The 127,197-nt window shown below is 45.7% G+C and overlaps 6 protein-coding genes across 6 annotated transcripts; 4 read left to right on the top strand and 2 right to left on the bottom strand.

The window, feature by feature from the left end:
• Positions 1 to 52,818: 52,818 nt before the first annotated feature.
• Terf2 (telomeric repeat binding factor 2) lies at positions 52,819 to 80,821 on the top strand. The gene is made up of 10 exons (XM_032887732.1): positions 52,819 to 53,235; positions 53,330 to 53,425; positions 54,413 to 54,543; positions 65,290 to 65,376; positions 67,054 to 67,200; positions 69,292 to 69,392; positions 71,721 to 72,113; positions 76,113 to 76,198; positions 78,229 to 78,269; positions 79,688 to 80,821. The coding sequence occupies exons 1-10, from the start codon at positions 52,857 to 52,859 to the stop codon at positions 79,844 to 79,846; spliced, it is 1,620 nt and encodes a 539-aa protein (XP_032743623.1). The 5' UTR covers positions 52,819 to 52,856; the 3' UTR covers positions 79,847 to 80,821.
• A 3,372-nt stretch (positions 80,822 to 84,193) lies between these two features.
• On the top strand, positions 84,194 to 90,244 carry Tmed6 (transmembrane p24 trafficking protein 6). Its single transcript, XM_032887964.1, has 4 exons — positions 84,194 to 84,431; positions 85,268 to 85,394; positions 86,445 to 86,593; positions 89,895 to 90,244. Exons 1-4 carry the CDS (start codon positions 84,219 to 84,221, stop codon positions 90,120 to 90,122), a joined length of 717 nt encoding a protein of 238 aa, XP_032743855.1. The 5' UTR covers positions 84,194 to 84,218; the 3' UTR covers positions 90,123 to 90,244.
• Positions 90,245 to 92,192: 1,948 nt separating this feature from the next.
• Nip7 (nucleolar pre-rRNA processing protein NIP7) lies at positions 92,193 to 94,570 on the bottom strand. The gene is made up of 5 exons (XM_032888141.1): positions 94,306 to 94,570; positions 94,114 to 94,200; positions 93,877 to 94,015; positions 93,015 to 93,155; positions 92,193 to 92,867 (listed from the first exon to the last, which is right to left on the bottom strand). The coding sequence occupies exons 1-5, from the start codon at positions 94,359 to 94,361 to the stop codon at positions 92,748 to 92,750; spliced, it is 543 nt and encodes a 180-aa protein (XP_032744032.1). The 5' UTR covers positions 94,362 to 94,570; the 3' UTR covers positions 92,193 to 92,747.
• Positions 94,571 to 94,600: 30 nt separating this feature from the next.
• Positions 94,601 to 105,582, top strand: Cog8 (component of oligomeric golgi complex 8). Its single transcript, XM_032888138.1, has 5 exons — positions 94,601 to 95,031; positions 98,174 to 98,381; positions 99,385 to 100,212; positions 102,388 to 102,556; positions 105,115 to 105,582. Exons 1-5 carry the CDS (start codon positions 94,637 to 94,639, stop codon positions 105,417 to 105,419), a joined length of 1,905 nt encoding a protein of 634 aa, XP_032744029.1. The 5' UTR covers positions 94,601 to 94,636; the 3' UTR covers positions 105,420 to 105,582.
• A 21-nt stretch (positions 105,583 to 105,603) lies between these two features.
• Pdf (peptide deformylase, mitochondrial) lies at positions 105,604 to 107,362 on the top strand. Its single transcript, XM_032888140.1, has 2 exons — positions 105,604 to 106,226; positions 106,870 to 107,362. Exons 1-2 carry the CDS (start codon positions 105,620 to 105,622, stop codon positions 107,025 to 107,027), a joined length of 765 nt encoding a protein of 254 aa, XP_032744031.1. The 5' UTR covers positions 105,604 to 105,619; the 3' UTR covers positions 107,028 to 107,362.
• Positions 107,363 to 108,432: 1,070 nt separating this feature from the next.
• Positions 108,433 to 122,363, bottom strand: Vps4a (vacuolar protein sorting 4 homolog A). The gene is made up of 11 exons (XM_032888139.1): positions 122,174 to 122,363; positions 117,007 to 117,118; positions 116,765 to 116,912; positions 115,398 to 115,459; positions 115,177 to 115,296; positions 113,312 to 113,468; positions 112,227 to 112,375; positions 111,846 to 111,927; positions 111,120 to 111,339; positions 109,601 to 109,741; positions 108,433 to 109,156 (listed from the first exon to the last, which is right to left on the bottom strand). Exons 1-11 carry the CDS (start codon positions 122,192 to 122,194, stop codon positions 109,055 to 109,057), a joined length of 1,314 nt encoding a protein of 437 aa, XP_032744030.1. The 5' UTR covers positions 122,195 to 122,363; the 3' UTR covers positions 108,433 to 109,054.
• Positions 122,364 to 127,197: the final 4,834 nt, after the last annotated feature.

Raw genomic sequence — 127,197 nt, 5'->3', positions numbered from 1 at the left:
TGTATGAAGGCCTGCCTGGCTCATAACGTGAGTGCTGGGGACTTGAACTTTTAAGTCCTCATTTTTGCTCAGCAAGTGCTATTACCCTCTGAGCCCCTATTGTGGCGTCACTCCCCCCATCCCACTTTTAAAAAGTGCATTTGTTTACTTATGGGGGAATCCCTATAGAGGTCAGAGGACAACTTTTAGTAGTCAGTTCTCTCCTTCTACCATGAAGGTTGCAAAGATCAAACTCAAGTCATCAAGCTTTGTGTAAACACTTTTACAAGCTGAGCCATCTCTCTGGCCCTTTGTGTGTGTGTGTGTGTGTGTGTGTGTGTGTGTGTGTGCGCGTGTGTGTTGGGTTTTGATTTTGGGTTTGGGTTTGGGTTTTTTTGGGTTTTTTTTGGCTTAGGGTCTTATGTGACCTCAAACTGACCCTGTAGCCAAGGGTGACCCTACCTCCTAATCCACCTAGCTCCGTTTCCCAAATTCTGGGATTAAATGTGTATGCCACCACTTCCAGCAAGAAACAAACTCTGGAAGCTAAAGGTGTAAAAACTGAATGCTGGTTTAGCATGCCCAAGGTCCCAGGTCCAAGTACCAGTTCTCCTTCAAAAGAAATAAAAAGATAGACTCGGGGGCTGGAGAGATGGCTCAGTGGTTAAGACTGCTCTTCCAAAGGTCCTGAGTTCAAATCCCAGCAACCACATGGTGGCTCACAGCCATCTGTAATGAGATCTGATGCCCTCTTCTGGTGTGTCTGAAGACAGCTACAATGTACTCATATACAATAAATAAAATCTTAAAAAAAAAAAAAAGATAGACTCAGAGAGGCATACACTATATTTGCCTCTGCCTCCACGTGTATACATGTATGTATGTGTGATTTAATTCCTAGAGATTATTGTCAGAAGCAGTGGAAACATTTTTGATAAGTGAACAGCCTGAAAGGAACCTCAGAACACATGACTCTTCTGAGAGTTCTCTGCCACACATGCAGGGACCAGTGGGTCTGGATATAGAACCAGAAATCAACACTTTCAGCAAGCATTTCCATGGGTTCTCATGCAGTTTGTCTATGAACAGTGTTAAAAAAAAAAAAAACACTGAAGTTTAAATCGTGATAAAAATACCTTTATCATTCATATGACAATTTATTTAAAGCACTCTTATCATTTCTTTTCTACCCCCATGTAGGAAAGTTAAGTGCAAGGCTGTTTTTAAAGACCTTGAGAGGCTAGAATGGAAAAGTCTTTTGGCAAAGGGGGAGGTTGTAGAGGCTTATTTGGAGTCCTTCCAAAGCAAAAGTAGATGTGCCTTGAGGGCCTGGGGACTGAAACTGGGATTTCAAAGGCTGTCAAGAGGAGAGGGGTTAGGACTTCTTCTAGGAGCAGGGACCCCCACCAACTTTCTCAAAGGGATAACAGTAAGCGATGGGACCTCAGAGAAGGAATATACCACAAGCTGCAAGACTGGACCCTATCTGCAGGGTGACAGATTAGCAGACTTGACCCCCAATGTGGAAATTGTCCTCTCTGCCATAGACTGCTTAGATAGTGACCAATGTGAACTGAGGGCAGAGGAGGCTTCTAGAGTGTATTGCAATGTGAGAAGCACTAAGCAGAAGATGAATATTCATAAGTGACAAGAGTGGTCATCATTATGGTAAGTAAAATTATTAGATTAAAATGTTTGGGGCACAATTACCCATACCACCATTAATCCCTGCACTCGGGGAAACAGGCAGGCAGATCTCTGTGAGTTCAAGGTCAGCCGGGTCTACATAGTAAGTTCCAGGCTAATCAGAGTTATACAATGAGACACTCTCTCATAAATAAGTAAATAAAATAAAAGTTTTTGAGTTATTAAAGTTTTGGGGGGCAGGGGTAGGTATTTTTGTTTCTGTATTTATTTGTTTTGTTTCATAATTCCAGCAGGTAAATTGAAAAAATATGCAATGAAATCCCATATGCTTTTTACTTGGGTTTATTGATTGTTAATACTTTATTTTATTTGTTTGTTTGTTTGCTTAGACAGGGTTTCTCTTTGTGTGACCTTGGCTGTCCTGGAACTCACTCTGTAGACCAGGCTGGCCTCAGACTCACAGAGATCCACCTGCCTCTGCCTCCTGATCTCTGGGATTAAATGTGTGCACCACTACTGTCTGGCTAATTTTTTTTAATATTTTGTTTCTCTCCCTGTTTTTAATATTCGTGTTTATAGTACTGACTTCAGACATTATGATCTTTACTTCCAAGTAATTCTGCATTAACAATCATGCAAAATATTATTTAGGCAGCTGTGGTGGCTCAGGCCTTGAATACCAGCACTCGGGAGGCAAAGGCAGGTAGATTCCCATGAGTTCAAGACCAGCCAGATCTACATACCAAGCTCCAGTCCAGACAGGGTTTCATAGTAAGACCTTGTGTGTGTGTGTGTGTGTGTGTGTGTGTGTGTGTGTGTGTGTGTATTTTATATATATAATACATAATATATACATAATACATGATATATTATATATATATATTTTAATTCATTTACTCCAAAGGCTAAGACAGGAGTCTTTTAAGCCCAAGAATTCAAGAGTTCAAGGACATCCTGGGCAACTCAGTGAGACCCAGTCTCAAAATATAAATATAGGGCCAGTGAGATGCCTCAGCACAGAGGTACTTTACGCCCAGTACACAGGTAGAGAGAAATAAAATAAATAACTGTAAATGTTTTTAAAAGGCCAAAAAGTTAAACCCAATAATAGCAAATTCTATTATCTTGTCTTGGATCTGTCAAATGCTTTTTTGTTCTTCTATTGGGGTGATAATGTGATTTTTTTCTTTATTCTGTTAACTGTGAATTTTTTTAAAAATCCTGCTTTCTGAGATAAATCATACTTGATTATGTTAATTGTTAGTCTTTTTTTATAAAATTAAAATTCAATTTGCTTTTTTCTCATCTTTTCTTCTTTCTTTTTTTCTTCCTTTTTTTCTTTCTTTCTTCTTCCTTTTTCCCCTGGAGATAGGATAAGGTAAGTTGAATAAGAATGACCCCCATAGGCTCTAAGTTACCAGGGAGTAGCATTATTTGGAAGGATTAGAAGGATGGATTAGGAGGTGTGGCCTTAATGAAGGAAATGTGTCCCTGGGGGTGGGCTTTTGCCAAATATCTCTTCCTTGGTCTGCAGATCAGAATGTAGCTCTCACTACTTCTCCACACCATCCCTGTTTTCAGCCATGCTCTCTGCCACAATGATAATCAACTATAATCAAGCTCCCAGTTAAATGTTTTCTTTTATGAGAGTTGCCTTGGTCACAGTGTCTCTTCCCAGCAATAGATCAATGACCAAGCCTCGGGGTCTCTATTAAGTAGCTCTAGCTGTCCTGGAACTTGCTGCGTAGACCAGGCTGTCCTCAAAGTCACAAAGCCACTTACTGCTGCCTCCTGAGTGCTGGGGCTGCCTCTTGAGTACTGGGATTAAAAGTGTGTGCCATAGGGGTTGGAGATTTAGCTCAGCGGTAGAGCACTTGCCTAACAAGCCAAAAGCCCTGGGTTCGGACCCCAGCTCCGAAAAAAAAAGAAAAAAAAAAAAAAAGCTGGCAAAAGTGTGTGCCATCATGCCCAACTCCTTTCTTCTTCTATAGGAAGTATTTGTTTCTTTATTCTGTATGAGGGGAAGAGCAGAGTGTGTGGGTGTGTGGGCAGTTAGAGGACAACTTGTGAAAGGAGTGGGTCCCCAACACTCCAGTCCCCAGGCTTGGTGGTAAGCACCTTCACCAGCTGAGCCATCTCACTGCCTGACTTTTTGGCTTTTTGAGACATAGTATCACTGTGTAGCCCATGCTGGCTTTGAATTTTGAACTTTCCATTATCCTGCCTCTCATAACCTCCAGGTGCTGGCAATAAAAGTATACACCATGCCCAGTCTCAATGTGGTAATTTTTTAAATATATACTACATTCATTTATTTACTGGGGTGGGGAAGATCACATTCATGCCAAAACACATCTGTGGAGCTTTGAAGACAACTGGTAGGAACTGATTCTCTCCTTCTACCTTGTAAATCACAGAGATCAAATTCAGGTCACCAGGTCTGGTGGCAAGAGCCTTTACCGGCTAAGCCATCTTACGAGTCCTGCTAATGTTTCATAGAATCTTTGCGTTGGTACTCATGAAAAATATTAGTCTATAGTTTTCTTTCCTTGGCTGCTTTACTTTTTTCCAAGCTCTTGCAGAAGTATTTAGAGGAGCCACGGCAGCAGACTGTCAGTTAAAATTCTCAGTACGGTGCCCACTGCAGGATGTTCAGTTAGAGCTCACAGAGCTCCCAGCAGATCAAGCTGAATTATCTGGGAGGTTAAACTTTCTAGACATTATTAGAGGGATCTGCTTCTTGAGTGATGTTAGGAGGAAGACAGAACCATTCAAAACACTTTCAACATCAATATCTTAGTACTGCTACTTTTCTTTTTTTTTTTTTTTTTGGAGCTGGGGACCCTAACCCAGGGGCCTTTGGTTTAGGCAGCGCTCTACCACTGAGCTAAATCCCCAACCCCCTTCTTTTCCTTATTAGACAATCCTCTCCCAGGCTGCCTAAGTCAGAGAGATCTCCTGGGCTCACTCGCTCCACTCCATTATTTCAGAGCATATATCATGTGTGAGATCCTGCTCCAGGAGAATCATTATTTATTTTTCCAGACTATTTTACTGGTTTTGTATGAAAAGTAGAATTCAAACAGAAAGCCACTATGGTGAAGCTCAATCTGTTCCTCAGGAAAGATGTAGTCTCCTTCCTGTTAGAAAAAAAGGCAGCATGGGGCTGGAGAGATGGCTCAGTGGTTAAGAGCACTGACCGTTCTTCCAGAGGTCCTGAGTTCAATTCCCAGCAACCACATGGTGGCTCACAACCATCTGTAATGAGGTCTGATGCCCTCTTCTGGTGTGTCTGAAGACAGCTACAGCGTACTCATATAAATAAAATAAATAAATCTTTTAAAAAAAGGCAGCAAGTGGGGTGCTTCTGGATGGCTGACACAAAATTGCCCTTCAGGAATGAGCGTTTTTAAGAGAGAGGGCCTCTCAATCCTGAGGGTCATGACCTGGCTTCGATTGCTAAGAGCATTAGAAAAGCAATCTAGGCGCACAACTTTAATCCCAGCACACAGGAGGCAGAGGCAGGCAGCGGATCTCTGAGTGGGAGGCCAGCCTGATTTACAGAGTGAGTTCCAGGACAGCCAGAGCTACACAGAGAAACCCTGCCTCAAAAAACAAACATACAAAAGTACATTCTATCAGAAACAGCCTGGCGGGGCCTTAAAGAGAAGGGGAGATTCTCCTTTAAAACCTTTAAAAGAATACTATTAAGAGAAACAGCTTAAAATAACAGCAAAACAGAGCCACCGTGGGCAGAAGGAGGAGAGGAGGCCCAGAGCAGAGCCTCCTCCAGGGAAAAGAATCTGACTTTTGTATCCTCTCAAGGGGTTATGGGAAGTTTTACATTGTGTGATTCAGTATGAGATGCATAGAGGAGCCAGGTATTGGAAAGAACCGTAAGTTAGGGACTCTAAAACCACAGCACAGATGTTACTCAATGTCCCAGAGAAAGTGGGGGCGGACTAAGATTTTCTCAAGCTCTGCGATCTGGTTCTAACTTGAGGCAGCAGGCCGATGGCCTATCACGTTGCTGTGCATTCTTGAAATCTCTCCTTTAAAGCAATTGAAGTCCATCATTCTCTCTTTCCCTTCCCCGGGCCAAGAGAGGCCTATTTATCATCTAGCCTAAAGGTAGGTTTGGTTGAGGACATCCTGTGGCATAATTCCTACTCCGAGGTCAGGCTGGTTTCTCCCCAACCTTTGCCTCTAGGGGAAGCTATATCAAGTAGGCATTGATAAGGAATGCCAACTAGACATGGATAAGAATATTTTCTCTCTTGGGCTCAGCTGCCTGCTTTTAGAACTTTCACTCTTCCTCCTTCCAGGGTTTCTCAACTTATTTGTAACAGGCACTAAGTCTGTTCACATCTCAGAAAGCGAACACAGGCTGGAGGGACGGCCCCACAACAGAGCACAGGCAAAGCCCTGTCTGTGTGCAAATACCAATGTGTGTTGCTGGCCTCCGGCTGCCCCAGCAAGCTGTCCTCAGTCACTCATCTCAACAAGCCAATTGAAAGAACCGAATAAAAAGTGGAAAGCCGAAAGGGAGAAGATGCATTCAGCGTGCCCACATTGGGAAGAAGGAAATCTGGTGAAACACACTCACTAGTCTGTCTACTGGGTCCTAACATGAGGCTGAGATTTAAGTAGGGGTCCAGAGTCCAGAGTCGAGTCTGTCTATTCAGTCCATGTCAACAAGTGCTCCCACCCATCACAGAGCTTTAGTCGCATCTTGCAAGGTGGTGTGGCAAATTATTGGTGCTGTGAAATCTCTCTCTAGGAAACACTTTGTCCTAATTACTAGGATTTCTATGTTTGTCAAAACAAGTTGGGGAGGAAAGGGTTTCTTTGACTTACACAGCCACACCACAGTCCATCACTGAAGGAAGTCGGGACAGGAATTCAAACAGGGCCAAAACCTGGATGCAGGAGCAAATGCAGAGGCCATGGAGGGGTGCTGCTTACTGGCTTGCTCCTCCTGACTTGTTCTGACTGTTTTTCTACAGAATCCAGGACCATTAGCTCGGGAATGGTACCATCCACAGTAGACCGGCCCCTCCCCCATCAATCGCTAATTAAGAAAATGTTCTACAGGCTGAGGTGATTTCTCAATTGAGGTTCCCTCCTCCCAGATGACCAACTATAGCTTGTACCAAATGGACACCTAAGTAGCCAGCACACGAGTTGTCCCTGTTGTCAGTGGAAGGCGTCAGCCTTTTTCTTCTCAGGGCATGGAATTCCTGGGAGAATTCCCAGTTTCCTGGAATGCCTTGTTTCATAATCTGGTAGCCTACTTCTTTATTTATGCTCCACTTCTCCAGGGTTTCACAACTTCCCTAAATCGCACCACTAGTCGGGACCAAGTGTTCCAATACATGAACCTGTGGGGGACAACCTACACTCAAGCGATAACACCCCATCTCACAGTTCTTTGTGAATTCTTAAACATTTATCTCTCTGTGTATGTATGTACATATATATGCACACACGTGGGCACACATGTGCCACTGCCCAAGCGTGGAAGTCATGTGACAACAGGTGGGTGCTGTTTCTTTCCTTCTATCATGTGGGTTCTGAGATCCAAGTCTCCAGTCCCCAACTTAAAAAAATAAAACACAAAAAAAGAGCTGAGAATATAGCTTAACAAGAGAGCTCCTAACTAGCAGTTGTGAAACCTTGGGTCCCATTCCTAGCACTGAAAAAAACTAGGCTAGAATAGATAATGGGGTGGAAACGTCTCTTCAAATCAGTCATCGAAACAGTGATGAGGAAAGGAGGCCTTCTACGTTGACTGGACAAACTAAATTAAATGCTTTGCTATGAGTTTTTTCAGAGAAAGCAATTAAGCTAAAATCCAAACATAACCAAAGACTTAAATAAATATAATACAAGAAAATGTAAACACAGTTGTGTTAGCTCAAAGTTTGGAAACAGGAAACAGGTTTGGGGAGGTAGCTTTGTGGGTAGAGTACTGCTTTGAGGGCGTGAACTCATGTAAAAGGAGAGACCCTATGAGAAGACGCCTATAATCCCAGCACTGAGCAGTAGAGACAGACAGATTCTCATTGGCCAACCATTCTCATCTAGACAGCAAACCCCAGGGTCACTGAGAGATCCTGTCTCAATAAATAAGGTTGAGAAAAACAGAGGACACCTGACATTAACCTTCCGCGTGCAAACAGAGAGGTGTTGGCACCTTTCTTGCAATTCCCTCACCCAACCCCCCTCTCTCCCAACAACTGCAACAATTAAAAGCAAGAGCAACAGATACAGAAAAGCACAAGGGTCAAGACAAAAAATAAACAACTTGAGCTTTGTCAATGTTACATTTTCTTTGTTTATTATTATTTTTGTATGAGAGTGATGTATACTGTTTCTCGCCTTACACCATGGGGTCTCGGGATCAGAACTTAAATCTGCTAAACCATCTCATAGACCCAACATTGTCAAAATTATTTTAAAAAAGGAAAAGAAAAGAAGTTCTTCAAAGAATACTCTCAAAACTAAAAACAGCTCATAAAAAGAGAGGAAATATCCTGGCCATGGTGGTACACACCTTTAATCCCAGCACCCGGGAAGCAGAGGAAAGAGGATCTCTGTGAGTTCTAGAACAGACTGGTCTACAGAGTGAGTTCAGGACAGCCAAGGATACAGAGAAAAACAAAAACAGAAGAAGAAAAAAAAAAGAAGGGTTGGGATTTAGCTCAGTGGTGGGCGCTTGCCTAGGAAGGCATAAAGGCCCTGGGTTAGATCCCCAGCTCAAAAAAAAAAGAACCAAAAAAAAAAAAAAAAAAAGAAAAGAAAAGAAAAGAGAAGAGAAGAAAAAGAAGGGTTGGGGATTTAGCTCAGTGGTGAGCGCTTGCCTAGCAAGTGCAAGGCCCTGGGCCCTGGGGCCCTGGGTTGATCCTCAGCTCAAAAGAGAGAGAGAAAAGAGAAGGGAAGGAAGGGAGAAGAGAGGGAAAAGAAAAAGATGAAAGGAAGGAGGGATGGGGAGGAAATGTTGGGAAGTCATATATCTAAGGTAAGGTACTTGTTTGTATACAGACTCTAAAGATTCTCACAAGTCAACAGGTCAATAGCCAGGAAGGGGAGCTGGATCAGCAGGTAAAGTGCTGGCTGTACAAACCTGAGGTCCTGAGGTTGATCCCCAGAGCTGTGGTAGAAAGAGGATCAACTGCCTGCCCCATCTAGTGCAGGCGTGTGCCTGTACTCACACTCATCATTAACACACACACCAAGTAATCAATCACAAGCAGGAGCTGGTCCTCCGCTTCCGCCATGTGGATGCTGCGAATCTAACTCGGGCCATCAGACTTGATGGCGAGCACTTTTACTGTAACCATCAACCACCTTACTTGGCCAATAAACTTAAATCTAAAACAGACCAATGGCCAATTTAAAAGTGACCAAAAGCAGGCTGAAGAGGTGGGTCGGTGGTTAAAACCATATATTGCTCTATATTGCTCTTCCTGAAGACCTGAGTTCGATTCCTAGCATCCACATCAAGCGGCTCACGACAGCCTGTAACCAGAGGCATCTGACAGCTTTGACCTCTGTGGACACTTGCGTTCATGTGCATATACTCCACCACACACATAGTTAAAAATAATAAAAATAAATCTTAAAAAAGAAATTGATCAAAAGCAGGCCGGGAGTGTAGCCCAGCAGGAGAGCGCGCTTGCCAAGCCTGTACAAAGCTCTTGATTTGATCCCCAGTAAAAGGTTTGGGGTTTCAGATTCAAAGGAGGCTCTGGGGCAGACTGTCCTTTTAGAGCTTATTAGAAGAGTTACTAATGCCATGGAAAGACAGGTGGACATCAGAGTGGCCAGGGCTCACAGCGTCCAGAGTGCAGAGTGGCAGTCACATCTTACAATTTCTTAAAAAGGGGGATGGCAAAGAGCTAGAAAAGTTCCCCGGGGTGGGGGTGGAGCAGTTGAACATTGTTAGGGGTGACCAGTTAAAGAGCATTAGGTGATTGATAAACATCTTTCCTGGCCGGCCATTACTGAGGGTTAATAAGGCATGAACAGCAAGAATCTAGAGAAACAAGTTAGTCTGAAAAATGTAAATTATCTCCATTTAACCCAAATAGAGACGCATTACAAAATGCCTTGGCTAACAGTCCTGGGGTTTGTTCCCACAGAGAGGTGGGGCAGGGAGTAGTTGGCATTCTTGTAGCTCTTTCCTAATGGACATGGGAGCAGAGGGGACGACTGTCTCTCCTATCAGAAATTCTGGGAAAGGACGGTGTCAACATGTCTTCTAATGATGTTCTAGATAAAGGAGTTTGTTCTCGAAGACACAAAAGTTAAAAAGAGGGGTTGGGGATTTAGCTCAGTGGTAGAGCGCTTGCCTAGCAAGCACAAGGCCCTGGGTTCGGTCCCCAGCTCCAGGAAAAAAAAAAAAAGTTAAAAAGACAGAGTGGGAAACCATATTTTTTAATTAGGAAGCCCGCAGATTCAGTAATGAAGGTCACTGAGCAGCCAGAAGGCAGAGCAGCTCCAGGCTGTGAGTAAAAAGGTCTGAACGTCAGAGAAGCCTCCATCCGTGCCCACCAATATCTGTCTTCCTATCTAACATGTCCCCTAAAGACCCTAAAATCACTCAGGAGATGGACCTTAAGGCAATCTGGAAACTTCTTGCTGAAACAGGGACACCTAAAAGGGTCTCCACTGTCACTGACTTCTGGGCATTGAAGGACAACCTAGGGGACCCAGATGGGCAGAGTTAGATTACCCCTGGATCAGCTCCATGTGGACCGACTGCCAACAAGAGTAAATCAGATTAAGAATCAGCTGAGCACACAGAAGTCCAAAGATTAATAGTCTCAGTGCTGAGACTGTAACGGAGAAGTCGAAAACACAGGTCCAAAGATTAATCAGGTCACTATCAAGTCTAAAGGATATAATTCGCCCTGTACTGCAAGATGCAGGGATTCAGTCCCAAAGCTGTCATCAAGAGGGCGAGGGTGTTTGATGTGGTCTTGGTCTCATTTTGTAGACCTTGTAAATCAAGAGAGACATTAGCAGAAATGTCAGGATTATACAAACAATATTTTGTTTATAGTTAGGAAAAGCATGAGAGTCTTCTCGTCTAAGTACCGCTGGGGAGGCTTGGATCCTTCATCTCTCTTAAGTACAGTTTTGTTGCTGTTTTATATTATTTATATTATTTTTCAATAATTTCTTTATTTTAATTTTATGAATATTGGTATTTTGCCTGAACCTGTGAGGCTCTCAGATCCTCAGAGTTACGGGCAGTTGTGAGCCACCTTGTGGGTGCTGGGAACTGAACCCAGGTCCTTTGCAAAAGCAACAAGTGTTCTTAGCCACTGAGCTCTCTCCAAACCCCCATAAGCCTTGTTTTTTTAACTAATTGTGTCTTCAGTTGAGGATGAGTCAAGGCCTTACTGACTGGGGCTCTCCTTGGAAGGACTGATGGCATAGCCTTTTGTGTTAACTCCCCTCTTAGCAGAATGTACAGTGGTCAGAATCCAGTTTGGAGGAGTCCTGAGGCCTCTCTGCACAGGAAGACAGGAGACTTACCAGAGCTTCAGCATCTCTCAAGACATGTCTTATAGTCCCCTGGGATGTAAGAACAAGAGTTAGTGTCCCTTTTAGCCTTTCTATCCATATAGGTATAAGCTTTCAAATATGATAACTAGATATCTAAAAGCTTGTGCAAAACCCAAACACATTTTAATAAATCTGGATTAGACAAATTCTTAGGTTTTAAGATGGTACTTGTAAATGCTACCAAGAAGAGAGCAATAACAAGAGAATTCTATTGATTTAAGTTTGATTGAACTTTGATCTTAGATATTTTTAATAACTTTTATTATACATATATCACCCGTGGTCATATCTCATGTAACTTAAGACTTTTGTACCTTGTTTAAGCCTCCTTAGCTTTATTTTTTTCTATTCAGGAAACACCCAGCCATCTTAACTTTGAACAAAGTCTTACACAGAACTCCTTCCTTATTAAAAATATCTCTTTTAGGGATTTTATTTTTTTCAACATGGATGTGTGGGGATGCGAACATGTGTGTGGGTGTCACTGGATACCAGATCCCCTCCAACTAGAGTTACAGGTGGCTGTGAGCCACCCAGCGTAGGCACTGGGACCCAACCTCGGGTCCTGAGTATGAACAGTGAGCTCGGGTTGGGGATTTAGCTCAGCGGTAGAGCGCTTGCCTAGCAGGCGCAAGGCCCTGGGTTCGATCCCCAGCTCCGAAAAAAAAAAAAAAGAACAGTGAGCTCATTCAGTCACTTAGCCAGCTCTCCATCCCCCACTAAAGATGCTTTTGTTCTTACATAGCCTTCTAACATGCTCTTTTGTCCTTACTTTTCCTTGTACCTTATTTTCTTTTACTATTATGAGACATGGTAACATTGAACGGATAAATTTACCAACCTACTTGTCGACTTACTGTTGATCCTAATGACTTCAGACCGGGCCCTGCACGTTCAGCAAAAGCAGACAAAAACGTGTAGAGAGAAAGGAATGTCAATGTGGGGAGAAGAACATTCTATCTCAGCCAGAGAAAAACAGGTCACAGGAAAGATGAAGAAAATCATGTAACCAGGAACATCAACCACCGGGAAGGAAACGTTCAGTAAGTCAAATGGGTCTGAAGAAAGAGAGAAAGTACAGATATGTCTTTGTGCCCGAAATCATAGCTGAGATCCTAGCAGCTTAGGAAATCAGTGGATCAAGACAAGGGATTCAGTTCCAAGTCTGAAGGAACCCAGTTCTGGAATTACAGGGCAAGGAACAGGGTTCTCAGAAAACTAAGAACCTTATTGGGGGAGAGGGGCGAAGGGGGGGCAGGGAAGGAGCAGAGTTCCAAACTAGGAGCCACAAAGGAGGAGACAGAACCCTGGAAAGAGGGTAGAGTGAGGGAAGGGCCGACTGATGACTGGCGCAGCTTGAGGCCTGTGCAATGAGAGGGAGCCCACCCCTGGCACTGCTAATGATACTCTGCTATACTTACAGAGAGGAGCCTAGCATAACCGTCATCAGACAGACTTCACACAGCAATTGATGGAAACTGATGCAGAGACCCACAGCCAAACATTAAGTGGAGCTTGGGGGAATCCTCTGGAAGAAGAGAAGGAAGGATTGAAGGCCAGAGGGGTCAAGGACACCACAGGAAAACCTACAGAATCAACTAACCTGGGCCCATAGAGACTGAACTGCTAACCGAGAGCATCGTGGGACTGACCTAGGCATCGAGTAGAAACACATGTGTAACAGTTGTGAAGCTGGGACTCCTAAAGTGGGGAGCAGGGGCTGCTCTGACTACATTGCCTGCCTTTGAATCCCTTTCCCCTAACTGGGCTGCTTTGTCTAGCCTCAATAGAAGATGTGCCCAGTCTTTCTTCAACTTGACATGCCAAGGTCAGTTGACATCCATGGGAGGCCTCACTTTTTCTGAGGAGAAGGGGAAGGAGGCCGGGAGGGGAAGGTGAGAAAGAGGAACTGGGAGGAGAGGAGGGAGGGGAAGCTTTGATCAGGATGTAAAGTAAATAAATAACTTAGGGAAAAGAGAGAGGGAGGGAGGAAGGGAGGAGGGGAGGGAGGAGGAGGGGAGGGAGAGAGGAGACCCAGAGAGAGCCCCATCAGTAGAACAAAGCCCAGGGCTGTTGGCAGAAGCCTGCAATAGAGACCTTGAGGGCAGAGACACAGCTGTAGGGGCTGTGACTCAGCAGCTCTAAGCCTCCAGAGTGTAAATAGAAGAGTCGATGCTGATGCCAGAGCAAGAGGCAGAGGCCCAGGGACCTACGGAGTCTGAGGATTTTATGATAGAGAAAGTCAAACGGAAGACCTCGGAGAGCAACGACAGGCAGGCCTTCATCCGGTGTTACAGGTTTCCTTAAAGTCGATCCATTGAGTTTCAATCATAAGAATATTAAATCACACAAACAGCAAGGTAATTGGTTGGCTATCTAAAAGACTAAACTAGTTCAAGATAACTCTGGGTTTGAACCTGCAAACATTTTTGCTCTCTGAACTTACTGCTGAAGTTCCGACAACAGGGTTGCTTTAGAATTTTACCAGTGATAGCATAGAAACATTGTATCCGGTATCAAAATTATCAAATACATCGGAAGTTTTCAAGATGCAAAGAGCAGGTGGGGTGGGGGGCACACTTTTAGTCCTAACACTTGGGAGGCAGAGGCAGGCAGACCTCAGGCAGCCTGATCTACAGATAGAGTTCCAGGACAGTCAGAGAGATACACAGAAAAAACTCTGTCTCAAAAAAAGAAGGGGGGGAGTTAGAGGGGGAAGAAGAGGAGAGGAAAGGAGAGGAGAGGAGAGGGGAGGGGGAGGGAAGGGAGGGAGGGGAGGGAGGGAGGGAGGGGAGGGGAGGGAGGAGAGGAGGGAGGAGAGGAGAGGAGAGGAGGAGAGAGAGGAGAGGAGAGGAGAGGAGAGGAAAAATAAAAAAAAAAATGGGCCTCTAGTGGCGGTACACAACTCTGAGTTCAAGACCAGCCTGGTCTACACAGCAAGTTCCAGCCCAGTTAGGGTAACATAGTGAGACCCTGTCTCAAAACAAAACAAAGAAAGGAAATATGAAAGTACAAATTTTCCTTTGAGGCTGGAGGTTTTTTTTTTTTTTAAATAATGAAATCATCTGATTGTCTTTACTTTTTAGAGGCTACATAAAATTTATTAGTGATAGATGTTTATTTAGCTATTGGTCTACAGGACTAGAGATCATAGATAAATGTTTTAGAATGGACAAATTTTAAGTAGATTTAACTTTTTGTCCAGTAAAGTACAGTCCATGATTATCATGTAGTTTTACAGGATTGTCCCAAGTATGAATAAATATTTGTAAAAGGATTTTTAAACATTTTAATCTTATTTTTCCTACTAAGACAGTCTCTAGCAAGCGAAGGTGTTATTTAATAGAGAAGTAAGCATATAACCAGCATTTGGAGAAATTTAATCACAGGCTTGAAATGTCTTGTTTACTAGAAGGAAAAAATGAAGATCTTTATAAATGCTAAGTGCAAACCAATACTGAAGGAAACCTTATTTGGAGGGATGGAGAGATGGCTCAGTGGTTAAGAACACTAAGAACACTGCTTCCAAAGGACTCAGGTTCAATTCCTAGCACCCACATGGCAGCTCACAGCTGTCTGCAACTCCTGTTCCAGGGGACCTGAGACCCTCACACAGACACACATGGAGGAAAACCACCACTACACAAAAAATAAATTATAAGAAAGCTTTATTATTGAACATAAAGAATGAGGCATCGGTTCTATCTGTTTATAACAGAATGTTGGTCTTAGGACTTACGATTAAGTTAGTTCCAAAAAAAAAAAAGAAAGAAAGAAAGAAAAAGAAATGGAAAAAGAAAGAAAAAAAGAAAAAGGAAATAAAATTGAAAGCCATGCAGTGAAGTCTCTTTGTCACCGTTTTACCCAGTTTCCCTTTCCACTCACCCAGTCCACACTGTCATATATCGACTCTGTGTCTTTCTTTCCCAAGCTTCTTAATACAAATGAAAGTGAGTACAAGAATGCTCATTTTATACCCTTTAGTTAGGAAAGATAATGAATATCACAGTCTGTATGGTGCTTTTGGTTTTGTTTTGTTTTTTTGATTTTTACTTATCTTACAAATGGTTAGATAGAGCCGGGGGATAACTCCATGGTAGGGCATATATGTCTACACGCATGAGGTAGTTAACTCCTAGCCCAACATGCACACCTGAGTGTCCTGCTGCTACAGAGAGAATGCCTGGGTCACTGGCACAGAAGCGCAGCGTTGCACAATCGAGTATCCAGAGTTGTTGTAAATATACCCTAACTTGTATCCTACTGGTGGTAATTTAGGTTGCTTCCAGTCTTTTGCAAGCACAAACAGTGCTGAAGTTAGTAACCTCGATCTTCCATCATTAGACAATGTACAAAAAGAAATGGGACCCCTAAGCCAAAGACATAAGCATTTGCTGCGTTACCAATCACCAAAACGATGTTCTCAGTGCATTTAAGCGAGTTTGCACAGCCTGACACACAGAATACTAATGTTTTCTAATTATGCTAATCTCACATTTAAAAAATTTGTAAGTGAATATTAATGCATACTAGTTTGGTGTGTTTCTTTCCGAAGCTTCTTAATGCAAATGCAAGAGAATACAAGAATGCTCGTTTTGGGCTGGAGAGATGGCTCAGCGGTTAAGAGCACCCGACTGTTCTTCCAGAGGTCATGAGTTCAATTCCCAGCAACCACATGGTGGTTCACAACCATCTGTAAAGAGATCTGATGCCCTCTTCTGGTGTATCTGAAGACAGCTACAGTGTACCTATATATAATAAATAAATAAATCTTTTAAAAAAAAAAAAGAATCTTCCCTCTACATAGAAAAAGAAAAAAGAAAAAAAAAGAATGCTCGTTTTATGACATTTTGTCTGAAAAGTGTAGTGAACAACATACAATCACAATGTTTTGGTTTTTTTGTTTTTTTTTTTTACTTAATGACTTAGAAATGTTTCCAGACAGCTCAGGACATAGTTCCATGGTAGAGGATTTGCCTGTACAGTTTGTGTGTGTGTCTGTTTGTTTTAGCAACAAGGTCTTGCTGTATATTCCAGGTCTTGATAAGCCTTAGCTACCCAAGGGCCTGGATCTATACCATGGTCCATATCATCCGGTGCACAATAGTACCTAACTACTCACTGGGTCTATGAACAGCTTCTGGAAGGCAGTGAATGTCTAAAGAGAGTTTTGCAATGCTGGAGTGTGAGAAAAGAATTTGACCTTATGAGTAGCTTAAAAATGCCTACAGACGGCCCCAAACTTTAATCCTTTATTCTCAAAGCATTTCAACTTCATAACTTTTTAGCCCTGGACATGAGACCCACCCCTGGTTAAGTTCAGGTTACGGTTGGGGCACCGAAATATTTTCTTTCATCCATAATCACTGGATCAAGGCCTATAAATCAAATAGTTAAGACACAAAACACAAACAAGGTCATAATTTGTTTCTTCCTGCCTGCTGTTTTTCTTGGCATGAAAAAACTCAAGCTTTTCCTGACTAGGGATGGGTAATGACATGGGGGGTGATTCATTAAAGGCAGCCAAAGAAAATGACCTTTTATTTCTTCTCTTTCTTTCCCCCTATTGTCCCAACTCACATTAGGAAACACATTGAATCAAGTAACTCTCCCACTGATAAGGAATTTTCTTTCGATTCTTTGTTCACTCATGACTCCCCATGATCTTGAAGCCAGAGAGGCCCTGGGAAGGGTGGATGTGATGGGTAGAGAGATGTCCTAGCGTCCTGGTTTTTGTCACTTCTCTCTCTACCTTTTCTTAGCACAGCTGTCCACTAAGTTTAAAAAAAAAAAATTGTTCCTATTCCCAAGGGGTTCTATTCCCAGGGTCTGGCCACACAAACAGGGGTCAAGTATGGCGAAGGGCAACCTCTGGGAACCTCAGTTGTTTTGTTGTTGTTGTTTGAAGAAGGGCCTGCCCCCATCTCCAGCCTTGGCTGTCCTGCCTGCTATGTAGTCAAGGCTGGCTCCAAGACCCCAAACTCACATCTGCTTCCTGAGTGCTGGAATTACAAGCGTGCATCCCACGCCCAGCGAAACCTCAGTTCTTTCAGCTCAAACAATCGTGTCAGAAGCTAGTCCTTTCTTCTCAGATAAGTTCGACTACCTTTAAAGCCTGAAGACAAAGGAAAGTTGAAAAAAATACTTTTCATAGAACACATACATGATAATACTTAGAGAAATGGCAGACTGTGGGTACATTTGAGCCTATAATCACAGCATTTGGGAGACTGAAAGAAATTTGAGGCTAGCCTGGGCTACATAATGAGATCCTGTTTTAATTCATTTTTTTTTCTTTTTTTCGGAGCTGGGGACTGAACCCAGGGCCTTGTGGTTGCTAGGCAAGCGCTCTACCACTGAGCTAAATCCCCAACCCCTGAGATCCTGTTTTAAAGAAGAAGAGGGGTTGGGATTTAGCTCAATGGTAGAGCTGCCTACTAAGCATAAACCCTGGGTTCAATCCCCAACTCAAAAAAAAAAAAAAAGAAAAAAAAAAGAAGAAGAGATTTTTGAATGTGCCGTGTTCATCTTGGTTGTTTATATACAGTTTCCTATTATTTGGACTACTTGCCTCTGTAGGAATAATCAAAAAACATTGAAAATATAGAGAACAAAAAAAGTAGAGATCGATCAAAATGTTGATTGGCCATGGTGCTACAGCACTTGTAATCCTACACTAGGGCAGGAGAGACAGAAGGGTCGGGAATTCACAGACATACTCTGCTGCTGCATACTGAATCTGAGGTTATATGACACCCTGTCTCAAAAAGATAAAATAAAATCGGGGCTGCAGAGATGGCTCAGGGGATAAAAGCATTTGCTGTTCTTGCACAACACTTGAGTTCTGTTCCCAGCACCCATATTGCAGCTCACAACCATGTGGAACTGTCTGAAGTCCTAAAGAATCCTTCACCCACTTCTGGCCTCCAGTGTCCGCAAGCAAGCCTATGATACACATACATACATACATACATACATACATACATACATACATACATACACACATACACACATACACACATGCATACATACACACACATACATACATGCACACATGCATACATACACACATACACGTACGTACATACATACATACATACATACATACATACATACAGGCAAAACACTCCTCCACATAAAAACAAATCTTTTAAGAAAGTAAAGAAAGTTAACAGTGGCTATCCCAGAGCTGAGAGCTTCTACTTGGTTTTAACTTTCGTCTTTATACTTTTCTGTGTATTTTCATGTCTTTCCAAACTTTTCCCACTAAATATCTTTAGGTTGGTTTGTGTGCCCAGCCTCCTGCACGCCTCTGCACAAGTGGAACAGTTTCTTCTCCCAGTGGTGGGTGTAAAAGCCCAAGAGGGAACAGGAGAGGTGGGGGACAACCGTGTCTCTGATCCAGTCAGCGCAAAGCTGTGGAAAATTACCAGGGATGCCACACCCTCCACTCTGCTCTCTCCTTTGTTTTTTTAGTCCCCTCCTCATGAAATAACCCAGCTCTCTCACCTGCTGCTGTGAGTAAATGTGACCTTCTTGCCTCCTTCATGACTTCCCTCAGAGCCTGCTGTAGTCCTCCCAAAGCAAAAGTGCTCCTTGTTGCTAGTGCTGGGGACTTTCAGGGAAGGAAGAGAGGGTGAGTCTGTAAGTCCTTGGAGTGCAGTCATGCTCCCCATCCCCTTGCAGAAGGCGTTTAATAAATGGCAGGCTTCAAGGCTGGGAATGGTGGCAGTCACCTGCAAGCCTGGCGCTTGAGACAAGGAGGCATGAGGATTGTCTCGAGTTTGGGGCCAGCCTGTTGTAAACACAGCTTTAAGAGCCTAGCAGACCCTGAGTCCGTTGAGAAAGAGTAGAAGATGCTTATCTGATAAAGGCTGTAGGTTAGAGAACACGGTGTGACCAAGTAGGCATCTTATTTCCTAATTAAACAGATTTTGTATTTTTACCAGAAGTTCTGAGGATTAATGCACCAGGGTGAAGGGAAGGCAGCATCCTTCTCGGCCCTGTTTAGTGTTAAAGCCTTGTACATGATAAGTAAGTCCTCTGCCACTGGATTACCCTCCTATGCCCCCTTCCCAACTTCTTAATCCCCAGACCTCAGGAAAAGGAAGATACTGGGCAGCTCAGACCCACTTTCTCCTGATTCCTCCCTTCTCCACATGTAGAAGAACAATGAATAGTTCCTGCTGGAGACCTACCACACAGCAGGTCCCACAGGGAGTGAAAAGAAGCATCTTCCTTGCGAAGGCCATCTGTCCAGAGGATGCTCCCAGCAACACTGGGAATACGGGACACACTACCCACTCCCAGGGCTCTCTACAGCAGAGTCACCACAGAGCTTTCTACTGCTGCATGGCTTTCTGTCAGAGGAACCCAGTAGGCAAACAGTGTAACTGGAGGCTAACAAAGTAAAAAGGTGTCCTTGAGGACCTTGGTGGACACTGAATCTGGTCATGTGTAAAGTCTCGTTTGGTGACAGAAAGAATTAGTCTCAATTTGCCACAAGCTACCATGTGTAGTTTCTGCTCTTAGCACTGTGTGCCCACACAGAGAACTTGGCCTCTGCTTCTTAGATGGGGCTCAGATTACGAACCCCAAACTCCCATTAGATATTGAGTCCCCTTTTGTGGTGTCCATTATGAGCTTGGAAGTGGATCAAGTGTTCTAGAAGATTCCAGCAGATGTGGTTGCCAAATTGAAGTAGCAGTGCAGGCTTCTTCATGTTGGCCCTGTCTCTGCTTGTCAGCCGCTTGGGAAATGCAGGCCAGAGGGCGCATGGCTAGAGGGAAAATCAGACACGTGCGTGTGGTAGAATGCAGAAAATGTTGGAGAAGGTGTCTGTGCTACCCGAGAACAGCAAGCCTATCCTAACTTTCAAACCTCCTTTATATATAAAGGGCCATTATTGGAGGTGGGAGGGGGAGACAGAATCCTACTCAAACTAAATAGGGTTTTTAGCAAATTAATCTTCAAAATAAAACAAAAACAAAAAACAAAAGACTACAAATTTAATGCCAGATGATGCAGAAATATGTATTAGACAATAGCTAGTAACTTTTTATTTATTTTAATTACATTCGTGTGTGTGTGTGTGTGTGTGTCTGTGTGTCTGTGTCTGTGTATCTGTGTGTCTGTGTGTCTGTGTGTGTGTGTCTGTGTGTGTCTGTGTGTGTGTGTGTGTGTGTGTCTGTGTGTGTGTGTCTGTGTGTGTGTGTGTGTCTGTGACTGTGTGTGTCTGTGTCTGTGTGTGTGTGTCTGTGTGTGTGTGTGTCTGTATGTGTGTGTGTGTCTGTGTGTGTGTGTGTCTGTGTGTCTGTGTGTCAGTGTGTGTGTTCTCCCATTTGCAGAAAGGCTTATGTTTGGAGGCCAAAGGATAACTCGCAGAAGTTTGTTTTCTTTTTTAACCACATGGGTTCCAGGAATCAAACCCAAGTTTTGGGGCTTGGTGGCAAGTGTCTTTATCTCTCGAGGCTTCTTGCCAGCCTTCATTAGCCTTCCAGTAAGGATTTCTTTTAGGTTGGCTATTATGATACGAATTTTACAAGCATTTTAGCCATTCTATGTTGTGGGTTTGGTCTAATGTTGTCTGTATTATGTTAATCTGAGTCTCTGAGGGAACCCTGTCCCCAGTTGGTTTTGATTGGTAAATAAAAGTTGTCCGTGGCCAATGACTAGGCAGGGAGACAGAGGCAGGATTTTTAGGATTCCCAAGCAAGGACCATAGAAGGTGGAAGGAGAAAGCCACCATGTTGGGAGGAGAACCAAGACAGACGCCACATCTGAGAAGGTTCGGGACAGAGAACATAGTCACCGTATAGGAAGCAGGGAAGAGTGGCCCCAGGAGGGCTGTCCTTCTGGGCCCAGGGCAGCTAAGATGGATTTTAGTGAGTGATGAGTTGGGAATGTTGGATTAGTCAAATGGAGGTCAGGAAGTGGCTCAGGCATTAAGCCGTTTTAGGCATATCAAAAATTAAAGACTCTGTATATGTGTCTCTCATTCAAGAATATAAAACATTGGGACAGGTAGCAGGAAAGTTCCGCCAAGGTGGGAGGGATCTTTGGAGTGACAATAATTGGATACAGCTATAATTCTACACAATGGTTCTATTTTTGTTTGTTTGTTGCATAAAAAGGGGAGGGGTGCAGAGATGGCTCAGTGGTTGAGAGCACCGACTGCTCTTCCAGCAGCCACATGGTGACTCACAGACATCTGTAGTGGGATCCGATGCCCTCTTCTGGTGTGTCTGACGACAGCTACGGTGTACTCATACATTAAATAAATAAACAAACAAACAAATATATAAATAAATAAATAAAATATTTTTAAAAAACAAACAAAAAACCCAACAAGCTGGCATGGTGGTACATGTCTTTTAATCTCATTACTCAGGAGGCAGAGGCAGGAGGCTCTCTGTTAGTTAAAGGCCAGCCTAATGGACAAATTGAGTTCCAGGACAGCCAGGGCTATTATACAGTGAAGTCTTTTCTTGAAAAACCATACATATATACATGCATGCATACATACATACATACATTCATACATATATACATACATGAAACAAAGCAAGCTCTTATGTACCCCAGGCTAGCCTCAAACTCACTGTGTGGCCAAGGGTAACCTTCAATTTCTCATCCTCCCGCTGGAATGCCCACCACACCAAGTTTATGAAGTGTTGGAAATGAAACGCAGAATTTCGCACTTGCTGGGTGCACTGGCTGATTTTGTGTGTCAACTTGACACAAGCTAGAGTCATCAGAGACAAGGGAGACTCAGTTGAGGAGATGCCTCCATGAGATCCAAGTGTAAGGCATTTCTCAACTCTGATCAATGGGGGAAGGCCCAGCCCACTGTGGGTGGTGCCATCCCTGGCTGTTGGCCCTGGGTTCTATAAGGAAGCAGGCTGAGCAAGCCAGGGGAAGTGAGCCAGCAAGCAGCACCCCACCATGGCCTTTATATGAACTCCCGCTTCCAGGTTCCAGTCCCCCTTGAGTTCCTGTCCTGACTTCCTCCAGGGATAGACTGTGATCTGGAAGTGTAAGCCAAATAGACCCTTTTCTTCCCAACTTGCTTTTAGGCCCTGGTGTTTCATCACAGCAATAGACACCCTGACTAAGACATTGGGCAAGCATGCTACCAACTGAGCTACGTCACAACCCGTTTTCCTGATCACTTTATAGATAGTAAACATTGGGAAAAGTTAGCACATTGCCTAAGGGCCCTCTAGTTTCTAGTGCCAAGATGTAACATAAGAGCTTTGTGAGCCCTATACCCTAACAATATACCTTTCCTGAGTTAAAGCTCTGACTTTGACTACAGTGCTATAATTTGCTAGTTGAATGACCTTGAGCAAGTCAACTTCTCTTATCCTATTACCATCACAAGAGGAGAATTCAGAAGCCATGCTAAGAACATTTACCTTCTCATTTCTACTGCGTTAACACTTTTTTTTTTAGGGGGCTGAGACAGGAGAATTGTAAGTTTGGGGCTAATCTTGGCTAGGAGTGATTTCAAGGTCAGTCGGACAATATTTCAAGACTGTCACAGAATAAAAAAATAATAATAAAAGGAGAGCTGAGGCTATGGCTCAATGGTGGAGTGCCCAAGGTTCAATCCCTAGGGCTCCTAAACAAACTTTAACTCTCCGACATTGCAAAGTGTGATTTGTAAGGGCTGAACTCTTATTCTCTGAAGAAACTGTAGGTTGGTTTTCCCAGGAATTCAGGATCAAAGTTTTCCTTGGGGCCATGTATTCCTTTGAAATAGATTCAAAGGCAGAGAAACTAGAAGGCCTTCCTTCAGTGAATCAATGACCAGCTAGCACAGGTGACTGGTTCTCACCCACTCAACTGATAAGCCCAAAGCTCGGTCACAGCTCTTAACTTGAACTCACTTTCCCTCCTTCCTGCCTCTGTGTGTGTGTGTGTGTGTGTGTGTGTGTGTGTGTGTGTGTGTGTGTGTGTGTGTGTGTGTGTGTGTAGTCAGCTGAGATAGTGTTGGGTTTTTTGATTTTTGTTTTTCTTTCTGCAAACACAAACACAGCCCCCAGGATGTGCGCTGTGCCTGATGCAAACTGCCCAGCTGCATCCCGTGCTCCCTCTGCCCACAGTCCTTTATTGCTGCATTCCAACAAATTAGCCATGTGACAGCAGATTATTTTTAACTTCAATGGAGTAGCTCCCTCTCTTTTAATATATCATGCTTGGCCCACATTCCCTTGGTGAAAAGAGCACCAGCGGCCACTTCTGAGAACTTTTAATTACTTCGATTGTTTGCAAAACTCTGTTAGAAGCCGAAGGGGAAAAAATTCATCTTTCTCCTTCATCCTCCAGACCCGTCCTCCTCGGATTTTATTCTTTGTTATGAGTGTGAGTGGAGGTCAGATTTGACTCAGAATTTTACCAAACCACCACCAAATCCTTAACTTTGTGGCCACCAACTTCTCCTGAAGAGTTGGGTTTTTTTTTTCCCTTAAAGATTAATTTTTGGGGCTGGAGAGATGGCTCAGTGGTTAAGAGCTCCGACTGCTCTTCCAGAGGTCCTGAGTTCAATTCCCAGCAACCACATGGTGGCTCACAACCATCTGTAATGGGATCCAAAACCTTCTTCTAGTGTGTCTGAAGACAGCTACAGTGTACTCACTCTACAGTGTACTCACGTAAAATATATAAAAATTTTAAAAAAGATTAATTATTATTTTTAGTTATATGTATCTCCCCTCTATGGGCATCCATACAGGCACATCAGATCAGGGCATGAAGTCCTGATCAGGGAGATTGGACACCCCTGGATCTGGAGTTAAAGGTAGTTGCAAGCCACCTAGGGTAGGGTGAGGGCTGGGAGTCCAATTTAGGTCCTCACCAAAGTGGCATGTTTCTTTTTTTTTATTCTTTTTTTCGGAGCTGGGGACTGAACCCAGGGCCTTGCGCTTGCTAGGCAAGTGCTCTACCACTGAGCTAAATCCCCAACCCCAAAGTGGCATGTTTTGTTTGGTTGGGTTTTTGTTTGTTTGTTTGTTTGTTTTTTGTTTTTTTGTTTTTTTTTTTTTTGTTTTTTTTTTTGCCCCGAGATAGGGTCTCACTTTGTAGCTCTGGCTGTCCTGGAGCTCACTATGTAGACCATACCTTGAACTCACAGAGATCTGCTTGTCTCTGCGTCCTGAGTGTTGGGATTAAAACCTTGGGCCACCATGCCTGCTCAAAGAGCATTTTTCTTAACAGCTAAGCCATCTCTCCTGCCCTAAATTGTAAACTTTTTCAAGGTTTACCTTTCAAAGTTTATCTGTGTGTTTGTTGTATCTAAGCACATGTGTATGTATAAGCACACGTATGTAGGTACCTGCAGCGATCAGATGCCCTGGAGCTAAAGTTGCAATTGTGTGCCGTTATGCGCCTGTTGCATCCCAGATTAAAACACTCTGTCCTGAAGGTAAACTCCTTAAGCAGGAAGATAATGTTTGGTTTCAGACTCAGGACAAGGGACTGAGGTGCATCTTCTACATAATCAAAGCAGACCTGACCTTCAGGTTCTCCCAGCATCCCTCAGTCCCTACCTGGCATACCCTGCCCCCAATCCTGAACTTTCCAGCCCAGGGGCTGCGCTGCCCTTCCCCCAGAGGCTCCTCCCTATATAATCTAGACATTGAGTCTCTCAATGTCACTCTCCTCCTTCTCTTTTCTCTTGCATGCCCTTTCTATCCCACTGCTCTGTAGTGACTGCCCTGGCCTCAGTCCTTGGGGCCAGTGATCTTACCTGAGAGCAGCTTCCCAATAAACCTGCTGTTAATATAATCTAACCTGGCTTGAATTGACTCAATTCGCCATTGAAGAAATAACCTACCCGGTAAATAATTTAGTAGTTCAGGAAGTTCCTGAAACTGACCAGATTCACTAGTTCCTGCCCTATCAGTGTAAGATGCTGAGAGTTGCTCTCAAATGAGCTAAGATGGGAAGAGCTGCCTGGAAGGGCTTTAGACCAGAGTCACTCACTTGAAAGGCTATGCACTGTGCTTCACCGTGCCAGTTCAGTGGCATGTGGGGGGTGGATTTTGGTGACACAACTGTCTTTGAGTCATTTCTGTTCCTATGTGTCTCATGTCTCCCCGAGAAAAGTTTTATCACACAATAGCTGTGAGCCACTCAGCTTGTATGCTAGGAACTGAACTCTAGTTCTTTGAAAGATCAGGAAGCTACCTTAACCACTAAGCCATCTCTCCTGTCCCTAGAGGAGTTGTTGATGTTTCGTTCTAAGTGCAAATCCAATTGGGAGATGAAGGGAAGACACACCAATCCCAGGCCTACACAGACAGGCAGCAAATGGGAATTAGGAGGAGAGTCCAGAAGCACTTAGCACTAAGCACTAAGGCCCTAGATCTTAAGACAAGTCTGCTACTCACTAAATACATCTTTTTTTTTCTCATGGAGCATTCATTATAATGGAAGGAGAGAAAGAAAATGAAAACTGTTCCCATATAATACAGTATTATTAATGTAGAATAAACGGATAAGAGGTAGAGAAAGAACAGGCCTGGTGGTGTATACTTCTAAGTCCCAGCACTTGGGAGGCAGAGGAAGGCAGATCTCTGTGAGTTCAAGGCCAGCCTGGTCTATATCCAAGACAATCAGGACTACATAGAGAGAACCTATCTCAAAAAGAAAAAGAAAAAAAAAAAAGGTAGAAAAAGACATAAAGGTTCTTATTTATTCCATTTGTTTATTTTGTGGGTGAGCATGTGTCACAGTGCACTTGTGGTCAGTGTTAGCATTCTGTCTAAGCTCCACCCCACAGTTACCTGGCAACAGCCAGGTATTCCTGACACTATAAAAGGGGCTGCTTTTAGCTCAGTGGTAAAGCGCTTGCCTAGGAAGCACAAGGCCCTGGGTTGGTCCCCAGCTCAAAAAAAAAAAAAAAAAAAAAAAAAAAAAAAATGGGCTGCTTACCCCCTCCTCACTCTCTTGATCTCTCTTACCCTCTTCTCCCTTTGTCCCTTCTCCCAGAATTCCCTTCCCCCCTCTCTCTCCACTATTCCGCCCCCCTCTCTCTCTGCCTTTCTCCGATCCTACTACTACCCTCTTGATTCCCCTCCCCCTGCCCTGAATAAACTCTATTCTATACTATACCATCCTGCGGCCGATCCCTCAGGGGGAAGGGATGCCTCAGCATGAGCCCTCTGAGGCACCCCCTTCCTCCATACCTTACCACACCTCCATAGAACATATCATATCCCCCCTCTCTTTCTTTTTATAAACACATCAGTCAAAGGACAATTTATAGGAATCAATTTTCACCATTCACCAAGTGGGCCTCAGTGGTCAAACTCAGGTGATCAGGTTTTGACAGCAATTACCTTAAAACTTGAAGAGCTCATTTTTTTTTATTTATAATGTGTTATTTTTAAGTGTGTGTAAAATCTCTAACTCAGAAGATATCCTAGGAACTCTCAGATCTGGAGAAGGGAAAGAACTAAGCCACAAAGATGGGGGAACAAACTTCCTTTTATGTTCTGCATTTTCTGAAATTTCAAACTTTGTGAATGCATGCTCTCGTCTGAAATTAGTAGAAACAATTGCAACTTAAAAAAAAAAAAACTGGAAAAAGTATTTGGCAATATTTCCGAGCACCTGGGACTTCAGGTTATGGGAAAGACCCTGTTGTTTGTGAATCTGGGCAGGAAGAAAGGGCACACTCCCAGCTGCCACGCAGAGCAACCGTGGACCAGAGCCACCGCACGTCTCGTGAGATGAAAGGGGACAGAAGGAAGTCAGTTCAGTCTTTGAGTCCCATACGTAGCTTGGGTGTTTATCAAAGGCCTGACAGCTCTTTCCTAAATTTGAATTCCTGTCAAGTGAGAATCAGTTCAGAAAATATGAGTTCCCCCTTTCAAGCCACTTTGGACAGCCCTGTTCTGGTATGAAGGTAACGGGGCCAAGTTCATTCATAGGGGACATCCGCATAGGGAAGAAAGGAAGATAAGGCCCAGAATAAAGCTGAAAGTGGACACCTCTGCCTTTTCTCCCAGCTTCCTTTCTGCTGCCCATTGGTTGGCTACACAAGAAGGAAGGCCCGTGGCGCTTCTGTGATTTATCATTGTGATTTATTCATGTCACCTCATGAAGGTGGCACAGGGGGAGGAGGAGCTCGCCTGCAGCCTGTACCCTCTGTAAAGCTTGTGTTCCAGAAGGTTCCCAGAGTTGTTAGATACAGCTCTAGGATTAATGTCTTCTTGTGGTCTCGAGTCAACCAGTTTTGGAAAAACAAAACACAAAGCAAAGCAAAACAAAACAAAACAAAAATCCCACGGCTTTCTATAACACATTTATAATCACTTGTATTGTTTCATGATAAATCACCCTCTTTAAAAATCTGCCATTATTTTTCTTGTATTACTAACTCTTGATTTAATTAATGGTTAATAAAGGAATGGACTTCTCTGAAGATTAGAGTGCTGCAGACGAAGGTTTGAGTCTCTTTACTCACAATACCAGTTTCTCTCTCTCTTTCGAGAAGGACGGTGCCCTGGAAGATGTGTGCACATCTTGTGCCCAAACACTGCCGGTTTCTGAGACATGAACATCCATGGGCCTTAGTTTCTTAGTAGTCCTGGAATTGATCCCTGTTGGGAACCCATGAAAAATATATTCCTACTTGTTACACAGACTGTGTCAGATGCCGTGTAAACCTCCTGAACTCTGTATTGTTTATCACAAAAAAGAAAACAAAAAAAACCAAAACTCAAAGAAGAATGCCCTTGCCAGGTGGTGGTGACGCATACCTTTAACCCCAGCACTCGGGAGGCAGAGGCAGGATGAGCTCTGTGAGTTCGAGGCCAACCTGATCTACATCTCAAGTTCTAGGACAGCCAGGGCTACATAAAGAGACCCTGTCTCAAAAACAAAACAAGGGCTGGAGAGATGGCTCAGTGGTTAAGAGCACTGAATTTCAGAAGACCTGAGTTCAATTCCCAGCAACCACATGGTGGCTCACAACCATCTGTAGTGGGAGCTGATCCCTCTTCCGGTGTATCTAAGACAGCTACAGTGTACTCATATATATGAAATAAATAAGTCTTTAAAACAAAACAAAACAAAAAACCTAAAAGCAGAAGAATGCTCTTTTTAAGGATTTTGTAGTGGTTACAGAGATTATTTGGTGTTTTGGTTCGTGAGGATCAATAATAAATGTCATGTAAATGGGATATCTGCTATATTAGCTATAGAAGGTCTAACAAAAGCAGCGTAAGGAAGAAGGTTTCCTTAGCTCATGCTTTAAGGGATACAGCCCATGATAGCAAGCCAAGCCCGGCAATGAGAGGGCAAGCGGCTGGCTATGTGTTCTCTACAGTCAGGAAACGATGACATTCAGGGTGAAAATTTCCCTTCCCAGTTAATCCCCTCTGAAATGCCTTCATAGACATTGCTCCTAGTGGAGTGTCTCCTAGGCAACTCCAAATTCAGTCAAGCTGATAATGGAGATTAACTACTATACCTACTATGTGCTAGACGTGTCCAGATGCTTTGCAAACCTTGTGTCGAGCCTTATCTGGTGCTTATTCGTATGTAGGTGATTCCGCTGGCCTGCCCTCGGGGACCCAGCAGCTGTTTAAATGTCACGACCTGCAGGTGTGCCAAGTGCGTGCAGAGATAAAAGTGCCCCAGGTGCGTTCCAGATCTCTCTCTCCTCAGCCTTCTCTCCCGGTGTGTTCTCCAAACGCGCCCTCTCTCTTTTCCTCTCTGCCCGACCCCTTTTTCTCCATCCTCATGGCTAAGCTCCCCATCTGTCTGCCTGTCTATCTGTCCACTCGTCCCTTCTACCCCTTCTTCCCCTTCCCCAGGTCTTCACTCCTCTCCCCCGCCCCATAATCCCCTTTTACACCAGGTCTGTTGTGTGGTTTCTCACACTTTCTCAGGGTGCCAAGGACACTCCTCACCGCATTATATTCCATAACCATGCGTCACTATATAGACAAGGAGTTTGAGATGCAGAAAAGTGAAGCAATAAGACCAAAGACACCCAGCCAGGAATTTGAGCTCAGAGTTTTTAACTGCCTGCTTTTGGGGGCGGTGTCTCAATATGAAGTTCTGGCTGGCTTGGCACTCACTATATAAACAAGTCTGGCTTTGAACCACAGACGCTCCTGCCTCTGCCTCTTGAGCACGGGAATTAAAACCGTGCAATCTGTTCTCTCTTCCACATTGATTTTATTTTTCTGTTTTTTGAGACAGGGTCTCACTATGTATTCCTGACTGGCTGGTTTAGAACTTGCTAGATAGATCGGGCCGGTCTTGAATTTGTAGCTATCTATCCTGCTACCTCTGCCTCTCCAAGTGTGTACCACCACACATAGATTTTGGTTTTGGGTTTTTGTTTTGTGGTTGTTGACATTGTTTTATTTTGAGACAGGCTTTCTTGTAGCCCAGGCTTGCCTTCAATTCCTAATCCTCTCTCCTCCATCTTCCAAGTGCTGGAATTATATGCCTGTGCCACTGTGCCTAGCTTGACCTTAAACTTCTGAAATTTGCCTCCCTCCTGCTCTCTCTCAATGGTCCAAATCCTCATTAATATTCACAACTCCACTTTTGCTATGCTTCTGGAATGCTTAAGCTTACAAAAGAATTCCGTTTTTCTTTGGGCGGCCTGAGTCAGAAGCTATTAAGGTCACCCAGAATTACCCCTCTGTTAACTCAGCTAGTTGTCCCTGAGCAGAGTGGGCCACAGGAGAGCTTGCTTGATTCCCAGAGACTAGATGTCAAAGTTTCATTTGTATCTGACTAGCCTCAAGGAGATAGTTTTAGGCCTTGTAGAGCCAATTTTGCTCAGGTCTGTGTTGAACATCGTCTCTTAGAAGTCATTCATGGCGGAAGTACTCAGACCACATTACTCGGCTAATGCAGTCCTCCACTGCAATTTCCGAGAGCCATTCGTTAAACAGTTACCAGCACCCTTTTGCCCTCAGAACTACTAAGAAGCAACTAGCACATCACAGGTTTCATCGTTTGCTCCTCTCTCTTAGGCTATTTTTTTTTTCTTTTCCAGAATCATTTTAGTAGTTCTCAGAGAAGCAAGCAATTTATGCAAATAATTTTTGTCTTTTAAGAAGACTTGGTTTTTTTGGTACTTGGTTTTGAACCTGGAGCTTCACACATCGGGCAGGTACTTCGCCATAAAGCTGTAAATTAAAGCAGAAAGTACAGCCCCCTCTCCACTCCAAGCCTCTGATGTGAAGTAGCATGTCTACTGCTACAGCTAGGGAGCCTAGACTTACAAACCATTTTCATCCAGAGACCATAGTTCTGTTGGGGTCATTCCCGGGGTTGTGCTTCATTTTTGTCTCTGTTTTTGCTCTTGTCTTTTGAGGTAGGGGTTCATGTAGCCCAGGCTAGCATAGAATGTGATAGATAGCCAAGGCTGACCATGAATAGTTGAGGATTTGCAGGCAGGCATCACCATGCCTGGCTTATCAGTGCACTCCGTGGATTTTGATGCACATACAATAGCATGCAAGCCACCATTTTGAGAATATTATACAGGATGGTCTCACACCTCCAAAATCTCCCGTGTCTTGTGTCTTCGTCTTTCTCGCCTTCGACACTCACTGACAGTCACTGATCTTTTTACCTTTCATATAATGTCATCTGACTGGGATTAGGTGGTATACAGATCTTTCAGATTGACCTCTTTCTCATTGTGGTTCACGATGAGTACATTTTTGTTTTTTAATTTTTTAGCACTGATCCAGGGTCCGGATACACCAGCGTTTATTTGTCTGTTTAACCTCCTGAAAGAAATCTTAGTTGTTCCCGAGTTCTGAGAATTTTGAGTAGAAGTATTCTAAATGTTCGTACATAGATTTGGGGTAACTACTCTGGAGAGCAAGTGATTGCTGGATTGGATAAGGGTGTGCTTGTTGCAATGCGATGATGCCCTCCTTTAATCCCGGCTGGGAGTTGCAGCTCAGTGACAGGGTACTGAGGTGGAAGTAGAAAGGTCGGAAGTTCAAGGCTACCCTTAACTGCATGTAGAGTTTAGGGACAACCTAAGCTTCCTGAGACCCTCTCTCAAAAATAAACAGTGGGGAGGTGGTGGCACACAGGAGACAAGGACAAGCTGATCTCCTTTTTGGGAGTTCCAAACCAGCTAGTTCTAGGCCTGCCAAGGCTACACAAAGGAATCCTGCCTTGACAAAATAAAACCAAACAATAATAGTAATAGACAATAAAAAGTCTCAAAAACAAAATAAGAGTGTCAGTTTGTCAATATCTTCAAAATAACTTCTGTTGGTATTCTGTTGATCATGGTGGGTAGAACCTAGGAGAATTTTCTTTTCTATGATGGATCCCAGGCTTGTAACACACTAGATAGGTGGTCTGTCTCTGAGGGCAACTCCAGCTCAGTGCTGAGTCTTCCTCTCCAGGAACCCAGGACCCTCTCCTGTGATCTTACTATAATTACTACTTGGAGAAGTTCTTTTTCAGTTCTCCCCGATGTTATGCATGGATAATTATGGCATGTGTAAACACAGTTTGATTTCTTTCTTCGTCTATGTACCCTATACTTCCTTTTACCTCAACAAAGGTTTTAAATAACAATTGATTTTCCCCCCTCAGTTGCAGTTGACAGATTTTTTTTTTTCTCGTGCTAATTTATGATGGAAAATTGAAGAAATAGACTCTGGACTAAATACCTGAGAATGGCTCCCAAAATACTGTGGTACCAGCTGACGGTGTTGTCTCCATCCAGAAACTTCAGAACTGCTAAGCTGTGTCAGACTCCTGATCCCAGAATACCATTGCTCTGCCTCTCTCGGTGCCAACAAAACAGGTGCCTCCCGCCCTCCTTCTCCCTCTACACGTGGAAGGGAAACATAAATAGAGCCATCGCTTCGAGAGTCATGGGGAAGGTGGCCTCTGCAGCCCAAAAAGTCAGCCACCAAGGGATTGTAGTTGGAATAGGTTTAGAGAAACCCGGTATAAAGCAACCTGCCAGGTGCCACTTCTGGAAGCTTGCCTGATGTTATTTCATTCCTACAAGAATACAAGGAGGAAGGACTATAATTATCCTCCACTGACAGACGAGAACGCCAAGAACACAATGGGATGGTGGTTTGGGCTTTATTGTGCTTTGGGAAGGTAAAAGAAACCTGTTCTTCCACTCTTAGAGAAGCTGAGGTGGAAAGACAAGAGTCGACAAGAAGGAAGAACTATTTCCAAGGTGACAGGGGACAGGAGAATGAATTCGAGAACTCCCAAGTGTGCACGCCAGACAGATTCCAGAGCCCCTGCTTGCTTCATAAAGCCATACTGCCCAAAATGGAAAGAACCAGAATTAACGTCCAGGCAACACAGTCTTAAGGCTCCTTCCCAGGTCATGTCTCTACTACCTCTTTGCATCTGTAGCACAGAGCAGAGTGGAAGGGTGAAAGGTCAGCAGGGAAGGTTTCCAGGGGCGGTGAGTTCACAGCAGGTTCTAGAGTAGAGTTGGACTGTAGGCTTGTGTATGCCTGGCAGGCCAAAGAGGGTTTCAGATGAAAGAATTCACAGGCCCTCGTGCCAAGCCTGACTCTGAAGGACACCGGACACTGTAACGTTTCAAAGCAGTGCCCTTGACTGAGAATAAAGAAGGTGAGGGAGAAAACAGTAAACAAGCTGGCAAGAACAGGAAATGCTCACAGAATAAGGTCACGTGCGGCCCCTCCTGTACTTAAAGTTTTATGACGGTTTTAGTTCGGAGCTGAGGAGATGCCCCAGTGGATGAAACTGCTTGCCCAAGAAGCCAGGGAAAGCCGGAGGCAGTAGTGCCCCTCTAGGCACGCCTACAACCACATGCAGGTGAAGAGCAGAGGAGTCCCTCAGCGCCAGAAAGCCAGAGGCTGACACCCGGGCTGTCCTCTAACCAGTGTGCACCAATAAATGCTCAGGAGCTCACACAGGAGCAAGGGACTAAGAAGAAACGATCAGTATATCGTCAAGTGGGTTGGTAGTTAAGATGGCTCTCACAGAGGACCAGAGTTCTGTTCCCAGTACCTACGATTCTACAGTTCCGGCAGTTCACAGGCATGTGTAACTCTGGATCTGACACCTCTTCTGGTCTTTCACTCACATACATACATGGTATACACTCATACAAACACACGTATGTACAAAGAAATAAAAACAGACCTCTTTCCCTTTTGTAAATGAGTACAGTGTGTAATTAAATTCACTTTGGACCAGCACGAGATCTCAGAGAACATACCACAGCAATGGTATACCAGTTTTCAGATGATTCTTGGGCCTGCCTGTCTTAACTATCTCATCCTGGGTCCATTCTGGATGCCCAGGTCTCCTGCACAGAGACCTAGCCCGAGTTCCTGTGTGACCTTGGAAACTGAGGCTCCTTTACAGTGTCAGTTTTTCCTGAAGATATCCCAGTACAATCAAATTATAGTTACAGGGCTGGCTGTGGTGTTTTACACCTGTAACCCTAGCACTCAGTAGGCTGAGGCTGGATGGACACAAGTTCAAGGCCTGCCTAGGTTTTAGAGAGAGCTCAAGGTTCCCCTGGACAACTTAGTGATATCTTGTCTCAAAAAAAAAAAGAAAATATAAATCAAAAGAGCTGGGGTTGGGGATTTAGTTCAGTGGGAGGTCCCTTTCCTAGGGAGCCCAAGGACCTGGGTTCGGACCCCAGCTCCGAAAAAAAAAAAAAAAAAAAAAGAGCTGGGGATGTAGCTTAATAATAGAGCATTTGCCTTGCATGTAATGGACCCTGAGTTCTGTTCCTATTACCTGTTCACACACACACACACACACACACACACACACACATGCACACATGCACACACTTGTACACATCCATACATACACCCATATAAACACACATACACACGTGCACACACATATATACACTCACACACACTTGCACACACAGACACATACATACACATACGTACACACAGAGAAGATAGTATTATGATTTTTTTTAGCTATCTATAAGAACATTGCTGTTGAAGTATGAAGGAAGCTGGAGAAGTACAAATGCCATGCGTGTGTAAAGACATGTAGTGCATAATGCATACGCTTACATAGGAAGTGTTTTCTGAGGTGGCAGCAGGGTTCTTGCTACCATGACCGGAGCTCCATCTCACCCTCTCAGCCCCTCCCACTGAGAAGAACAGAGCGGCAAGAACAGATCGCTGTGGCTAAATTTTAACCTGTGTTTATTTCCCTACAAGTGCCTGCTGTTTAATTTGGCCACTCAAGATCCTTTTGTAAGCCCGTGTGTGAGTCCTGAGCACCAGATCTACGACCTTTGCACACGTGCTAAACATTTATAGAGTAGAAGGGCTCTTTTTCTCCATTAGTGATTTGAGTAAATGCTAACAGCCCCACCACCCCACCCCCCAAAAATTAGTATTCGAAAGATAAACTGCCAATAATTCATCCTGATCAGCTGAGGGCTGCCAAGCAAATAATTTGATAAGCCAATTAATTTCAGAGGGCACTGGGGCTTGTTTCTTCCTGGTGCTGATTTTGATTTGTAAAGGTTTTTGGGGTTTGCTCTTGGTTTTGTTTTTTTCATTTAAGTCAGATTATCACTGTGTTGTACTGGCTGGCCTGGAACTTACTGTGTAGACCAGACTAACCTCTAACTCAGAGAGATCTGCCTACTTTTGCCTTCTGAATGCTGCAAGGCATGGACCACCACACCTAGCTAAGGTTTTATTTGTTTGTTTGTTTGTTTGTTTGGTGTTTTTAGAGACCTGATTTTTCTGTCCTGGAACTTGCTCTATAGACCAGGCTAGCCTGGAACTCAGAGACCTGCCTGCCTCTGCCTCTCAGGTACTGAAGCTAAGGGTGTATGCCACCACATCCAGCTTAAAATGGGTTTGGTTTTTGGGGTTGGGGATTTAGCTCAGTGGTAGAGCACTTGCCTAGCAAGCGCAAGGCCCTGGGTTTGATCCCCAGCTCCGAAAAAAATAAAATGGGTTTGGTTTGATTTGTTCTTTGGTTTTTGTTTTGTTTTATTTTGTTTTGTTTTTTGACAAATGCAAAGAGAGCTTTTTAAAGTGAATTCAGCAAATCCATAGAATTAATTTATCAGATGAGAAAACTGAGCTTCAGGGCAAGTTTTTCAGAATCAGTAAAAGTTTTCAGATTTTCAGAATCAGTAAAAGAACCGTATGGGGACATGTTTTATTCAACAATTCCTCCGGCACCTGAAGCTTTCTGTGGTTCTTGCCTTTTGTTTCCCTTCTGGTCTGGTGGACGGTATTTGGGCCTGCAACTGGAAACCTGCGGACACCAACCCTCAGTTTAGTGCGATTGCTGCCCCCTGCTGGAAGGAAAACAGTTCACAGGATCCGGAGGCTATATGGAACTTTTCTCAAAGTATAAATATATATGAAAGTATGCAGCAGGTATGTGTTGTTTTAGACAAAGTCTCTTGTGACTCTGGATGGACACTAGCCTCAAACTCACTGGAAGCCAAGGATTACCTTGAACGTCTGGTCTTTCTGCCTCCACCTTTAGAGGGTGGGATTATAGGGGTACGCTACCATGCCTGGTTTCCGTGGTTCTGACGATAGAACCCATATACTCTAGGTAATGGGTTCTGCCTTCTGCCAACTGAGCTACATCCTTAGCTTGCAATGGCTCTCTCTTTGTTTTTCTTTCTTTTTTCTTTGTTTTGTTTGATACAGGGTTTCTCTGTGTAACCCTTGCTGTTTTGGAACTCACTCTGTAGACCAGGCTGGCCTCGAACTCAGAGATCTGCTGAAAGCTGAATTTAAAGACATGTGCCACCATCCCCAGTCAAAAAAACCACAGAAATTTCTGAGGCTAAATGTTTAACACCATGGAAAGACATAAAGGCACACAAGAAACTCTTCCCTGTATCTGTTCCATTTTCTTCTGCTAATTATCATTAATAATCCTTTTTTTCTTTGTGTGTGTGAATATGAGCTATATGTGCCTTTGTATGCAGGCATGTACATACACACATACATACATACATACATACATACATACATACACACACACACACACACTCACACACAGTTTTTAAGAAGTTTTTATATGTAGCTTTGGATTGCCTCAAACCCACCCATCCTCCTGTCACGTCCTCCACGTGCCAGTATTACGGACATGGGTTCCCACACCTGACTCAATCTAACCTTTTTAATGAAGAATAGGTCCAGGTGTTTAGTAATACTACCATTTCCAAACCTGCGGGGACATCGAGAACAGAACGTCCCAGGGAGGTTCACTGGAAATCCATAGCTACCTTCTGTGAACTCCATTCTCATCTCCCAGCCAGGGAAGGAAACAGGACTCATACTTGGAGGGGCTCTCCCATGATTCCGATGCACAGTGCACTGTATGAACAGCCATCATCCTCCCCTTCTTGCTACGGGGCAGCTTCTGTTTCCTGATCCCCAAGTCAAGGCCGAGACCCTTTGCTCTTCTTCCAGAGCAAAGATTGATGTGGGGGTGTGTGGTGTGAGTTTCGACACAGCCCCAAGGGCGGTGATGCTGGGGGTTAGCTTGTTGGTGTAGGTGTTGGCAGCCAGCTGGGGCGCGGGGAGGGAGCCGCGTGTGGGTGAAACTCAGGAATCCTGTGGCACTACAGTTACAGAAAAATTTAAAGGCCCAGCCCAGGCCTTTATGAAGCACAGCTGAGTCTGACAACCCCAGAGGCAGCACCAGCTCTAGATCTTCTGAGACGAGGGGTTGGGAGGGGGCGGGACACAGTCCCTCTGGGCCCTTCTAAATCAGATAAGACATAATGTAGGTGAAACGCGGGTGGGAAACGCTCCGTACACAGCAGATTGCAGTCATAAAAAGAGATGACAGATTTCACCGTCACTCATTACCCACCCAAATGTCACGTCCTCTGGGCGCTTTCCCTGGTATTTCCTGCCCCAAGTGGGTGTTGTTTCCATGTGCTCCGCGACACTTGAAATGTAACAACAAAAGGAAAAAATATTACTACTGCCGCCTGAGGTTTCCTGGGTCAGAATGTCTAGCTGCTTTCCTGTGCCATCCTGTTTGATCTCCCTGGAGTCCAGGGATCCAAGGGATTTAAATGACTAAGGCCCCCACAGGCTGTTTAGTCAGTGGGCTTCACTTTTTTTTCTTGCACACTCAATTAACTTTCTAATTTCTGTAGGGCTAGAAACAGATCTATACCTGGGCCTCTTAATCCATAACGAAGGTGGCACTTCAGAAAATGAGGGATTTTTGTCTTTGGGGGTTTTTTTAATGTGTATGTTGTATGTGCTTATGTGAGTTGATGTATATTACGTGTGTGCAGTTATCCATGGAGACCAGAATCTTGTGTGTGCAGGTATCCATGGAGATCAGAAATAGATCGCCTGGAACTAAATTTACAAGTAGTTGTGAGGTACCATGTGGGTGCTGGGAACTAAACCTGGGTCTTTTGCAAGAACAGTGTATATTCTTTTTTTTTTTTTTTTGTTATTCCTTTTATTTTTATTGGGTATTTTATTAGTTATATTTCAAATGTTATCCCCCTTTTCAGTTTCCCCTACAAAAAGCCCCTATCCCATTGCCCCTCCCCCTGCTTCTTTGAGGAAGGTCCTGATCCAACCCACCCACTCACCATTCTGGCATTCCCTTACACTGGGACATCCAGCCTTCACAGGACCAAGGGCCTTTCCTCCCATTGATGCCAGATAAGGCCATCCCCTGCTACATTTGCAGCTGGAGCCTTGGGTCCCTCCCTATCTACTCTTTGGTTGGTGGTTTAGTCGCTGGGAGCTCTGAGAGGTCTGGTTGGTTGATAATGGTTTTCTTCCTATAGGAATGCAAACCCATTCAGCTCCTTCAGTTCTTTCTCTAACTCCTCCATTGAGGACCTGTGAACAGTGTATATTCTTAAACTCTGAGCAACTCGTCTGTTAGCCCTGGAAAGGGATTTTTTTTTTTAAACAAAGGTCAATGAATCCGATACTCGTAGAGGAATAAGATGCACCTGAGCCCTATTTTATGCCCGTCTCAAACATCGAGATTAGATAAAAGTTTACACATGGGGCTGAGGCTGTAGCTCAGAGCTCTGACAGTAGAATGCTTGCCTAGCGTGTGTAAGGCCTGGGGTTCCAGACCAGTGCCATAGAAAACCAATGTGGTGTACATAGGAGGATTAGAAAATTCAAGGCCATCTTAGGCTACAAAATAAGTCTGAGGCCAATGAAGGCCGCTTTGAGTCTGTAGTTTGAGGCAGAGGCAGGCAGATCTCTGAGTTTAACCTGTGCATATAGTGCGTTTCTGTCCAAGCATGGCTACATCTTGAGTCTCTTGAGTCTTGGGGATGGGGCCGTTGGGGGAGGGAAAGACGGCTCAGGTGGTAAAGGCACCTTTAACACAAGCCTGATGACCTGACTTTCATGGTGGAAGGAGTGAACTGACTCCTGAAAGTTGTCCTCTGAACTCCACACACACCCATGGATGCCACACAGTCAGCCTCTCACTCAGGCTCATCTTCTTTAAAGACTGTGAAAGTTCAAACTCTATAGTTTGAGGGCTAGGGCGACAGTTTGTAAAGTGCAGGCGTTGCAAATTCAGAGCCTTGAATTAGATCCCCAAAACCCTTGTAAAATGTTGGGTGTGACTGCAGTCCTGTGCTGAGAAAGCAGAAAGAGGTGGATTCTTCGATGCTCACAGCCTGGCCTACTTAGTGAGCTCCAGGCCGGTGAGAGAGCATTTTGGCTCCTGGAATTCTCCACTAGCACCACACACACACACACACACACACACACACACACACACACACACACCGCAAATGCATGCAAACACATTGTTTGCTTTTGAAATATTTTATTATTTTTTATTATGTGTATGTAGATATGTGTCTTTGTGTGGGTATGTGCATGTGACCATGGCACCATAGAGATAACCATGAAAACCAGAGGCTGCTTCTGAGCCCCAGGCACTGGAGTTACAGGCAGATGGATGCGAACCGCCCCCAGAGGATGCTGGGATCTGAACTCAGGTTCTCGGTGAGAGCAGCAAGTGCTCTTAAACACCAAGTCATCTATCTCTCCAGCCCCCCTATTTATTGTTGTTGGTTGGTGGTTTGAGCCAAGTCCTCTCTCTGTAGACAAAGCTGATCTAGCCTGAAGCTCAGAGATCCACTTGCCTCTCCAGAGAGCTGGGATTAAAGGCTTGGGCCTGTACAAGCCAGACAGGATCCCACCCCTAACCCAAGAAGCTATCTGTCATTGACACCGTCTGGTAAAGGAAAACCAGTTTTCTCCAATAGAGCTTTATTTTGTATATCAACCATACTCCAGAGCAGCCCCAAGCCTTGGGGAAATAAAATCAATAGTACTTTTGTGAACTTTTTGCTTCATTTTACTTTGTTTTAGCTTTTTTCTTGTTTATTTTTATTTTCATTTTTTTGTGTATTTTGTGGGGAGCTTTGATTTTGTTTCTTTGGTTTCTGCTTGTTTCTGAAAGAGAAAGGAAGAGAAAAGGAAAAATAAAGACAGGAAATTGGGGAAGATCTGGGAGGGATTGAGGGAAGGAGAAACATAATCAAAACACGTTGTGTGAAAAAACTTTTCAATGAGAAAAAGAATTTTAAAAAGGCATGTGCCACCACCCCTGACCACCCCCCATTTATGTTTATTATTATTATTATTATTTTAATGTTTATATTTATTGTATTTTATAGGCAAGAATGTTTGTGTCTGCAGGTATATATATAAACCATATACTTGCCTGATCCTCTTGGAGGTCAGAAGATGCTGGATCTGCTGGAACTGAAGTTAGGGATGGTGGAGACCCACTGTGTGGGTGTCCTGGGGTCACTCAGGTGCTCTGCAAGAGCAATGGGAGACAGGTGTTCCTAACCTTGTTGTTGTTGTTGTTGTTGTTGTTGTTGTTGTTGTTGTTGTTTTGAGACAGTCCTATTATGTAGTCCAGGCTGATCTTGAACTCCTAGTTAGCTTCCTGTCACTCCCTGCTAAGCCACAACAAACTTATTTTTAAAAAGAGAATAAAATAGATTGCACCGAAGGCCTGGAGAGATGCCCAACAAGAGTACAGGCTGCTCTTGCAAAGGACTGTCGGGTAGCTGGCAACACCTGTCGCTGCAGCTCCAGGGGAGCCAGACCCTCCTCTGACCTCCACAGCCAGCTCTGCTTACAAGGAAAGCGCTCATATGAGGGTGCCTGTGCGAGCGACACACACACACACACACACACACACACACACACAATTTTACAACAATGTTTTAAGTTTTAGAGATAAACCACAGAGTGCTTGATAGAAATATTTTTCTTTCTTTTGTTAAAAGTAATTAAGTGATTTATTTATTTTTTTTATCTTCTGAATGGTATTTTGCCTGTGTGTATGTCTGTGTGAGGATGTCGGATCTCCTAGAGCTGGAGTTATAGGCAAATGTGAGCTGTGACTGCCATGTGGATGCTGGGAATCGAACCTGACAAAGAGCACTGCCTACTCTTAACTATCCAGACCCAGATAGAGGATATTTTTGACAACCACAAGTGTGTTCCTCCCACCCTGTCACTGGGCTAAAGTAAGGAGAACAAGTGATGGATTGAGGAACAAGTAAGGATTGAGGAGATGAATCTGGCCTTGTTTTCTTTTTCCCACAATACAGAAAAGAAACTAAAATGACGTATCCCTCTCTGTGAGCAGTCTCCAGCTAACATCTAAAAGTTCGATGTGTACATTTTTTTCTTTAAACTCGAATTAGCATATTCATAGCAGTCTTTTTCCTAATTGTCCAAAACTGGCAACAATCCAAATGTCTATCAACAAGAGAATGGATGGGTAAAATTGTGGACTTTCACACAAAGAAACACAATACTCAGCTATAAAAAGAAGCTGCGTGGATCGATCTCAAAGACAATGTGCAAAAGAAACGAGACAGAAGATGTGCTCAGTGTGAGATTCTGTTTATACGAACTTCAAGAACACTAATCAAATCCCTCGTCATTTTATCTTACTACTATCAAGCAGGTGTGAATTTAAAATCAAATTTAGGATGGGAGAATGTCACTTGCTGGTAGTGACTATCCTTAGCATGTTCAAAGTCCAGGGTTCTAATCCCAGGTCCCCAAAACAAAGGCTATGTGGTGAGATTTTTTGTCTCTCAATAATTAAATTGAACTTGGATTTTAAAATAGATAAGATTTAAACCGAGTGCTACCATGTCCAGTTTTCTGCAATCCTGGGACTCATGCATGCTATGCAAACACCCTAACAAATGAGCTAAGAAAAATCCCAGACTTTAAAAAAAATTTTTTTGCATGTGTGTGTGTCTGTGTGCGTGCTTATGTGTGATTCCTACATGTATGTCTGTACTATGTGCATGCAGAGCCCACAGAGGCCTTTGAACCCTCTGGAACTGGAGTTATTGATGGTAATCATGTTACCATGTGGGTCCTGGGGAGGTGGAGAGGAACCAGTGTTCTTAATGGCCGAGCTATCTCTCCAGCATCCCATGTAATGGTTTTTGTTTTGTTTTAATGTAGCCCTCCATAGATCAGGCTAGCCTCAAATTTACAGAAATCTGCCAATCTCTGCCTCCTGAGTGCTGAAATTAAAAACATGTACTCTTTTTTTTTTTTTTTTTTCAACAACTTGGCTTTCTTCTCAGCCCAGATCCAGTGTTTGGAGTCCGTCCACGCCAACGTCTACTCTGTCTGTGAGCTTCTGGAGCACATGGAGGAACAGACATCATTACAGGATGTGGCTGAGAACTGCTGGTCCTAGGCTGGTCCCTGGGGTCTGGCCTGGGGCTTATGCAGTGAGCTGCCTCCCCTACTGGGAGATGAAGGACACGGGGCAATGGTGCTGTCTGCAAAGCACAAAGGTTCAGCCCGGCTGAGCCTGGGGCTGCAGGAAGAGGTGCAGCAGTATCCTAGAGCTTGCACAAAAACCTGCCCCAGGTGCCCTGCCTAGCTGCAAGATCACCCTGACTCAGGACAACAGCAGGATATGTGTGATGTGTCACAGCAATGGTTCAGGATTCATAGTGCTTCAGAAACCACAAACCTTGAACCAAACCAACGACTCCTTACAATGAATATTTGCATGTAAAGCTGTTTGGGGGCAGGGAGGGGGGTGATAAATACTGTGTGACACACTGTGGCTTCCAATGTCATCACGACGAACAAATATGTGATGGAGAGGTGGGAAAGAGAGGGGGGTGAACTGGTATGTGCCTGGTGGAGAGAGATGGAACTAGAGATCGATCGGTGACAGGTGAGAGAGGGTTTCCGGCTGCGGGTGACAGGGGACACGTCATTGTTGAATAGGGTCAGAAGGTTGGTGTGCAACAGCCTGGAGCTTGCACAGACTCAGCCCCAGAGCACACAGCCCAGCCGCACGATCACCCTTGCCCCAGATGAAGAATGATTCATTTTCTGGATTGGACCTCCTTGAAGGGAGGGTCTCCATGGTATGTGCTTTTCTCAGACGCCCTGCTGGTGTCCGAGACCCGGCAGCTGCTCCAAGCAGTGTTGAAGCATAATGGGGTTTATACTGATATTCGTGGTCTGGGCTGCCGCTGGAGTCCATGTCAATGTCCGAGGCTTACGAGGGAACTTTCTCTACCTGCCAGCAGTTTAAGACAAGAGGTCTTCTAATATTTTAAAGCTCGGGCCTTTACTAGGGCAGTCTCCCAGCTAGCTCATCTAACTTAACCCAACTATCTAGTGTACAGCCAGCCACGTGATTAGCTCTATACCTTTCTCTGCTCCACTGGGGTCCGTATCTGTTCTTTCCCCTCCATGTCCACTTTCCAAACCTCTCACTTCTGCTTTCTTCCCTGAGACAGACCGTCTGCCCGGAAGTTCTGCCCTCCACTTCCTGCTCCAGCTATTGGCCGTCAGATCTTTATTACAACCAATCAGCATTTAATTCTCTGCCTGTGCAGAATTGACGATTGAAAAATAGAGACACACCTTCACAAGGTAACCCAACAGCGGGCCATGCTACCATGGAGGGCCAGGTGGATGTTCGTAGTCTGTGCTCTCACAGGAGGTCACGTTACGGTCCGTGGTCCATGGCCTGTGTTACCACTGAAGGCGGTATAGATGTCCGTGGTCTGCTTTTGTCACCTGAAGCCATGTAGATGATGTCTATGAACTGTGCTGCCACCAGGGATCATGTATATGTGAATGGTCTGTGCAGCCACCTGAGACGAAGTAGATGTGGTCTGTGCTGCCGCCAAGGGCCATGATGATGTCCTTGGTCTGTACAGCCTCCCGAGACCTAGCTGAGGCCTGCCCGTGGCACCTGCTGAAGCCAGAGGCCATGTGGACGTGGGTGATTTGTGCTCCCATTGACTGTAAAGGGCAAGGAAACTACTTTTGCAGTGGTATTAATGACTGCAGACTCACATTGGAGAAAGAGGAGGCTTTTTTTTTAACTTTTATTTTGACTGAAAGTCTTATAAGTTGCCCAGGCAACTTGAGATGAACCAGCTCTGTAGCCAAACGGGCCTAGAACTTGAGATCCTTCTGCCTCAGCTGAGGTTACAGACAGGCATCAGTAGCCCATGAGCCAGGAATATTTTATACATTAAATTTGTATTGCTCTATTCTTTTTCCTTTATATATTGACCATGAAATAATTGTAGGGCACTTAGTTAATTAGTTAGTTGGTTAGTTAGTTAGTTAGTTAGACAGGGATGCCGGTCTTTTAATCACAGAATGAGATTCCTAAGTATGACCCATACCATGATTTATTTAATAATTCTATTATCAGACCTTTTCTGTTGTATTTTTTCTAAATTATAAGTGATCCCCGGTGAAAATCCTTAACCTGTGCCCATTCATGATTCTTCCTCCAGGAATAATTTCTAAAAATGGAATCATGATGGCTTGTTCCTTTTCTGAGTTTCTGTCTTTAAAGGTTGTATTGATTGGCTATCGATTGACACTCCCACCATCAATGGCGCCGAACGCACCTTCCCTGACAATGAACATTACTGACTTTTAAGACTGTGCTAGGGGTTGGGGATTTAGCTCAGTGGTAGAGCACTTGCCTAGGAAGCGCAAGGCCCTGGGTTCGGTCCCCAGCTCCGAAAAAAAACAAAAACAAAAACAAGAAAACTGTGCTACGCCTGGGTTACCATGCCTCCAATCCCAGTACTTGAGAAGAAGCAGAGGCAGGCAGATCTCTGTGAGTTCAAATACAGCCTGGTCTACAAAGTGAGTTCCAGAGTGTGGCCAGACGGGCTACCTCGTGAGATTCTGTCTCCAAAGCAAAAACAACAACAAAATAAAAGTAAAAGAAAGATTCCTATGTCAACCTCATGCCTACCCACATGCTGTGCACACATGGACACACACATATCTGCACACATACAAACACACATACACATTTGCATTTACAGATCGGCAAAAACAAAAAGAAGCATTGTTGATCGCTCTGGAATTCGGTAGTATTTCATGTTCGCATCTTACCTACAGCTGTATAAGTTGTCTGTTTGGTACACTGGCCTCTCAAGTAGATGGGAAAAATTAGACTCCCAAAACTTAAATTTTGACCCAAGTCAAGCAATTTTGACCCAAGTAAAGCAAGCAGAGATCTAAGGCTTGCCGGTTCTTAACCCAGCCAAGGCGGCCTTTCCCCTACACCACTCTGCCCCCTGCTGGAGAATACTGTAGCACACGGAGTAACCGAACTCCACAAAGTAATTCCCTAGACTTTTCTGGGTATTTGTGGGAGATTGTTGCAGGATGTTTGGTCACACCGGGAACCCCAAGATTGTGTTGTTTACTGGAAAAACCATTTCTAGTTGTGTGTGCCTCAGCCCTTTAATCGCAAACAACAAAGGTAAAATTAGTTTGTACAAGGAAGCACCCGTATTTGAAAGTGATGTCTAATTGAGTGGCAGAAAATCAGAGGTCTTACAGAATAGCATATGCTCAGGAGAATAGAGGAAAGGGAAGCTGCTTAAGAGGGAGTCATGCAGAGAAAAAGGGAGAAGGCAGTTTTCACCAAGACAGTGGTACAGAGACAGTTTGCGGAGAGAACAAGCTAGACACAGTGAAGACAGAATGAACCAGAGAAGGAGAAGAAGCCAGAAGATTAGAACAGATTGCCAGAGTTCGTACGAGGCCAAGCTGAGCAATTCAGGAGAGGCTGGGGGGAGGGGGGAGACTGAATCAGAATCAGTCAGCCTTGAGGGGATTTTTGAGCAGAACAGCTGAGTCGAACCATTCAGTCAGAGCTCAGAGAGAACTAGAAAGGGTGAGCTTATTCAGCAGCAAGTCTCAGAGGCTGAAAATATTTGAGGCCTAGATTAGATTGTATGGAAGCTAGAAGTTTCCAGGACCAGGCTTAGGGTCAAAGTCTGAGGTAGTAAGCCTTGGAGATGACAATTATGACAGACGAGTAAAAGTCACTTTTACAGTAGCTAGAGGAGGACATTGGTCCAACCATGAGACACTGAGACTTTTAAAAAACTAGACCAGCGCCAGGTGTTCGGGAATACCAGCACTTGGGAATGGAAGCATGGGAGGCTCAGGGGTTCGAGGCCAGCCTAGGCTGGATTCTAGGTTTAATATAGAAACCCATGCAATTAAAAAAGGTGTCAGAAGTTTATTTGAACGGTTGGCTGAAGCATTTATCAAAAGATGGCCTCCTGAAAAGGAGTTGGAGATGCCTGATTTCTTTTTTCTTAGCTTAGTGTTGATGAAGGGATTTTTCAGGCTCAGGGAAACTGCAGTGCTAGAGTGGGAACACTGTGCAAAACCTAATCCTCCATAACGAGAAGGCCTGAAAGATATGCTCTTCACGAATCCTGTAAGACGCAAACTGGAGAGAGGGGCACCAGCTCATTTAAATTTTGTTGTCACCCTTTCCTTGTCTCCTTAGGGTTGGAGAGGCTGCTGCTCAATTGGAAGAATTAAAGGCAATGGGTTTAATTGGGCCCCGAGGTGGCAGAGGTCAGGTGGCAGCACTGAATTGCCAGAGGCAAGGTAAAGAAAGTAGTTATTATAATGGGCAAAGCATGTGACGATATTGGTGTCCCATGGAAACCCTTGCCAAAAGGTGACTTCAGCTGAGGAAGAGTTCAGTAATCAAGTGGCTAAGACTGCCTGTTGTGTGGACAGTCAGCCTCTTTCCCCAGCCATCTTTGTCATTGCTTAATGGGCACATAAACGATGTGACCATGGTGGCCAAGATGGGGCTTATGCGTGAGCTCAACAATATGGACTTCTACTCAGTAAGGCTGACCTGGCTACAGCTGCTGCTGAATGCCAGATCTGCCAACAGCAGAGACCAACACTGAGCCCCAGATAGGGCACCATTCTTCGAGGTGACCAGCCAGCAACCTGGTGGCAGGTTGAGTACACCGGACCACTTCCTCCATGGAAAGGACAATCTTTCATTCTTACTGGAGTAGATATTTATTTTGGTTCTGGATCTGCCTTTCCTGCACGTAATGTTTCTGCCAAATCACCATCCGTGAACTTCCAGAATGCCTTATCCACCATCATGGTATTCCACACAGTATTGCTTTTGGCCAAGGAACTCATTTCACAGCCAGAGAAGTGTGACAGCGGGCCCATGATCATGGAATCCGCTGGTCTTACCACGTTCCCACCATCCTGAAGCAACTGATAGAAAGATGAAATGTCTTTTGAAGACAACAGTTACAGCACCAATTATGTGGCAGGAGCCTGGTTGGCTGGGCCAGAGTTCTCCAAAAGGCAGAATATGCTTTAAATAAAAAATATGCTTTGAATCAAAGTCTAATATGTGGTACAGTTTCTCCCATAGCCAGGATCTGTGGGTCCAGGAATCAAGGGCTGGAAAAGGGAATCGTTGCACTTATTACCACTCCTAGTGACCCACTAGGAGTGTCCTTGCTTCTTGTTCCTGCTACCCTCAGTTCTGCTGGCCTAGCAGGGCATGCTTCTGCCGGGAGCCACAACATTCTATTGACCTGGAAGCTTAGTCTTCTTCCTGGTCATTTGGGGCTTCTAATGCCCTTAACCAACAGGCTAGGAAAGGAATAACAGTGTCAGGAGGGGCGATAGATCCAGATTACCATGGGGAGATTGGATTGCCTCTCCATAATGGAGGCAAGAAGGATTATGTCTGGAGTGCAGGAGCTCCCTTAGGACATCTCTTAGTACTGTCATGTCCTGTGATTAAAGTCAATGGGAAACTACAACAGCCTAATCCAAGCAGGATGACAAGGGGACGGATCCATCAGAAATGAAGATACGGATCACTCCTCTAGGAAAAGAGCCAAGACCTGCTGAGGTACTTGTAGAGGATGGAGGAAATACAGAATGGGTAGTAGAGAAAGGCAGGTATTAACACCATCCAAGGCCACATGACTGATTGCAGAAACAAGGATTATAAGTGACATGAGTGCTCCTGTTTTATTTTGTTATAAAAAGGATGTTTCCCAAGGGATGATGACCTGATCTAAATTTACAATGCGTTTGCCGTTATACGTAGGATAATTATGTCATGTTAGGAGTATTTATGAGCTGGTTACTGTTTCCATTTGGACATGAGATATGCTTCCTTTCAAGTTGACAAGGGGTGGATTGTGATGGCTATTCCTGGTTGTCACCTTGACGGTATCTGGAATGAACTACAGTCTGGAAATGGAAGACATCCTGTGATCCAGATCTTGAGGCTGGAAGGCACAAGCTTTTGACTGGGACCTTGAGGCACAGTGGCCATGAAAAGCTTATGCCCAGGCAAGGTGGTGCATCCATTTAATCCAGGAGACAGAGGCAGTCAGATCTCTGTATTCAAGGCTAGACTGGGACAGAGAAAGTTCCAAATAAAGCACAGTTTAGGTCCAGCTGTGGTGGTACCCACCTTTAATCTGGGGCATACCTTCTGCTGGAGGCCTACATAAGGACAATGGAGGAGGGGAGGCTTTCCTCTTTGTGTGATTGCACTGGCCAGCACAGCTGTTGGAATCTACTTCTTCCGGATTCCAGCTTGTACAGAAGACCAGCTGAAACACCTAGCCTCAAGGGACTTCTTACCCATTTACAGCTGCCCATTGTTGGATTAGTTGGACCACAGACTGTAAGTCATTCTACTAATTTTAACATATAGAGACATTCCATACGTTCTGTGACTCTAGAGAACCCAGACTAATACATCTGTGAATTCAAAGCCAACCCTGATCTACAAAGCAAGTTCCAGAACAGTCAGGGCTGTTACTCAGAGAAACCCTGTCTCAAGAGGAGAGAGGAGGAAGAGGAAGAAAGAGGAAGGGGAAGAAGAGTGCTGGGTCTAACCAACATCACAGGCCATAAGACCAACAGGTACTAAGTGGGGCCTCATGAAGTTGAAAAGCTTCTGTATGGAAGAAGACACCATCACACAGGCAAAGTGGCAGGCTACACAATGGGAAGAGATCTCTACTAATTATACATCTGAATCTGACAGTAGCTTAATATCGAAACTATATAAAGAACTAAACAAACAAACAAAAGAACGTCAAGGAAAAAAAAACTGCTGGGCAGTGGTGGCACAGCCTTTAATCCCAGCTCTTGCTGATCTCTATAGCCAGTCTTTTGCAACTTTGTGGGTTCTTCTTTCTTCTATCGCCCCCCTACTCCTTTTCCTCTCTTTCAACCCCCTAACACTAGATAAGAGAGAAGAGGATAGAAAAGAAGGGGGATGGGGTTGGGGATTTAGCTCAGGGGTAGAGCGCTTGCCTAGGAAGCGCAAAGCCCTGGGTTCGGGCCCCAGCACCAAAAAAAAAAACAAAAAAAAAAAAAAAAAAAAAAGAAAAGAAGGGGGATGACGTTACCATTGGACTACTTCCTGCTGATTAGGGTATTGAGTTCCTTGGGGCAAGCTTGATCTACACACAACTACTTAACCCACAACCAACAGCCCACTCGACCTCTCAGGCTCTGGCATTTATATACCCTTTGAAAAGTCCCCAGAATTCCAAACACCGCACAACGTCAATACTGTGGTGGCAGAATCACACCCCTGCTAAAGCACCAGGCAAATCACAGTCAGCTGGGTTGGGGATTTAGCTCAGTGGTAGAGTGCTTGCCTAGGAAGCACAAGGCCCTGGGTTCGGTCCCCAGCTCCGAAAAAAAGAACCAAAAAAAAAAAAATCACAGTCAGCTGCTGTGGACAATCTGGAGCAGCCCCATATTCCACACCTGGGAGTAGAAACAAAAACACATTCTTATATTTTTTTTTTAAGGAAACCAAAATTCCAAAATTGCCACGAGAGATCTCCATGAGTTTTAAGCCTGCCTATTAGTCTACAGAGTGAGTTCTAGGACACCCAAGGTTACACAAAGAAACCCTGTCTCAAAGGGGAAAAAAAGCCCAAACAAAAACAACTTTAAAAAATTGGGGAACAGAATTAAGCAAGGAGCTCTCAAAAGATGTGACACAAATGTCAGAGAAACAAAGAAGTGTTTAGTATCCTCAGCCATCAGGAAAACTCAAATTAAAATGACTTTGAGATTTTTATCTTACATCTGTCAGAATGGCCACGATCAATAAAACAAATGACAGCTCAAGCTGGTGAGGATGCAGGGCAAAGGGGCCATTTATTCATTGTTGGTAGAAGTGCGAACTTGTATAGCTACTGTAGAAACCAGTGTGGTGGTTCCTCAGGGAGCTGGGAATATAGATCTACCTCAGCTATGTCATTCTTGAGCATATTTCCAAATGACTGTACCTCTGCTAACAAAGACACTTGCTCACCATACTCAATCTTTGCTCTATTCACGAGAGCCAGAAACTGGAAACAGCCTAGATGTCCACCAACAGATGACCGAATAAAGAAAATCTGGTACATTTACCCAGTAGAATATTATTCAGCTGTTAAAAATTATGAAATTCACAAGTGAGTGATGGGACTAGAAAGAAAAAAATCATCCGTGTGATGTAACCCAAGCCCAGAAAAAGAGATCTGGATGCTTTCTTTTTTATGTGGTGGCTAGCTCTTAAGCCTTCCTCGTGGGTGTTGTAGTTCATGTAACCACATGGGTTAGGTACCTAATAAAGGACTTGGGAAGGGGAATTTCACAAGGAAGGGAAAATAGAATATGTTGTTATGGAGAGAGAGAGGAGACTGGAGTGGGAGAATTGAATGGGAAGCAGGATGGAAGGGATGGGTTAGGGAGGGAAAACTAACATTCAGGGCCATTAGAGGGTCCACATGGGCTTCTCATACTGAGGCTTTCTATATCTGTACATATATTGTCTTAGGGTTTTGTTGATGCGAAGAGACACCATGACCAAGGCAACTCTTATAAAAGAAAACATTTAATTTGGGTCTGGTTTACAGTTTCAGAGGCTTTGTCCATGACCATTGTGGTGGGAAACGGGGCAGCATCCAGGCAGACACGGTGCTGGAGAAGGAGCTGAGACTTCTACATCTTGATCTGCGAGAAGGATACTGGATGTGTTTCACACTGGGTGGAGCATGAGCATTTAAGACCTCGAAACCCTGCCTTCGCAGTGACACACTTCCTTGAAATCCCACCAATCCCCATTCTGGAAATGTCAACCCTGGAGAGCCCCACCCCACACCACCCCAAGAAACCCTATATATCTTCCTTCTGTTCAGTTCGCTGCTGCTTCTCACCCAAGCAGAGGCAGCCACCCTTTGGGAATGTTTTCCCTCCCAATAAATCTCTTGTGTGAGGTTTGCTGTACAGGGTGACTTTGTGATCTGCTTTGGCCCCCGACTGACAGGATGCCTCCCAGAGCAGAGCTGTAACACCTTCTCTGTGGAAACCTCCCCTGCTGAAGGAGAACTGTAATACTTTTTCTAGAGAAACCTTCCCCTGCCAGGGCAGAGCCGTAAAGAAACAAATTTATCCAATTATAAAAGGAAAAAGAGTTCTGGGTGTAAGCCCCAACAGGTGACACAGTAGTCAGGCCTCACCCCCTGAGGATCTCCAACAGTCAGTTCTATCCACAGAATACTTTACTGCTCTAATGGCTGGACCCTGCCAGCCCCCACCCTACAGAGTAAAAAGTTCAAGCTCTGGGCTTGAAAACCCATCCTAGAAAGCTCCACTCTCACCCCAAGAAATCCTATATAAACCCCATCTTCTGTACAGTATCCTGCTGCTGCTCACCTGAGTTTGGGTTCTTCCTTCCCAATAAATCTCTTGTGTGAGAGGCTTGTTGTGCCGTTGACTTTGTGGTATTCCTTGGCTCCTGACTGCCAGGATACCTTCCTGCTCAGAGCTGTAACACTTACACTGGATGTAAAGGCATGGACCACTGCACCAAGCTTAAAATCAGATTTTTGTGTGTGAACAAAAATAGATTTTCCAAGTATCCATTGGATGAGTTGGTTAAAATAGCTTCTTGAAAAGTACTTGGAATCCAAGATCACCAAGAAGGTTCAGTGGTTAGGAGGACTGACTGTTCTTCCACAGGTCCTGAGTTCAATTCCCAGCAACCACATGGTGGCTCACAACCATCTGAAATGGGATCCATTGCCCTCCTCTGGTGTGTCTGAAGAGAGCTACAGTGTATTCACATAGATAAAATAAATAAATAATTCTTTAAAAAAAAAAGGAGAAGAAGGAGGAGGAGGGGGGAGGAGGAGAAGGAGGAGGGGGGGGGAGGGAAGAGGGGGGAGGGGGAGGAGGGGGGGAGGGGAGGAGGAGGAGGGGAGGAGGAGGAGGAGGAGGAGGAGGAGGAGGTGGTGGTGGTGGTTCAGTGGGTAAAGAGGCTTGCCAAAGACGAAACCAGATGACTTGATTTTTAATCCCTCAGACCCACATAATGAAAGGCAAGAACCAACTTCTAAAAAGTTATCCTTGATATCCATGTACACACACACACACACACACACACACACACACACACACACACACACACACACACACACACACACACACAGACACGAATCTGTTGAACTCTTACAAGCTGAATCTGGGCTACAGGAACCAGAAACAGTAATTCAGCTCATTTTAATACAATCCCCACGATGTACCTCTATTATGTACACTTGACAGAAAGGGGCACAGGTACACAAATGGGGAAGTAACTTCCACAAGGTTTACACAATAACAAGCAGAACTGTCAGGATGTGAAGGCAGATAGTTTAGCTCCGTTAAGAAAGACCAACAGGGGTTGGGGATTGGGGTGGGGGGGGGGGGGGGGGGGGGGGGGGGGGGGGGGGTGGAGGGTCGGGATGAGGGGAGAGTGCACGGTTGATAAGTGCTTGCACTAGAATGGTTAGTTCCTGAGCTAATTCCCAGAACAAAGCCATGTTTTGTTTTGTTTTGTTTTTTTTTTAAAAAGTCTGGTCAAGTTGGCACTATCTCCTTTAATATCAGTACTGCAAAGCAGAGGCCAAGTTCAAACTCTATGTCTTGAGTTCCAAGCCAAGCAGGACTGTCTCTGTCTCAAAACAAAGTAACTTTTTTCCTATTGTACTGCTTTTCACAATTTGCGAAATGTCTAACACTATGCATGCGTTTATTTTTCGTATTCTTTACAGGGTCCCAAGTAAGGAGCGTAGTCTTTAAAATAGCGCACCTGGCTGGGCTGTCTGGACTGCAATCCCCAGCAAGCATTGCAGCAGACACAACGGGAACTACGGATGCCGAGGAGGTGGGTGGACACCCCCCCCCCTCCACCTCGGTCCTTTCCCTCCCAGAAGCCCGCGGGCGGCTTGGAAACCCGTCGGTATCATGGCTGCGGGAGCCGGAACAGCGGGCCCTGCTTCCGGCCCGGGCGTTGTGCGTGACCCGATGGCGTCACAGCCAAGGAAACGGCCCAGCGGGGAGGGCGGGGAGGGCGCTCGGCGGTCGAACACGATGGCGGGAGGAGGCGGGAGCAGCGACAACGGCGGGAGGGCGGCGAACCGGCGAGCATCGCGCAGCGGCGGGCGGGCTCGACGGGGGCGGCACGAGCCGGGGCTGGGAGGCGCTGCAGAGCGGGGCGCGGGGGAAGCTCGGCTGGAGGAGGCGGTCAACCGCTGGGTGCTCAAGTTCTACTTCCACGAGGCGCTGCGGGCCTTTCGGAGTAGCCGGTACCAGGACTTCAGGCAGATCCGGGACATCATGCAGGGTGAGGGCTGGCTCGGGCCGCGGGGAGGACAAGGTCTGTGGGGGCATGACTTGGGGTCCGGGGCTCGCAGAGCCAACCATGTCTTCTTTCCCAGCGTTGCTTGTCAGGCCCTTGGGGAAGGAGCATACGGTGTCCCGGTTGCTGCGGGTTATGCAGTGTCTATCGCGCATTGAAGAAGGAGAAAATTTAGGTATGGCTATTCTTTGTGTTCTTTTCTGGGCTTACTTACGTAGGGTTTTGTTATTTTCAAACTTAACATCCGGAACTGAAAGATTCCGGGTTAAAGTGCACTACTGTTTCCACCGCGGAGGGCTTTTTCATTCAAAGGTGGTTGAATTCTCTAATTCTACTTTTCTCCAGTTAAAGTTCCTTGGCTGGTTTTATGTGTTTTTTTGTTATTTTATTTTATTTTCTCCCACCTGTTAATTGTACACCCATTTTTGTTGCTAGAAGTAAGTTACATCAATAAGGACATACCTTTCTCCCTCTTCCTCTGCATAGTAAAGTGTGAACCCCCCCCCACACACACACATACACAAGTTGAATTTGGCAGCTCTTTAACAAACTGCCTTCATTGTTGGCCACTTGTATCTGAGAAAGATGTGCTATTCTGGATTTTGGAGTCTAATGTATACGTTATAATTGAGCTGTGTCAAAAAGAATTGAAAGGTAGTCACTTGAAATACGTTGAAGCCCATGTAGTGTAGTGGCCAGCCTGACCTACAGAGAGAGAGTTCCAGGACAACCAAGGCTACACAGAGAAACCCTGTCTTGAAAACAAACAAAAAAGAATATGTTGATTTTAATTTGGACCATATATCAAGTACATAAATAAATGCAAATCTTACTGAGTTTGTATGGTCCTTTTGTATTATTATTCGTTGATGGTTTTTTTGATTTGTTTTGTTTTTTTTTTTTTTTTTTTCCGGGGCTGTTGATTTGTTTTCAAATGACAGAATCTCTCTACATAGCCTTAGCTGTCGAATTCACTGTATAGACCAGGTCGGCCTCTGCCCTTTGCCTCCTGAGTGCTGAGATTAGATGCCTGGCTTGCATGATTCTTTATACAAGTGGGTCTTACGGCGTTTGCATGCTTTCATTGATAGCTGTGCACACCTTTTGGACGTTTGCTACTCCACAGCAAAAAGCTTAAAGTGGAAACTGTGTTCTGTCCTAGACTGTTCCTTTGATATGGAAGCCGAGCTCACACCCCTGGAGTCAGCTATCAATGTGCTGGAGATGATTAAAACAGAGTTCACACTGACAGACTCAATGGTTGAATCCAGCAGGAGACTGGTGAAGGAGGCTGTAAGACACATTTGCTACTTTATTTATTTATTTATTTATTTATTGTCTAACAGAGATCTGTGAGGACTCATTGTGGAATCTTTTCTGTGTGGGTAGAGGGAAGAGCAAGTGGAGAGAGAGCGAGCTTGTGAGCGTGCACAAGTAACGTCCTCTCTTCACACGTGCCCTAGGCATGGAGAGTATAGTTTGGTTGTCTTTGTGGCCTTAGCAGGAGTGACATTAAACTGGGAAGTGGGTTGACATTGAAGACTGCTGTTTTGGAAGTTATTGTACTACTGAGGAGCACCGAGGAGGCCCCCAAGTATCTCTGGTCCTGGGTTTGGTCGCCATTGTCTGTAATAAGCCAGAAGGAATGGTTAGGGTCTGGGGAAATGTGGGACTGAGTTCTTTGACTGCTGAAAGGAGGACTTAAGGACTATTCCCTGCACTAGACTAGAGACAGTCAACCCTGGACGAGGCGTAGCACAGACAAGTACTCCAGAATAACAAAGTTGAGGAGTGTCCAGGAATTCCGGGGTTCAGGTGGCTTCTTTAAACAAACCAAGTGGCTGTGGGTTCTTCTCTAGTAATCCAGGCTGAGGGTGTGGGAGCATGTGCATAGCTAGGGGTGGAAGAGTGGCAGAAAAGTTAAGGCTAACAGAAGAGAACTGAAAAGGGCGAGGTCTTAGAGATAAATGCTTCACAAGAAGACATTAGCTCTATGCAGGGTACTCAGATATTTTGTTTTTGTTTTCTAAACATATCTGTTCAGTTAAGGATCTGGAGCAGGAACTATTGGTTCCAAAGCATGCTTGGATAATTGTTATTCAGTTCAAGGAGGAAGAATAATCCACTGTGGGTGTTTTTTTTTAAAGATTTATTCATTTATTATATATAAGTACACTGTAGCTGTCTTCAGACACACCAGAAGAGGGCATCGGATCTCTTTACAGATTTTTGTGAGCCACCATGTAGTTGCTGGGAATTGAACTCAGGACCTCTGGAAGAGTAGTAGGGTGCTCTTAACCGCTGAGCCATCTCTCCAGCCCCCACTGTAGGTTTTTAGTATGGGTAAGACAGGTTGTGTTGAGGGGGAAAGGCCAGAAAAGTCCTTAGCAATGGAGTAGAAACCCAGGCTACCCTGAGCATAGCTCAGACTGTACTGAATGGAGGAAGTGTTACTTGGCCATAGTGACTTGTACAACCCTTGTAGAAATCTGGCCTGTTTTGTAGAGGATCTTGTAGGCATGTACATGTTATAATCTTATTACTTAAGCACATGGGTCTCTTTCTGTTGTTGTTTATTTGGGAGTTTGTTGTGAGATGGGGTCTTACTGTATTCAGAGTAGCCTCTGCCTCTGTGCTCCTGACTTGGCCTCATCAGTGCTGGCTTATACCACACAACCAGCTAAGTTATTGTGTTCCTGTTCTAAATTTTTGTTTGTAATGTCTGTCAGTGAAACCTAAACTCTCTGGGGCTGGAGAGATGGCTCAGTCGGTGGTTAAGAAGAGCACTGACTGCTCCTTCAAAGACCCCAGGCTCTGTTCCCACCACCTACATTGAGGCTCATGACTGTTCTACTGTAGCAGTAGCAGACAAGCAAGCTCTCTCCAGGCCCTTACTGTAATTGTCCCTTCGGTATAGCAAAGTACTCTAAGACGTAGCAGCTTGAAACAGTGACTGTTAGCCTTTCGTTGCCAAGGACCAGGAAGCTAGTGGCCCACCTAAGCGGCTCTGGCTTGGGATTTCTTACAGTTATAGTTATACTGTCAGCCAGAGTTGCAGTGCTGTGGCTTGGTGGTATTCTATGTACCTCACGGAGGAGAGACCCTAGATTCAATCCTTAGCACTACAGAAATAACACACATGATTGCAGTCATTTTAGACTCAGCTGGTGCTGGCACTGTTGATGCTTATTTGAAATCCCAGTACTCGGGAGGCTTAGGCAGGAGGATCTTGAGTTGTAAGCAAGCCTCAGGTGGTAAGAAGATCCTGTCTAGGGTCTGAAAGATCTGATCCACATCTGATGTGGCTAATAGCAGTACTCACTGTCAACCAGCTATAGGTTAGTGTACACATGGAACTGTGTCACACTGTAGACAGCTGTGCGGTATTACAATGGGATTGTGCAGGAGGTGAGGGTCACAGAGGACTACTTTAGAGCCTGGGTCACTTCTGCTTTGATACCCATGTCACCCTTCTGTTTCTTCTGAAAAATTTCTGAAATTTCTGAATTCCTCATTTAGTGTTCCTAAAGTCTCTTAGTGGGCATCTTAGAAAATCTTATGGGATGCCTAGGTTCATTTAAGCTCTGCAAATTGTTACAGTAATTTATTATTTTGTTTTTGAGACAGAGTCTCGCTATGTATGTAGCCTTGGCTGATATGGAACTTGCTTTTAGACCAGGCTAGTCTGGAACTCAGAGATCTGCCTCTGGTATCTAGGCCTCCCAAGTACTAGGATTAAAGACATTCACTATCACAGTGGGCACAATAATTTATTTTAAAATATACTAAAATATGCTGGGTGGTAGTGACAAACACCTTTAATCCCAGCACTCGGGAGGCAGAGATGGGCAGATCTCTTTAGTTCGAGGCCAGCCTGGTCTACAGAGTGAGTTCCAGGACAGCCAGGGCTACACAGAGAAACCCTGTCTTGAAAAATAAAGTATTAAAATAGGGTCTGGGATATGGTTCAGTGAGTGGTTCAGTACTGACTGGAGTTCACATCCCTGGTGTCAATGCTGGGAGAGCATGGGGGTGCTATAACACAGCCTCAGAAGGAGGAGATAAGATCTCCAGGACAGGTAGCTGAGGAGGCCAGCTGTATCTAGAGTTCTAGGTTTGATTGAGTAACCCTGCCACAGTAAGGTGGAAGAAAGATTGTGGGTAATTCAAAAAAAAAACTTTTTTTTTTGGTTCTTTTTTTCGAGCTGGGGACCGAACCCAGGCCTTGCGCTTCCTAGGCAAAGCGCTCTACCACTGAGCTAAATCCCAACCCCCAAAAAAAAAACTTTTAACCAAGTAAACTAAGTTAGAACTTCTCAATTCACATTCTGATTCCTGGAGGTCTCTGAGGCTCGCTCGGAATACACTCTCAAGTTCTATTAAATGGCCAGTTCCATTTTAAAAAGTTTTTTATTAATAAGTATGTCTGTGTACATGTGCATGATATCTACGATGATCAGAGGACTACTTTGTGAAATCTGTTCTCTCCTACCTTTACATAGGGTAGGGATTGAACTGAGGTCTTCAGTTTTTATGGCAAACTCTTTTACCCGCTGAGCCAGTGAGTGTGCTTAGTGAGCTTATTTAATTCCAGTACTGGTGTGGCAGAGTCAGGTGCCAGCCTCTTTTACCTAGTGAGACTACATAGGGTGGAGGGTGTGGCTAAGTTTGCTCGTTGGTCAGGGAAGAGTGGTACAAAGGATCCTAGTACCCACCTGTGCCTCACAACCCATGTCGGCTCCTGTCGCAGGGGATCCGATGCTCTCTGGCCTTCTCAGGCACTGCACACACCTGCTGCACAGACATACATGCAGGCAAGACACCCATACACATAAGATAATTCTGGGGGCTGGGGTTTGAGACAGGGTTTCTCTGTGTAGCCCTGGCTGTCTCTGTGGGCCAGGCCAGCCTTAGAGTGCTGGGAGTAAAATAAAGCTCTTTTTTTAAAAAATGGGAATCTGCTTTGTAAAGTTTGGTGTAAGAGCAAGACTGTAAATGAGTGGCCCGTAAATCCTAGCTCTTTAGGAGGCTGGGGCAAGTTCAAGGTCAGCATGGGAAACTTAGTGAGATCCTATCTAAAAAAAGAGAGAGCTGGCTCAGCAGGTGAGGACACCTGCTGTCATACCACGCCTGACAGCCAGAACTTACACCTTACACCCAGCCTAGTGCAACCTGGAGGAAGGAGAGAAACAACTAGAACATGTTGTCCTGACCTCCACATAAGCACCATAGCACATTCGCTGGTACATATCCATGCACACACACACTAAATAAAGATTATTTCAAACTAAGGGCCATGGTATAGTTCCACAGCAGATCGCTTTGCTGCCATGTCCACATGAACCCCCAATGCCAACACCCAAGGAAAAGTCTGAAGTCATAGATGAGCATCAGTGTCTGGAGAAGCTGTCAAAACAGTTGTCCCATGAAGGCACTCAGACCTCTAATCCCAGCGATCAAACATGAGTTCCACAGGCTAGCCTAGTCTGCATGGTGAGTGCCAGGGTATAAGGAGACTCTGTCTTCTAAAAAAGAAGTAAAGTGGAAAAGAGGGCAGGGAAGAGAAAATCCCCTGTAGACCAGGCTGACCTCAACTAGAGACCCGCATACCTCTGCTTCCCTCCCAGTGCTGGGTGATGAGCCCCACTGTCCCCAGTGCTGGGTGGTGTGGCCCCGCTCTCCCCAGCTGCTGTTTTTTTGCTGCTGCTGCTTATTTTGGTTAGCCTTAGTTGTTTGGCATTTCTTCCCATTATAAATCTACCTTACCTGTTTTTGAAAGTCTGCTTGTAATGTCCAATGTGTCTAAATTAATTGGAGACCATTCATAAGGCTACCATCTAAAAATCTTAATAAATACAAGAGAGGTCTAAATTAATTGGAGACCATTCATAAGGCTACCATCTAAGAATCTTAATAAATACAAGAGAGAAGGAATTGGATTATTTTTCTGACAGCTATGGGAAATTAACACAAAGCCAAGCTTGCAGCATGAACTTCGGATTTGAAAGTATTCACATTTCCTGTCCTGTCTCACAAATGAAATTATGGGTGGGCTGTGTTCCAGTTCTGGGGAGTAAAGCACAGAGGCTGTCTCTCCTTACTGACACACACAGTGGGAACAGCTGCTGAGGATGCAGATGTAAATGGTGAGGTAGGAGAAGAAGATCAGAAGTTAAGACTGTGCCAAGACTAGTGTGGAGTAGTTACCATTTTCTCCTTGCGCTATCTAGAATGGACTCCAGTTAGGCAGCCTGGACACCTGGATGTGTACTCCAAGTATGAACAGAAAGAGTTTCAAAAGACCTTCTCTTTCTGGCCTCTGGAACCTTCCCATGGATTGAGATAATGGAAGGAAAATCCTTTCACTCCTGTTAGGCAGCAGCTGTGCTGATCAAATCTGCAAAACACAGGGGGTGGGGTGTGTGTGTATGTGTATGTGTGCGCCCGAGCTTAGGGATTGCAGACAGGGTCTCCCTATGTAGCTGTTACTGACTGGCTGGCTGGAACTCGAGACCCGCCTGCCTCTTTCTCTGAATGCTGAGATTAAAGGCAAGCACCCCACACTTGGCTGAACTAAAGTAACCAGAACAAAAGATACAGATAGGGATGAGTCGAGTAAGGAGACTCCAGGGCTAGTGTAGGTGAGTGCTAGAGAGTGTTGTTGTAAAAATATAATAAATAAAAAAAGGTATTGGTTCTTTTATCCCACTAGGTCCAGCACCGCGGTGTCCCAAGATAATCTGCTAGTTATCTCAGCGAAAACACATCCCAACTCCTTGGTGGCCCAGTGTCTCTTGCCACCACCGCTTTACTACACACAAACTGTCACATAAAGGAACACACAACACAATAATCTTTGACCCAATTGATAAGATATAATTGCCCACTTAAACATACAAAGCCCAGTACCATCCATCCCTTAGGAACATTGATAACAACCTGTAAATACGCAGAGCAGAATCTTAACATCAGCCTCCAAGTCCTCCCCCGGCTTCTCTCTCGTCTCTGCCACAGCTTCTCTCACTCTCTCTCTCGCTCTCTCGCTCTCTCTCTCTCTCTCTCTCTCTCTCCCTCTCTCCCTCTCTCCCTCTCTCCCTCTCTCCCTCTCTCTTCCTCCCCTTCCCTCCCTCTCTCCCTCTCTCTTCCTCCCCTTCCCTCCCTCTCTCCCTCTGTCTCCCTCCCCTTCCCTCCTCTCCCTTCCTCTCCTCTCTTTCCTCTCCCCTTTCCCTCCCTCTCCCTTCCTCTCTCTCTCTCTCCTCTCCCCTCCTCTCTCTCTCCCTCTCCCTCCTCTCCTAGTCTCCTCCTCTTCCTTCAAACTTCTCTCCCGCCCATCCTGCCTTCTCCTCCAATGACAGGCCTCCTTCTGTCCTGTACCTGCTCCTCACCTTTATTTTACAAATTCAATGGGGAGAAGTTTCTGGTGAAGTCACCTGATTCCTGAGTACCAGACTAGGCCGCTGTCCTTGGGGCAGTGGAATTAGCATCAAAATACAGATAACTCCAGGGCAAACCACAACAAGAGAGTGCATGCTGGGGAGCCAGAAGCCCTTACCACGTATATGACGGATGGATCTTTGACAACGTAATGGCATTTCAATCACTAAAATATTAAATGAAAAAGGGCAATCTTTAGCAGTTGCTGTTGAAACAATGGGGTGTCGGTATGCAATTCAAAATAGATCACAAAGAAATTGTAAACTTTAAAACCATGAAACTTTTGTTGTTAGTGGTTTTTGCTTTTTTTTGAGACTGGGTAACCTTGTAACCTTGGCTTTCATGGACCTCCCTATGAAGTCTGGCCTCAAATGCCTGCCTCTGCCTCTGCCTCTGCCTCTGCCTCTCAAGTGCTAAGATTAAAGGTATTCATCACCACGCTCAACTTCAAACCATGAATCACTTGAAGAAAGCATAAAAGAAGGTCGTTTTAGCTAGCACGTCAAGTCCAGCTCAGTGTTGCATGTTTGGTGTTTCAGTGTTGCACTTAGGAATGGAGGCTGGAAGACTTAGGAGTTTAAGGATCTAATACATTACAAGGGTGTCTTACTTGGACAAAAGAATTTGGGTGGGGGTTTGCTGGAGAGATGGTGTAGTTAGAAGCACTTGTTCTTGCAGAAGACCTTGGTTTGGCTAAATTCACATGGCTATTCACAGCCATCTATAACTGAGATCCTATGCCCTTTTCATACACATGACTAAAAATAAATAAACAAACAAACAAGCAAGCAAGCAAACTTTTAAAAGGAATCTTCTAGAGGACAAATTGATACATGACAAAAAATGTTTATTCTAGGGGTTGGGGATTTAGCTCAGTGGTAGAGCGCTTGCCTAGCAAGCACAAGGCCCTGGGTTCGGTCCCCAGCTCCGGAAAAAAAAAAAAAAAATGTTTGTTCTAGCTGGGCATGATGGTGCATGCCTTTAATCCCAGCACTCCAGAGGCAAAGGCAGGCAGATCTTTGAGTTCAAGGCCAGCCTGGGCTACAGAGCAAGTTCTAGGATGTCCAGGGCTACACAGAAAAACCTTGTCTTGAGAAACAAACAAAAAACCCACTTTTGTTCTGAGGGAAACACTATATTAGAAGAATAAACAGAACTGGAAGAAAATATTTGCAAGTCATATCTGACAACAGCTATGATATATAAAGAACTATATATGTATGTCTAAATCTAGGTACCTCCCTCCTCCCTGATAGCCCAGGCACTGAGGTTTGAGTGTGAGCTATTATTACACTGAGCCAGTGTTTGTTTCTGTTTTTGTTTTTGAGACTATTGAGGCCCTAGCCTGGAACTTACTAGATAGGCTTTGAACCCAGAGATCCACTCGCTGTGATTCTACTACCATGCCTGGCTAATAACATCCACTTGGGAGCTTGGTCAGGTTTTTAAGTTTAGGGGTTTTTATGTGAGTGAATGTGTGTGTGTGTGTGTGTGTGTGTGTGTGTGCGCGCGCGCGTGTGCGCATGCACGCATGCATTGGTGTTTTGATTGCACATGTCTGTGTGAGGGTGTCAGATCCCCTGGAACTGGAGTTATAGATGGTTTTGAGCTGCCATGGGGGTGCTGAGTACTGAACCCAGGTCCTCTGGAAGAGTAACTAGTACTTTTAACCATGAAGCCATCTCTCCAGCCCTGAGATTATTTCATTTTTATGTGTATCATTGTTTTGCTTGCTTATATGTCTACAGACTATGTGCATGCCTGGTGTCCATCAAGATCAGATCATTAGATCCCCTGGACCTGGAGTTATAGATGGCTGTGAGCTACCACGTGGGTCCTGAGATTGAACCTGGGTTCTCTGCAAGATCAGCACATGTTCTTAACAGTAGAGATAGCTTCTAGCCCTGTGATTTTAAATAGTGAAACTATATTATCTTGTTTCGCTATAGGATATTCTATAGCTTAGGCTCTTTGTTTAACTGATAAGTAGCTGAAAGATGGCCATGGAACTACCAATCCTCCTCCTCTCACTTCCTAAATGGCCAATACATGCTTTCGTTGTTTTACTCTGTGGGGGCTGGAAAGGAGGCTCAGTGCTCATGAGCAGTTGCTATTCTTAAAGGTCCTGAGTTCAATTCCCAGCAACCACGTGGTGGCTCACAACCATCTGTAACAGGATCTGTTGCCGTCTTTTGGTGTGTCTGAAGAAAGTGACAGTATACTCGTATAAATAAATCTTTTTTTAAAAAAATGCAAGGGGTTGGGGATTTAGCTCAGCGGTAGAGCGCTTGCCTAGCGAGCGCAAGGCCCTGGGTTCGGTCCCCAGCTCCGAAAAAAAAAAAATGCAAAAAACCTGTATGAATTAATGAATGAAATGAAATGTGTGAATATGTACTGTGTGTCAGGTACTCAAAAAAGCCAGAAAGGAGCTTTGACCTCCTAGAGTTTGTATTATAGGCAGTGAGCTTCCTGGCATGGGTGTTGGGATTTGACCGCTGGTCCTCTGCAAAGTAGCAAGCACTCTTAACCATTGAACCTTCTCTCTGGCCTCTAAAGTCTATTTTTCTTTTCTCTTGGGAGTGAAGTGGGGTGTTGGGTTTTTCAAATCAGGGTTTCTCTGTTATAGCCCTGGCTGTCTAGAACTCACTCTGTAAACTAGGCCAGCCTAGAACTCTGAGATCCACCTGCTTCTGTCTACTTAGTGCTGGGATTAATGGTGCACACCACCACCACCTGGCTCAAGTATCTGTTCTTAACAGTTAGTATCCGACACTTTCTCCTCCGTCCAAGGACAATATGTTAAATGGATTTTTGGTGCTCAGTGATAGGCTAGAAGCTTGCTCTGTCCCCTCCGCCCTTCAGCCTGGGATTGTAGTACCTCTAGGAGCTGTGAACCCCTGTGGGGCATTAACAAATGTTAGGGAGGATTTGGATAACTGAAACAGTTGCACATTGCTGATAGAAATGCTAAGTAGTACATCTGTTCCCTACCATAGGAGTTTGGCTGCCACTCACCCTGTTGAACAAGTGTGCTCCAAGAATCCTACTCCTGCATATTTATGGCACAGTTGAAGAGTTGTTCACACAAAACCTGTTTTATCATCTCTGTTCAACCGTGACCTACCAGATGTTCTTGAGTGGATAAAATGAATAAACTATAATATATTCCAAACAATACAGTAGTCCTCGACCGCAAGAAAATGGAACCCTGGCAGCCCAGAGCTCAGTGGACTCGCATTGTGCAGGGTAAAGAAGCACCCTTAATACAGCTGGTGCCAGAGCACAGCCTGCTGGCGAGTGTCTGTAATCTCAGCTCTTGGGAGGCTGAGACTTGAGGGTATGTGATGATACCCTACTTAAAAAAAAGCAAGAAATAGTGCCACTTTATGCTTTTAATAAAGACACAAAATAGCAACAAGAAGAGTTTAGAAAGTGGGGCTGGAGAGATGGCTCAGCGGTTAAGAGCACCCGACTGCTCTTCCAGAGGTCCTGAGTTCAATTCCCAGCAACCACATGGTGGCTCACAACCATCTGTAAAGAGATCCGATGCCCTCTTCTGGTGTATCTGAAGACAGCTACAGTGTACTTATATATAATAAATGAATAAATAAATCTTTTAAAAAAAGAGTTTAGAAAGTGGACATTTGTATTCTTGCAGATACAGATGTGTATTAACATTTCATGCCATAATGTCCTAAAGAGTTTTTCTGTGTACAAGTTAAATGCAGTTAAACCTAATAGAACTGTTGTGGTTTATAAAAAATAAAAGCTGTGTTAAGAAAGTAGGTATAACAGTATTTATGCTGAAATGATATGTACATAAACATGGTCATCCGGAGATGGTTAATTTTGCTTCTTCAAAGAGTTTACGGTTGTGCCTGCTTATTGATGGGCATCAGAATGTGCCCTGGATGGCTGTACTTACATGTGAAAGTGTCCTCTCAGGTGTCCACTCACCCTGCCTTTCCGTATGTGATGTGTTCTCTCAGGGTCTCTGCTCTTCCGATGGGAGCATCCACTCCTACCTGGCTCTGGGTCGCTTTCATTTTCTGTTGTGGGTGAGCTGTTTGCCGATCTCAGTAATTCCCCACACGCTCTAGCTAGAGTAGCTAGATGGCACTTGTGGTCTAAAAGGCTTGTTTCTTGTTGTACAGACTAGGCCTCAGCCTCTTTCTGGATAGAGAGAACTAGCAGAACACTAGGATCCCCACATTAGGTTCTCTCACTGAGCCCCACCCCTGCTTCAAAGCTCTTGTTCCCAAAAAAGATTGGAATCAATTGTTCTGCAGACCTGAAATTTCCAGACTCTGCTATAACTCCTGTCTGTTTTCTTTCCTTAGGCAATCTGGCTCAGCTTGGCTAAGTGTCTGGAGACCAGGGGATCTAGTTTTGCTCTCAGGCATTAAAAACAAACAAAAACTACACATATGATTCCTCATAGTGCTTGAACAGTAATGTTGGCTTTTAAATACAGAAATTTGATTCCGTGTAAAAGCAGTCATAGGAAGTTGTAAGCTTTAGGGTTTTGGCAGAGTATGTTTTGGTATTTGATATTCTAATGACAATTGTCGTTACAGAACTTTTACATTTTTCTCCCTTTTATAGGCTGTCATTATTTGTATCAAAAACAAAGAATTTGAAAAGGCTTCAAAAATTTTGAAAAAATACATGTCCAAGGACCCCACAACTCAGGTAAATTTGACATTTTTATTCCTGTGACTTAGTTCCTCTCGCTGGTCTTTGTGAAGCAGGAATGGGAAGGGTTCTTTGTTAAGAATGTCCTCTGTCACAAATGTGGTAAGGGACACCATTAACTCCAGCACTTGGGGAGGTGGATGGAGGTGCAAGGCCAGCCTGATGTCCATAGTGTGCTCCAGGCCAGCCGGAAAACCACAGAGTGTGGCTTTGTCTCAAGGGAAAACAAAATCCACATCTAAGTATTTACCTTTAAATACCCAACATCTTGGTTGATCCTAACCTCTCAGAGCTTTTGCTTATGGGGCTATTGGGGGTCCTGCTTGAGGTTTAATAGTAAACACACAGAGAGACATCTGCATGGTATGAGGCCGTTGGCCTGTTTGCTTGCGCAGTCTCTCAGGGTCTAGCTCCACCTGACTTCTCTCCTTCCTCTTCTGTCGCTCAGAGAGGCACGAGGACTGAAGTCTGGGGACCGCCTTGGGCTGTAGCTAGTTCAAGGCTAGCTTAAGTCACATAGTTAGACTGTTGGAACATGGTTCACACTGTTTTCTTATATTTAAGGTAACTCTGACTGTAGCTTCAGTATCTGAGACTGGCTTCTCAAAATTTAGTTTTTTTCAAGCTACTTATTTTGCTTGTTCCGTTGGCTTTGTGATAGAACATTTAAGTAATTGATACCAGATAGTCAACAAAAAGTATGAGACTTCCAGCCCTGTCTATATAAATGCTAGCCCTGGAGGCTTGGAAGGCTTCTTTGGGAAGGATTTATTATCTCCCATTTCCTGTCAAAAGGGTGGATTCATTTTGAGCTACATCCTCAGTTGGGTTCCCTTCCCACAACTTGGATTATTTTATAAATTTAAATTTTAGGCTGTGGAATATTGCTCAAGGGTAGGGCATTTGTCTAACATGTCTAGGTGTGAACCCTGGCACCAAACACATGCACAACCCACTCTGTCCCTTTTGTTGTTTTGAAGTAAGGCTTCTCTATGTAGCTGTGCTATTATTGAAGTAAGTAGACCAGGCTACCCTCAAACTAACAGATACTTGCCTGACTCTTACCTCTCAGGTACCACCATGCTTGGCAAAAGCCCTTGATGTTTGAAGAGCAACTGTGTAGTACAAAATTCAAAAGGTGTTCTCAGGGTTGTAAAATCGGGTAACGGTGTGCAAAGCCAAGCCTGGGACCCTCTGACCCGTGCGCGCACACACACACGGACACACACACATGCAGTTAAAATGTAATAATAAAACCTAAGTTGTAAGAAAGCCAGAGTGAGAAAAGAGCTGAATGAAGCTTCCCTTGTCTGGCCTTCACCCATTGCTACTCTCAGAGGCCGTTTCTCTTACCTTTCAGAGAAACCATCTACAGGCAAGTCTGTGTGTGCACATAAACCCATCATGTCTTCCGTCTGCCTACAGGACACAGCTTCTACACTTAGACTTCACTCTCTCAGTATTGTAGCAAGGGGTTTCTGTGAACAGAGAATAAAGCTGCTCTTCTCTTTTATCACTTTGACCCAATGTGGCTGAACCAGGGCTAGCCAACCAGTCCTATGAGTAGTCGAACAGCTTTACAGATGTTCTGGTGGTGTGTTCTGTCTCAGCTCAGCCCTGGTGTTTTACTGTTTTCTTCCTTTCTCCTGTTGCAAATGTCAATCTTCCATGTAGAAAGTAAGAACTGATCTCCTGAACATTATCCGGGAAAAGAACTTGGCTCACCCTGTTATCCAGAACTTTTCCTATGAGATCTTCCAGCAGAAGATGTTGCGCTTCCTGGAGAGCCACTTGGATGACACGGAGCCCTACCTCCTCACGGTGTGCCTTGGCCTCTCCTCAGTTCCCATAGCCATGTTTGGGTCCTGGAGCATGGGTGGAAGTGGAAATTTAGAAGTGAAGAGAGTGGCTGCATGCCTGTGCAGTGCCTACGATGACCTCCTGCCCATGGCGGGTGGAACTTAGGCTGCTTTCTCTAACCTGCTCTGTATATTCTTTTTTTTTTTTTTTTTTTTTTTTTTTTTTTTTTTGAGCTGGGGACCGAACCCAGGGCCTTGCGCTTGCTAGGCAAGCGCTCTACCACTGAGCTAAATCCCCAACCCCTGCTGTATATTTTACGTGTGACCGAATCTTTATAGTAGTGCACGCTCTTATAATCCACGTGGTTCCCGCGGCAGCAGAGTCTGAGTGCAGTGATGGGAGTTGGTCTGTGAGGGCACGAGCTGGACAGAGCAGATCTTTTTTTTTTTTTTTTTTTTTTTTTTGCTTCTCTTTTTTATTTTGCGTTTTGCTTGTACAGATGCCTGAGCACTACATTTGTGTGATGCTCGTAGAGGCCAAAAGGTGTCAGATGCCCTGGGACTGCTGAAGATACTGTTATAAGCCTCCATGTGGGTGCTGAAAATCAAATTTGGGTCCTCTACAGGGGCATCCAATACTCTTAACTGCAGCGAGAGTAACCCTTGCCTTACCCATGTACCCCTGGCTGACCTAGAAAACTTGGTAACCCAGGCCGTCCTTGAACACACATACTTCCACCTATCTTTGTGATAGTGCCCCTTGAGTGCTAGGATTAAAGGTGTGGGCCACTGTGCTGTACCCTCTTAGGATGACAGTCTTTAGTTGAACTCAAGAGATTGCATGGTGAAGTACAGGAAGGCAGTTCCATAAAAGTCTCTGTGTTTGATCCTCAGCACCCCCAAAAAAGAGAGTGAAGTAGGGGAACCAGGATTGATTGTGATAATGTTAAAAATTGCCTGTTGTAATGGTGGATCTCAGGCCTATTATGATAGTGTCAATGATAGATCCTATCAGTTGTTTGACAAATCTCAGATCACTTGTAAAGCAGGTAGCTGGGATAGCTTGCAGGAAGTATCTGGATGCTAGGTGCCACCTAAACCAAAAGCATTCCTTTGCCTTTGGGGCACCTAGGGAATGTTCTGCTTACCAGAGGATAGAGCTGTAATGAATGGAACAGTCTAATACTTAGCAGAAAGACAGATTAATAGTCAGGGCAAGAATGTCCTGCCTAGAACTTCCTGTGCAGTGTTGGTAATGATTTTCAAATACTGTTGGTCAGACAACATATAGTGGGGGTACAGTCAATAAAAATTAAATACACAAAGTTATTCTGATTTATAAGTTGTCCTATGTTTTAAAAATCTGTTTAGGCCAGGCGTCGTGTGGCACATTCTATAATATCAGCCCCTGGGGAACAAGCAGGAAAGTCACAGCAAGTCCAGGGCCATCCTGGTCTATCTTTTGAGTACTGGGCCATCCAGAACTGTAGGCTGAGACCCTGCCTCAAAAAATCAGAAAACAAAACAAAGCAGGAGGTACCTGGAGAAATGGCTCAGGGTTTAAGAGCATTTACTGCTCTTACAGAGGACCCATGTTAGGGTCTGGCCTTTGTGAGCATGTGGGTACACATGAACTCATGCAAGCACATGCACATATACGTGAAAATAAATATTTTTTAAGAAGTAGGGGAGGGGTTGGGGATTTAGCTCAGTGGTAGAGCACTTGCCTAGCAAGCGCAAGGCCCTGGATTCAGTCCTCAGCTCCAGGAAAAAACAGAAGATGAAGAAATTTAACTTTTGTATTTGACTCCAAAAGAGACTTGGAAACGAGGAACTGATGGGACCAAGATGGGAAGGACAAAGGTGCAGTGCAGGAGAGTTCTCAGTTAGCCAGCTGTCTGTGGAGGGTGCCATGATGGTTCTGTTGCTCTGTTTCAAGATGAGAAGTCTAAGGGTGCCCCCATCATGCTGTTCCGGTCTGTATCCTCCAGCCAGTGCCTGGATTGATTTGTAAATGTGTTGCTTATGTGTTGAGTATGATCTTGGTGGAAGAAGCAGATGCTGCGTGAACTTTTGTGGCTTCCTCTTTCTGATGACGCCCTTCCTTTCCTAGATGGCTAAAAAAGCTTTGAGATCAGAATCAGCTGCTTCAAGTACAATGAAGGAGGAAAAGCACACAGAGCCAGTGGAGAAACCACTCAGAGAGCCTCCACGGTGAGCATGAACTTTTGTGGTTGTCGGGGAGACATTTTGCTGACATTACCGGGTTATTGGCATAGCACAGGTTGAGAGGCAGAGAACATGGCTTAGGAGAATGAGAGTAGCTGCCTGGGGTCTGGGAAGATCCCAATTGACACTCCTCCAAAGGTGCTGTTTAAAAGTTTGTTTTGTTTGTTTTGTTTTTAAATATTTATTTATTATATATAAGTACACTGTAGCTGTCTTCAGACACACCAGAAGAGGGCATCGGATCTCTTTTACAGATGGTTGTGAGCCACCATGTGGTTGCTGGGAATTGAACTCAGGACCTCTGGAAGAGTAGTCGGGGCTCTTAACCGCTGAGCCATCTCTCCAGCCCCCAAAGGTTCTGTTTTTACTGCTCTGTCTCACCTGTAACTTGTGGATCAGCCCCATCCCCACCCCTTCTGACTTTGTGACCCAGGCTGGCCAGAAACTCAGCAATATCCTTCACCCTCCATGTGTTAGGTCTTCAGTTGGAGCCAAGCCCCTGGCTAGATAGATGATACTTTAATTCACTCATGAAACAGCGTTCAGGTAAATGAGTCAGAGCTGGGCATGGTGGCACATAGCTTTGTTGGGGGGAAAGGGGTTAATGGAGGGAGGGTGCATTCAAGACAGAGTTTCTCTGTGTTGTTCTGGCTCTCCTGGAACTCACTCTAGACCACGCTGGCCTCGAACTCAGATCTACTTGCCTCTGGTGGCACATAGCTTTAATTCCAATACTGGGGCAAGAGGCTCTAAGTTAAGAGGCCAGTCTGAGCTATGTGTAGTGAGACCCTGTCTCAAAATCAAATGAAAAGAACTGGTTGCAGATATCAAAGGAAAGGAAGGAAGACAAGTCCAAATCTCCTTGTAACATGAAAGCCACCGAATTCCTAAAGTGGGTGGGGGGTACGTTTTTATATTTTTGGTTGTCAGCCTAACCTTTAGTGGGTGAGCCATCTCTCCAGCCCTGGAACATTTTTATATAGTAATTCTAGAGGCTCGAGGGTCCATATGTAGTGATGGCCCTTCTTGTTAGCATGCGAACTGATGGTTTGGGAGGAGTGTGTGTCTCTCTGCCGGTCTCCCTGGTCTTGAGTAGTTAGTCTAGGGGGCTCTTTCCTGATATCCTTTTCTGATCCTAGTACTTGCTGGGGACCTATCTTCAAACCAGGAGTTAAATGTCAACATGTGACTCACTAAAACCATATTTAAATCATAGCACCCTGGTTTGGAATACAGAGGGCCAAATGGGTCCTAAAAATAAGATATTCCAAAGCAGGACACTAGCAAGGAGAGATAAGGCTTTCTGTTTTTCAGTTGCTACTTTGTAAAGAGTGTAAGCATTCCACAGTGTGTTCAGATTTTGTGTGTCATACTTCCTTTTCTTTATGGTTAGATTTCTCAAGTTTTAGACATTTTTTTTTTTTTTTTTTTTTTATTTTAATTGTGCATGGTGGCTATGGGTTCCTATGGAATCCAGGAGAGGGATTTGGAGTAGCTGTAGCTGGGTTTATCTAGCTGATGACAAGCCACCTAATGTAGGGTTGGGAACTGCATTTGGGCCTCTGCTCCTCTACAAGAGCACCAAGCATTCTTAACCATTGAGCTACATTTCCCAACTTCTGCATGTTGGTTTTAAAATACAACTTTGCATGTGTTAGACAGCATGACATGCTTGTCTGGGGAGGCTGGCCTTCAGGCTGCTGGTTTGCCCTTTCCTGACAGATGTTACCGTAAACTCTCTAGTTGTTCCCAGGGATCGATGAAGTTTTTGAAAACCTAGTCACATTGCTCCCAGACCCATGGCACACTGCTTTCTCAAGACATTGACTCTAAACGGGCTGTGGATGTAGCCCACTAGCTGCTCATCTCACAGGAGGTCTGGGCTGGGATGGCAGGAAGTAGAGATTCACAGTGAGACTGTAATGCTGTCAGTTGGCTGCCCGGGTAGATGTGAGGTTGCCAGATGCTGCCCAGAGCTCTTACGGGATAGAAAACATTGCTTTGATCGTAGAGACTAAAAGGGCTGACAGCGCACAGACTAGGGTGGCCTTGGTTCCTGCAAGGTTTTCCTGTTTGGAACTTAAACTTGATACCACTTAGATTTGTGTTGAGTGAGTGAAGGGTTTTATAAACAAGAGCTGTTGAACGAAAGCAGCCTGTCTTCCCCCCATGTTTTTTGTATTGGCTTGTCTTATTTTGATGGACCGTCTTGAAGAGTCCTGTTTGAAGCCTTATATTTCACAGAAGTCCTGCCTACTTAGGTGTGTTTCTACTCTTGGGAGACTGACTATCCTGCTTGTGCTTTATTTGCAGACAGCCTCGGAACCCTCCAACCATCATCGGACTCCGGACAGTGAAGGCAGCTTTCAAAGCTCTGTCTACTGCACAAGACTCAGAAGCGGCTTTTGCAAAACTGGACCAGAAAGATCTGGTACTTCCTAACCTAGCATCCCCATCATCACCGACCCACAAAAACAAGAGACCCAGGAAAGATGAAAATGAAAGCTCAGCTCCTGCTGAGGGTGAGGGAGGCTCAGAACGGCAGCCCAGGAACAATCGCATGACAATAAGCAGATTGGTGTTGGAGGAGGACAGCCAGAGTTCTGAGCCCAGCCCAGACCTCAATTCCTCCCAGGAGGCCATATCAGCATCACCATCCAAGCCCAGAGCTCTCAACCAACCCCACACAGGGGAGAAGAATCCCAAGTATGAAGACCTTCTTTGTAGCAGTTTGGGGGCTGGTTGGCGGTCCTGGTTGGGCCTGGTTTTACTTCCATGAATGAAGTAATCTTCAGCTAAGCTACTCTCCACCAAGGCTTGCTCAGACTGCTAGAATGAGACTGGAGCAGGGAGTGACAATGTAGTAGTCCTTCCCAGTTCCCAAGCCTGCTGTAGGCTGCAGGTCACTGCCCTAGGGCGTGAGTAACAAGGGCAGGTTTCTGAGCCTTCTGCCTGTTGATCTAAGTGCCTCAATGACTAAAAGTTAGTCTTATTTGGGACGTTTGTCTGAGTTGGGCCTCATTATACTTGGTATTAATGAAAGACCAGTGAGTACTTAGTTTTGTACCTTTCATGAGCATTTGAGACCCAGAAAATTCAGCAAAGATTCCCTAATCTTCCATGTTGTGCTAGCTGCTGTGGGTCGGTGGTTAGAATATGTTAACTGTATTAATTTTATCACCATCGTGACGTCAAGCCCAGGTTTTGAGTCTTTGCCCTTCGTGCCCTGTGTGGACCCACCCTCCAGGCACTGGTTTGCTTGTGCTCTGAACATGCTGTTTGTTTCTCCTGCTGTACATTCCCTTCCTCTCATCCCAACCGTGGACTGTCATCCCTCTGTTGTTGCCTGTCAGAATCCAGTGGTGCTTGGAAGGGGAGAGAAACTTAAGTGTTTTCTGGGCCCAAGCACTTCCTTCTGTTATCTTACGGAATCTGCAGCGCTCACTCCATGAGATGGTGTTAGCCCTATTGTATAGATGAGAAAGGCTCAGAAAAGTTACTAGCTCACTTGATGTCACACAGCAGGAAGTAGCAAACGGGTGTTTGGGGGTCTTAAGCTGCATGGTGTTGACGCAACAGCTGAAGCCACATATACCAGTTACCTCTCCTGAAACTTCCCTTCTCCATGAATTCTTGTACAGCTGTCCCTGCTGTAAGTCCTCTGCCACACTGATCTCCCAAGGCCATGGCCATCTCCACACACTGTCGTGTATTGTGATTGTTCAGAGACCCTGTTTTGACGTGCACTGTGAAAGGCCATGGCATGTGATAGCATGGTTTCCTTAACCTGTGTGTGCTCCTGCATTCGGAAACAAGTCACTGCACTCTTCACACTTCGTCCTTGACCCATGATCCATTTATACCTCACAGACCCCTGTGACATGTAGATACTGTCCCCTTCCACCTCCCACCCCCGTGAGCAGCTGAAGAACCGTGGGCATGCAGCAGCCAGTGGGATTGTAAGTGGAGTCTGTCGGGAGGTTGTAGGCATGCTCAGTGCTGTCCATGTCCAGGGTGTGAAGTGTACCTGCGGTAAGGGTGACAAATCCCCCAGCCACTTGTTTCTGTCAGGAGAGGTTAATTAGCCACATGCAGAAGGTAGGACTTGTCCGTGGCTGCTGTGGTGCTATGGCTATGAAACAAGGAGTGGTGACAGACTCGGCAAGGCTTGCAAAGCTGAAAACACTGTCCCGTGAGCCTATATTGAGGAAGTGTGAGGTACCCTGGGAGCTAGGGGAGAGTTCCTGAACCTGCTCATACAAGTCTTGGGTGGACTACATTCTGTGGAACAAATGTGGGGCTGACCTGAAAGGGTAGGAAGGCAGCAGGTATACTGTGGAGAACAGTTCTGGCAGTAGTGTTGGGGGAATGCAGCACAGAGTTGCAGGGATGGGCCAGATTTTGAGGAGGGCATTGGAGTCTGGCTGGCAGGCAGGCAGCTTCTTAAACTGAGGGTCACAGTTACAGACTTTTTTTTTTTTTTAAGGTGTATGTCCCTAGCTTGTGAGGCATCACTGAGGGGAGGGTGGGAAGCTCATGACAGCTGCAGGGAAAGCTTTGGGAAAACAGGGACAGAAAGATTCAGAAGGGACAGGCAGCTAGGAGAAATTACCCAGAAGGAAAGGCCATAACACCTAGATTTATTTTATTCCCTAAAGCACCTTGTACCTGGTAGATATGTGCTTGGCGTTTGTTGATCAAATAAAAGGGATTCTTAGACTTTGTATTTAAGGGTTACCATCCCCCAAATGTATGTAGGCCATCTGAGGGTTAAGGTTTGTTCATTTGGAAGAGGGGAGGAACCAAAGCCTCAAGAACAAAACCCAGCAGTCACAGGCTAATTCACAAGCCCGGGCTAGACCAGTGTTCTCGAAATTTAACCAGTGAGGAACATAAGGATCCAGAAATGACCTGACTTGTCCGGGGCCACACAGCCACTTGACAGCTAGGAGGACTCTATTCTCATGGGAGAATAGAGCAGCTGCAGTGAACAGGGCATGTTACATGGGCGGGTAGGCTCCAGGCAACCCCTACTGAAACATCTGTAGAAAAGGCAGTGCTGAGAGTTGGAGAAGGACAGGTCCCTAACAGCCTGCCGTGAACTCTGTAGAGGACAGAACAGCAGTTCGGGGAAATGGTGACTGGCCAGGGACCAAGGTGCAAGCTGACTTCCTGTGAGGGCAGGAAAAGTAGAGAATTTAGTAAGCTGTTACCTGTTTGTAAACACTGATCCACAGTAAAACTGAAAAGAAAGAGGCTTGTAAATGTTTGTCATATTGTTTCAAGTAAATTATTCACAATTTAACCAATTAAGCACAGTATATATTGTCTATCATTTGTCTCAGCGACTTTGATAATTTCTTAGGAAAACTACAAGAAAGGAATGGGGGTGGGGTATGTCTTGCCTAGCTTTGTTATTTTAAGCCAGGCTGTAACTAGCTGTGTGGCCCCAAACTGACCGCAGAGGCTTTCTGTACTGGGGATGTAGCTTTAGGCTGGGGGCGTAGCTCAGTTGGTAGAATGCTTGCCTGACGTGCATGAAGCTCTTGGTTTGGTCCTCAGCCAAAAAGGGCCTGGTGACACTCATATCAGAGCCCTCGGTGGAGGTTAGAAGATTGGCAAGTTAAGGTCTTTGATGATACAGCACATTCAAGGCCAGCCTGGGCAACTGAACCCTATCACAGGCAAAAAAAAGAAAAAAAATGATTTTTTATGGTGTTGGAAGATCCAGGAAGAGACTTCTAGGCAGAGGACTTTGTTCACTCAGAGGAGCAAAGCAACCTGGGTTGCTATAGCAGTTCTCAACCTGTGGGTCTCAACTCAGGGGTGCGGGGGGTGTCAAACAACCCTTCCACCGGGGTCATAGATCAGATATGCACAATTCATAACAGAAGCAAAATTACAGTCATGAGGAGGTCACCCAACATGAGGCATTGTATTAAAGGGTCTCAGCATTAGGAGGGTTGAGAGCCGCTGCTGCAGGTGTAGCATGTGGTGTAGTCAAGGTAGGAAACGATCAGGATTCACAGACCATGGAGGAGGATAGCACGTGCTGGTTTTGGTGTTTCAAGAAGAGTCGAGCATCCGCATTTCAAGCCAGCTTTGAACTTGTGGTTTTCCCATTGTAGCTTCCCATATGCTCTCAGGTGTGGGCCACTGTGCCTCATCATACGCTCTTGTGGTATCACCTTAGTGAGGAGAAAAGGCTAGTGTAATAACTGATGAAAGTTATCTTGAGCTTAGCTCCAGAAGTAAGGAGGGTACCAAAGTCAGTGTAGTCAGAGTTGAGCGTGGCCCTGCAAAGGAGAGGGGGGAGTTTGTACCTTTGAACCTGCTGAGGTCTTTAAAGGAGCCCAAAAGACTGGCTATGTTGATGAATACCTGTTGAGGATCCCAGCCCTCAGTAAGGTGAGGCAGGAGGATTGAGAGCTCAGAGTACCAGCCTAAAACAAAATGAAGAACTAAACAAGTCAGAAAATGAGTTTTGAGGGAGATGGCAGTGTGGTGATGGACTTCACAAATGCCCAGTTTGACACTTGGCCCTGCAGGCTGGGACATGTTCATGCAAGGAGATGCCTGGAAGGGGGACAGTGAATCCAAGCGTTGTGTGTTGAATCCCAAGTGTGTTCTGAAAGGAAGCCAAGTTCAGTGTCGGGGTGCAGGGGAAGGGAGCATTCCGTGGCTCACTTTACTGTTTTCCCCTAGAGCATCGAAAGACAAGGGGAACAGCCCTAACGGGCTTGAAGAAAAGGAAGTGTGGTCGGAAGAGGACCAGCTGTTTGAAGTGCGGGGTAAGCCCTCTTGCAGATGTTCGCCGAAGTGTGAGGCATGTTACCTAACGGTCGGGTTCATGTTGCCGAAGCCTCTGCCTCCTGGTGAGACAGTGGCTCTACCTGATCTCATTTGGAATCACTAGGAATCAGATCGTGTGGTTTGGTTTGCAAACAGGGTCTTGCTAGCCCAGGCTGCTGTTAATTGTAGGAGCCTCCCAGGTGCTGGGACCAGGGGCGCTAACCACGTCTGCCTCCCTGTATTTCCCTTTTGTTTTTCTTGGTGGAGAGGCAGGGTTTCATACAGTCCAGTCTGACCCAGAACTCCTGGCCTCTGCTTCCAGAGCTCCGGGGTTGGAAGCATCCACTGTCACACCTATTTTTTCCTTTTTCTTTATTTGTTTTGGAGACAGGACCTCTTGGTACGTAGCCCTGGTTGGCCTGAAACATTATATAGACCAGGCTGACCCCAACTGGGGATCCATCTACCTTTGCCTCCCAGGTGCTAGGACTAATGGCGTGCGTCACACTGCCTGGGTCATATGGTATGTTCTCATACAAATAAAGAGCTAAATCTTCATTTGGAGGGCTGTAAAGACTTGGAATGACAACAGTAATTCTTTCCCAAATTCCAAAAGTTTTGTCCTTAAGTATCCTCCAAGAAGGCCAGCTGCCAAGCCAGTGGACCCAAGCTCAGCCTCAGAAGCCACAGAGTGGAAGGAGAGTACCAGCGCTCACACACAAGCCTCAGTTTGAGTACACATGTACTTAGAAAATGAAAATATGCTCTTATTGTAATAAAAAAGAGTTTTTAAATACCTTCATAGAGGCTGGGCCTGGTGGTATATACCTTTAATCTGAGCATTCCTGTGGTAAGGACAGGAGGCAGTCTCCGAGCTCACTCAGGCTAGCCAAGACTGCATACTGAGACCCTGTCTCAGAAAAAGGAAAAGAGCCATGGGTTGTGTGTGGAGGTCAGAGGACAAATTGGGGGAACCTTCTGCCATGTGGGTCCTGGAGATTGAACTCGGGCAGTCAGACTTGGTCACTTGGTCTCCCAGCTACTAAGGATTTTAAATTCTTAGCAGAAAACAGTAAAGTGATTATTCCAGAACAATAGTTATCAACGGATTGTAAATCTGTGTGTGTGTGTGTGTGTGTGTGTGTGTGTGTGTGTGTGTGTGTGTTATACCCATATGTAGTAATTCTTAAGGCTTTATTTTTAACTATGTAAGTGTGTGGACTTGTACACATGGCCTCAGTGCTGATGAGACGCAGAAGCTGTCGGACCTCTCAGGGTTGGAGTTATAAATGATTGACAGCTACCCGGTGCAGGGACTGCAAAACAGAGTTGTCTCTGAAAGATGAGCCATTTCTCCAGCCCTGAATCTTTACTTTGACTTTTGGCCACAGAATTTAGCCCCTTTTGCATATTAGGCAGGCACACTACTACTGAGCTGTCTACTGAACTTTTTATATGTGATAGTTCCTCAATGGATTTAGAAAATGATAGTTTTGGTATAGAGCTTGAAGTCTTGTTAATCATAATTTATTGAGTCAGGCAGAACTGGCACATGCCTTTAATCCCAGCACTCAGGAAGCAGAGGCCGGCCAATCTCTGACTTTGGGGCCACCCTGGGCTACAAAGTAAGTTCTAGGACAACCAGGAAATCCTGTCTGGGAAAAAAAAAAAAAAACAACAACAAAACCAAAACCAAAAAGCAAAAAACCTCAAAATCTGTTGGAAGCCTGTTTGTAAAGCGTTTCTTTGTTCAGGCTCTCAGAGCCTCAGGTGACTGCAAAGAACAGAAAGGTTACCCTTCAGTCAGTGGTAGTCTGAGCTGCAAAAATTTAAACCTAGGGGTTGGGGATTTAGCTCAGTGGTAGAGCGCTTGCCTAGGAAGCGCAAGGCCCTGGGTTCGGTTCCCAGCTCCGAAAAAAAAATCCAAAAAAAAAAAAAAAAAAAATTTAAACCTAGTTTTCTTTTGGGGGGTACTCTGTTTTCCTCATGTAAACTCTAAACTGAATATACTTTTCATGTGTTCCAACAGCACCAGGTGAAGACAAGTCATCCAATTTAGCAAGGAAGCAGGTAATTTAACACTGGGTGTGGGGATGTTTTGCCTACACTAAGATTGTGGTTTTGATCATGTGTGTGTGGAGGCTTCTGCATGTGACTGCAGTGCCATAGAGTCCAGAGCAGAGATCCCCCGAAGCTGCAGTTACATGGTTGGAAGGCACCTCTTACTGGTGCTGGAAGCCAGACTTGGTCTGTGCACCACGTGTGCACCTGGCGTCTGCAGAGGCCAGAGATGGTTGTGAGCACCGTTTGGATGCTGAAACCACGGGTGCTCTGGGAAGACCGCCAGGGCCCTCTCCTAACTGCCCCTTCATCTCTCCAGCCCGTAAGACTTTTCTCATAGGAGTTTCACAAGAACCAGTAAAACAGGGCCCCTTCTCAGGAATTCACCCATGCAAAAATGCCTCTCAAGGTGGTTCAGACCAGGGTCAACACTGGGGTTTGATGTTTTGGTTTTGGCACAAGTGGGGAACACAGGGCTCACACATCTTTGGCAAGCACTGTGCCACGAGCTGCACCCTGCTCCTTTTACTTTCCTTTTACGTTTCCATGGTTTCAGGGTTTTGGGTGGGTGTTTTTTTGTTTTTTTTTTTGTTTTTGTTTTTTTGTTTGTTTGTTTGGGGGGTTTTTTTGTTTTTTTTTTTAAAGATTTATTTATTTTATTTATATGAGTGCACTGTAACTGTCTTCAGACACACCAGAAGAGGGCATCAGATCCCATTACAGATGGTTGTGAGCCACCATGTGGTTGCTGGGAATTGAACTCAGGACCTTTGGAAGAGCAGTCAGTGCTCTTAACCACTGAGCCATCTCTCCAGCCCTTTTGTTTTTTTTTTAAGTTTTGGGGGGGATTTTTTCCTGTGTGTTTTGCCTGCATGTATGTCTGTGTACCACATGTATACAGTGCCCCAGAAAGCCAGAGGAGAACATCAGATCTCCTTAAACTAGAGTTTACAGATGGTTGTGATCCACCATGCAAGTATAGGAAACCAAACCAGGATCCTCTCCAAGATCATCAGGTGCTCCTGACCACTGAGCTATCTGTCCAGCCCCATAGCACGATGATCAGTAAAGAATGATATGTCGGAACATTATAGTTGCAAACTATCCAGATTCTCGGTGCTGCTCTTTGTACTGTAGCTTTGGACAGTGTCTCCATGTAGCTCTGGCTGTCCTTAAAACAGAGATCCGCCTGTCTCTGCCTCCCAGGTGCTGTGGTGCCACTTGGCTTGTACCTCATCGGAAACCCTGCTGTTGGGTTCAGAGCATGCGCAGGAACTTTCCCTGCTGTTGGGCTCAGAGCAGGCGCAGGAACTTTCCCTGCTGTTGGGCTCAGAGCATGCGCAGGAACTTTGAGTTTGGTTTGGTCAGTTTGTTGGGAAAGGTAAACGACAGCACATTTTGACAGGTCGTTTGGTTTTCTTTTGCAGAAGTGGACCATAGAAGAAAGCGAGTGGGTGAAGGATGGAGTGCAGAAATACGGGGAAGGAAACTGGGTTGCCATTTCTAAAAGTTACCCCTTTGTTAACCGAACAGCTGTGATGATTAAAGATCGCTGGCGGACCATGAAAAAACTTGGCTTGAACTGAGAAAGGTTTTCAGAGCCACAGGACTCACAAGAACATGATTCTCAACAGTAGTCCCTGAGGCTGTGATGTCTCCTTCAAAAGCTGGAGAATTGTGGCAACCTCCTCCTGTGCTGGGAGGTCTGGGGACACTCCTGTCACTGTTGATGGAGATCATGGAGCTAAGCGGCAAAGCCAGGTCTACCCATGGCTGCGGCAGAGGCGCGGGCAGGCACACGGCTTGTACAGTGCCAGAACATCATTAGTGTTTCCCTTCAGTGGTTTGCTTCAGTTTGAATCCCTAGTAATCCAGAAGTCTTCTAAGAAATGACGGAATCCATTAGGAGCACATAAGCTCTCATGACCTGTTAAAACCAGAAATGAGAGTCATCAGGAATGAACTTAATCCTCATTGAGTTTTGGCCTCTGACTCAAATACAAAGGAACTCCGTGTGTTGAGCCCAGATGAGAGATTCCTTTTAAAATACTGTTCGGCCACTTTCGTCCTCCCTGGGCCTGCCTGCCTCAACACCCACGCCGGTGACTGCCAGGGCTACATGGCAGGTTCATCTGCCACACTTCTCCCGGGGGTCAGACGAGTGGATTTTGGTTAAATGGTGATTGTAAATAAGCTTAGCCCTTCCCCACCCACCCTTTTCTCAGAGCCTTCCGTATGCTGGACTTTTGAACCTTGAAAATCATTTGTTGAATATAATGCCTAACTCGACCTCTGTGATACAGTTGCTCCCCCGACTCCCAGGTCTTGCTTTGTTTGTGTCTTGCCCCAAACTCTGACATACCCTTCTCCTTTTGTACTGTGTTGTGCTTGCTGTCTCTCAGACACCCTTACAAACTGTCTTTTGGAAAAAAAAAAAAAAAAAAAAAACCACACACACAAAAAAAAAAAATTGAGTAAAGTGTTTTCTGTAATCTTTTTTTAACTATGAGAATGACTTGTTCCTACTTGTAGCATTCTTCATTAAAGTCTTGCTTCTCTCACGTTTCTATAGCTGGTTCATCGAAGTGCAGCATGGACTCCGCTCAGGCTGCTGCACGGTGCTGTTGAGTTGATGAAGCCACTTTGTGGCCCTTGGGTGCCATCCATACATGCTGTAGACTTTTCCTCTCAGTTTGTCCCTTACCCCTGGAACCGCTTTATCTAGGGATTAAAGAATCCTGACTTTCTGCTGAGCAAGTGAAAGGCAGATTTAAAGATGTGTGGAAGTTTGTGTTTTGTCTTTAACTTGATTGAAATGGGGAGAGTGCAGTTCAGCGCCTGTCAGCCGAATCTGGCATTTGATACTTCCGCTGTCTCACCAGCCACAAGAAGACCCAGAGCTGCTCTGCAGTGCCTTGTAGCTGTCACCACAGGTGGCCTCCCTCCAGCCCTGCTCTCTCTTACCCTAAATTCCGTCATTAGAGGGCTCTTTCCAAGGAGATGGGTAAGGCTGATTAGAATCAAAGAGGCAAAATACTCTCGTTAGCATGTGCCGTGTGTCCACAGGGCTTAAGTGTTTATGCAGGGCTCCTGAACAACTGCACTGTGCTCTGTCAACCCAGATGCTGCTTGTAACAAGTGATATTTAGACAGTTGGCCGTGGCACTGACTGGGAGACCTCTGTGTCCCTGTGGAATGAGGTAGTTCTGGGTTCCTTGACTTAAAAACTTCGCAAGAGCAACCAGGCCATAGGGTTTTGGGGTGTGTGTGTGTGTGTGTGTGTGTGTGTGTGTGTGTGTGTGTGTGTGTGTGTGTGTGTGTAGCCCTGGCTGTATTGGAACTCATGTAAAACCAGGCTGGCCTAGAACTGACAAATCCATCTGCTTCTGTTTCTTTCGTGCTGAGATAGAGGTGTGCAGCAGCTCTATAAGTTGTTTTTTAAAGACTCTGCTACTTTTCTGTTGCTGTAAAACAGCATGACCCAAGCAACTTTCAGAAGAGTATTTGGGCTTTTGGTTCTAAGGGTAAGGAGTCCATCACGGAAGGAAGGTGTTGTAGCAAGCAGAGGACATGGCAGTGGAGCGGAAGCTGAGGGTTCACATCCTGGACCAAAAGCAAAAAGAAAGAGCAGGGCATAGTCTTTAATCCCAGTGTTCAGAGGCAGAGGTAGAGGCCAGCCTGGTCTACATAGTGAATTCCAGGATAGATTGGATCCCAGGAGCAAAAATGAATTAAAATACAGAGAGGAACTAGGAGAGGCCCATCCCTGTGACACACCTCCTCCAGCAAGGCCATACTTGGTAAACCTTTCCACACAGCACCACCAGCTCAGGGCCGGACCACTACAGACTTCCTGACATAAAAATGCTAGCCTTTTGGGCTAATGCTGGGCCATCTTGGGCTAAACTGTGAGATCCTAGTTTACCTGCCTCCAACACACACACACACACACACACACACACACACACACACACACACACACAGAGTTAGGTTACAGGATTCAGAATTTGGAAACCAACAGCAGCTTGAGAAACTCTTAGAACATGAGGACTCCAGCTGTGCCACCTATTCCTCTGGGACCATGAGCCACTCAGGTCTGTGGCAGTGTCCTCAACACTAATATAGTTGATGACAGCATTGTGAGGATGAAAGGAAATGTTGGTGAAACGGTGAGCCCAGTGCCTGTCACAGTCAGTGGGTGTTGAAGCCGTGAGCTGGAGATCAGAGATTGGGATATGTCATAGTTTTAGAATTGGAGTAGATAACGGTTTCAACGTGGATTTCAGATAGCTTTTCCCTTCCTGTGGATGCCAAAGAAGTCGTGAGTAAAGAAGAGATGGGAAGTTTGAATAACGTCATCTTTCACAGGGTTTGGAGAACCAGGCAGGTGAAAGTTAGCAGGAGAGACCGAGTGGAGGGGTGGACCGCCTTGTTCACTCTTAGTCTGGGTTTCCATAGCTGTGATAAGCACCATGACCACCAGCACCTCTCGGAGGAAAGAGTTTACTTGGCCCATACTTCCACATCACAGCTCCTCTTTGAAGGAAGCTAGGACAGGACTCAGACAGGACAGGGGCCTGCAGGAAGGAGCTGATGCAGAGGCCGTGACGGTGGAGGAGTAAGTGCTGTTTATGAAACTTTGTTCCTTCTTTTGCTCTGCCTGGTTTTTTTTTTTTTTGGTTTTTTTTTTTTTTTTTTTTTTTTTGGTTCTTTTTTGGAGCTGGGGACCGAACCCAGGGCCTTGCGCTTCCTAGGCAAGCGCTCTACCACTGAGCTAAATCCCAACCCCTCTGCCTGTTTTCTTAAGGAACCCAGGACCAGCCGCCGAGAAGCACCCACAGTGGACCCTCCCCCATCAATCACTAAGAAAATTCCCTACAGACTTGCCTGCAGCCTGATTTTATGGAGGCATTTTCTCAATCAAGGCCCCCTCATCGCAGATGAGTATAGCCTATGTCAAGTTGACGTAAAAGTATCCAGCATTTCTTCATATGGTAAAATTGTTATGTAGCTGGGTGTGGTGGCACCCAGGGGCAGGCAGACTTTTGAGTTCAAGACCAGCCTAGAGAGAGGCTCAGTGGTTAAAACTAGTGGTTGTTATTCTGGAGATCCTGGGTGCTGGGGATTGAACCCACATGTCTGCTCATAACCCTCTATAACTGTAGTCCCACGGGATCTGATGCTCTCTTCTGGTGTGCAGATGTACATACAGACAAAACACCTATATACATAAATATTTACAAAACAGTGTGGTCCACATAAGAGACCCTGCACTGCACCCCACCTCACCCCCAAAAAGTGAGAAAAATATCTTTGGTATGTATGCTCTGTGCTTTGCTCTAGGCCAGGAAATCTGTTGGCCAGATGCTGCCCTGATGTTGTGCCCGGTAGTACGTACCTAGCCATTTGCTGTAAGAGAGACCTCATCCCAGCTAGCTTTTGTCACTATGCACAGTGGCTGTAAATGAACTTGCCACATATTTAATCTACAAGAAGCGAGAACTGATTAAACACCTCCAAGGATGAATGGATGGTTGGGTGGATGGATGGACAGGTGGATGGATGGATGGATGGATGGGTGGGTAGATGGATGGGTGGATGGGTGGATGGATGAATGGGTGGATGGGTGGATGGATGGGTAGATGGATGGGTGGATGGGTGGATGGATGAATGGGTGGATGGAAGGATGGATGGGTGGATGGATGGGTGGGTGGAAAGTTCTCTTGTGGTTGGGTACTTTTCTAGCACCCATAATCTATATCTGGCAAGCTACTTTCTGGAGATGAAAGATCCAACACGGTGGGGGAGGGGGTAGTGGTGCACGGCACCTGTAGTGCAGAATATCTGGCCCTGAAATTGGTCCTAACTGTGACTTGTGTAGTTAATGATTAGCTTGTCTGACTTCTTTTCCCCGGGACTGTGAGCAGCTCACCTGCAGAAGAATCCACAGAAGGCAGCATGTTCACTTTGCTTCTTGAGGCTGGGCTGGTGATTCTGAGCCTAGTGACTTCTGCTAAGAGCCAGGGGACAGATCCCCTACATGGCTCCAAGGACCAGCCCCTCCTCCGTGGAGCTGACCAACATGACTTTGCCATCGTGGTCCATCCAGGAAACACAGAATGTTTCTGGCAATTTGCTGACCAGATGGGATACCTGTACTTCAGCTATGAGGTGCGTAAAGGCCTCTGTCCATACCTTTTATAAAGTGAGCCAGGTTTTTTATGAAGCCAAGGTCTAGGTCTCTATATAGCCATGGCTGTCACTTGTGAGTCAAATGGACCTTCAGTTAGAGAGCAGCTCTGGGGAGACTTGGACGAGCAGCCACCAACGGGAGCCAAAGCAGATGGGTTGGTCTGGAACGGGAAGGGTCAGAAAGAAGTTCCAATCCAATGGACACAACCATGCTCCTTCAGGAGAGGAAACCTCCCCCTTTCCTCTGATTTGAGGGAAGACGACATTTGCTAAAATAGTCACATTTATGGGGAATGTATCTTTAGTCCCAGCATTCAGGAGGCAGAGGCAGGGGGATTTCTGAGTTCAAGGCCAGCCTGGTCTACAGAGTGAGTTCCAGGGCAGTCAGCACTACACAGAGAAACCTGTCAGGAAAGGAGAGAGAGAGAGTGGTAAGAGCTCTGTAATAGATTTCAAATGAAATCAGTTCAGTTACGAGGGAGGGAACAGTGTCAGCCCTCCTGCTTGTGTTAATTCTGGCAAACTGGAGAATAACCAGCAAGAAGCTTCTCTATGCAACCAGACAATTCTATTTCTTTTTGGAAGGTGCCTGTTCCTTAGGCAAGTACACCCAAAGGGGCTAATGCCTCCCAAGGAGCTTAATACTAAAGTTAGAGGTAATCAGTTGTTTTTTGAGGTTGTGGGGGGTCTCAGGGGAGATAGGGTTTCACGTAGCCCAGGCACTGAGCTCAGACTTGAGGTACAGCACCAGTCTTGCTGTTTGAGTGATGCAGTAGGTACCCTTCTCTCTCCCTCTTTTTTAATGGTGATGGAAGGTTCAGCGCACTCTTGGAATGTCACATGACCGCCACATTGTTGCCACGGCACATACCCCACAGGGTTTCCTTATTGACACCTCCCAGGATGTTCGGGGCCAGATTAACTTTGCTACACAAGAGACAGGTATGTATTCGTCTCCAAAGCTATAATAGTAGTCATAAATTTCTATGAAATTGAGAAATAAGGGTTGGGGAGTGGTGGCATATCCCTTTAATCCCAGCACTCAGGAAGCTGGTGGATCTTTGTCAGTTCGAGGCCAGCCTGGTTACAGAGTGAGTTCCATTCCAGGTCAGCCAGGACTCTTCCTTGCGCTTGCCTCTACCGCTGAGCTAAATCCCCAACCCCAGCCAGGACTCTTTTTTTTTTTTTTTTTTTTTTTTTTTTCCGGAGCTGGGGACCGAACCCAGGGCCTTGCGCTTCCTAGGCAAGCGCTCTACCACTGAGCTAAATCCCCAACCCCCTCCCAGCCAGGACTCTTAAACAGAGAAACCTTGCCACCTACAGTGACACACCTCCTCCAACAAGGCCACGCCTGGGTTGGGGATTTAGCTCAGTGGTAGAGCGCTTGCCTAGCAATGCAATAAGACCCTCGGTTCGGGTCCCCAGCTCCGAAGAAGGAAAAAAAAAAAAAGAAAAGGAAACAAGGCCACACCTCCTAACCCTTCCCCAAACATTCTTCCCAACTAGAAACCGAGCATTTAAATATAGGAGCCTATGGGGCCTTTCTCATTCCAACTACCACACTGGTCTTCATAGCTACATGGTGACAAAGCAAAAAACAAAGTAGGAATTAGCGTTGGAAGAGAAAAACATTTTTTCCTATCTAATATAGGAGCTATCATTTAGCAAAATGTAGTTGTAATATTTAGTTAGTTGGTGATAAGAACAGCACCCTTTGCATCAAAAAATGGGCCTGTTACTTCCTACATAAACAGGTCTGTAGTAGCAATTTGAGACCAAGGAACAAACTAAAAGTAGTAGTGCGTGGTCCTCATCCCAGCGTTTCAAAGGTTGAGGCATGAGAATTCTGGGTTCAAGCCCGCTTAGCTATATAGTGAGACCCTGCCTCGAATTAAAACTAAAATAAACTGGTGATCAGTTATGTCTATGGGGGAAGTGTAAGACAGGGTGGGGCACTGAAGATGTGGTAACGAGATCTGGGAATTCCCACAGGTTTCTATCAGCTTTGTCTAAAAAATGAGCAGAATCGCTTCAGTTCTATACAAGTGTATCTCAACTTCGGAGTCTTCTATGAGGGGCCCGAGATGGATCACAAACAGAGTCAAAGAAAACAGCTGAACGATACTCTGGACGCCATAGAGGTAATGGGATTGGCGTTCTTGGGGGTGTGGCCTGAATGAGGGAGGAGTCATAAAAACCAAGCAGGCAAAAGGAGCTGAACCCTCTAGTTCATCATACCGCGTGGCGCTCCTCTGTGGCCTGGGCAAACAATGGCTAACAGGTCCGTCTAGTGCACTGCCTGTTTGTAATATACACTCACAAACTTGCGCAGCTACCCAGGTACTTAAAGCAGAGCAAAATCTCGTGTCCCTCCAAGAAACTTTCCTCACTGCTCCAATTCCCTCTAGAATGTCCTAATCCTAGAAGCACTGTTGTACTGTTCCTGTAGGTTTTCTGTCAACAGAATCATGCCTGTGGCTTTATATGGTCGCTTCTTTCACATAGCCTGGCTTTTGTTGGAGACAAGGTCTTAATATGTAGTCTTGGCTTTATCTCATTATTAGACCAGGGTGGCCTTGAACTCACAGAGATCCACCTATTTCCCTCTTGAGTGTTGAGATTAAAGGCATGCACCACCATGTCCAGTCTAATTTTCTTTTTCTTTTGAGACTGTTTTTCTGTGTAGCCAAGGCTGTCCTGGAATTTGCTTTGTAGACCAGGCTGGCCTCAAACTCACAGAGATCCACCTACCTCAGCCTCCTGAATGCTGGGATTAAAAGTATGCACCACTGCCGCCTGTTTTTTTGTTTGTTTGTTTGTTTTTTGTTTTGTTTGTTTGTTTTGTTTTTTAAATAGGGTCTCACACTCTGTAGCTCAGACTGGCCTTGATCTGCAGCAATCCTCCTGCCTCGGCTTGAGTGAGTGCTAAGATTACAGGCCCAAACTATCACACCTAATTTACATAATATGCTTGGCCCCTCCTGGCTGGTCCTTGGTTCCTTCCTTATAGCTGAGCATCCTACTGTTTAAGGGCAGTTTTGCTGGCAACTATCCACTCAGCAGCTGCCTACTGAGAGTTCTTGGCTCTCACAGTGCTGGTGATAATATTTGCAAACAAGCTTTTGTGTTTTCATGTACCTACAAGTGGAATTTCTGGGCATGACTTAAACTGCTTAGTTTTGTGTGAATTACCTGCCAGTTTTCCATAGTGGATAAAGCCTTTAGGCAGCTATGAAGACTGTAATTTCTACCCATCCTAAAGTATTATATGGTTGATGATAGCTGTCCTGGTGGATGTGAAATAGATTTTCTGCTCTGAATTACACTTAAGCATTCTCATTATTGGAAAGGCCAACAAATTGCTATACAAATAAAATTTGCAATAAAACATAAACATTAAAGGCTGGATCAGCAGTTAAGAGCACTCTCCTCCTCCAAGAGGACCCAGGTTCAATGCTAAGCACTCGTGTTAGGTAGCTCATGTGTCTCTAACTCCAGTGCTTACATGTATGTGGTACACATAAACTTACGTGTATGTTTATGTGTATGTAGCAGTTGGGAGGTAGAGGCAGGCAGATCTCCTGAGTTCAAAGCCAGTTTAGTTTACAGAGAAAGTTCCAGGATACCTGCAGAGAAACCCTGTCTTGAAAAACCAAAATCAAACAAAATTAAGTATCTTTTCTGTTTTCAACTTTCTCATTTTTACTTGTGACATTTTCCTGATCTCTTCTGGTCAAAAGGTTTCTGAGACAATCTCACCAGTTTTAGCTAATCAGAGAACAGAACCATTTGATTTGCCCATCCTGTGAGTGGCCCCCACAGATAGGAAAGTTTTTAAGATTTATTTATGTATTTATTATATATAAGTACACTGTAGCTGTCTTCAGGCACACCAGAAGAGGGCATCAGATCTCACTACAGATGGTTTTGAGCCACCATGTGGTTGCTGGGATTTGAACTCAGGGCCTCTGAAAGAGCGGTCGGTGCTCTTAACCACTGAGCCATCTCTCCAGCCCGCAGTCATTGCTCTTAACCACTGAGCCATCTCTCCAGACCGATAGTATAGTTTTTAACCTCGCCATTAAACCAGCTGTGAGTTGTCACCTCGGTCGCATTCACCTGGATGTGGCTGCTCTTGGAGCATCTCCACTGCACATACAGGCCCAGAACTTCCTGATGCAGTTTTGAATGTCCAGGCTGTGCTGGCTTACTGGTCCAGCCAGAGGGCAGAAAGGCTAAATATCTTCTCATATGCATATTGACCATGTATCTTCTTTGGGAAATGTCTACTCAGATCCTTTGCTCAGGGCTAGGGATGTAACTCAGTGCTAGCTAGCCCTTGCCTGGTGTGTACAAGCACAGACCCCCTCCCTCACAAAAAAGGTGTTATGTGTTGGGGGAGGCCATCTTTTTCTTAAAACCTCCTTGTAAGAATTCTTTACATTCTGGGCACACTTCTGACTTGACACCTGACCTATAGATATAGAAGCCTTCTCCCATCACTCGGCCTCCTTGGCACAAAAAACTTTTTTTTTTTTTTTTTTTTTTTTTTTTCCGGAGACCGAACCCAGGGCCTTGCGCTCGTTTGGGAACCGCCCTACCACTGGGCTAAATCCCCAACCCCACACAAAAACTTTTGTTCTGCAAACCTCAATCTTACTGGAACAGAGGCATGTTTGTTTGACAGCTGCCCATCACTTATGGCAGCTTTTGTGCTACCATGGCAAAATTGGGTATTTGGTAGTTGCAGGAGACATTTTGCCAGAGACATTGCTCATAAGCCCAACAGAGTCTGCAGGGACAAGGTATCAGTTAGGAGGGTAATGGCATGTTGAACACATATCTCAATCAAAAGATCTCAAAGTCTCTTGATAGTGGCTTTTTAAAAAATGATTTATGTGCTTTGGCATTTTGCTGCACATATGTATGTGTGAGGGTGTTAACTCACTTGAAACTGAAACACAGACAGTTGGGAAATGCCTTGTGGGTGCTAGGAATTAACTCAGGCCCTCTGGAAGAGCTGACAGTGCTCTGCTGAGCCATCTCTCCAGTCTCTTGATAGCAGCTTATACACGAAACCTCAACAGAGCAGGAGATCAGGAGTTCAAAGTCATCCTTGGCTACACATTGAGTTTGAGGCCAGCCTGGGCTACATGAGAAGTAGTTCAGCAAAGTGTTTACCTTGAGCATGCAAGGCTATTGTGTTTAGGGTGCAGGCAGTTTTGTGGCTAGTAGGCAATCCTTCTTACCATGGGGGTACATCCCAAGCCCCATCCATGCCTTCCAACTTTAAACTACCCCAGCAATGTTTTTCAAGCACAGCCAAAGTAGCATTTATTAGCAGCTGCCGTAGCACTGTTTCTCATAACCCTGAGTGGTATAGGTCACTCAGGGCGGGTGAGACCTGAACAGCAGCCAGCGTGGCTTTCCTCCTTCCCACAGGACAGTACCCGGAGGGTGCAGAACCACGTTTTCCACATGTGGCGCTTCTACAACTCTGCCAGGATGAGGAAGGTGGCTGACTTTTTCCTCCTGCAGTCTAACTACAGCTATGTGAACTGGTGGTCCACAGCTCAGAGCCTTGCTATTGTTCTTTCCGGGGTCCTCCAGCTCTATTTCCTGAAACGGCTTTTCACCATCTCAACTGACACAAAGAAGCCAAGATGCTAATATAGAGCATTATCTGTCAAAGATTTGATCAAATCAGCTTTGTTAAGTTACTGGGGTGGAAAAAGTCAATTTAAATCCTGTCTCTGTGAGTCCATCAATAAAGGCAATGGCAGTAATAAAAAGTGAGTTCTGATGCTGATTATTCTAAAATATATATTAAGTTAAAAGTTTTCTTTTTTTTTTTTTTTGAGACGGGGTTTCAATATGTATCCTCGGCTAGCCTAGAACTTGTGGGGTAGACACAACTCACCTCAGACTAAAGAGACTCATTTGCCTCTGTGACCCCATTGCTGGCAAGGTGTGCACCACCATCCTTATCTTTGTACTGCTGTCCTTTAAGCTTCCCTGACTACACTTAGAGAACCTTGGAAGGAGTTCTGAGGATGAAGCTCACCTGAGTAAGTGCCTGCTTTGTATGCAGTTTGGGCTTCGATCCCTGATACCACATAAATTAAGAGTGGCAGCACTCCGATCTGAACTCTAGCACTGCCAAGGAGGAAACATTAAGATCAGCCTCAGCCAGTACAAGACCATATCTCAAAGTAAGTTAAAAGACTGAAATAAGAGTTGGAAACGAGGCAAAGACAATTTTTGGAGTTTAAAAAATTTTAATCCATCGTAATAGGACTACAAAGGTTAGTGTCCCCACCTTCTACCTTGTCCCAGGGATTGAACATGTCAGGCTTGGTGGCACATGCCCTTATCCACTCTACCAGCCTGCCTAGAGTTATCTTGCTGGCCCTATAGTGCCCTTCAGTGGTTGAAAATATTTTACTTTAAAAGATGTTACCTTTGGAAACTGATGTGGTGACAGACCTATGATACCATCACTTGAGAGGCTAAGACAGCCTGGGCCTCATAGTGTTTCTGACCAATTTAGATATAATGTTAGCACCCTGTCTCAAAAAATAAAAATGTCCCCTAAACTGGCAAAAACAGATATTAAGAAATTATTCTGAAGCTGAGCATGGTGGGCACATCTTTAGCCCCAGCATGTGGGAGGCAGACATATCTCTGAGTTAGAGGCCAGCCTGGTCTACAGAGTAAGTTCCAGAACAGCCAGGGCTACAGAGAAACCCTGTCTCAAAGTGGGTGGGGGTTAGGGCACACGGGGGTTTGAGGCAGGTATGGTACACCCATTTAATCCCAGAACTTCAGAATCAGATGGATCCAGGTTTCAGGCCAGCCTGGGCTACACAGCACATTCTATGCCTGTCAGGGATACATAGTTAGAATAAACTGTTGCAATAAAAAAGTAACAAAAGTATTTCAACACAGCCAGGAAAGATGGCTCAGCAATTAAGAAAGAGCAGTCTCTTACAGAGGACTGGAGTTGGGTTCCCATCACCAACAATGGGCAGCTCCAAGGAATCCCACTGTTTTCTGGCCTCTGAGGACACGGATATCCGTGGAAGATACCCATGCAGACGCAGACACACACGCACACACAATTTTCTGTTCTGAGACTGGGCATCTCTACTGTTTACGAGATCCTAGGCTGGGTGATTTCCAACTGTTACTTTCAATTCTGAATACTACTGTTACATTGATGACTAGAGGTATTATTTCAGTTTTGTGGGTTTTGAGTTTGTGTTTTAAGGCTGGCCAGGATCTCCGTATGTAGATCCTCCAGGCTGGCCTCAAACCCACAGAGCCCCATCTGCCTCTGTCCCACTCTCCAAGCTGGAATTAAAGATTCGAGCCACCATAAGGCAGTTTCATATTTTTGTTTTAAGAAAGGAAGAAACTTGTCTAAGTAGAGTGACTTGTCCAGCAGGCAAGTGGCAGAATTGAGGCTTGAATGTAGACTCTTCCACACTATACACCGCTTACCAAAAAGAAAAAATAGCAAACTGCATCTATTACATTTATTAGGGGCTGGAGAGATGGCCAGTGGTTACGAGCACCGTTGTTCTCACAGAAGACCTGGGTTCAATTCCCAGCACCTACATTGTGGCTCATAACCAGTAACTCTAGTTCCAGGAGATCTGAAGCCATCTTCTGACTTCCTTGGGTACCAGGCACATATGCAGTGCACATCCATTCATACCGACAAAACAATTACACATATAAAGAAAATAAAACCATTACAATTTATTAAACTCCATATGTAAAACCATAGGCATGGCCTACTGTCCTTATATGGCTGTTTCTAACTTTAATATTAACAAACATTAGAAAGTCCACTGTGCTGTTATAAGCCTGGAAAAGTGTTATCACAGATAACAGTAAGATTATCCCTGTCCTCGGTGAAGTAACTTAGAAACCGTCACTCGGAACAAGGCTTCTGAATCAATCAACGATGATGCAGACATAAAATAGAAACACTCAATTTGCTCACACAAATGCTCACAGGTTCTGGTTTGTCTGTTTTAGATTTCTGAGACAAGCCTCACTAGGTAGCCCAGGCTAGCCTTGAACTTGCCAAGTAGCCTGAGCTGGCCTTATCCTTGTGATCCACCTGCATTTGGCTCTAGAGGGCCAGAAACCCTATTTTTGAGCCATTTCTGTAGATAAGAATCCAAGCTGCATATCTCAGTGTTATCCAGATTTAACATGATGGCCGGCACACAGGAAACAAAGCTAAGTCCTCTCACACAGCAAAACGTTCTTGGGATGACCATCTTAAGTTAACGTCTCTTCATGGCGTACGTATTCCCCAATGTCTGCTTGATGGAACACCACAATTGCCATGGGGTCCACTTTCCTGCAGTCTTGGGTAGACTTTGCTGCCACCCCGAAACCCTGGAATTGAAAGAACAGACACTCGCTCATTTACAGAAAACACAAAACAAAAACCTATGTTGAAGCAGTTATATCTTTGAGAAATATGTAGGAGCTGACGGGAACCACATCCAGTAGGTACTTGGCATTTGCAATGCCGCTACTCACCAAAGGAACGTCTGCCATGGAATAAACCACTACTCCCTGGTACTGAGACGTGTTTTCAGTGATCCGACCCAGACCGGATTTCAACACATGGTTTCCATACAAGGAGGACTGCTCTGCTCCAGGCTTTATCCACACTTTATACTGAAAGAGAGTTAAAAGCCAAGAGACGGGGTTGGGAATTTAGCTCAGTGGTAGAGCCCTTGCCTAGGAGGCATAAGACCCTGGGTTGGTCCCCAGCTCGAAAAAAAGAAAAAAAAAAAAAAAAAAAAAAAAGCCAAGAGACAAAGATGCTAGGTTCTATCTCTGTAGGTGGATTAGCGGCTGCTCCTGTGTTTAAGGAGACCGGTGGGGAGAAGGAAACGTTCCCTTTAAGTTGTTTGGACCCCGATTTTTGACCTTTCACCATGGAGTCCCTTCCTCAACTTTATTTTTTTTTTTTCCGGTTCTTTTTTTTTTTTTCCGGAGCTGGGATCGAACCCAGGGCCTTGCGCTTCCTAGGCAAGCGCTCTACCACTGAGCTAAATCCCCAACCCCCCTTCCTCAACTTTACATTGCAACGTTTAGGTTACAAGCAATTTACATAATAGGTAACAATTTTTTTTTTTTTGGACCCTAGGATCATCCTCACCACTGCCACTTGTCTCTGCTTTCTGATACCCAGCTGACACTGTGGAGGCCTGCTTTCCTGTAGACAACTAGGCTATGCAGCTCCACGGCCCTCTCGGAGCCATAACGCTCCCTAACCATGTCCAAACGCAAGCTACAAACAGCTTCTTGCACTGATATTGTCAGAAACCGTTCTCATCTGGCTGCCATTCATGACTTCATCCCGGATAGCAAAATGGAGACCAGGTCCACATACCTTGGCGTAGGGTGCAAGGTAATCCAGAGCTGTAACGTGCAACCGGAACTTGTGGGTCTTGGTAAACTTTCCAAAACACGTACCCAGGGACACTAGCTTATCTCCGGAGATGTTGGCGGCCAGCTTCAGGATCATCTCACTACAGGGGCGTGGGAGGAAGGTACCCGGTGACGGCCACTGATGGATGCCGGCCTCCAGCCCGATACACAGTGAGCACCAAGCCCCACATAACCTCACCTCACATAGTACACTCGGTCGTTGTGCAGCCGGAAACAGTAGGTGCCGTCCGGTCTGTCCACCAGGAGTTGTAGATTCTCTCCGATGCTGAGGGCAAGAAGAAGACTGGCAGCTGAGCAGGAACCGTCCCGCCCCAGTGCCGCATCCCCACTCCCCGCACGCCCGTCCCTCATCCGCCTCTCGGGTTCTTACTATTTCGCAATCTTCTCAAACATTACCCGGGTCTCTTCTTCAGTCAAAGGCCTCATTTTCCCACTAGCTTGGCTCTCCGGATCCTCGTGCCTGGAGAGCCGGAAGTGGAAGTCACTTTATCTCTACTTCCTGGGTACACCAAAGCGTGCCTCTCTAGCCTAATTTTACGTGTTCTTTGCGCTAGCGCCACCTAACGGCGAACTTCTGGGGACAGAAAGCCGGCTAGGTGAGAAACCATAGAGACAGGAAATGTTTCCCAACTGTTTCCGTTTCCACGAGCGAAAACAGCGCCCTCACGGGTCTGGAGAGGAAGTGACGGTGCCGTGGAAAGATGGCAGCTGCTCTGTCTCTCCAGCCCTCCACGACAGCTTCGGCCACGACAACAGCCACAGCAGCTGCGCTGGGGGAGGTGGAAGATGAAGGACTCCTGGCGTCGCTGTTCCGCGACCGCTTCCCTGAGGCCCAATGGCGTGAGAAACCCGACGTGGGCCGCTACCTCCGGGAGCTGAGCGGCTCCGGGCTGGACCGGCTGCGACGCGAACCGGAGCGCCTGGCGGAGGAGCGGGCCCAGCTGCTGCAGCAGACGCGGGACCTGGCCTTCGCCAATTACAAGACGTTCATTCGCGGTGCGGAATGCACCGAGCGCATACACCGTCTCTTTGGAGACGTGGAGGCGTCCCTCGGGCACCTGCTCGACCGTTTACCCAGCTTCCAGCAGAGCTGCAGGTGAGGCTGGCCTAATACTGAGAGGTGCATAAATATATCTGACGTAGGTCACCCACACGTAGTGCACAGAGCTCTCTTCTGATTGCCTCATGAATCCACTTAAACTTCACAACAGCCATCTAGGTAGGTATCGTCATTATTTTACAGACAAGGAAGTCGAAGTGAAGTCACTTGTCCAAGAACACAGTAAGTTTCCAAGTCAGAATTGAAAGCCAACTCCCTCATAGGCTGTTGTATTCAAAGATAATAAAAGTTCAGCCAGTCATGTTAACATTTGTGATCCCAGCACTTGAGTCGCAAGGTCATCATCCTAGTTTGAGTATTGAATTCATAGCCAGCCTGAGATGCATGAGACATTGTATCAAAACAAACCAAAAAGTCTGTGTGAGGCAGTTCATTGGGCCTGACATAGTTAACCCTATATAAATACACACACACCCGCGTGCGCTCGCGGACACACACACACACACACACACACACACACACACACCCATGGTGGGCTGGAGGTGCTCAGCTTCAAAACTTCCATTGATAGGAAGCTGACAAATCCTATTTGAAGACATTGTAGGTTGTCAAAAAGCATTTCCTTTATAATCTATATTACCTTTCTAGATCCTCAATCTAATATTCTTATTTCTTCTATTATCCAGCAGTTCAGTTTTTCTTTGGAGGCTTGGTTTGTTTTTTTTTTTTTTTTTTTTTTTTCTTTTTTTCGGAGCTGGGGACCGAACCCAGGGCCTTGCGCTTGCTAGGCAAATGCTCTACCACTGAGCTAAATCCCCAACCCCAGAGGCTTGGTTTTTAAAAAAGGTTTTGTATCCTGTATGTCTGAAAAGAGATTGAGAACTTCATAAAGCTAGTTTCTGAAATTATTATAGAAAAGTGGAGAAAGTTTAAGTGGGAGAAAGTTATATAGCGGCACATAACATTAAGACTGGAGGGTCTTAGGGCAAGAGTGTGGCTTATAGGGTGGCTAGTGCTCTATTAGAAAACTATTAGGGGGGTTGGGGATTTAGCTCAGTGGTAGAGCGCTTGCCTAGGAAGCGCAAGGCCCTGGGTTCGATCCCCAGCTCCGAAAAAAAGAACCAAAAAAAAAAAAAGAAAACTATTAGGGGCTGGAGAGAAGGCTCAGCGGTTAAGAGCATTGGCTGCTTTTCCAGAGGTCCTGAGTTCAATTCCCAGCAACCACATGGTGGCTCACAACCATCTGTAATGGGATCTGATGCCCTCTTCTAATGTATCTGAAGACAGCAACAGTGTATTCACATATATAAAATAAATCTTTAAAAAGAATGTTAATAAAATGTGTATGAGTGTTTGCTTGCATGTATGTCCCTTGTGGTTTGCCCTGGAGTTATCTATATGATGCTAATTCCACTGCCCCAAGGACGGCTGCCAGTTGGAAGGAAGAGAAGGAGACAGGAGGGACAGAGAGTAGTAGTCTCGGAGGAGAGAAAATGGAAGCTGAAGTTAAGATTCCACTCTGTCTGTTTACAGGTTGTTACTAATGTTCTTAAGGGATGGATGTGTACTGGGCTTTGTATGTTTAGCTGGGCATTTACATCTTATCAATTGGGTCAAAGGTTATTGTGTTGTGTGTTCTTTTATGTGACAGTTTGAATGTAGGAAGGTGTGCAGCGGCTGGAGACACTGGGCCGCTGTGGAATTGGGAGGTGTGTTTCTGGCATGGAAACCTGCCTCGGGAACTAGATAGGTAGAGAGATTGCTGCCAGGCTCAGAGAGAGGCATTCGGCAGTGTGATATGGGATGGAGCAGAGTAGGTGAGACGCTTTGCTGACTGAGAATTAAGATATCCAACAGATATCTTGGGGCACTGCAGTGCCGATCCTAGTAGGGAAAAAAGACAGCATTTTTATTTCTTTTATTTTTACAACAACATATGTCTGTGCACCATATGTGCCTAAGGAGGCCAGAAAAGGTTGTCACATACCCTGGGACTAGGTGATTGTGAGTCACTAGATACGTGTGTTGGGACCTAAACTGGGGTCCTCTGCAAGAGCAGTGATCACAGAGCCACCTCTCCAGCCTTAATTCTAGCTGGTGAGGGACTTGTATACTTTCCATACGTTTACTTTGTGTAAGGTCCTGTGTACATGTCATCCTGCCTGTCTCTAACTTTCACACCAATGAAAAGACAGGTCTAGAGAAGCCAAGTACTTTGCCATAATATTGTCCTTCTTTTTTTTTTTTTTTTTTAAAGATTTTTTTTATTTTATTATATATAAGTACACTGTAGCTGTCTTCAGATACACCAGAAGAGGGCATCAGATCTTTTTACAGATGGTTGTGAGCCACCATGTGGTTGCTGGGAATTGAACTCATGACCTCTGGAAGAGCAGTCGGGTGCTCTTAACCGCTGAGCCATCTCTCCAGCCCAATATTGTCCTTCTTTATGAGACCTAGAGCAGTTCAGTCCTAAATGTGACAGTCGATGCAGCCAATCCAAATCTACCAACCATTTTTAAAATTCCATGTTCATGTGGAAGTCAGAGGACAGCTTGTACAAGTGGGTTTTCTCTCTCCATTGGAGGGATGTGGGTATCAAACTTAGGTCAGCAGGCACTGTTGACCCCCTGAGCCATCATGACGACTCCCATGCAAGCCATCAATTAATGATGTGATCTTGGAAAGTTCTTTCTTTCTTTCTTCCTTTATTTCTTTTTTTTTTTTAAAGGTTTGTTTATTATATATAAGCACACTATAGCTGTCTTCAGACACACCAGAAGAGGGCATCAGATCCCATTACAGATGGTTGTGAGCCACCATGTGGTCGCTGGGAATTGAACTCAGGACCTCTGGAAGAGCAGTCAGTGCTCTTAACCGCTGAGCCATCTCTCTAGCCCCTTGGAAAGTCTTTTCCAACTTAAAAGTTTTCTCAAGTGTAATAGGAGTTGTAGGTTTAAGGTGAGGATTTTTGTTTTTATAGGGTTGCACTATATATCCCTGACTGGTCTGCCTCCGCCACTGGAGGGCTGGGACCATGGGTGTACCCCATCACAGCCAGCCCTGTGTGAAGATTGAAATAGGTTAGGTAGACCAGCTAGCCCAGGGTCCAGTAAGTGCTTTGTTACAAACTGCTGTGCAAAACAGTAAGGACACACATTTTCCTGATTGGCTCTAGGAACTTCGTGAAGGAAGCTGAGGAGATCAGCTCCAACCGCCGGATGAACACCCTGACTCTAAATCGGCACACGGAAATCCTGGAGATTTTAGAGATTCCCCAGCTTATGGACACCTGTGTCCGAAACAGCTATTATGAAGAGGCACTGGAGCTTGCAGCCTATGTACGGCGACTGGAAAGGAAATACTCCTCCATCCCTGTTATCCAGGTAGCCAACTTGCCCAGAGGGCCCTCAACTGATGATCTTATGGCTAATTCTGTGATTGTGACTAAACCTTTCAGTAGAAACCCTTGCATATTTCATATCTTTTCTGCCAACCAGTAAGCTGAACAGAAGATATTGATGCCCTTATTCAAAGATCCTCATGTGCCTGACACTTAGGTACTAGGAATACCTTGTGAAGAAAACATTCAAGACCCTGGTTCTCATTGAAGCTTCTATTAGAGAATATAATTGATAAATTGATAAATAGAATTTGTAATTAATAAATAACAGTATTGCAGAGATTGGTAAATGTCTGAAGAAATAAGCCAGAGAAAGCCAGGCAGGCATGGTGGGGTGTGTATGTAAACTCAGCACTTGGAAGAAAGGGGCAGAAGGGTCCATCAGGAGTTCAAGGCCATCCTTAGCAGCTTGGTAAGTTTGAGGCAAGCTTGCTGAACTATCTGAAATTCTATTTCAGAAACAAACAGACAGAACCAGGTACAAGGGTGGAGATCTGGCAAGGGTTACTAGAGTGCAGCTGCACTATCATTGTCAGGAAAGGCTTTTCCAAGACCTTAATGATGAGAAAAAAAAACAGGACTTAAAGATCTGGGGAGACAGCAAAGCAAGAAATAGGAGAAGCAAAGCAGGTAAGGTGGGAAGAAGTTGGCGTGTTTCGGGGGTCGCAAAGCAGTCCCTGTTATTGGACTGTAATAGGTAAGTCTGGGGCTTTAGGAGTTGGGTGACGCTGTAGAATCAGGCAGACCTGGAGACCATGATGAATGGTTGTAGTTTGTTGATTGTGATGGGAAATCCTAGGACAATTTTTGAGCAGGAGAACTAGTTATGTAATCAGATCTCTGTAAACCTGCAGGTGTCAGCTTTAGAAAACCATGTTATATGTCAGGAAAGCCACAAGACTGTTGGCTTCCAGTGTCCTGGGTTAATAGGATGGGTTCCAAAGTATTTCTCTGAGAGTGTTAAACGACTCAGGGTTTATTGCCAGGGCATTGTGAATGAAGTTCGCCAGTCCATGCAGCTGATGCTAAGCCAGCTGATCCAGCAGCTGAGGACCAGCATCCAGCTCCCAGCCTGCCTGCGTGTCATTGGCTATCTTCGACGCATGGATGTCTTCACTGAGGCTGAGTTGAGGGTGAAATTTCTTCAGGCCCGGGATGCTTGGCTTCGCTCCATCCTGACTGCCATCCCCAACGATGACCCTTACTTCCATATCACAAAGACTATTGAGGCTTGCCGGGTGCATCTCTTTGATATCATCACACAGTACCGTGCCATCTTCTCAGATGAGGACCCCCTGCTGCCACCTGCCATGGGCGAGTACACTGTGAATGAGGGCGCCATCTTCCATGGATGGGTGTTACAGAAAATCTCACAGTTCCTGCAGGTGCTGGAGACCGACCTTTACCGGGGAATAGGTGGCCGCCTGGACTCTCTGCTTGGACAATGCATGTACTTTGGGCTGTCCTTTAGCCGGGTGGGGGCTGATTTCCGTGGCCAGTTGGCTCCTGTTTTCCAGAGGGTGGCAATCAACACGTTCCAGAAAGCAGTTGAGGAAGCCGTGGAGAAATTCCAGGATGAGATGACTTCATACACCCTCATCTCAGCTGCAGCCATCCTGGGCAGCAGCAACATGCCTGCTGCAGTGCCAGTCACACAGCCAGGGACGCTGCAGCCACCCATGGTGCTCTTAGACTTCCCACCTCTCGCCTGCTTCCTCAACAACATTTTGGTTGCTTTCAATGATTTACGTCTCTGTTGCCCTGTGGCCCTAGCACAGGATGTAACTGGGGCCTTGGAGGATGCCCTTATGAAGGTGAGTAATTTTCTGCTACCTTGGGTTGCCCTTGGTAACAGCCAGTCAAGCTATTGTATAGAACCAGTCCATATAACCATGGTACCTGCTGACTTTGAGAGGTTTACCGTGATCTCTGATGGATCACCGTTTGTGGGGTGATCCTGGAAGAAGCTATAAAGTACAGTACCTGTGACAATCAGTCTGTTGCTTGGTACTAAACTTCCAGAAATTCAGCAGATTTTTTTTTAAAAGATTTTATTTATTATATGCATTATATGTATGTAGGTGAGGACACTGTCACTGTCTTCAGACCCACCTGAAGAGGGGATGTGATCCCATTACAGATGGTTGTGAGCTACCATGTGGTTGCTGGGAATTGAACACAGGACCTCTGGAAGAGCAGTCAGTGCTCTTTTTTTCTTTTTTTAATTAATTAATTTATTATATATAAGTACACTGTAGTTGTCTTCACACACACCAGAATAGGGCATCGGATTTCATTATAGATGGTTGTGAACCACCATGTGGTTGCTGGGATTTGAACTCAGGACCTCTGGAAGAGCAGACAGTGCTCTTAACTGCTGAGCCATCTCTCCAGCCCCAGTTCAGCAGCTTAAAATGTTAACAGATAGCTGTAAAAGTATCTTTTATTTGCCTGATGTAATTGTCTTCTCTGAGGCTTACTGTCTACATCTGCTAACCTAGGCCTAGTCCTGGAAGCTTCTAGTATACTCTTATTTAAAGATCTAGAATATTTTCAGTCTCTGGATTTACTGCCAAATAAGCTCACCCTTTCTAGCTCTTTCTGAATTCTGGCTGATTGGTCAACTCAGCTGTTCTGCTCAAAACTCCTCTCCATTGCTGACTGATTCAAACTGGCTTTTCTCAGCTTCTGACTGAATTGCTCTGCTTGTCTTCATACTAACTTTGGCAATGTATTCTTTTTTTTTTTTTTTTTTTTTTTTTTCTTTTTCTTTTTTTGGAGCTGGGGACCCAACCCAGGGCCTTGCGCTTGCTAGGCAAGCGCTCTACCACTGAGCTAAATCCCCAACCCTTGGCAATGTATTCTAATCTTCTGGCTCCTTGTTCTCTGGCTTGTTCTCTCTTTGTAACCTGTCTCTGTACGACTGTCAACTGTAAAACTGCCCATCCCCCAACCCCTTCTCTCTTAAGTAGCCTTTCTTTGTTATTGTGAGAGTTGGGCATATCCTATTCTGTCATATTTTTCTCTGAGTTGTCACTTTGTCTGCCTCTCAATTAAACATTGCTTCCAAACATGGGTTCTACAAACTAACTATACCTTCAGTGTTTGGGATTAAAGATGTGTAATAAGGGCGTGTTTGTATTCCAGCCAGAGTGGCCCTGTTGCTGGATTAAAATCCCTTATATATGTCAGCTACTATCAATGAGCTAGGAATCTAGGTATAGTGGCTGGGTTAGGTGCTCAGTCTCACAGGCTATATTCAGGGTGTCAGCTGGGTCCAGGCATCTGTTGGAGTTAGAATTCTGGGTTCCCTTAGAGGTTCATTCAGTTATCAGGTGCCATTCTGTGCCATTGGAAAATTGCAGAACTGAGGCCCTCAGCTCCTAGAGGCTATCTGCCACAGGCATCTCACGACATGGCTGTTTCTTCCTCAAGGCCAGCAGGAGAGCGTCTCTCCTGAATTATTTAATTACACCCCATCTACTAAAACTGGGAACCATACAGAACACAAACCATTGGGTCAGAAATCTACCAGTGAGGGGTTGGGGATTAGCTCAGTGGTAGAGCGCTTGCCTAGTAAGCGCAAGGCCCTGGGTTTGGTCCCCAGCTCTGGGGAAAAAAAAAAAAAGAGAGAGAGAGAAAAAAAAAAGAAATCTACCAGTGAAATGACACAATTGTGTTTATTGTTCTGAATTTGAACAAGATAGCAATTAAACATGCTGTTTGGAATAATTTTCTTTGTTTTTTCAAGACAGGATTTCTGTTTATCCCTGGTTGTCCTGGAAGTTGAACTGTAGACTAGGTTGGCCTGGAGCTCACAGAGCTGTGCCTGCCTTTGCCTCTGTCCCTAGCCCTAAGCACTGGGATTAAAGGACCTCCCTCCCCCGACCCCCGCTGTGAATGAACTTTCTTCATGCTGCAAGTCTGCTCTTCCACATAGCAGCAGCACACTTCCTCTGTGGTTGATTTTTAACATCCTTGTCTTGTAGGTAACCAAAACAATCCTAGCATTCCATCGTGCAGAAGAGGCTGTGTTCAGCAGTGGGGAGCATGAGATCTTTGTCCAGTTCTGCACTGCCTTCCTGGAAGACCTTGTTCCTTATTTGAACCGCTGTCTTCAAGTCCTTTTCCCACCAGCTCAGATAGCCCAGACTTTAGGTAAGAAAAAGGAAACATTTTAAAAATTTTGTTTGTTTGGTTTTTGATATGGGATTTCTCTTCAGAGGTTTCTCTGTGAAGCGCTGGCTGTCCTGGAACTCTGTAAAGATTTATTTATTTTATGTATGTGAGTGCTCTGTCTGACTGCACACCTTTGTGCCTGTCGGAAGAGGGCATCAGATCCCATTACAAATGGTTGTGAGCCACCATGTGGTTGCTGGGATTTGAACTCAGGACCTCTAATCACTGAACCATGTCTTTAGCCCTTATTTTTTGTTTTGATACTGGGCAGGATCTCAGTATGTATTCTGGAACTCACTTGGTAGACCAGGCTGGCCTCAAACTCAAGAGATCCTTCTGCCTCTGCCTCCCAAGTAGCTGGGATTAAAAGTGTGTGCCCCATACCCAGCCTAGTCAAGTCCCAGGCTAACCTTGAACTTTATATATGGTTGACACCATTCATAAACTTCTGGTCATCCTGCTCCTTCCAAGGGTTGGGATTATAGGCATGTACCGCCACTCTTTTTTTTTTTTTTTTCTTTTTTCTTTTTTTTTTTTCGGAGCTGGGGACCGAACCCAGGGCCTTGCGCTTGCTAGGCAAGCGCTCTACCACTGAGCTAAATCCCCAACCCCACTCTTTTTTTTTTTTAAGATTTATTTATTATTTATACAGCGTTCTACCTGCGCATGCCTGCAGGCCAGAAGAGGGCACCAGATCCCATTATAGATGGTTGTGAGCCACCATGTGGTTGCTGGGAATTGAACACAGGACCTCTGGAAGAGCAGTCAGTGCTCTTAACCTCTCAGCTGTCTCTCTAGCCCATGGACCACCACTCTTAAAAGTAAGAAGTTTTACAACAGTATCACACAACCAGACCACCAGAGCTCCCAGGGACTAAACCACCAACCAGAGAGTACACGTGGAGTGACCCATGGCTCCAACTGCATGTGTAGCAGAGGACGGCCTTGTTGAGCATCAGTGGGAGGAGAGGCCCTTGGTCCTGTCAAGGCTCCATGCCCCAGTGTAGGGGATGCCAGGGTGGGGAGGTGGGAGGAAGTGGGTGGGTGGGCACCCTCATAGAAGGAGGGGGAGGGGAGATGGGATGGGGGTTCCGGAGCAGAAACTGGGAAAGGGAATAACACTTGAGATGTAAATGGGGGCTGGAGAATGGTTCAGTGGGTAAGGGCACTTCCAGAGGTCCTGAGTTCAAATCCCAGCAACCACATGGTGGCTTACAACCATCTGTAATGGAATTCAGTGCCCTCTTCTGGTGTGTCTGAAGACAGTGACATTGTACTCAAATATATAAAAATAAATAATTAAATCTTTAAAAATGTAAATAAAAAATAGCCAATGAAAGGAAGGAAAAAAAGTAAACACACACACAAAGTAAGAACTTTTAAGTTGCCTTATAGGTGTTTGATTCATGTAACTAAATAACGTGTGTATTAGCGTAAGTTAGTGCCTTTCTGAAAAAATACAAAGGTGGTAGCCATCACTAGCACCTGCCTTTAGAAGTCTTGTCACCTTATATGCCTTGGTAGACACTCCTCAACCACCCGTTGTATGCTTTTTTATATATATAAAATGTTCAGAGACATGGTTTTGTTTGTTTTAAGGTAGGAGTCTCACACAGCCTAGGCAGGCCTTACTGTGTATTGGAAAATGACTTTGAACTCCTGATCTGTCTGCCCCAGCTTCCTAAGGACTGGGATTGTAGGTGTGTTGCCGCCAGGCTTGGCAGAGAAGTGGTTTTAAAGATGTCTTTCTCGGGGTTGGGGATTTAGCTCAGTGGTAGAGCCTAGCAAGCGCAAGGCCCTGGGTTCGGTCCCCAGCTTCAAAAAAAATAGTCTTTCTCATTGGACTTGGTGGTGCTGGCCTTTAATCCCAGCATTTGGGAGGCAGAGGCAAGTGGCCATGAGTTTGAGGCCAGCCTGGTCTACACAGTGGGTTCTAGGACCACCAGGGTTACGTAGAGACTTTGTCTCAAAGAACAAACAAAAATAATAAAAATAAACAGTAAAAAATAAAATTTTCTCTCAGTTCTAGATCTCTTATGGAGCGGGGTTAGGGGAAGCACAGCTTCTCTCAGGCACTGGGTCAGTGATGACCTTGCCTAAGGGTAGCCCTGCTCTACCTTGAACCTAGGCCTTTCCCTTGGATCTGTTCCTGGACTCTAGTGTTTACTGAGTGTCTCCTGGCTCTGGCTTCACCCAGCCTTACAATGGGACTCCAGTTTAACTGTCTTTCTGTATTATAGAGATGCTTTTAGCCTGGCACAACTTTAACCCCAGCACTTGGGAGGCAGAGGCGGGAGGATCTCTGTGATGTAAGAGACCAGCCTGGTCTACAGAGTTCCAGCACAGCCAGGGCTACACAGTGAGACCGTCTCGAAATAACAAAAATCTCAAAAAGTAAAGATGTTCTTGCTGTATTGGAATATGCAATTGTGTCAGTTCTTTACCTAGTGTCTGTCCCCTCCCCCCCCCGCGAGATCTCTGCATTGAATTTAATAACTTTTTCTTTTTCATTTCGTTTTTCCTACCATCTTGGTCAGGCATTTCACCCACCCAGCTCTCCAAGCACGGAAACCTTGGACATGTGAATATCAGCGCCATCCAGGAACCTCTCGCCTTTATCTTGCCTAAGAGAGAGACAGTTTTCTGTTTAGATGACCAGGAGCTAGTGCCGGACCTCGTGGCCCCAGCTCCAGAGCTTCCTGCGGAGCAGCGCAGCCTGGAGCCTGTTACTTCAGCGACCCTCGAGAGCGGGTCAGAGAAGGGAGAATCAGGGGAACCGCTGCCTCAGGAGCCCGTGGAGGGGGAGCCGCTGCTGGCTGAGCCACCGAGTGAGGAGCCATAGGCAGTTATTCCCTGTCCCCAGGCTGGGGAGCGGACTAAGGGCACGGCGCTGCCGGCGGCTTCTGGAGAGGGAAGGTGTGTGCAGTTGGGGGACTGCTTTGCCTAGAATAAAGCAGAGACCTGTGGAACTTGGGAGCTTTAATAAAACCAAACGACTGTCGCCATCTGGCAGCTGTCCGGGATGATGGGTGCCCGGAAGTTATGCGGGAACTACGCTTCCCAGCGTCCCTGGCGCTAGCGGGAGGACGGGCTGCGGCGTTTTCCTGCACCATGGCGCTGCTGGGCAGGCTGCTGTTGCCAGCGTGGGTCACTTTGAGCCGGGGGCAGAGTTGCAGCTCGTCGGCCAGTCTAGAGGGCGCCGCGCGCACGCGCTCCTACTGGCGGTACTTGAGGCGCCTAGTGTGGGGAGCGCCGCAGCCGCCATATACACGCGTGTGCCAGGTAGGGGATCCGGTGCTGCGCACCGTGGCGGCCCCTGTGGAACCCAAGCAGCTGGCGGGGCCGGAGCTGCAGCGGCTGGTGGAGCAGCTGGTGCAGGTCATGCGACAGCGTGGCTGTGTGGGCCTGAGTGCGCCTCAACTGGGAGTGCCGCTGCAAGTGCTGGTGCTCGAGTTCCCGGACAGGCTCTTCCGTGCCTTCTCACCACGCCTGCGCGAGCTGCGTCAGATGGAACCCTTTCCGCTTCGTGTGCTGGTGAACCCCAGCCTGAGGGTGCTGGACAGCCGCCTAGTCACCTTCCCCGAGGGCTGCGAAAGTGTCGCCGGCTTTCTGGCGTGTGTGCCTCGTTTCCAGGCAGTGCAGATCTCAGGTGCAGGGGACTGGGGCAGCGGGGTGGCCTTGCTCTTCCTGGCTGGGGACAGTGCAAACTTAGCAGCTCTCAGGAACACACGGAACTCAGGGCTGACAACTTTCTGAAGGGCAGGGCAGCCCTGCCTAGATGGGTCACAGGGTGCCAACAGGGTAGATTCCTTAAATATGGAATCTGTCTCTTCCTTTTCTCATAGGTAGGTATAGATTTCCATGTACGTGTGTCTGTCTGTATTTGCACACATGATTTTTCCAGTTTACCTGTCATGGTGGAGGCTTGTGTAAGAAAGTGGGACTCAAATTTACCCGGACTTGGGCAACAAGCTATTCCATGCTAAAGTCTACACTGGTTTAGGATATATGGTGGTTATTTGCTACAGTGTCAAGCTGGAATAGCTTTGATAAATCACACTTGAAAAGAGTTTGATGATTTATCCTTGCCCTGTAGAATCAACGCTGGGAATCAATGCTGAATAAAAAAGTTGGCACTGGACCAAGATGAGGTATCCTTTCTGGGAGGGATTAGAGCTGTTGTTCACATTCACTCTTGGATGTTGCCTCTGTAGATAGGCTATAAACAGGACAGGAGGTTGACATGAATTCAGCAAAGCCCCACCCCTGCGAGTCTGTAACTTCTTTTTCAGGACTGGACCCAAAAGGAGAGCCAGTGGTGTGGTCAGCAAGTGGTTGGACAGCCCGAATCATCCAGCATGAGATGGATCATTTGCATGGATGCTTGTTCATCGACAAGATGGACAGTGGGACATTTACCAATCTTCACTGGATGGAGGTGAATGACTGAAGCTCTCCTTGAATTGGAATCTGGAAACCCAGCATCCAGGCCAAGGTGGTCACATCTTGTGCTTCAGTTGGGAATGGCTCCAGTCTGACAGTAAACAGTGGCCTGACTGCTGGTGTGTGCTGGACTGAGATAAGTGATAGAAATTCTTGCCCTAAAATCAGATCTGACGGAATATGATTACAGCACGAGTACAGATAGACCCTTGAAGGAGGCGCAGCTATTTCCTCAGTTTCCCATGGAGAGAAGTGGGCAGGTAAACATTCTCGGTGCAAATGACTTCGTGGGACAACACATTCTACCCGCACAGCCAACGCTTGATAAGAAGGTAGTCCAGGGGGCTGGGGATTTAGCTCAGTGGTAGAGCGCTTACCTAGGAAGCGCAAGGCCCTGGGTTCGGTCCCCAGCTCCGAAAAAAAAAGAACCAAAAAAAAAAAAAAAAAAGAAGGTAGTCCAGATATCTGAAAGTTCTGTTTTGTTTTTTGGGACTGGGTTTCTCTGTGTAACCTTTGCTGTCCTAGAACTCACTGTGTAGACCAGGTTGGCCTTGAACTCAAAAGATTTAACTGCCTCTGCACTCCTGAGTGTTGGGACTGAGGCGTGTCGAACTGCTGCAAGACTGGAAGGCTGTTTTAAAGTGTGGTGGCACATCTTTAACTCAGTCCTCTGTGGGCGGAGAGGCTGATGATTGAGGGATGGCTAGGCACTTAGGCTAGAGTATGTGCTTTCCAAACCACTAGAGTTGAATTCTGAGTGTTTACATCAGACAGCGCACTGCACCTGTAACTCCAGCTCCAGGGAATTGAGTGCCTCCTCCTGGCCTCCACAGGCACTGTTCCGTGCACAAACTTATACAGAGATATAATTAAAATCTAAAGAACAAAGCGTCTACCAGTAGCCACTTTCAATCAGAGCAGAGCAAACAGTAAAAGGCCAACATAACCTTGGCTGCAGATTCAGTTCTGGCCCTTTCAAGCTTTGAACTTACAGCCGGAGTATATATAGCTCCGGATGGAACAGTACTTAAGTGGAGGGACCTGAGTGATTCCTAACATCAGGAAGTAAAATACAGAAGAATACCAGCTACTGGAGGTTACTGTGATCTGTGTCACGCAGCGGGGCCCATCTAAACTGGGCACCATCTATCTATTCAGTAGCAGTTACTAGGTTGTCTCATGGGAACATAGACCTAACATTGCCATTCCTATAATCCCAGCCCTTCAGAGCTGGAAGCAAGAGGATCAGGAGTTTGGGGTCTGCCTGAGCCTTAGGGTTTGCAGGCCTTATGAGCACCCCTGCTTCCTGCCCTCCTAAGAAAAGCAGAGAGCAATCCAGAGAGCCTTACCAGAAGTAAGCTTTACTCTCAAGAACTCCATACTAGAATCAAAAATAAGAAGACTCCAGTAGCTCAAGAAGGGAAAGGGTTTATTAGACATCTCCAGGACAGGACCAGCAGAGGCTGGGCTCAGTTCTCAGTTCTCAGTGAAGGCAGCGATGAAGACCTGCCTGTCTGCCGTCTCTCCTGATAGAAACGGCATTGTGCTCACAGAAGCCATCAGCTCCTGCAAGGAGGATCTGAAGCTCCAGATGCAAGCTTAGGAGGGTGGGATGGCTTTTCCTACTTTACCACAGTCAGCTCACAAGTAGCCAAAGTTAAGAGGAAAGGAGTGAGAGCAGGGGCCTGGTGGCTCCCACTCCTTAACACTTTGCAGATGATTTTCCTCTTTATTTATAAACAAGACAGAAATCAAAGCAGCATTAATTTAGGGGAACAAAAGTTAGACAAAAACAGATCAGGGCAGAGTGTGAGCATCCAGTAGTGAAGTGTGCAGAGCCAGTGTCACGTGTCCTACATGGTGAAGCATCTCTGCAGCTGCCGAGGCCCCTCCTTCATCCTACTAGGTTGGCAGCCAGGCAGTAGAGGGAATACTATTGACTTCACGACTTCAGGCCCTGCCTGGCCACTGGTGTAGGAAGTCCCATGAGTTTGCTCCAGTCAGACTCTCAATTTTCATTATCAACATGAAGCTTTAACTCTCCTGTCCAAAGTCCTCAGAGAATTTCTTTACTTTCAGGAGGTCATCTGCATTCACTGTGGGCCGGGTAGTGGCCAGAGACCGGAGCATGTCCGACTGCAGAGACAAGCATGCAGCTGAAAAGGCTGACTCCGGGTCTCAGCACTCCCCTCTGTCATGCTGTCTAGACTGACAAGAGGTGCGCCTTCCATCTGAACGACTACTTCACCCATCTACTCAGCCCATCCCAGCAGTAGTTCCATTACTGTATTCACCCCACAGTGCAGGCAGCTGCCAGGAGAGAGTAGAAGAGTCTAGACTATTCAGGCAAGAGCCATGTGAAAAAGATTTTCACTGGCTTCCTTCTGGACCAAAAAGCCAAGCCTTGGAATGATCATTAGTGTCTTGAATTTACTCTTCCTTTTAAAGACCCTCAGGATCTCAGCAAGAACTTAGCTGCCTACAACCACAAAGGCTCTCTGGGAGGGCTGTGAGCCAGGACAACAGGAAGACACTTGTCTTTATTCTGGACTTTCTGGTCTCTCCCAGTGGGTCACTTACCATGCAAACCACAGGCTCTAAGAGTTTATCACCAGGGACATCCATCCAGGTCATCTCTATAGCCCCTGGATCTCCTGGAGAACATGGGGTCAGAAGGTCATCAATCATAACACTAGGGTTGGTTCGAGAAGGACCACAAACCTGAAACCAAACAGAGAGTGAGGCTGGCTGTTCTTGGTGGTAGTGTACATCAGGACCTAAGGAAGGCTGAAGGGGATACGGAGGTTCTAGTCATCAAAGCTGGAGGAGGATAAGTGCCTTTAAAGCAGTCTGAGGACCTGAAAGATAGTCTCCCGTCATCCTGATTTCCATCTGTGGAACCCATGTAAAAGTAAAAGAAAGCCAACACCAAAAGTTGTCCTTTTACCTCCAAAACATGCCATGACACCTGCATATACTGCCCTCCTCACCCCCACAGTATTTAAAACAAGTCAGACAAGAAACCTGGTGGCAAACGCCTGTGGCACTTAGGAGGGAGTACAGGGTATTTGAGTTCAGAGTTATCTTCAACTATTGGATGAGTTTGTGGAGATTGTCCTGAACTAATTGAACCATCTTAAGAAAAAAATGTTTCAGGGTTGGGGATTTAGCTCAGTGGTAGAGCGCTTGCCTAGCAAGCGCAAGGCCCTGGGTTCGGTCCCCAGCTCCGAATAAAAGAAAAAAAAAAAAAAAAGAAACAAATGTTTCTCGTGGGCTAGTAAGATGGCTTAGCAGGTAAAGGCCTCTGTAACCAAGCCTGATGACTGGAGTTGGATCTCCCAGAAAACTCATCTCTATGTGTACACACACACACACACACACACACACACACGACAACCAATAAACAAAGGCTGAGAGGTCCAAGAGGTTGGTCTGGTTTCAGAGCTGAATAGACAGTAGGATCTTCCTGCTAGTGGCCTCCAGATCATCCTGTAGCCCCAGATGTCTCATCTTCCCCAAGACTCATCCCATAAATGTACTTGCAGCAAATATGTTCCTCTCACTGAAGTCTCCTCAATAGGGAAACCCCCTAAGCATACCAAATCCTCGAGAATTGACTCAGGTCACTCCAGTGTAGTTTGTCTTCTACCAGAGCAAACTGCTCACCTCCTAACTTCTGGAATCCTGATCCCTCCACTTTGTTCATTGGTTGTCTCCTCTACTGCCTTCCGTACACTCAGGACAGGCCTGGCACACTACATCCCACAGCAAACACTCAGCAAAGATGTGCTTCAATGAGTGGGCAAGTCCTGCTTCTACTTGCTGTGTAAGGCACAGTGCAAAGGTTTGGTTTGTGTGCACCTGCCCTCCAGCATGATGATGCCTGCCTATCTTGTTTCCTATAGCTGAAGAGCATTATACTACAGAATAGTAACTACAGACAGGAGGTGTGGCACTGCTCTGGTCCTAGAGCCCAAGGGTACTTAATACATATCCTTGTATCCCACAGAGAATGTCCCTTAAGCAGCCAGAAAGCTATTGAAGAGGCTACCTATACGTCCTGACTGGTAACACTGCCTAAGCCACTGCTGCCACTCACCTTCTTGAAGTGTGTTGCTGACTGTACTTTTCTGACTGGCTGCATGAGAGAGTCCCGCACGATAATGCTGATATCTGCTCCTGAGTAGCCTTCTGTCTTGCGGGCCAGCTCATGGATGTTAGCATCTGTGAGGTTGTGAGGTGTGCTTCCCAGGTGTAACCGAAACATCTGGGCACGGGCCGCTTCCTCTGGCAGTGGGATATAAATTCGCTTTTCAAACCTAGAGAGATGCATGACATGAAATGAAAGCTGACTGCAGAATGGCAGAGGGAAAAGGCAGCTGGAATGAGGGATCCAGGCCCAATACTCAGCTTTACCAAAGGGCTCTGCTTGACTATAGACTTGGGAAGATTCCAGAAAAATGGGGGCAGATGGCTAGTCACAAACTGACCATAGCTAGACAAAGATAACAGACTCCTATGTTAGGGTTTAAATCTCGGCTTGCGCTCGGACACAGCACACCAAACCAACATGGTTCCACGTGGAGAGGTTTAATGAGAGAAGAAGAGGAGAAGAGGAGAGGAAAGGAGGCCAGCCATGGACATGAGGGGGTGGGGAGAGAAGGGACAGGGAAGAGAGCACAAGAAGAGGAAGAGCAAGAGAGGAGTAAGAGGGAGAAGAGGGGGCTGCTTTTATAGTCAGGCAACTGTGGGGCGGGCATACCTGGCTGTTGCAGGTAGCGTGGGGGTGGAGCTTAGACAGATACCACACCTAGGGGAGACTCACCTCCTCCTGATGGCTGAATCCAACACCCAGGGGATGTTTGTGGCACCAAGAACAAGAGTCCCATCATTATTATTCCCCACTCCTGTGGAGAACGGGAGACAAGTAACTGAAACTGTCTGCAGGAGCAGCCAGGCCCCATGAGAAACTAAACCATGTCTTGGGGCTTCCCTGGCCCTATAGCACCACTTGTTCTGAGAGATGGGAAGGCGACATGACAAAAGGCCTCAGAACCTTCTCTCTCTTTGATGCAAGCCTGGCTGAGGCTAGCAGATATGACATCAGAAGTAACTCCCCCATCGTGTCCAGTGCAGCAACATAATGGAGCCCTGGGTTGCCTTCAGGTGGAAGACAGCCAAAGAGTGACACGGCACAAGCACATACCCTGCATCTGGACCAAGAACTCGGTTTTGATCCTTCGGGCTGCCTCGCTCTCATTTTCATTCCGTGACCCGCAGAGGGAATCCACCTCATCAATGAAGATGATGGAAGGCTTGTGCTGCCTGGCCAACTCAAACAGGTTCTTGACTAGCCTGTGAGAGTATGAAAGGAGTCAAGACATGGACACTCCACCCAAACATGCCCACCCTGAGACCCAGTTGTTAGACCTGGTGTTTCTCCCACAGGAAGGCTAAAAAAATGGAAAAACAGGGCAGACAAGTCCTCAAGAAGTTGCTGTGGCATCAGCCTCAAATCTTGGGGGGGGAGCCCCATTCATTAGCTCTGGACTTGGAAGAATCCTTTCTCTTTCTCTGAGCTTCAGATTTATATCAAAGAATGGAAGTCATCTTGAGGAATAAGCTAAACACATGAGATGCCCCAAAAAGATATACAACTGACTACAGGTGTGATGACACATGTCTGTTACCCCAACACTTAGGAGGTAGTGCTAGGAGAATCAGAAATTCAAGGTCAGCCTCTGCTACTGATGGAGACTGTAACCAGCCTGGGGTACATGGGATTCTGTCTCATAAAACCAAAAAGAAAACAAACAAAATGATACATATTTACAATTGGTTCATTTCCCCATTTTTATTTTACTTACATTGGTGTTCTGCCTGCATGTATGTCTGTGTGGGGTGTCAGATACCCTGGAATTGGAATTATAGACAGTTGTGAACTGCCTATTGTGGGTGCTGAGAGTTAAACCCAGGTCCTTTGAACCCCTGAGCCATCTCTCTTGCTCCTCTGTTTTGAGACAAGGTCCAATTACACAGAGCAGGCTGACCTTGAACTTGTAATCCTTCTGCCTATGTATCCTGAGTGTTAGGATTACAGGGGTGTCTCATCTTTTCCAAGTTTCCAGACATCTGTGTATCAGGACAGCATCTCAAGAAGTAAGAGCTTCTTCTGACTAGTATCCCTGATTATCCAACAGCAGCTCCTCTGGGAAGTGATTTCCAAGGGGCTAGGAAGCTGGACTACCAGCAGCTGCCAAGGCTGCTGTACGTAGCTGATGGCTGACTTACTTCTCGCTTTCCCCCAACCACTTAGACATCAGATCCGAGGAGGACACAGAGAAGAAGGTAGAGTTGTTGGCTTCTGTTGCCACGGCTTTGGCCAGGTAGGACTTGCCTGTGCCTGGGGGCCCAAAGAGCAGTATGCCTCGCCAAGGAGTACGTTTGCCTGTAATTAAAGGATGAACAGAGCTCAGCTGTTTCCTGATGGCGAAAAGGAAGAAAGGAAAGTTGAAAAGTTGAAGGCAGGGCAGGAGAAGCCTGCTCAGGAGGCAGAATGCTTGTCCTGCAAGCATGAGCACTAAAGTTCAGCTTCCCACATCTGGGAAAATAAATACCAGGCAAGAGAAGTAGCCTGCCTGTGACCCCGTGTTTGGAAAGCAGAGCGGGGATACCTAGGGTAAGCTGGCCAGACAAGCTTAATCATCAAGTTTTGGGGTTAAGTAAGTATTGGCCCTGCCTCCCCCCAACCCCATCTCTCTGTCATATGGTGGAGAGCAACTGAAAAAGACACCTGACATCATCCTCTTAACCCCATATACATGTACACATAATGCATCCCCACACATGGGAACACATATATAATTATGCACGAACATACTACGTATACATAATCAATCAAGTTGTGGGGTTGGAGAGATGGCTTGGTTAATAGCACTGAATACTCTTCCAGAAGACCTGGATTTGATCCCAGCTCTCACAAGGCAGGTCATAACTAATTCTAATTCCAGGGGATCCAGCACTCTTCTGGCCATCAAGGCAACTACACAAACATGATACACAGACATATATGTAGGCAAGACACCAGTACACACAAAACAAATCCCGAAACAAAGTTATAAAAAATAAAGTCATAGTCACTACAAGAAGAGAGAGTCCAAACATCGGTTGGGAACTCAGATCTCATCTTGCTAATTGGTGCCATGTCCTTGACAAGGGAATTGGCCATGCTGGTTCCTGACTCTGCTTGCTCACTGAGATGTCTATTCCGAATTCGAGTCTTTTTTTTTTTTTTTTTTTTTCTTTCCGGGGCTGGGGACCGAACCCAGGGATTTAAGCGCTCTACCACTGTGCTAAATCCCCAACCCCCCGAATTCAAGTCTTATGCATCTCAGGCTGGCCTACAACTCCTAATCTAGCCAAGAATGGCCCCAACCTTCCGAACATCCTGCCTTCCAAATGCTGAGCCCACAGGAAGGACAGTGAGATACACCACATCCAATTTCTGTGATGCTGAGAACCAGACCCAGGGCTTTACACATGGTGGAAAAACTATCATTAAAGCTATATTCCGGGGTTGGGGATTTAGCTCAGTGGTAGAGCGCTTGCCTAGGAAGCAAAAGGCCCTGGGTTCGGGCCCCAGCTCCAGAAAAAAAAAAAAAAAAGAACAAAAAAAAAAAAGCTATATTCCCAGCTCACAAAAACATCATTTTTGATGCTAGGAAAATGAAGAATTAGGGTCAGTTTCAGGGTTATAGTGTTTGCCTAGGTCCCATGTTCCATCCCAACAAAAGGAAAAAAACAAGTCACATGGTAGACGGCCGTGGTGAGCAGGACAGACACATAGGCAGCAAGACCAGAATCTGCCCTCTGTGAGCTGTCCCCTGAGGATATGAGGCTATCTACCACATGTTCTGAGACACTGAGGGTGGAACCCCAAGCTAGATTCCTCATGCTGGTAGTTTTATACCTACCTATGGTAGGGCTAGTGACTATATTCTATTTATTTTTATTTTTTTTAAGGCATAGTTTTTCTGAATTGCCCTAGCTGTTGTAGAGCTTAATATGTAGACCAGGCTGGTCTTGAACTCTGAGGTCCACCTACCTCTGCCTCCTGAATGCTGGGATCAAAGGTGTGCAACATGCTACATTCTTACCTGTGAATAAGTGTGGAAATTTTATCGGCAAAATCACAGCTTCTTTGAGAGCTTCTTTAGCTCCCTCCAGTCCAGCTACATCATTCCACCGAATGTTAGGCTTCTCCATCACAACAGCACCTACAAGGAGGAGGACCCCAGACTGACTCATGGGCACAAGTAGACCCCAAAAAGAACCCATGCCACACCGCTTCTATTACCATGGGCCTCAGGCCTCTTACCCATCAACTGTTCTTGTAATTTCTTTTTCTCTGGATTATCCCCTTCGCTGTCACTGTCACTACTAAGAAAGGAAACAGAAGATCAAGTTGGCTCTCCATTCTGGGAGCAAGGAGTCTCTGAGTAGCACATACACCTGTGCGTGCGCATGTGCACTTGTGTGAGCATTGCTGGTTCAGCACTGGTGAGGGACAAGCAAAGAGATATCTACATGTGAGTGCCACAATCCCTCAGAAAACATTTATAACCCATTCTCCATTCTTCATTAAAGAAATAAGGACATTGGCAGCTACCTTTTCCTAAGGGCTAATGAGGACAATGTGTTTCAGCCGAACTTAAAGAACATTAAGTCAAGTCAGTGTAATTTCAGATGAACTCAAAAAACAGGCAAATAACATGGAATCGTCACTCCAGAGAATTCAAAGGGCAAAGAAGACATGAAGTTTAAAATTAAAAAAAAAAATTATAAGTTAATAAATTCAAAACTACATAACAAAAGCTTGTCTCGAAACAACACAAAACTGCTAAAGGGAAATGCGCTCTCAGCCACCAGCCAGTGGCTGCCCAGCCTTCACTTCTTTCCATCCTCAGATGCTCCTGTGTACCTATCTCCTGTCCCTTTCTCAATCCATCTTCCATTCTGGGAAATCAGACACTGTTTTCTGCTCAATGAAAGCAACTGCTTGAAGGGGCTTGAGACCCCATATGAACAACAATGCCAACCAACCAGAGCTTCCAGGGACTGAACCACTACCCAAAGACTACACATGGACTGACCCTGGGCTCCAACCGCATAGGTAGCAATCAATAGCCTAGTAAGGGCACCAGTGGAAGGGGAAGCCCTTGGTCCTGCCAAGACTGAACCCCCAGTGAACGTGATTGTTGGGGGGAGGGCGGTAATGGGGGGAGGATGTGGAGGAGAACACCCAGAGAAGGGAGGGGGAGGTTAGGGGATGTTGGCCCGAAACTGGGAAGGGAATAACAATGAAATGTATATAAGAAATACTCAAGTTAATAAAGATGAAAAAAAAATTAAACAGCTAAAATATTAAAAAAAGAAAGAAAGAGGGGCTGGGATTTAGCTCAGTGGTAGAGCGCTTACCTAGGAAGCGCAAGGCCCTGGGTTCGGTCCCCAGCTCAAAAAAAAAAAAAGAACCAAAAAAAAAAAAAAAAAAAAAAAAGAAAGAAAGAAAGCAAGCAAGCAAGCAAGCAACTGCTGGTGTTTTTATCACGAGTAGCTAGATACCCCATTAAGAAGGGTGCAATAGAAGTCCAAGACAGCTCTAGCATCAAGAATGACAGCAACCCCAAGAAACAGAACATGCACTTGGGAACTCTGGCCCCATGAGCTGTACAGTCCCACACTCACCCCTTGCCTTCACTCTGATTCTCTTTGACTGGCTTTTTGCCATGTTTCTCTTTGTTTCTTAAATAATCCTTCAGCTTCTCCGCTCTGTCTAGGTACTGCATGCACTTTGCTCGAATGCTCTCCTTGGCCTTGTCACTGTGGGCTTCATCTGCAAAAGGAGAAACCCAGTGGCCTCCCTGAGCCCCATGTGCCTGCCCTTCTCTTCCAGGGCACTGCAGTCAGGGGACCCCAGAGTGACTCACATTTGATGGCGTGGAGAAAATACTCCACAGCATGCTGGTAGAGCCGAAGTGCCTCCTCGTAGTTCTTGGCTTTGTCCTCTTCTGTGGCTTTTGTCACCAGATCGATGGCTTTCTGGAAAGGCAAGGCATATAGCTCAGTGCTCCCCTGAGGGATCCAAAAAGCCTCTGGAGTCACAAGCAGTAGGATGAGATAAGATGGGAGTTAGTGCCAGGCCTGTGGTTTATTGGTTGCAGGCCATTACGTTGTCCTACTTTCCTGCCACCAACTAGAAGAGCTTGAAAAGACAGCTGGCCTTCCTGGGGAGCTCAATGGTCAGATGCCACCCCTTCCTCCATCCTGTTCTGGAGCTTGGCCAATGGAAACTGACATTAATGTCTGGATCTGGGGCTCCAAAGGCAGGCCCACGGAACAAATCCGCGTCTATCTCAATGCTCCAAGGGAAAGATGGACTTGCTCAGCAAAGTCAGAAACCATAATTGGTCCAGACCCTTCCTCCCCACAAAATGCAGCCAGTTAAGAAAGCCCTTCATGGGGCTTGAGAGATGACTCAGCCGTTAAAGGCTAGGCTCCCAACCAAAAATATAAGAAAGCCCTTCATGAACCTGATAGTTTCAATCCAAGGGAAAGATTCAAAGACACCTCTAGCCCTCTCTACTGCCCAGGTCACTCTAGGGCAGAAGAGAATAATTTTCTTGAACTGCCTAAAGCTGATGCCTGAGAAGGGAGGCTCAACCACATGATAAAACCAGTAAGTAGCTCCCAGAACAAAAGTGCCATGGAGGGAACTGCCTGCTGGCTCTCTAAGAACTCTGAGTGACACCTTTGGGAAGATCAAGTCTCTGCAGGCCCACTCTGAGCTGAACCGTCAGCCTCATACAAGTCAGTTTCAAAAAGTACAGCTTCCTAAATCCACAAAACCTGGGCAGAATTCTCCATCTGGTGTGGCACTAGCTGCCTGGCAGGCAGATCCCACTGCAGACCCCGCTCTAGCCCCTGCAAACAACAACCTCCTGACCAGCTCTTGGCAGGGCCAGGGCATTTGTTTAGCCATCCTCATCTGTAAGAAAGGCACACAGACAGCTCTGTAAGACTGCCAGGCTGGGGTGAGGAGATAGGCTACACACGAGGAACTTACTAGAATGAGGAGATGGAAAAGTAAGAATGTGGATGACTGCCATGCTTGGATCCCTGCTGCCTACACACATGGCATGGCCTGCTGACCCATCCTGCAGGTGAGCATACTTGCCACACACATCCCCACCCCCCACAGTTCTTTATAAACCATGGAGACAGGACCTGGTCCTAGTGGCTTCTTTTCTCTACAACCAACACTCTCAGTTCTTAGGAATTTCCACTCTGTATGACTTGCTTAGGTCTGCCCTTTTAAAATAGAGTATAGTGGGTCAGAGGGCTGCTGAGATGGCTCAGTAGGTAAAATTACTGTGCAAACCTGGAGCCCTGAGTTAAATTCCTGGAACCCATGGAGGAAGGAGACACCTAACTCCTGAGAGACCCCACACTCAAGGAGAACCTACTGCTCCTGAAAGTTGTCCTCTGACTTCAAAACACACAAATAAATAATGTATAAAACTTAAAAAATAAGACAAAAAAAAGATAGTTCAGCAGTTACAAGCATTTGTTGCTCTTGTAGAGAATCTGGTTTGAATCTCAGCTAGGGGATCAGATGCCGCCTTCTGGCCTCCCCAGGCACCTAGTAAATAAGTAGTAGCAGAAGATAGATAGATAGATAGACAGACAGACAGACAGACAGACAGACAGACAGACAGACAGACAGGTGGTGGTGACACATACCTTAATCCCAGCACTTGGGAGGCAGAGGCAGGTCAGGGACCAGCCTGGTCTACAGAGCTAGTTCTATGACAGCCAAGGCCACACAGAGAAACCCTGTCTTGAAAAAGCATCCCCACCCCCCAAAAACAAACAAAACAATAACAAAAACCCTGGTACAGACATAGAGGCAGGCAAAACACTCCCAACAAAATAAATATGAGTCTGGAATGATGACTCTGGTTAATGGTACTCTTTTTTTTTTTTTTGTTTTGTTTTGTTTTGTTTTGTTTTGTTTTGAAACAGGGTCTCGTTTGGCCTCTGACTGGCCTGGAACTCCAAATGTAAATGAGGCTGGCCTAAGCCTCCAAGCCTGGCTGTACCTGCTGCTCTGGCGGAGGACCTTGTTTGATTCCCGGCACCCATGTGGTGGCTCAGTACTGTCTGTGACTCCAGTTCTAGGGTATCCGACACATCCTTCTGGACACTGAGAGCATCAGGCATAAAGCAAGGTGCACACACACAGGCAAACACATGCATAAAAATAAAACAGCAAAATGGAGTCTCAGAACAATACCTGAGGTTCCTGTCCCCACGGCACAGCAGGCTCAGCTCATCTCTGCTAAACAGCATTAGAGCACCTATCTGGGGACTACAGTTTTCTGACCACCAATGCTGTTTTTTGCTTGCTAAGGAGGCCTTAGTTTCATAGGAGAGAAACAGCTTTGCATAACAGGAGGTAAGGTGACAAATTAAACTGCCAGCCCTGCCACATCTCTAGTGACACCCATAGCAAAAGCTGAGATGAAGGAAAGGTGTAACAAATGTGTGTTCACAGGGACCTGACAGGATGTCTGTAAAAACCCAGTCGGCAAGTGTATTAGGTTTTGTGAGCAATATAATCCCTGCAGCACGAATGCAGTTACAGACATGAGCTAGGACAGCGGCCAATAAACTATTCATAGGCACCAAAATCTGAATTTCAAATTATGTCATGAAAGCCTGAAAGTCCCTTTCCCCACGTCATTTAAACAATGTAAACTGAGATATGATGCTAAGCCAACCAAGTCAGTCACAGAGAACCATGTATCTTATGAGTCCTTTTAAAGAAAACTTCAGCCAGGTGCTGGTGACACTTGCCTTTAATCCCAGCACTCCAAAGGCAGAGGTGGGTGATCACTGAGTTTGAGGCCAGCCTAGTTTAAAATCTGAGTTCCAGGACGGTCAGGGCTACCCAGAGAAACTCTGTCCCCAAAACAAAACAAAAAACAAAGAAAAAGAAACCAAGCAGAAACTGCCTGTGGCCTGCCTTTCACAGTACTAGTCTCTGGGAAAGAAAAGACATCATAGTATTCCTGAAGTCAACCATGCATGCTACAGTACTGACCACCAGGCAAGCCGAGCTCATTGGTCCAATAGTAGCACAAAGGTTATGGGGATGCTCAACTATATTTGGCTTAGATCTGAGGCCTGCTGTATAGGGAAGAATTGAGACCTGGCACTGTAAACCTGGTCAGAAGCCCATGGCTTAGGGATCAGTGTTGTTTTATTAGGTGACATGATGCTGAACTGCCTTCTAAATATTTGTACTTATATCCACAGATCTAATCTAGGCCAGAGAAGCTTCTCTCCTCTTAGAGGTTAGCAGTTAATGCAGAGACTCCTAACTGACAGTAAGTGTATTGAGGGCTTAGCCCTAAGTGGGACTGTATCAACCGCTGACCCCAGGCACAAGGAAAAAAAAGGAAGAGGTGAGGAAAAAGCGGAAGGGTGCTGTGAAATGCAGCTTACCTGCACACGATGAATCGCTAAGACCAGTCAGCATTTAAGGAGCACTAACTGGACGAAGTGGGTTATTAATAAACAAAAGAGAGGGAGGACATGGGGGGGGGGCTTGGGGAGGAGTTGGAAGCACACGACCCAGACTCATTGTTTACATGTATGAATCGTCAAAGAATAAAGGAAATGCCAGAAAAAAAAAAAATCCGCTTCCTCCTGGGTTCGGTCCCCAGCTCCAAAAAAAAGAAGAAAAAAAAAAAAAAAAAAAAAAAAAATCCGCTTCCTAATGGAGCCTGACAGCCTGAATTCAGCATCCATTAGAGAACTGATGCCTATCCTCTGACCTCCCCACACGGGCAGTGGGATGGGAATGGGTGTGCTGGCACCGACATGCTCATACACATGCACATCGTACATAAACACACACCCCAACAACAACACACAAATAAAGGGTCTAGAATAGGCCATGCCACAGATTATGCTACATGGGACAGAAGAGCTAAGGAACATTAAAGGCATAGAGTTTCTCTGGTGACATTCAAACCTCTAAAAGCACTGGATGGTACAGTTTAAATAGGTGACTGTTACAGCACGAGTGCTATCTCTTCATAAAACTCTTCCCAAAAAGTTGAAAAAATATTTTTGGTTCACAGGTAGTGCTAACTCTGGTCAGGCAGGTGGGATTGGGCTGAAGTTGGTTTAACTCTTAAGAACAAACTGAATAGTTTCCGCCAGTGAATGGTAGGTTCTGGCTCTGAATTCCATCTAATTTCAAATCTTGAACTCCGATTTACTCCCACTCCTGTATTTCCATTTGGAGCAGCCATTCCCCCACCCCCCACCAGGTATGTGAGTACGGCTTACTCTTTGATGCTCTGGCTAAAGTCCCTTCCTTCATAGTCTTACCTGATTCCGCCCAAGAGCTTACTTTATTAGCAAAGGCTTGCCAAGAACATGATATGCTGAACCTATGTTACAAATGCTTTCCCTGAATTATTCTGTCTTAGGCTGACAACCACCCTACAAGGGCACTGCCTATTTTAGTGATGAGGAAATCCAACATCCAAAACCTAGACACGCTAGTGAGTGGCAGGGCTGGGATTTAAACATAAGCCTGAGGCCTGAACATGTTTACGCTTTCTGACAGCTCTAGAATGAACCCTTCCTTCATCCGGGCGGTGCCACCCCAGCGTCGCCCTGCACGGCGGAGGAAATGAATGAAGGGTAGCTGGCCGCGAAACCAGGGGCTCGTTGGAAGAAGCTCAGGGGGTTGCCAGGGTGCCTGGCAGGAGCGAGTGAACGCCGCTCCCAGAGCGACCAGCCGGACCCGGGCGCGCTCAGGGGGAGGCGGCGCCGCTGCAAGGCGGCAGTTCAGCCTCGGCTGCGCGGCTTGGGCTCCCGCCCGCCAGTTCATCTTGGGCCGAGGCCCAGTGGGGACGTCCTTCGGGCTCTGAGCGCGGGAGAGGCTGCAGTACAGGTGGGATGAGGCGGCCTGACAGGGACCGCCAGGCTGGGCTCCGAGGAGGCCACCGCCCGCCCGCTCCGCGGCCCGCAGGCCCTGCCGCCTTTGGCCTCCGCAGGCACGCCGCACCCAAGTACCTGGAGGGTTGACGTTGTCATTTCATATCCTGGGTCCGCCCCACACCCCGCGGTGCTGCTTGCGGCCTCGGTCCGGCCCGGAGGAGCCGAGGTGGTGGATCCGCTGCTCAGGAGCCTGGCAGGTCGACTCTCGGCGCAGGCAGGGCTGCCACTAGCAGTCGGAGCCGAGTCCGACGGTGAACGAGGAGCGCGGCCCAGAGCGGCCCAGCCCGAGTCACGCGGCTGCCGCTCTGCGGCCATGGCCCGCAACTGCAGGCATCACTCCTCCAAGATGGGCGGAGACTGTAGGGGGCGGGGTCTGGTGGGCGGGGAAGGCTAGAACAACCTGGGTGAAGGGCGGAGCCTAGCGAAGGGTGCGGCCAACAAGGGTGGGGCATGGTGGATCCGGACGAGGGCAAAGATGGGAGTCCTGGGCGGAGTGGGGGCTCAGACGGGGTGGGGCCGACTAAGGGCGCGTCTTGTGAGAGAGGTGAGCGGCAAGGCATAGGGAACACCACTTGAGTTAACCTAGCAAAAAAAAAAAAGTAAACTCCCTGGAGTTGTGTTTTCCGGCTATTTAAATAGGTTCTATTAATTAGTATTTACCTTGTCTGACTTTAGGGGGCAATGAATGAGCTAGTGTATACACAGTGAATGCCACACTGTGGGTTCAATCCCTGGTAACTGTTATGATAGAATGATTCTAAAGCCACTTTTGTGATAGTTTTTATTATTTTTGTTTTGTTTTTCAAGACAGGGTTTCACTGTGTAGCCTTGGTTGTCCTGGAACTCAGGCTATAGATCAGACTGGCTTCGAACTCAGAGATATACCTGCCTCTGCCTTCCAAGGGCTAGGAGTAAAGGCTTGCACCACCACCAGGTTTGTGCTAGTTTTTCAGTGTTGACCTTTCTGGGCTAGTGAGATGGCTCAGAAGTTTTCAGAAGATGGCTCTTTTTTTTTTTTTTTCCCCCTTTCTTTCTTTCTTTTTTTCGGAGCTGGGGACTGAACCCAGGGCCTTGTGCTTCAGAAGATGGCTCTTGTGCACAGGAAAAATGAGCTAACAGCTCCAATTCCTGCCAGGTGAAGGATAGAGCAGACTTCTTGTAGTCATCTGATCTCCACACTCCTGCCCACCCAATAAAATAAAAAAATGCTAACCTTTCTACCTTCCCCTTAGGACATTAGTATTTTATTCATTCTGTTTTGTTTTTGTGGTGCTTGCAACTGAACTCAGGGCCTCCCTCAGCAATGCCACTGAACCAACCCTCAAACCCTCTGCAATAAAAATTCTCATATTCTCATTCTCTCTCTCTCTCTCTCTCTCTCTCTCTCTCTCTCTCTCTCTCTCTCTCTCTCTCTCATTCTTTGCTAAGTATGGCCTCAAATTCACTAGGTAGTTGAGGATGACCTCGTATTTCTGAACCAATGCCTCCACATGCACTGTTCAGACATACACCCAGTATATACCTTTGTTTTTTGGTTTTGATTGGTTTTTGAGACAGCACGGGCTATCCTGGAACTTACTAGGTAGACCAGGCTGGCCTCGAACTCTCAGAGATCTGCTTGCTGCTGATGGGATTGAAGGTGTGGGTCACCATGCCCAGCTATTTATTGCTACCCTCTATCAAAGGAGCCATTTCCCTTGTCACTGGCAGAAGGAACAAATGGCCATCAGCAGGGTAGCAAAGAGCACGCCAGCCTCCGGGTGCTCCCTCCGATAGCCTTCACCGATTGGTGGGCTTCCCTCCCCAGCCACTCATTTCTCCTCGCATTCCTGCGACTTCAGCTCTGTGCCTCTTGGTCTTGTCTTCCTCTCCCCTCTGCTCCTTCTTTTTTTTTTTTTTTTTTTTTTTTTTTTGTTTTTTTTCGGAGCTGGGGACCGAACCCAGGGCCTTGCGCTTCCCTAGGCAAGCGCTCTACCACTGAGCTAAATCCCCAACCTCTGCTCCTTCTCTTATAGTCAGATCCAGTCATCTGGCCGTGCTCAGTCCACGACTTTCTTTCTCAGACTCTTCCAGATGCGTCTGGCTGCTCTCTCCCTCATAGCTACAATAAAGGCCACATCACAGGGGCACATGCTTTTAATAACCAGCACTCAGGAGCCAGAGGCAAGAGGATCTCTTGTGAGTTTGAGGGCAGCCTGAACTGTAAAGCAAGCTCCAAACTGACAGAACTACAGAGACCCTGTTTCAAGAAACCAGCCAGGGGGCTGGAGAGGGGCTGGAGAGACGGCTCAGCAGTTAAGAGCTCTGGCTGCTCTTCCAGAGGTCCTGAGTTCACATGAAGAAAAAAATTATGGGCTAGGGATTTGGCTCAGTGGTAGAGCACTTGCCTAGCAACCGCAAGGCCCTGGGTTCGGTCCCCAGCTCCGAAAAAAAGAAAGAAAAAAAAAAAAAGGAAGAAAAAAATTATGCCAAGAAATAAAAAGACTCCAGGAGGAGTCTGGAGGTCCAAAACTTAAGGCACTGGAAGGGCCATGCTCCTTTGAAGCCTACTGGGCAGAATCCCCATTTGCTACTCTGGTTTCTAGTAGTTGCTGGACACCCTGGGCGTTCCAGTGACTTGTGAATCCATCACTCCAGCTTCTGACACTCCAGCATGTCACATGACATGACCATCCCTCCGTGAGTCTTTCCTAACCCTAATCATATGCATAAAATAAATAAATAATTCTTTTAAAAAGAGAAAAACAATCAAGCAAACAAAGATTTTATCTAGTGGTGTGTGTGTGTGTGTGTGTGTGTGTGTGTGTGTGTGTGTGTGTGTGTCTGCATGCAGACAGAGGAGTCAGTTCACTCTGGGGCTCAGACTAAGGTTGGCAGGCTTGGTGGCAAGCCCCTTTATATGCTGTGCCATCTGGCCAACCCAAAGCTGGCCTATTTTTTTTTTCTGAGAAAGGATCTGTTGTCCAATTCTTAATCTTTTATTTTTAAATTTTAGAAATATTTTCTTTAGTATTTTTTAAGATTGATTGATTGATTTAATGAGTACACTGTAGCTGTCTTCAGACACACCAGAAGAGGGCATCGGATCCCATTACAGATGGTTGTGAGCCACCATGTGGTTGCTGGGAATTGAACTCAGGACCTCTGGAAGAGCAGTCAGTGCTTTTTTTTTTGGTTCTTTTTTTTCTGGAACTGGGGACCGAACCCAGGGCCTTGCGCTTCCTAGGCAATCGCTCTACCAACGAGCTAAATCCCCAACCCCGCAGTCAGTGCTCTTAACCATTGAGCCATCTCTCCAGCCCAAATAATTTTTAAAAATTTTCATAATTTTTAAAAATTATGAAAAAGAAAAAGCAAGACTATTTCTCTTTTTTTTCCTCCTGGCCAGGAGCCCCTAATACAGCTGAGAATGACCCTGAGTTCCTGGTCTCCCAAATATCGGCACCACACGCCACACCAAGGTTTGGTGTGGGTTCCTCTCTCTATTTCTTTCTCTTTCTTTTTCTTCCCTCCCCCCCCTTTTTTTTTGCATTTTAAATAGATGAGTGTAGCCTTAATTTAGGAAACAGTTAGCAAGAATGGCTGTGGCAGTTCAGACAGGAAGGGATGATGAAGAAGAAGCCTTCTGGAAGAAGGCTGAGGACATGACCACTCCAAAGTATGGTTGAGGGGAAGAAATGAGAGAGTGTATAGCCAGAGGTATCAGGAAGAGTCCAGATCAGGGAGGGAAACATGGCCAGCTGACTGGACTTGACCAAGAAAGAAGACAGGGATGGGAGGCAAGAGAGGACAGACGGACTGAACAAAAAGAGAAAGCCAAGAGGCCCAAAGAGTATATGACTAAAATGGCAGGGTTATACAGGATGAGAAGTTTGGGAGAGCGAAGGCCATGAGCTAGAGAAGTTCAGGGTACTGGGTGGGGCTGAGAGCTGTCATGGACCCTATAACAGGTTTTTTCCGATGCTCAGAAAACCTGGGACTAGCATTCGATTTGGTGTGCTAATAGGCACCACTGTAGCCTTTGGTCCTTTTGGACCTGACCAAAAGGATTGAGAGATAGGCCAAATATAGGCTCCAGGGAGAGCCCACAGGGATGACAGATTCCTCCTGCTGCTGGGCTACTTAGATGCAAATGTTCCATAGAGTCATGAGGGACCAACAGCGGATGAGGAGGCTTTGAGTTTGAGGGACCTTTGAAATATCCCTAAAAAATTTCCAGTGGGAAGTTGGAGAGATGACTCAGAGAGCACTGAACGCTTTTCCAGAGTTCCCGAGTTCAATTCCCAGCAACCACATGGTGGCTCACAACCATCTAGAACGAGATCTGGCACCCTCTTTTGGCATGCAGGCATATATGCAGGCAGAACACTATGTACATAATAAATCTTTAAAAAAAATATATCCAGTGGGGCTGTCAATACTTTGGGCTGGCAGTAGGCACAGCTCCCACTGTCACCCTCAGCACCCTTGGGGGTCCTTACACTTTGTTTCCCTTGACTCAGACCAAACTGGAATTGTGGTGTCAATGAAAAAAAAAAAAAGAATTTTAGGGCTAGTCAGTTTCTGAAACAAAGTTAGGACCCAAAAAAAAGATACATCTAGATTTTAGTAAAGATTTCTTTTGGAAGGACAGAGGGGGAGAGTATGGGGAGAGACAACTGGAAGTGGAGGGCAGTTGGGGGGAGGGTTGCTATGGAAACGTAGGGCAGTAGAAACCCCCGAGGATTCTCTAAGAGCAACCCTAGTGAGGTCTCCTAGTAATATAGGATTCAGAGCATCTTCTGTAACCATGCCAGGCTTCCAGTGGTGCGACTGGTACACCAACCCAGCCACGAAACCTTCCACCTACAACCTGCCTTGCCCACAAGGCTGGGTAGGCAGTGGAGATACAGAACTTGTGGGCGTGGCCAACCAAGACTAGTGTAATCTGAGGTCCCAGCCACAGTGGGGCTACACCCAGCACTGCCTGGATGGCCAACAGCCAGAAGCTGGAGAGCATGGAATAGAAGAAAAAAATCAATAAAACAACTCCTAATGACATTCTGCTATACTCACAGAAGGGTGCCTAGCCCAATCACAATTAGAAAGGCTTCTCCAGT

The sequence above is a fragment of the Rattus rattus genome, chromosome 17 (assembly GCF_011064425.1).
Source record: "Rattus rattus isolate New Zealand chromosome 17, Rrattus_CSIRO_v1, whole genome shotgun sequence".
In the NCBI taxonomy this organism is placed as follows: Eukaryota; Metazoa; Chordata; class Mammalia; order Rodentia; family Muridae; genus Rattus; species Rattus rattus.
This window is presented reverse-complemented; position numbering and strand designations above follow the sequence as displayed.

Excerpts from the sequence above, each read along its gene's own strand:
- Terf2 (XM_032887732.1), top strand. The coding sequence starts at position 52,857 with ATGGCTGCGGGAGCCGGAACAGCGGGCCCTGCTTCCGGCCCGGGCGTT. Across the intron at positions 53,236-53,329 it reads GATCCGGGACATCATGCAGG|CGTTGCTTGTCAGGCCCTTG; the intron begins GTGAGGGCTGGC and ends CTTCTTTCCCAG. Across the intron at positions 67,201-69,291 it reads CGGAGCCCTACCTCCTCACG|ATGGCTAAAAAAGCTTTGAG; the intron begins GTGTGCCTTGGC and ends TTCCTTTCCTAG.
- Vps4a (XM_032888139.1), bottom strand. The coding sequence starts at position 122,194 with ATGACAACGTCAACCCTCCAG. Across the intron at positions 115,460-116,764 it reads AATCAGAGTGAAGGCAAGGG|TAGTGACAGTGACAGCGAAG; the intron begins GTGAGTGTGGGA and ends TTCCTTTCTTAG. Across the intron at positions 115,297-115,397 it reads ATTACAAGAACAGTTGATGG|GTGCTGTTGTGATGGAGAAG; the intron begins GTAAGAGGCCTG and ends TCCTCCTTGTAG.
- Nip7 (XM_032888141.1), bottom strand. The coding sequence starts at position 94,361 with ATGAGGCCTTTGACTGAAGAAGAGACCCGGGTAATGTTTGAGAAGATT. Across the intron at positions 94,201-94,305 it reads TTTGAGAAGATTGCGAAATA|CATCGGAGAGAATCTACAAC; the intron begins GTAAGAACCCGA and ends TCTTGCCCTCAG. Across the intron at positions 93,156-93,876 it reads ACCTTGCACCCTACGCCAAG|TATAAAGTGTGGATAAAGCC; the intron begins GTATGTGGACCT and ends ACTCTCTTTCAG.
- Cog8 (XM_032888138.1), top strand. The coding sequence starts at position 94,637 with ATGGCAGCTGCTCTGTCTCTCCAGCCCTCCACGACAGCTTCGGCCACG. Across the intron at positions 95,032-98,173 it reads AGCTTCCAGCAGAGCTGCAG|GAACTTCGTGAAGGAAGCTG; the intron begins GTGAGGCTGGCC and ends GATTGGCTCTAG. Across the intron at positions 98,382-99,384 it reads CCTCCATCCCTGTTATCCAG|GGCATTGTGAATGAAGTTCG; the intron begins GTAGCCAACTTG and ends GTTTATTGCCAG.
- Pdf (XM_032888140.1), top strand. The coding sequence starts at position 105,620 with ATGCGGGAACTACGCTTCCCAGCGTCCCTGGCGCTAGCGGGAGGACGG. Across the intron at positions 106,227-106,869 it reads CCAGGCAGTGCAGATCTCAG|GACTGGACCCAAAAGGAGAG; the intron begins GTGCAGGGGACT and ends CTTCTTTTTCAG.
- Tmed6 (XM_032887964.1), top strand. The coding sequence starts at position 84,219 with ATGTTCACTTTGCTTCTTGAGGCTGGGCTGGTGATTCTGAGCCTAGTG. Across the intron at positions 84,432-85,267 it reads ACCTGTACTTCAGCTATGAG|GTTCAGCGCACTCTTGGAAT; the intron begins GTGCGTAAAGGC and ends TGGTGATGGAAG. Across the intron at positions 85,395-86,444 it reads CTTTGCTACACAAGAGACAG|GTTTCTATCAGCTTTGTCTA; the intron begins GTATGTATTCGT and ends GAATTCCCACAG.